Below are 136,618 nucleotides of genomic sequence, written 5' to 3'. Positions count from 1 at the left end.
GCAGGCTGCCCTTTAAGTTGTCTGCAAGCAGTCTCAAAGCAGTTCCATGACAGATGCACCACCGAACATGCCTCTCTCTCTAACAGGCTGTTGTATAAACCCCTCATCTTCAGGTGGTAATGAAAGCCTTTCCTTCATGTGAAATCAGGCGACTTGTCATATCACTCGCAGTCCTGGAATTTCATAGCAGAATAAACTTGGCAAGAGGAATGTAAAGGAATGGGCCTCCAACTCCCCATAATCCTCCTCCCCCGCCCCCCCCCCCCCCCCCCCCCTCCCCCAACCACCACCAGTACCACAACCCCCACCTCCCAAGAAGTGCATGCATCCATACCCTTCTGCTGACAGGACATCAAAGAATGGAATGACAAGAACATATGTGTCCATGCCAGCAGTGAAGTCAGATGGAGATGAATCTAATTGAAAATGTCTGCAGAGCTGGCTTGACATGTGTGCAAGACAACATTTGTGTTTGATGTGAAGTGAAAAAGGCCTGTCAAGATCCTGAATTTAATGCAGTCTCTGAAAAAAAAGTACTGCTCATAAACAGGCACACAATGTATACTCTAACCCACAGGGTAGAAGCAGGGAACAGGCATTCATCCATTGTGTGGAAATAGATGTGTACATGCAGTACACACATAACATAAATGTGATTCATTTCAGTGTTCCCTCTGTCAGAAATGATCGTCTACTTCAGTGAAGACACATGTCTTGCAGAATTGCTCTTCTAAAAGAATGTGATGCTTGTCAGTCTGCAGGCTTTTTGTTGCTGCTTTGAATTGTTATATGGGTAATAATCATTCAGCTGAGGATTTCTATAAATGATACATGAACTACTTAATAACAAAAAATCCATAGCAAGTATTAAAATCACCCCCCAACAGCAAATGGAAAAATAGTCATCCTACCTGATTTTATGCTTGGGTGATTCACCTCCACTGTACCTCGACTTACCTGGTAGGACACACCCTGAAATCATCCTGCACAGCTAGTCTAAGAGTTTTGAAACATAATTACTGTATTTGCTCTTACTCTTTCTCTCATTGTTTGATATTTTTTGATATTTATGATTATTATTTCTATGGGTCTACATCGTCTGTATTGATGCAAATGTGATGAGCAAGAAGAAAAAGAAGAAGAAAAACAGGAAGAGGAAGAAGAGGAAGAAGAGAAGAAGACACAAGACACATTTCCATGATTTCATGATTGTTACCGGTGATAGGCAACAGTATTTTGTAATATCAAGATTCCTTCCCACATCCCATCCATAACAGCCTAACATGTCAATAACAGTTGGGCAGCAACTGTAACATCTTTGTGTCAGTACCATTGAAGCTGTCTCTCTAGATTCCCATGTGGTTTTGTCACCCTTCAAGCTGACAGAACATCTTGAAAGCAAAACAGGGATTTTTTCATCCATTTTTCATTGACATCAGCCTTTAAATGCAAACCCTGTCTGTGAGATAATTAAGATGTCTATTAATCTGCTCATATTCAGTTATATGCTCATTCAAGGTATGGAGATGAGTATTTAATCAAATGCATTTTATGTACTGTATTTTGAATTTCATAAATAATGTAGAAGCTAAACATGTGCCAAAGCCCATTCATTATTCTGTACCATGCAACATCTCAGCATCAACTGAACCTGCATGATCAAATATCCACAATTTCCATTTCAAAGATTGCCGCTGTCATTCAAGTCCAGCAGACATTGTATTTTCAGTTCTTATCCTTCTTCTTTAGTTGAAATTGCAGTGTCCAGTGTTATTTTCCTAATCTAATGCAGGGTAGCCTGTGGCTTCCATTATGAAGTTATACATGTAATTCAAATTTAATAACTGTATTTCAAAGTAGGAATCTCAGCTCTCAAGTTGAAAGGGGAAAAGGCAAATCCCATGATGTGAAAAGCATAACAACAGCAACTCAAACATGTCCACAGGGTATTTGTACCATTGTAGATTGTTTTCAATTTTCCACACAGTGAATCAACAAAGACAACATATTTTATTTAATGCCCCAATAGCAGTCAGTTGTACAATATTAATGTCCAAATGTGGGTATGTGATGCATATTGGTATTCCGCTGCATAGACTGGCTGTATCATTGGTCACAGCACAGCTAATACAGTTCCTCTGGTGGCATAGTTCAAATAATTTTTTACCTACCATTTATATAAAGGATAATGGTAGAAGCTTTGACTCACCTCCCTATAAAGCCAATGTAGTGATTCATTCTCAATGGCATTTTGCCCGACTGGAAAATGATGAAAAATACCAATTTTCATTTTTTAGTTTTATAACAGGAAAACGTTACAGGCAACCACGGGTTATTTTTTTCCCCTCATCATAAACCTAAAATAACATAAACAGCAGTTTAAAAATAACTCCTCTAATGTCCTGTCTAAAATGTTGGAAAAAATATGAAGATTATAATGTTAAATGATGTGACAAGCATCCTCTGTCATTTTTCAGATGTCCAATACCAAGGACTACTAGTAAAGCCCCCCATTTCATTTTTGAAATTTGTTTCCCCCAGTCATAATTATTTGTTTCAGATTATTGACAAATTTGCAATAATTGGGCAACTGTGCAAAGTGTAAGCTGATATTCATGGTGGGGTTACCATTTCGAAACCACTTGTAACCTGAGTCAATGTGCAACAACACATAAGCTAGTGTATTGAGCAGAAAACCTAGAGTTCCGAGCAGTGGAGGAAAGTAGTATAGTCTGATGAGTCGCCTTTTATTTTTTTCTACATCTGGACGGTTTTATGTGTGGAAAAAGCCAAGGGAAGCCTTCAACCCACATTGCCTGTTCCCAACTGTTAAACATGGTGGTAGATCTGTTATGGTTTGGGCAGCCATCTCCTGGGAGTCATTGGGTCCAATTATTACACTGCATGGTAGAATTACTGCCTAAGAATACAAAGCCATTTTGACCACCAGGTTCACCCTATGGTGCAAAACAATGTTACCTCAAGATGTTCCCATATTCCAAGGCAGTAACACCCTGTACACACAACTGAATGGATTGGCTGTGATTTCATGAGAATGAAGTCAAACATCCTCCATGGCCTCTGCCATCAGCAGATCTAGACATCATTGATACTTTATGGGATGTTCTGGAATTTATAGTGTGGAGCAGATTTCCAAATAACTGGAAGAATTATTCTTGAAGAATAGCCCGTTACCCCATCAGAAACAATTCATAGCTTGAAAACTGTAACAGCATTTCAATGAGGACTGAAGATGTTCCAAAGACAAAGGGTGGCCCAACTCCATATTAATTTTAGTCAAGAAATACTCAAACACTGTATATATACATATATGTACACACACACACACACACACGGCGAATACATGTGAAAACACTTATTTTTCAGGATTTTCAGACCATTTGCTTGTAAAGTTGTAAAAAAAGACCTTTTGATGCATTTTTGTAGCTGCTCTACAATGGTAATCACTGCAGAAGAGAAAATCTGCGATAAAATAATTTTGGTGCTGTAAATTTCTTGTCAAATTACATTCCAGACACACCAGCAAGTCCTCAGATCATTTATTAAACTACTAAATAAAAGACGTGTGATAAAAGGCCCATCTCAATGGAGGTGGCCTAATTTAATGATTAAAAATAGCTTTTTTATTCCTGTAAGTCATTCTGTCAGAACTGAGACCACTTGGGTCTAGAGACTATACATGTTAGAAGGCCTCATTACTGTGGCCCTCCTGTTCCTTTATTCCTACCCCACAGTAAGTATAATTAAACCTGCTCCACACTTTCTGTTTTTGGTGAAAAGGATTTTAATTAATTGCCCATCAAAGCTATACATTTATTGTCTATTTTCCCTTTATCTCTAAGAGAGTCTGCACCCCGGCCATGGAGACAATCTTATGTAGCTGTTTAATATCCGTAATATCATTTGATGATTTTACAAGTGGTAAAGCAGAGAAGTGAAGTACTCTACATGTACTGCAATATGACAGGGATATTCTCATCACATTTTAACTCTGAGATGTAGAATGGTCAGCTAGTGTGCCATCAGCCAAACCAACAATAGCAAATTTTGACATGTCAAACGATTTCAAAGTTTTTGACCAGAAGCGGTGTGCACCAAGAGGTAAAGCAAAAATAAAAATGAAAAGGCTGCCTAAATGATGCGGAAAATAAGCCATTGCAAATGCTCAGTTGAATTTGTTGCTCTGAAATCCTTTTAAACTTGAAAAGACATGTTACATAATGGTAACATATCACATTAGGATATCTCCTTCTTAACCAATGCAGTCTGTATCTCCCTTTCTACAAATATTTTTACCCCACATGACTTGCTGTGTTTACCATGGCATCACTGCTCTTTGTTTGTTCCTGTGCAATTCCCTCTCCATCTCATCTGATGTATCTGTTACAATTGTGTTTTGCTTTTCTGGGATGCACTTTGTGAAAATGCTTTGTTTTCATACCATGTGTAACTGTCATATTATATGTCAAATTTTATCGATTGTCTAACTCTTAATTTGATTTTTCCTTTGTTGACAGAGTGCTTATCCTAAGAGTGCACAGTAATCAAGGCTTAAGGCAAACAGAAGAAGTAAGGACCGGCCACTTCTGGTTCCATCTAAATTCTTATTATTAAAAGTCCTCTTTCCCAAATGTAGTGAACTTTGTGTCTAATTAACCTCCTCTTCACTAACGAGTAATGCTATTACAGTGTCTTTAATAAAAGCCCACCTTGTGTCTTTGACGGTAGAGGCCACACAAAGAGAAGTGCTTTAACTGTCAGTACTACTGCTATGGTGGAGCGCATTCTTTTAAATGGAACTGAAAATGCCTTTAATTCATGACTGAAGCTAACAACCTCTGTGAATCTAATTAATGAATTATCAGATCATCGCAGTCACAAGGCCTGAAAATTGATCCAGCCCACACAGCACAGATGGCAACGTAGAAATGGCGATAAGCCCCTGAAAACCATGGAGCTTGTTCAAAAAACATTCAGATTCAGATTTGAACAAAATAATGAACTGAATTTTAAAAATCAAATCAAATCAAATCAAAATATATAATCCTGTAACAGTGAAATGCAATGTGAAATGTGAATGCATTTATATTTCTCTGCCCTGTTTGATCTGCTTCCATGTCTGTGACAGGATGGCACATTGATTGCTATGATCTGGATAATTTCAATGACGTCAAGAGAACCTAATTGGTCAAGTCATGATGTTTGTCGGGCTACTCGAACAAGGCAGCAGTTCAGCAATTTATCACCCAGGATTTATCAGCCTTGATGGACTGAGAGTTTTTCCAGATCAAGGATTAGAAACTCCTTCCCTTAACTGGGCATGCTAAGCACATGCCAAATAAATGACACCTCTGACATGATACTCAGTCCAGCAGGTGTCACTCCGATCCAGTGTACTGATGTGCGATCATGGCCCACAAGACTAGTGCATTCATTGGAGGCCTTCCCAATCCTCTAAGCACACATGCTATCAATCTTCTCCCCAGCGCTCTGAAAGATTTACTTGTATTTACTTCAAGGTTACTCCTCTCGTAACTTACTGGCACTCTGTAGAGGGAACAATCACTATCGCTTTGTGTTTGAAAAGCCTTGTCATCTCTTGTCTACTTGTTCCCATTCCTCCTCTTCTTTAATCCACCTGTCACTGAAAGCCAGCGCTCCCAGCACACACACACACACACACACACACACACAGATCTCTCTCACACGCACACACACACACACACGCGCGCGCATGCACATGCACACACAAACAAATGCACACACACATACACATACACAAACACACATACGTACACACACACGCACACATGCTTGTGAACACAGCCTCAGGATTGTTTTTTAAATATCATTCAGATATTCTAAACATTTTATAATATGTACTGCTTTGCAATGGATGTCATTGTATTTTCTAATGCCAGAAGATATCTCTGTATGTGTTAAGATATAGAAACCCTATCCCCCTTTAATACAAAGCGTAGCTTCTGTTTATTAAATGCTCTGACATAAAATATGCCTGTGCTTGTAATTACCATGGAACACTTTGCAAAGAAATACCAGTCCTTTGATCGGCATGTGACTGCTGCACACAAAACTAGAGATGTCTAAATTAACCAGGCAAGCTCAGCATTTGGAGAGAAAATATGGAAGAGAAAAAGAGAAGAAAAAAAACAGAAAATTCTCAAATGGAAAACCAGGGCAACTTTCACAGAGCCGAGCATGACAAGAATCAGTAAGCAGGGCACATTGCATATTCTCCAAAAGGATCAGGAACCGAAAAGTACACACATAGGTTGGGGAGCTGAATGTTGGCAGATCATGTTTGGCCACCTCTGCATTGTTCAAGGACAATGAGGGTACCAGTGAAAACCCAGACCTGATCCTGGGAGCAGTGGATCAACGATTGCTTCTGCAAAAAATGACATTTTCCCAGTTTCCCAGAATAAATATACAATTAAAAATGTAATGATAAAACAAACACTTCGACAACAGCAGCCAAGCATACATGAATTCTGAAACACTTAGCATTCATGTTGTCCACCATTAAGTAATACTGCCCTAGTGGCTGCATCTGTCTACAACAGAGAATCATTCTTTTCATTTGAGAACATTTGAGTCTAAACTGATCTCTTAACAACAACAATGACCAATCATCATTCGCCATCATAGGTTCCTCAAATGGAAAATTATATTCTTTCCAATCAAAGGAACTGGAAACATCCTCTTGCAATTCAAAGTCCTCCCCCCCCTCCCACCTCCCCATTTTCCTTAAGTAAAGAAGATTTACTGGAGCTGACAAGCAATTAAAAGGCAGGACTCGTCTGTCCCCTGCCATGAATTGGAACGAGGACTTAAATTATCACTCAATTAAATTACAAAATGGACTCCCTTTTATTACTGAAATGCATTTGCCACCTTCAACATCCCACTTATTTTAGTGATGCAGGCAACTGGGTTTGCATTAAAACTGTACTGGTGTTGAAGACAAAAGGACAGTGATGAAGAATTCCGCTTGATTATGCACTTAACAAAATGACACACTAAATAAGGGTGCACATTACTAGTGGCTGCAGCTTAACCTTCACTCGTTGTGAATTATTAAGAAATACATTTTTATTTGCCCATCAATTATAGCTTTTGCCAATTACATTTACAGGATGAAAGGACTGATTCAGTGCTCTCTCAGGGACATTGCTATTTTAGGTAACCTGCTCTTGGTATTGGTGCATGTATTATTTTCCTGTATTACCATAAGTATGTACTACTTATTATCAGTCACATAAATATGCATTATAGCTATCATGAGACAATAGCTATCATGCAATTAGCACACGACACACAACCAAAGAGTATCAGTAAGGAGAATAAAACCAATTTAGTTAAGGAAGATGCTGTATGAATACATTTTAAATTGTCTCAGGAAAATGATTAACAAACAGACTTGTGTTAGGCAATGCAAAGCAGACAGAACAGTAAAGCTATTATTCTCAGTGGAATTTAGCAAAAACAATTGGAAAAAAATTCATGATGAAGGTTGCCTGAGACTCTCTAATGGACATTGTTTGATTCTTTGTAACTTGTTAACTGTTATCAGCGTTAAAACTACTCTTGTAGGCAGAAACTGGGTTGATCAAGAGAAACTCAAGAATGCATCTTGATATAAGATTTCTGAAGGCTGTCACTACCTAATACATATATTCACTTGACTGAGACCACATCAACCTTAAGAAACATTAAGAAAGTAAGGATACTGCAATATTGTCATTAAGAATCAAGAGTTAGATTTAGACTCGATGGTTTAAATATTAAAAGTTGCTTTCTGAAATATTAATCTGTAGTGTGCTCTGCATGACCATGGTGCTATTGCAGGGATATTCAGATATACATTCCAGTTACATTGCTGTAGTAAATCTAATTTTATAGCATTGCTCAAAAGCCCCCAATAAGTCAATTTCAGCATGCCAAGAAAACAAAACCCAAACCAGGGCTGCAGTAGTGAGGACCGCAACAGCTTAATGGACACATGGAAACACAAGTCTGTGCAGCCAGTTACACTGCAAAAGCACAGGCGGTTATGTTGTATAAGTGCTCCGGCAGGAGACAAAACATGTGCTCATGTGTTGGATGGCATGACAGACCGCCGTAGACTTCCGCACCAACCCGTAGGATAATTCTGGGATAAGGAAAACAGTCTCCCAGGCCTGTGAAGCTTTCCCGTCCTTTAGAGATTGACGGGCGGATAAGCGGGCGAGCAGCTCTATGGGATGGTGAATAGTTAGCTCATGGAGTGACGGCTGAATACAATGACAGATGGAGGGTTTAACAGATATGCCACCATTATCCTTTTTCCTTTCAAGCTTAAATCCGGCATCAGTCCTAAGCAAAGCCCACCTCCATTTCATTATTATCCTCGCCTGTCTAGCTTTGAGGTACCGCACAGGGTCATTTCGCTGCATGAAGGACACTTCATGTGACTAACATCACTGTGGCTGCGTGAGCTTATTGTCTGAACATTGAATTCTTGGTTGGATCTGCTTAAATCTTATAATGTTTTTCAAACTAATCAATCAAGCAATGTGCCATATGATTAATATATTCACATTTTTTGTTTGTCTCAAAGACTGATGCCAGAGTGGAATGACGGAGACGAACCCAAATGGAAACGTAAAGATGGAATTTATTGGCATGTATGGATGCACTGAGATACTGATAGTGATAGAGAGAAACGAATTCCCAGCCACTCGCGAGGCAGCATAACTGATTAGTATTGACTTTACGTTGAGGCGCGTCATCCCAATTATTGAGGGACAGTCACTTGCGTTGCCCTTTTGAGCTCAGTTTATCTGTTCAGTGATGATAGCTCCAGGAATTCCTATTACAAGTCAATTGATTTTCTACGGCGGATTCACCTTTGGTGCAGCTCCCTTTTTCAAACTGTGGGACAACATAGCATAGCAAAGAGAAGTTTTCTGACCCGTTCAGGGCTGGATTCATTGAGTGTTCATCGCATAAAAGTATTTGCCCAAAGCCAATGCATTAGAGTCTATGTCCTACATGGCCCACTTCCCCTGAAAGTCATTCCTTTAGCTATCTAGCTACGTAAATAAGCTTAAAGGCTTGTTAGTCTCCTAATGTGGAAAATGCCTTTATAAAAACATAAGAAAAAAATAGCTCATGCATGTTTTACAAGAGATGAGCTATTGGGTGGAGATAGCATATTCAAAAATCAATGTATTTATTATTTTTCAAGCATAAATGTTGCATTGTGCTGATGCACTGCACCGAAATATTGATTTCAACAGCAAGGCTGGCCATATTGCACATAATAAGCTATTGACACATCCATCAAAAGCATGGTTAAAGAGATTGAATAAGCTAATGTTCAATACAAAAATAATACACTGCAAACCTAAAGTCTAGGGACCAGCACACAGGGCCATGTTTTCCACCTCTTTTCCTCACTCTCACCTGCAGGGGTACAGCCCTCATGCTGTTCATTCTGTATTCTGTCAGATACCTACACACACCTGGAAACTTGAAAAGACTGTGTGTGTATTGCTGGAGCTACTGCATTTGTGTCAGATGTCACAGTTAAATCAAACGGTAACCACAATTGAGAACTAAACCTCTGATGGCATCACATTAAAAGAATTGGCTTGGTGCGCTGCGTGTGAGCTGCTACAGCGGTAAACCCATACAGATGGAATCTGCTTCAGGATTTCTAGAGCAACTAACATGGTGTAGAGCAATCAGCTGTGGTGCTGCTGGGCGATTGTGTCACAAACGGATAATGTACACACACATGTTCTGCAAGACGTTCCGGCACTCAAATAGGCTGCAGAGTGAGCAGGCTTGCGTATGCTCGCATCATAAAAATAATTTACGCCTTAATTATAATGAAGTCATGACATCCCTGTGAGATGCCTGTCATGAAATTCACAAGCGTGAATTGTTCCCGCTGGTCTGTTGGACGTTTTGCCTCCATTTCTGACACTCTGCTCTGCAACACCGAGCTGTGGTTTCAGACCTCCCCTCATCTCTCCGTTTGGTGATTTATGCCTTAACTTCCTTTTCCCCAGAAAACAAGGGTTGTGTGGTGTCCGATGAATAAAAAAAGGTCAACCATGGCGTGTCAGAAACCATGTACTCCCCCATGACAGAGCAGAATAGCTTGTGCAGAATATGATTATTCAACTTCTCAAAAAACACCTCGTCAAAGAAGATGAAAAGGATGCAATCTAAGCCAAGGGCGAAATCCCCAAGCCTGTAAATGACCAATATAATATGGATATAAAATCACAATTAGATGCTACGTTCAACGTATGCATGTAAGCATTCTCGGTCCTGGGGCAGCATCAGTGTTACAAGCTTTTCTGTTCACTCTGTAACCCTAACACAGTAATGCAAACATTGCAGGCCTTAACATTCCTGGAACAAAGAAATATATACACTGTAGGGGGTGGGGGTTCACATAAATCAAACATCTATAACTCTGCTACAGCTGTCATAAGGGAAAAGCCAGGGTGAGACAACAAGGTCTTATGAAAGACTACGGATCCTGATAAGTAAGTCACAGTCTTTATTGTACATATAAAATGTCCATTAAAAAAAAAACTTTCGGTTTGTTCATATTGAAAGTATTCATACAGTGTCAATATTCATTCATGATGTTTGGCGGGTGGAGAATGCTGATACCTGCTCATACCATTTATCTTAATTCTTCCCCCCAGATTTTTGCATTTTCATCAAGACAGCTGCGGCGACGATCTTGGCAATAAAAAGGCAACATGGTTTTATTGAACATATTTGTCATGCAGAATGAGATGTAAAAGTGCTTGTTGCTCGGTCCGCAGGGTTTGGACAATAACTCTTGGAGGTGATATATCAGTGGGGAGACAATAATTGCCATCCTCTGTGGCAGCTGTGTTCCTATTATCATGACTGTGTTTTTTTTTTTATTACCATGCATTCAGGATCGCTCGCTTCCACGGGGCATTAAATCAAACCCTGATTGATGGTCTGAAAGAGTTAAAAGATGCCAGCGTCTGAATATCTTTTCACAAATGCGCTGATTTATTCCTAACTGCCCGGGCAGGTAATGACCGTCCGAAATATTACATCTCATTGGCTGTTATTGCCGCAGGAGCGGAGGGGTGATGGATACGGTTCTTTTCTTAATGTATTCTTTATGACAGGCGCCGTAAATGCCTCGGATTAGCCTGCATAATCAGGTGTTCTAATTGACTGCGTTAGCTTGGCCCCTGTGGCACGCCTGCCACGGGCGAACCCCGTGCGCGCTGTCAGGATGCGGGCTGCGCTGTGATCACCGCCTCAGGAGCTCGATGACAGCGGCACTGTGTAGCTAAGTTTGGATAAAGGTTTCGTGTTCAAAGTCATCTCCTGATAACTTGGGTGAATATGAATTTTGGTGATGCACTGCAATGCGATGCAATGCGTTGTACACGTGCTGTCAGCCCTGTTACAATGGAGCGGTTTGATCATTTCTGAAGCGAAAAGACATCAAGAAATCCAGTATTTTTTGCAAGGTATTATATTGAGGATAATAGAGACATGCAGAGTATTTGATATGTGATCTCGATGAGCTACTAAGGGAATGATATAGACATTCTCTGCAAGTATGATCCAATAGACCCAGTTTCCATCTATAGAAAAAAAATATCTAGCCTGGAGGAACTACAAGACTAAAACCCAAAGTGCAGGAAATTGCACAAGTGGGTGTGTCTAAGACTACATTATTGCCTCTGAACCTTACTGTTTTAGCCAGAAAGGTAATCAAAGTTTATAGCTGCCTCTGACAATAATGGAATCCATAGATGCTGAAACATAAACATTGGTCATTCATTTGACTTTGCTGATACTCAGATTTAAATCCAAGCATTAAAAAAAAAAAAAAAACACAAAACACAAATGCAAAAAAGGAACATAAAAATGTAGTGGATCACAATAAGAAGATCATTGTTTGATTCTGAATAATACAATGTCCCAATATGAGTTTCTGTATGGTTGCATCTTCACTCTGTTTAAATACTTCCACCCATTTCAACAGAGTAAGACCACAAACAAACACAATGATCGTGAGCCCTGAAAGCGTCTGGAAACGCTCAACAATGGCTGTGCACGCAGTAAAATCTCCCTGGAGAGCGCTGAAAATAAGGTAAGCCACACGCTCATTTTGCTTTCCATGTCTGCAGTGATAAAGTCGAGGAGAGTGGAGAGATTTAATATAGAGCACTTCTATACATCAAGTAGGACAGGATCATCTGTCAGCCTGTGTCTCACGTCTATCTTTTAGATAATCATTTTCTTCAAGTGAAGGCAGGCCATCTGTCAGAAGGATCACTATTTATGCCTCTGAGGATTATATTAGCAGCTGCACAATATATCTGGATGAAAAAAAGGACACTTATTGACAGTAAGAAGCCCTTTGGAAAGCACCATGCAAAATGCCATGCTGCCCCACTAGAAGCGCCTCACATCAGACAGATTGGACAAGATGGGTAAAGCCTCTATTCAAGTGGACTGTAAGGCTTTGATGTTGCAATAAATTTTACATTGTGATGCAGAGGGGTCACCTGCTGTCAGCTAAGCCAAGCAAATGGCACAACATGGCCAGTAAATAACATATATAGAATGCTAATCAACTGGACTGCACAAAAACATGTAAATGCATTTGCTAGCTAGGTATTATGAAGGGTCGCGAAGGCACTTATGAGGGTAGCTTTTCAGTTTTGTCTGTATAGGGAGCTCACCACTGCTGGTTAGTCAGTTTGCAAGGCAGACCCACTATATCCTAAAGTGACCCTATTATGTCACATTTGTCCAAAATACACTGGCTTCTGCGATCAGTTATTTTTTCATAATTGATCCAGATGTAACTTTCAGAAAGCTTTATTTCTAAGCATTTCTAATATGGGAAACAGTTTAAGGACAGTATTTTAAGATAATAGGTTACTTCGATTTGGGGTTTCACTGGACATCAAATCAGGCTTTTGAAATAGAGGACTAAGAACACACTGCAGTAACATTGAACAGAGGCCTAAATAAATAAGCAACACCCGGCATGTCGATCAGGAGTAGCCCCCGGATTTGAAAGAAAAAAAAAAAGTCATAATAATAGCAAGGGACAGAACCTTTCCTCCATCCCAGTCTGCCCATTAGCTGTTGGTGCGTGGCCCAGGGCGGCCGCACCGGGGCCACCGCGGCTCTCGACTTTTGTTTACTCTGGACCTCGCGGCGAGTCAATTAAAGGAGAGGGAACGCTCCGCCTGGTCAAGCAGGAGCCGGGGAAAACGTTATCACCCTGGCGCTCTGGTGAGAGTTCACAGTAAACAGCTTATTAAGATTCACAGATCGGCTGCGGCGTGTGTGACAGGCAGCGAGGGGTCAGGATTCACTTCCATCCGATTTAATTACACAAATCAATGCAGTTCCACCCGGCCCCGCTTGCACTGGAGGAAAAATGACCTACTTTTGCCAGTTGGAAATGGGTGGAGGGGAAAAAGATATTCACGCATGCACTGCCTCTTTTTTCTTGCCTTTTGGTGTCTGTAGCTGTTTTTTTCTTTCCTGGATAAAACTGCTATAAAATTGGATGATATTTATTTATTTATATATTTTTCTTGGACTGATTAATGATGGATATCATGCAAAGGCGCCAACTTGAATCATAACAATTCCAAGAGGGAATTTTTTGTGTCTGCTACCATTAAACATTCCGAAAATGTGAATAAACACCCCCTGATTTTCTCTTAGAATTGCAGACAGTACAAACATTATGCATGTTTTAAATCAATTCGTATTTCTGGTTCTTCCAAACAATGCCTTCTGAGTAAACTTGTTGAATATTACAATCCTGGAGAAGTAGTTAGCTTCTGGCCTGCTCGACGTAATTTGCAACACACATAATTCCATATGTGGAACTAGTCATAACTATTACACAACTAAATACTGTGGATGAATTTGTGCCATATAGTGATACATTTTACAATCCATCCCAATGTTCAATAAACTTTCAAAATGTTCCTGCATTATTCATAGACACAAATTATATAGTTTTGACTGAATTGACAGAATAATAAATGCAATCAAATGCTATCAAACCACCAATTTTACAGTGCTTTATTTTGCAATGTGTATGTTGCATCGCCACCAAAAAATAGACCCCTTAGCAAGCTAGCAGTTGCATATGCTACATTATTGGAAATGTGCCAATTCTGTGTTGTCCCTTGCTATCTATGAAAAGTGTACACATACCTACTTCAAGTGGTATAAACTTGTTATAGCCAGTTAAGTAAATGATGATAGTTAAGAAAATATTTTAGGGTGTTTTTATAATAGAGGCCTCAACTCAGCAAGCCAGCAGTGCACGTTATAGCTCGGCCATTTACTCTGCATTTTCTTTTTCTTTATTAACTGTTTACTTCTATAATTTAAACAAACATAAGTTTTTTAAAACATTTTAACACTTCACTGCACACATAGAATATTGATCATGTAATATTTTGTATTATATATAGGAATATTTTTCCAATGTCCAGAAAACTGCACCATTATGCAACGTCACACGCATTTTGATTGTTGAGTCACGAAACCGACGTCCTCATAACGATTGCTTCTGCAGTAAACAACGTCTAACAATAGAAGATGGATAAGGGAGAGAACATGTTGCTCCAGAAAGACTGAAAACAGATCAATTTTCCATGACAGTGAGTGGTGGAAGCAGTTCGCCCTCCCATGTAAACAAACAGCTCATTGTGAATCAGCACGCCGCTGCGACGTCTGACAGAATGCTCCCAGACAGCCTGTCTCTTTCTGTTTCTTGCTAGAAAGCATTTGGGAGGTTTAACAAAAGAATTACACTCAGATATTCCATCTCGCTGTACCCCTACCCTCCTCCTCTTTGAACTGATAATTCACTTCAGGTATCGTAATTGACCGGAATTGAAAAGCAATCCCATCTCATAAGAAAAGGGTCAGAATGGGACTTTAAAATGAGGGGTAATGGCTTCTGTTTGCCTGAGCTGTTGAAGAGCTGGAGGAATTTGATGGTAACAACAGCTTGCAGAGATCATTAGCAATGGTGTGTGTGTGTGTGTGTGTGTGTGTGTGTGTGTGTGTGAGCACACTATATGCCATAATATATTGTTATGGTAATAGTTAAATGCTGGTCAGCTTTGCCAGTTTGACCCTTTGATAGCTTCTGATCATCTAAAGGGTGCATTAGATGTGTATGTATACAGCTAAGTAAGCTGGTAAGAGCAGCAATAAATACATATAACTTAAAGGCCTCATTAGTGTGTGGGCATTAAAAGGGCTTTTAAGATGGAGACAGAATAGCTCATGGTCTGCGGTATTGTACAAAACAGAGTATTCATACTGAGAGATAAGGCCGGATACGACATCTGGCAAGTAAATGTGTCCCTGAACACAAAAACAACCATTTCACTTTATTCTGCTAATTATCTTCAGTTGTATGCAAGCCCAGTTACATTGTCAACATTCCCATGTAGACCTGTAGTGAATTTTTTGTTGACTGATAGTGCTCTGTTTTGTGATCTAACAATTTTTTGCAAATCATTTTAGCATCAGTGTAATGTCACACCACATAATTCGACAACCTCCCCCACAATTAGTCTAAGAGAATTTGCTGTGTGTTGCATGATAAATTGTTGCCATAACATCACTCAATGTGCTTATAGTATTTCTTGTGAAGTCTTAGAAACATGAATTCAGAAGCACTGTGATAGCTCAACATTTTACATGTCAAGCATGCTAAATTATACACGAACAAGCTAAAATCTCTGTGACAGTCAGTCTCTGTGAATCTGAGGTATCCAGCCTCCACAGCCATCCCCTTAGGATGTTACTTCTATGTATAAATAAGAAGGACAACACAGAGAATAAATGTGAATACCCACATGTGCATATCTGAGGTTTGCATTTGACTAGCTGTTTTACAAAACCATCACTTTTCATAAGCAAAATAAAAAGAAAAAAAAATCTCTTGGCTTTCGTCTGCTGATATTTGTTTTTTTTTTCTGGTCTGATGTAGGAAAGATATATTTATTTTTAATGGCATGGTAGCTTGTCTCTAGAATGTTGTCAAAACACTTCCAGGCGCGGCTCTCTGCGGGTATTAGCGGAAATTACCGTCACAGATCATAGTGACAGATCTCAATGAAGCGTCGGATGCAGTTGTGGTCGTGAGCACGGTGCGTGATGCAATTGGGCGCTGATGCAGTGCTCATTAAGATGACTTGTGTTTCCAGGAGAACCTGAACAAGGTGGTGTCACTCAGCAGCAGACTGAGTTCCATATGCTGAGTTTTCTTGGTGTGTGTATGTGTGTCTGTGTGTATTGCGTTAGGGGGGTGGACTTTGGCTGCTAATTCCCATGAAGAAATGCACTTTACCAGTAACTCTAGCTAACTGCTCTCTGAGCGTTTCATCTGAAGTTAGCTTGGGTACACTGTCACACTTCACACTCCTGATGATCAAAAAAGCAACTAGCTCGCTCTGACACACACAGAACCTTTGTGATTTGTTTGCATAGCCTCATTCATACCAGAGAGATCTAAAGGGTCTTCGCATTGCAATGCCTTAAAAAGTACCGTTTCAAAAGAACCTGCTACACAGATCTGCTACACCATTGCTACACAGCTACAGACACCCGCACACATGCAGTCAGACACACACATGCACACACACACACACACACACACTCCTGGTTGATCCAGTATGTGCTGCTCAGGACACTGGAGTAACAAGTCCAGACTGGTCTCTCCACCCTCAGCTCTTCAGCTGAACTTGGCTGACACCTTGTCCCCAGAGCCAGCTGTGAGAAGCCAAAGACTGAAGCATGAGCAACCGTCACTTCATGCTCCTGGTGGTGACCTGTTCACAGGATCAAAACACCCTTCAGAGCCAACAGATGTGTGAACATACATTACCGCACAGCCGGCTGTGTGCAGCAATGCTCACTTCACATTCACAGCGGCAATCGCAACTGTCGACTTGTCAAAGTTGCAAACAATTCAGTACAATTAGCTGAGAGAACAGGGGAAAAAAGATACAGTAACAAAGCTGAATATAATGGATGTTTGTGTGCGGTAAATCTCTAATATATAATTTGAAGAAAATCAACGGGGCGTTCTCATTTTTAGGATGGGGCCATAGACTGCATACATTTATCAAAAAGGTATAAAGGAATAACCTTGCAGAGTGAAAATCACTGATCTTTTTTGTGGCTCTGAGTAACTGTACACAATTGTATTTAATCGTAATTAATTTTCAAGCAACTATGCCACTTTAAAAAAATGCATCTGTAATGCACTTACACATAGGTACATGCAGTTAAGATTATCGTTAATAAAAGTGAATGGAATCTATGAGGTATTAATAACATAGTATTGTCACAAGACTGGTTTGACCCAACCCTCTCATTTACAGTCACAAGAAGAGCAATTTAGTGGGAAGTTAAAGCAAAGCATTTTCAGTCTCACTTACTTTCTCATTTCAATTGAACTTAAAGACACAACCTGTGGTCCCTGTTGGATTCCCCCACTCAGGTGCAACTGGGACTTGCCTCTGTCTTGGGTTTCCCTCTCTTTTGTGAAACAGCGATAGTAGATGCACCTGCATTTTGATATCTAGCTACATCTGATTTGTGGCTACATTGCACTTTTTTGTAAGTTGCTCTAAATAAGAGCGCTTGCCAAGTGAATAAATGCAAGTGTAAATATACATCCAGAGCTGTTTCTAATCAATGGTCAAACTGAACTGAGCGTTTGGTGGGCCTGCCTCCGGGTTTTGCAGCAAAGGTGCACAATAGCTCATCTCATTAAAATGTGCAGCATTTTGGAATGCTACTCTCACCTCAACTCTGCGGCGTTCGCTGGGTGCTATGTTCCCCGCCGAGTGTTGATTTAACACGGTGACACGCTGGTGGCAGCAGTGTGACTAAAACACCGGCGCCTGTCAGCTGAGATGTTTCCGCCATTTCTCTACCCCGTCTAATTGTGTTAATGACTGCTGTTATCAGGGCCTATAAAGTGCAACAAACGCTAAGTAAACAGTGTCTTGCCATCACTTGCCATTTGCAGAAGCTTTGAAACAGTTGCTCACGTGCTGTCTGCAGCCGATATGCAGAATGAAGACTGTATTTGAATGGCGGTCTTAAATCATTGTACAGACGGACTATTGATCTGCATCTCTAAGCACCAGACTAAGTCTAATCACGATGCACTTTGACCTTAGCTCTAAGTAGAAAATGAAGCAAGTGTAACATTTTTTCATTCTTACGCAACATTTTTTTGCTCATTTCCGTGACCCTGGAACAACTCCAACACCTGCTGTTGATTCAGAGCTTCTTGGCTTCCTTTTTTGTCTCACAGCTATCTTTGATTTGATGTAATGTGGTACTGTAATAATTGCCATTTTGAAACAATAAAAATAAACTGTTTTGATGCTTATTACTTTCCTTTGTGTGCAACTCCCAGTATCCCAGTACCCAGTATCACTTTATTACATAAATACATAATTTCAGAAAGATGTATTTCACCTTTGAACAAACCAAGGTGTTTAACCCCAAAAAGGTTGTTTTAATATGATCTCTTAAAAAAAAAAAAAAAAGTTGTAAGTTTGCATTAATATGCACAAAAACTATGTAAAAAAACAGTTCTTTGAAATTCTTTGCACTGAAGAGTTCAGTTTATAATATTTAAAGTTGGATAAAATAGCTTAATGAATGGCAAATGAATTGGTATAAGTCATTATGTAACATTTTATTTTGGAATCTAGACTGGTGCTCTGAATCCTTATGAAGGAATCTCACGTAACTCAGCACTGGATTTTTCATATTTTTCCTCACACACTTTAAATTTTCCTGCAGCATCACCTGACCTGTTTCATTTTTTTCTACTTTCGACACGGTGTGTGGTTTGTTAGAAATTCTCACAATTCATCAAAGATCCCTCGCTCGAAATGAAATCCTTTTTCAATATGCTTCCACTACAGAGAGCATATGAAAGCCTTCTAGCACTTTTCCCCCCACTCCTCTTTGAACTAGCATATTGAGAATTTTAACAAAACAGGCCTCAGAGCCCTGACAAGACAGGTTATGCCAGAGAGCATCTCGCAGATTCTTAAGTATGAGAAGTCACATATGTTTTTGATTTTACGGAGGTTTGAGGCACGTACAGTATACCCAGAGTGAGATTAAGAGCGTTTTTACTGGATTTACAGCTCTGGCATACCGAAAAATCTCCAAGTAGATGGCAGTCAACCAGGAAATACAGCTGTTATTTGAATTTACTGAGACCGTTCCTTGGATATCCCAGCCATGGAGAGTCATGGTTAAAACCATAATGGCAATGCAAAAAAGGGCAAAACTAGGACAATTTGAAACGGATGCAAGTAATTCACAGTAGACCCTTTTTAATGCAGGCTTCCAATATTCAGGCACTTTACTGATGACACTCTGCACAAATGCTTATGTACCATTTCTCAGAAGGCACATCGTGTGAGAAATAGTATATAAAAGGCAGTGTGGACCGCATGGCATGATCTGGCTCTACCGCTTTTCTTCTTTGAATTAAAAGCTGGCCTTGAAAAGTGCCCTCCGGTTTGAATTCGTCTATTGGATAAGAAGTTGAACTGAGGTCCTGACTCACTGTGATCTCATGGTTCTCACATACTGCAAAGAGCAGGGGTTTACTCAGTGTCTTGGATGAATTTCAAATCACACAATTTGGCCATCGAACAGCCTCCATTTTAATTGCCTACATAAATTCCTCCTTCTCTCTGTGTATACAATCCTACGTGTTAGTACAGCATCTTTGCTATTGCCACTACATACTTATTGTATCCATGAAGCATCTGTTCACCCTATTATGTACTATAATGTTCTGTACCTATGATCTTGTTGCTCCTATAGTATTGTACAATGAATTCCCTCTAGTTAAGAAAAGACTCCCTAGTCAGCATAGATCTTACTGTACAGTCTGCAATTAAAATATTATTAAAGTAACTAAAGTGTCCAATTGACCGGCCTGAACATTTTATTTAAAATACAATGCAGGGTCTCTTAACCTTGGACATGGCGGAACTACAGTATATCAGTGTGTATCATTTAACTGACCAGACTTAACTAAAGACAATACTGATCTTCATCTAACACAATCATCAGAGGGCCTTTGTGAAAGTTGGAAGTGTAAAATATGAAGTAAGACGCTCCTCTTGAGTGTAGGCTGAGCCCTGTAGCCCGGGTTCAAAACAGACCATGACATCTGCTGACTATGACTGGGAGCCCACAGTGGTGGAACAAACTGGCTTTTTTCCACTGGGGATGAGCACGGGTAGGTCAGCCAGGGTTACCTCATCACACTCCTCTCTTGGCACCCTGTGATTCGTTGGGTGCCTGCAAGTTGCTTGGACGACGTCAGTGGAGAAGGACCTATCCTGCAATGAGTGTATACTTCACTGTGGTGTGCCATAATGTGAAAAATTGCTGCATTAGTGTGTGGATATATCACCTTACTCTGCATTCCCACACAAGTGCAAAGGTTGTCTTGCAAAGGGAAGAAAAGCCTAATGTACGGTTTGTGATTCCAAAAACAGGGTTACATAAAGGAAAAAAAGAAGCATTATATGTCAGTGATGGTGCTTTGTGAAATTATTTACTGATATAATTCTGAATAGTGTTCATATTAACAGATTAAAGGGTAAAGTTTGACAAAATGAAAACCAGCATACACAGTGGGTCTCCAGCACCAGGGCAGAGAAACATTGTGGTAATGGCTCATCATTTAACACTGTTCTGACACTGACACAGCTCACAGTGTTGCCACTCAGCAGTGATTCTGGAAAGAACATTTAATTGAGACCAGCACAATTGATAACAATGCTGGGAGACCCATCAAAAAAGAATAGACTGTTCCATCTCATCTGGTTTTTCAACCCTCACAAAAAGAACTACCCCACCCCCACATCACCCCACCCCCCCACCACCACCACCCCACCCCTCCCTCCACCCATTTCTGATTGCTAAATCTTTCAGACATAAGCAATTCATGCCAAAACGGCATTTTTCCAGGAGCAATTTTTGTTTTGATGGCCTCCCGGTGAGTCTGGGGCATTCAGCGCCTCAGACAGAATGCAACCTGACAGCTTGCATAACCTTACTCTCAAATTTCATCTACTTGGTTCCATTTAAGGTGCCTTCCATCAGGGCACAAGGCAGGATTAGCATCACCTCTGATCCATTTGGAATCATAAGCGGGAAAATGAATTCAGCTCTTTGTCCCATAAGTCCCCCCTCGTCCTCTCCACCATGATCATATTAGTTCTCCTAAAAGATGCACAGATGTAGGCCTGCAGATGGGAATTTGAAATGAATTCAAGTATCCAGTGTGGTAATTTTCAATTCTTTTTTTTATACCGGGTTGCACTGCGCACCAGCCACTGTATATGCCAACCAGTTATTTTTCTGACTGTTATTGATGGGATGACAAAATGGAGAATGTTTGTAGGTTTGACTGAGTCAGCTGCAGGTATCTGCATTCATTTTTGGATCAACAATGTATATTTTTTGTTGTTTTTAGGTTGCACAAGTCACTGCACATTCTGTATAACTGTTACTCCATGCCTAATGTAATTTGCACAAAAGGGAAACCTGGTAAGGTAACAGAAATAAACGTCTCATTCCAAAGGTTGATGCCAGTGAAATCTGAGATGATAGGATGACTCTTGCACTGTGTAAACATGAAGATATTTCAGTAAGGTTCAGAAACAGCAATAGGAAAAAAATGTGCCATTTGTTCCAAGGATCAGCTGTTCATGCATTATTATTTGTGTGTGTGTGTTTTTTCTTTTTTTTTTTTTGCTTTTGAATACTCTGACCTCAAATGACCCTTTGCTAACTTCCTGTTTTCGTACCAAGACGAGAATGTTTTGAAGGAGGTGCAGCTTTTCTTAGGTGTGGACTCCAGTGAGTTATAACAGAACCTCATAAATCAACTTCAAGAGACAGAGAAGGATAAACAGAGGAGAAAGTTTCAGCGTACACTTCAGGGGCTTCCTTTTTAACCCCTTACAGAGAGCGGATGAGTTATGGACGGCAGCTCAGTGCGAGCGGAAGTCGTACAGAGTGCGGCTCATTACTCACTTAGTGTAAACGGTAAAAGTGGGCGTCTGAGGGACCCTCAGGGAGACCGTTTGTCACCGTGTCCGGTCGCAAATGGCGGGGGAGGGGGGGGTTAGGGGTGGGGGGGTTGGTGAGTCTCACGTGAAGTGTGTTCTCTTCTGATCCAACTCTTCAATTCACTCACCAAAGCCATCCCCACTGTTTTGTTCACACTACAGGTGGGGCAGCTGCAGCTTTCGGTCACGAGATGCCTTGTAACATTGTTCTTTGATTTAGTACTGAATGACCAAGAAAAAAAAAAAATTAAAAAATCAAAGTAAAATGAAACTAAATAAATGACTAGTAAGCTGTCTGTGGTGGTCAGCAGTGGGTGACACAGCATTCATCAGGGGTCTATCTGATGTGGTTCTTAGTGTTAGGAGGCTACTGGCCAAGCTGAGACCGCAAAACGGAGATAGGCTGCGCCATGCATGCTGTGTGTGGAGTGGCAAAACAAACTACGTACAGATATGGCACAAACTTAGCCATCGCTATGCGATAAGTGCACTGGAGCAGCTTGAGGGAGCTTGAGGGAGCTGACTTTAGCAACATACTACAGTGAGAGGGCCAATGTATTGTAAGGCATGATGGGAAGAGGCCAATGTGTGTATTAATGAGATGGGGGGACTCCTCCTGAAATGAATCACGCTGTCTGAGTCATCACCCGAAAGATGACTTTGATCATGTTATGAAAGGGTAAAATGCATCCAATATCTGAAGTTATTGTGTACAGCCATATTCCTCAATGGCATTTTGAATTCAGAGATTATAAGCTTAAGTTCCTTCCTTTATGTTACCTCACACATGGCGCCTAAAGATGCATGAGGTGAAACGTTACTTATAAGTTGTTAAAAAAATGATGACTTGCCTAGCATGCGAACCCTATAAGCTGCACATTTGAGGCTTTCAGTCCATGGTATCCCATTAAAAAATACTCATTGCAGCACAGTTCAGTTTGTGTTGCTGGGGGAAAAGCAGTTGAAACACTAATTGAATTGTAAGTTTTGCACCAGGCCTTGGTCTGAAAAACGGGTAGAAACGAGAGACACGGAGCATGAATTGATGGCTTGTATGTTCGCTGCTATCCCCACGTTTTACTGAGCAGGAGGACTCTCAGACCACATTTCCTTTTTGATACCTTTTCTCATTCTCTTGTTTACTGTACACTGTGTCACACTGTGAAATGTTTCCCTCTTCAACAGGAAGTGGTTGGCTAAAGTTCTTTTCTTATAAGAACACCCACTTCCTGTGATTTTGATGAATGCTCTTGTGGCTTTGCTTGCTAACCCCTCAGATAAACCTTCCTAACTGCTGCCACGCTTGAAGTGAGCTTTTAAAGTGCGAAACGTGTTACTGGACAAAGCATAGGAAGTGACCTTGACATAAAGAAGCATTCGTCTCGGTGAAGTAACGCAGCAGCTGTATCATTAACTCGAGCGTAACGGGCATGAGATGCAGCAGATGTAATCTTTGTTGCATTATGACATGTCTAGAGCAGAGGCTGCAGTTCAGATTTGACTCACAGCGTGTTTAACTCTCACGGTGAAGCCTCATTCTGTCGTCTCTGCAGCACTTGCAGCTGAGTCACTGGGGGCAGATTAGAAACTGACCTAGAATGCAGATTGTTGCCATTGCTTCATTTAACATAATATCCTGATTGTTTTTTTATGGAGGGATTCATTTGTAGGCTGTTTTTGTCGTTGCTGGATTACCGACATCATCTGCAATGATTATTTGAATACCTGCTTTATGCTAAAATAGAGGTCGGTCATAGACACAGCAGTCTGAGCTGAACAGCGCAGCATTGCTTTGGTTCTCTGTGCATACTCTATGTTTACTCAACACATTTTCTTTTTTGAGAGTATTTTAAAAGTTAGCCCATTTTACCTTTATTTACAATATATTAAACAAAGGCATAGATACAACACTGGAGGGAACATAAGTAATTAAAGTTTTTTAATTTCTGAAAAGAAAGAATTAGCAATTTTTGCTTAGAATTGGCAAAAAAGTTCATGCCAGTCCTCAGGGGACCTTCGATAGCAATTTTTTTTCTACACTAAAATAGCATGCGATTATAATAACAACCCCTACTGTAGCAACACACTTATTTTTGGATATGTCCTCCAAGTCATTCAGGTTATTATCATTTAATGGAGGAGGTGAATAGGTGGCCTTTAAAAAAACACTTGCAGAGGAGGCCCCAGTAAGGGTTAAACCTCAGTCACCATTGAACGAATGGCGTAATAGAAAGTTAAACCTCTGCCTACTCTGACTTCAGATATTACTGACTGAGAGTACGTGGGCCATAGTGGTTAAGGAACCAGGCTTAGCGTAAGATGGTTGTTGTTTTGTATTCCAGGCAAGGCACTGCTGTTGCGCAAGTTGTCTCACCCAAAATTGTTTCACTAAGTATCAGAGTTTATAAATGGATAATGGACAACAGCACCCACTAAACAATTAAATGATGATTTAAGAAATACAATACAATCAAACCAAAGATGATGAGCCTCACTTAGAGAACAGAGCTAGTCAAAAACTGAGTATCAACAGTGAGGTACAACCACTTATCGGGGCATTCAATTCATTTCAGAGGTTCGATAGAAATGGTTGTGGTCATGTGTTACACAACTTTATCGATCTTGCTTTGAAACCTGTGTCTTCTTTCTTCTCAGCAAGCCTCACCAGCATCCGTTGGAAAAAAATGATTTTCTGACCATTCCCTTGGTCACACTGTTCTCTAACCTTCCAAACTCTCATCTCTCATCTCATTCTTGCATAATAATAACAGTAATAGCAATGAATTATCTGTGTACAATGCCTTTCATCTCTTTCAAGGATCTCAAAACATGTAACCGTGAAGAGTTGGTGTGCCCCCTCACCTCCCCACAACTCACCTGGCTGATGTGCAGCAACCATTTTGTACAACAGAGTTCAGACTCAGTTCATCCAGAGGATAGGCAGATGGGGAGGGACTGGGAGAGCCAGGGCTCTGCTCTTTGTTATAAGTGGATTTTGTGTTTTCTACCTCTGTCCCACCCCAATGCTTTGGCATGGATATGCCCCTGATTGTTCTCTTCGCTGTATCTAACCCAGTGGAATGAGTCACTTATGGCCATCACCCTCTAGAAATCCGCCATCTTGGCCCACATCTTCAGCTTGTACCAGGGTGCTCCCTGCTCTGGCCTGACTTGGAACTACACGTTGCTATACGCTACAACTGTACTCACTATATTGGCAGATTTAATTGATATAAGTTTCCTAACATCTCCAAGAGTGATGTCAGAGTTGAATCCTTCATTACTTGGATACCGCACTACTGTTTGTTTTTCTATGCTTTATGTCTAATAATTTCGTGCACTTTGTAATCTCTGCCTTTATCATCACTTTGAAGAGTGTTCAGATATGTAGGACAAATGGACACGTAATGCCAAATGGACAAGTAGTGCACCGCATAGTTGGTTCAGTGACATAATAAATGCAGAATTCAGTCTTTATGGGTTTTGTCCCATACACCATCTTTCTTTTGCGTCTGTATTCTAACAGAGCACACTTGCTCAGTCTTTCAAAGTGGTTAAAGGAAAGCCTGACACAGCTGCAAAGTGAGCTGTGTATTCTGCATCTGCCTTTGCATATCTGTCTCAGGCAGGAAGCCCAAAGCTGCAGAGAAGCAATTAAGAAAGCGTGTTGAGGCAGGTGGCTGTGGTTGCTCATTCTATCGGTCATCTTCACTGCACCACAACCTCACAGCATCACGTCTATCACAACAGACGGGTTCCCTGTGTAAAGGTCCAGCTCTGTTTCATCGGGATATTGTCGAGAGGGAAAGAGAGAAATAAACATGAACGTGCACCTGCACGGGACGTCTCAAATGCATCAAAACAAAGCCGGGGCGAAAAATCAGGGCAAACCGGTGGTGGACCTACAGTAGGTTATTCGGCTGTTTGAGGAGTAGAGGATGCTCACTACACTTATAAATAGCATCAAAGATTTACTCTCCCACAAGTGTGCATGTGCTTCTTTGTTTATGAAAAGAAGAGTGATTATCTTTAGAACAATTTGGTTATTGTTCAATTCAGAGCAGTTGTTAAAAAAAAAAGTATTGAAACATTTTGGAGGTGGTGGTGGTGGTGGTGGCAACTGTGTCGCACTTACTCCCCAAAGGTGCAGAACAACAGAACAATGTTGATTAGCGCATGTAACAATTATATTTCCATGGTATCACCAACCCCCCTGGTTTACCTGGGAATGAATCAAAGGCCCTTTATTTCAAAAGATTAATTGCATAAAATCGCTAAAAATGTATAATAACTGAATTTGTTCTTTTTTGTTACTTCAATAGATTACTGGGCCCCTTCATCCAATACCTAAAATGACTATCTGTTACCTCCTGTTGAGATAATAAATCAAAGGGCCTCCAATTACATGCTTCCATGCTGGTCAAGCTTAAAAGGAGCAGATAATGAAACGCTTTTGCTGAATTGCCATTGGATCAGACCGACCGCTATCCTCTGGTTGCCTTTGACACCACCTTACTGGTGGTGATTGGCCTTTTTGATTTCAAATGCATTCGTTTCAAGTCGCATGTCTCTGTGTGGCACTAAATATTAGAGTGCTCACCCAATTATACTGAAAGGCTATTGAATGCTATGGAGATGCAGAAACAATTCTTTGTACTCCAGAACAAAGGTGGCAAACCAAAGGGGGTATCGACGAGAGAGCAGCCACACAGAGATCACTTGACTCCTTTACAAAGGGAAATAAATGAATTCATCGTATCCGCCCTGCCAGTTATTCGGAGAAGCCTAATCACCAAGCAGATGCACACTGTACATGCACTCTGCATACGTGTTGGTTTTTGAAACGGACTTCAGCAAAAACGCGTCAGAGCTGCTAAGCTCTGTTTCGCTGTGACGGGGCTGATGAATCCAAGATGATCACAGAACAATCTGTGCACAAACACTGGCAAACCATTACAGCACTACAAGCCTCCAGAATAATCTTTCTTCAGAGGCAATGAATGCGTCTTCCTTGTATTTTCTAGGCAGCTTGTAAAAAGAGCAGGCAGCTCATGTAAACAAGCCTTGCACACAGGTGGACTGTACTGTTCCATCCATGAGGCAGCAGTGTGGTATATGGGGTGGCAGTGTGGCGTTGTGGTGAGGAACAGGGTTTATAACCGGAAGGTTGCAGGTTTGATTCCCTGGTGGTGAACTGCTGTTGCGCACTTGGGGCAAGGTACTTAACCAAAATCGCCTCTGTAAATATCCATCTATAATGGATAACATAAAAATGGTATACTGTGTAAAATGCTCTGGGTAAGAGTGTCTGTAATATAATGTTAATCCATGTTCAAAGCTGAATCTTACTTTAGATTGCTGTCAGTGCTAAATCTCATAGTTTCAAAATGTGCAACTGTTCAGAGGTGTTGCATGTTTTGGTCAAAAAGAGATTGCAGAATTATTGCAATCCAATAAGAATTTAATTCTAAATTGAGCTAATCCTATTGTAAATGGACACGCTTTATCAAACTTTTTATGTTGAACATGCTAATTTTCACATTTCACAATTGTGACTCTTGTTCCCCACTGCACTTTCATCTTCCATGCCCATCCAGCTGGCCAACTCAAATGTCCAATCCATTTTTCACTCAGTTTTTACCAATGGCGCTGTTGCCTCCGGTTGCATCAGTTCACTTTGTACAGTAGTCATTTGAGATAACTGGCATTACCCCATTAATTGAAAACAGTCAGCCAGATATCAGCATTAGCAGGACATTTCTCTGGAGTGTACAAATAACATTTTAATGGAGTCAGTTCTGCTGCATCTCAAGGGCCTACTCATGTTGCTGTACTCAGGCTACAATAGAAGTCTTTGATGGATGGGAAGAGTGCAGCGACTTTGTGCCTCTTGAAAAGAAAAGTTTCCTTTATATCCTGTACTGGCCTAGTGGTTTACTCATTTAGCTGGTCCGAGGTGCATTGCATGATTCATCCACTCTTGGCAATGAGTAAGTCTAAAATAAACACCTAGAACATTTAGTTCTAAGTGTGTTTCTGATGAATTTGCAAGTCAGTCATGCAATAGGTTATTTTACAGAGACTGACATCAGGATTATCATCACTTTATTCACTTATTGAAACATTTTGTATTAAATGCACCAAAACCTCATATAAAGAGGGTATAAGGGATGTGAAATGATAGGATATTATAACCAAATTGAAGTTTAATCATACTCAAACTGCAACTGTTTCTAGTAACTGAAATGATCAATCGGAACTAATTTGACAACCTACAGATAACTACATCAAGATCTAAACACGTCTTCACATACAGTCATACTGACCTTTTGTGTGGAGATGGTATCTGTTAACAGGGGCACATCATTATTAGTAATTTTCTGGAAAACGCAAGTCATGTACTGTAATGCAGTGTCTTTTACTGCACAGTAGTAGAGAGTTAAGATTTCTGTATCTTATACCCATAAGCTAGGAGGGACAGTGTTAATATATGACAATAGACAAAGGCACAGATGTGAATGTACATTGCCCCATTCTTAGTGGCAGCAAACCCTCACACTGCTCTTCTAGTGATGGCCAAACTTAGGCCTTGCCGCATCTCTGAATCTAGTGTGACTCCCCAGGTGGTGGGGATAACTCCCACACTGTTGAAATATCCAACCCCCCCTTAGGGGAGGTACTGTACCATTGGTGCATGATGACACCACTGTTCATAGCATCAGAGCATCCACCTGAAAACCACTTGAAAGAGTAAGTTACACTGTGCAGCATGAAGACCCACATGGAACACTCTTTGGAAAGGTACATTTGATGTCTACAGAAGAAAGAAAAGGCAAATCTGGAGCAAACTTTCAACTTTACTTCTTTCCTACGAATTGAGCAAATATACAAAAAAAATGGCATTAATCTATATTTAAAGATAAGGGAACGTAACCCTCCTAACCCTCTTGTTTGACTATTTGGCTGTGAGTGAGTGTGGGATCAGGTCAGACTGAAAAGACTGGAAGGATCTTGTGCTTCACCCCCCAGCCACCCGCTGCTGAAGATTCCACTTGCGGTTGACCGACAGGAAACAGTGGTTACTGTGCTGCCATAGAGGATGAGTATGCAAGCCAAATTGACTCGCTGCTCAGTGTGTCAGCATCTGCATTGCTGGGAATCAGTCAAGTGCGTCACAGGTTGGTTTGTTCTCAGGGCAGTCAATGCAAGCCCCCACAATTATAACAGCCAGTGTCCCTGCCAACATTTCGTGATCGCATGCTATTCTTCGGAGATAGCGTCATGTCCTGTGTTTAATAGCACAGAATATTTAAAATTCATCCTTATGAAAATCATCTTTCATTCCAGCAATCACTTAAAGCTGTGGCTAATGGTCTGCGGAAAGTCGCAACCTAGGTATGGAAGAAATACAAATGGCAAAGTGGATTAAAAAATAAAGCAGTGCTGCCAGCATGGACCCTTAGGGAAGATTCAGATCTGTCCATAGACTATGACCCTGTACTGATTTGCATCTTTTCAACAGGTCAATAAGGCAGAGAGGCCATTCAGACTCTATAGGGACACTATTTAAAAAGCTATCAATAGCAAATCAGATGATCTTTACCAGTTGCACTGCCTCTGGAATGCACTTGTCAAAGTTGATTTATGGTCTATTGTTCCATGAGCATTAAATAAAAGCTATTGATTCTTTCTTCTCATATTCACCCCAGAGCATGAGAACTTCAGAGATATCCATTAGATATTTAGTTCAATTTTATACTTCATAGTAGAAATAAGATTAAAGCTTTTTTTTGTGAACTTCCAAGAGCTTTCACAGTTGCTCCCATTTCATTCAGCTGAAGCAGTGAAGGTTTTCTGTTTGATTTCTGAAGGGTTTTCAACAATTTATCCTGTAGCTCTATCCTCTATGCTTTCAGAAAAGAGGACAATTAGTGTAGTTACTCATTTTATCTCTGCAAATAAAATTCTTGCTGTGAACTAATTATCTTTCTTTTCCTTCGAAAATGAAATGCATGGATCAATGTTTTGTTTTTAGAGTAGTTTTGTCTAGCCAATATGTGGAGCAACTGTCTGTGGATCAGCCATACAACATGTAACATCCTCATCCACAACAGCTAGCCTTCAGCATAAGTGCTTTACAAGATATGAATCCATTTTTTATAAACTGCTGCATTTCCACTCCCCTTCCATTCAGGGATGGTTTATATGTTTTATTTGCTCCTATTTCTTTTTTTGAGATATTTAACAAATGGGACAAAATGGAGTGGATGATTGCTAAGGCCTCATTTAAAAGAGGAAGCGGAAGAACTGCATTGCAATAAATGGACCAAAGAAATCACTTGAAGGGTAGCAGAAAATGAAGGGTAGCAGAAAATAGTTGCATTTTGCGGATAAGACGGTTGGTCAAGGTGATATATCGAGGAAGACACTGTACATACCCTGTACAATTAATATATACAGGACATTAATTACAAGATGATATCCATCAGATAAAATCTGTCTTCTATATTTGTGCTGAGTTTGTTGATCAACCATAGGATATGTGAAAATTTCAGATATTCCTCTCCCACTGTAATATTTATGTCCTGCTGATGCCATAGATTCAGACCAAACTGTTTTATGAGGACCCAGGCCCTTACTAAGGCCTATCCTGTGCTCCATTTCTAATTCATTTCCACCAGTTCAGGTGGTACATGGTGACAAGAAACCTAGGTGTTGCCCAGGGTGTAACTCAAACATATGCCCTGAAACTGGCTAATGAAAGTGATGTCATATTTCAGTCAGAAATGACAATACCATGCGTCCCCTTAGTTAAGTGCCTTGGTCTTTAGTGAACTCATTGTGTCTGGTTTTGTGTTGTACAAGGCCTGCAGTTTTAATCCCACAGCAGTCCCACCCCCATTGAACCTACAGCCACCTCTTGGTCAGATACAAACCTGATACAAACTTTCCCCCCCTTTTTCAGAGCTCCAAGTCAATTCTCATCTTCCAGTTCCTTCTATTTGTTTTTTCCACTTCCTGTTGGACCAGTCTTTAAAGTGTGTGGTTTCTTGTAATAAATAGTGCTCTAGATTTTTTTAAGATGCTTGGTGGTAGGATTTGATGACAGATTTGAGTTCCCACAACTTTGCCTTTGTTATTTCTCCAAGTAGTCTGGCCTCCTCTCCTCAGCAAGTGATGGAAGCTGTCTTGTTTTTGTCAATAGGGCAGCTTGGTCTTTCTATAAACCCTCCAGCACTTCATATTATGATGTTATATAAATGTTTTTATAGATAGACATTGATTTAACATTAGCTGATGTGGTTGGCAATTACTAGCATTTCTTATAACTGATCTGCTAAACATGCACTATTTTTATTGACATGGATTACTCTGAAACTAAAATTACTATTTAACAATATGTCACAAAGTGTATTAATAAAAAATCTTGGAAAGTATATTAGAAAGCTTTATATAGAAATTCTAATTCAGAGCAAAACTGAGTCGTGTTCTATTATCAGTCACACTATGCAGTGCAGAGTGGTTGTAAAGCTTCATGTTATCAGTATGTTGCCTGCAATGAATGTCTGCATGCTGCTTCAGTAACAATTTAGCATAATGTTATTACATTTAGCAGTGACTGTAATATAATACATTATATCTGCAATTATCCAGTGTTATTACAGTTAAATTTCATAAATGATATTTCCAATAATTTATGTTAGACATACCACAGTATGGTGATTGTATAGTGTCCCTCCCCGAGAAGAACATGCAGAATAACCTCATAATTGTTTAGACAAATTAACCATCCTGATCAAACATATTATATAATAATTGAGTAAGTACCCATGCATAAGTACAGTCTTGTTGCCAGGGATGTTTTGAGTCTTTTTCTTGTTCACTGGAGAGTGACAGACTGCGTAATTCATGATATATGGCATGTGTGAAATCATGTAAGTTATCCCACCCCATGAACTGGATCATCAAGGAATTCCTTGCAAGTGGGTTTCTAATCACTACAGATTTATTTCCGTTTGTGACATCAATGTTTGCCCTTCTATGTTTGTATTCACACATGGATTCATGTCATTTGCTTCTCACCCTATAATAGCCTGTCAGCTGAATTACACAGTAATGATGATATTAATAATATCATTAGGTGTCATGGTGCATATGTCATTATTGTTATTAACTGTATTTAAGTAAAATGTGAATTTTACAGTTTTTTTTCAGTGCTAAAATGACATTATCTCTGCAATTCCCTAGCCAAGAAAATCTTCTGTTATCTTATTTCTTTCAATAATCATAGTTTTTGACCATTTTAAAGGCAATTTAACTGTATAAAACTGCATATCCTGACAACTTCACAGGTAGACAGTTAGTCAAGTCCTCTGGCGGCAACTTCTCTACTCTGATAGAAGAAGAGCTTACTGAAGAGCTGACAAAAAGAAGAGCTTACAGCCCAGGAAAAAAGAACTGGAACCATGTTGCTTTTTGACTGCTTTCACCAGCTTTTCACCCCATGGCTCCTCTGTGGATGTGCTCCAGGATTGGACAGGATAGTCTGTCTCAGTTTTCAAAGCAATCTCATTTTGGACCCATTTCAAAACAGTTCAGCCATGCTTTGTATCGTATGTATGATCTTGTTTCCAGATGTTTCAGTCGAGTTTAATTATTTTCTCTCTGTCTTATTCTTTCAAGTCTTCCATGTAAAGGGGGCATGGAATCCAAACCTTAGCTCTGGCTTCTACTCTGAGATTTTTATTTATATTATGAATTATATAAATGCAGTTAAATCCAGCTGACATTACAGCCTGAACTGTTCTTACAATGGTGCTAAGAAGACATAGTGGCAAGCACCATCCTTTTAGCCATATTGGGTGACACTATACTTGGCCCATGTATTATCTAGATTCACTAAATGCTTATTTAATTCTTGTTCTTTTTGTATGTCATACTTAGTTGAAGAGTAGTAATGTATTCATGTATTAAATGTTTCTTGTGATGAACCTTATGATTATCCTAATAATAAACTGTTATCTGTACCATGCTTATACCTGTATCATTATACTTCATAAACATTACCCACTATTTTCAAATATAAGGAATCAGTTGTGTATAATGGGTATATAGATATCATACTTGCTGTACATAGGCCTAAATTATGTATTTTTAAATCTGCATTAATGCTTGATCTTTGTTAATGTGAGTTTTCCATAATGATTCCTCTGAATTTTTGGGTAAGAGTGACCAAAATGTATATCATATACATGCATCTGTGCATGTGTCTTATATATCACCAGATTTTATGCCACAAGAACTGTTGGTAGTCTTGTTTTCCCTCCCCTGAAAAAAAAAATCCAATATTTAGAGCTTAATCCAGGAAGCTGCTGTCCTTTTACTGCCTGCATAGGGTATCCATGGAAACATATCCAAAAGAAAATCACTCGACTTTTCAGAGGCACGCAATTGGCAGCGTCAATGATTTCTGAGGTTGCCTCTGCTTTCAATCCTCAAAGACTGTTTACTAATACATAACCCATTGATTGGCTATCAGGGGACTTGCAACTGACCTCTGTTTCTCAAAGGTCTCGCTGTATCATTGAAAAACACACACAATCAATACCCGGCTCAGACGTAAACATTTCTATGAGTTCTGGAGGTGAGCACAGTGAAAGGCAACAAGGCATAGAAAAGCACACAAACAAATCGAATTCCATTTATATTCAATGCCCCTGTCCTAGATTATAAATAAATCTTAGTACAATTGTCATGTTTAAATATTGTCTACTATTTTAATCACTGTAATAGCTTATGATGGATACATTTTCTCATTTCAGTTACACATTGTTTTTATTCCATTGGAAGGCAGACTGATTGTGTATTTGTTGTTTGTTGAATGATGAAGTGACTGGTTGAGAGACACCATTTGATGTAACATATCTGTACACACTGTTCAAGTTATCAGGAAAGTTCACATTTTTCAGAAAAAAATTTACATTAATGGATGTGAAGGATTAATATCTTGCCCATCAGTTACTGTTTCTTACTGAAACTTGAAATTGACATTCAGTGTTCTTTTGTATTTATGTTTAGTCTAGAGATGATCTGATATTGAATTATTTCCAGCATTTTTATATTTTTGAAATGCACCACTGTGATTGGAAAATAGTTTCCAGAGACTGTCAGACTAGATAATAATTAATTTGGTTTTTCATTTTAATGTTGAGTCAAATGTTAGTTGCTCAAGTTTTGCTGCATTTGACTTCCAGAGTCCAGAGGTTTGAATCATTTGAAGGCCAGGGCCATTTCCTTGCTCAAAACTAGTAAAAATATAAATATACAGCATTGCTAGTTTTGCCTTTTGTAAGACTTTGTTCATGACAGAAACCAAAAACTGATCGGCAAACCTATGCCATGAAATACTTTCTTCACTTCTCCCCCACGTCTGCAGGTGCACATTACACATAGATAACATTCTATTCACATGAATAAGCAATCATTTTATGCTGGATTTCATAAGGATTTAGAATAAACAAAAATAAAATGGATTTCCCTGCTTTTTCCTAGGATGATTTGCATGAACCTGGCCCCCCAAGCGATTGGAGTTGATAAACATTTTTGAACACCTGCAATTGATACGACACTCCATGCGGTACACTTCCCGAATGGAAAGGCGACCTGTTTATGTGGGTATTACACAATTCACTGTCTCTCGGGGACCCCACCAATGCTGTGGCATGGCACCACTCCAACCGCATAAGTAATGAGCAGTAGTAAAAAGTTATGCTCTCACGTTGTTATGAAAATACTGTAGCAGAGGTGTTGTAAAGAAACCATGTGACTGCAGAATCGTTCTCTCTGTTTACATAGCATTCACACAGTCATACACTCTATATGCTGTATGGAATATACAGTATATGAATATGGTCCAAGTTAATTGCCATCATGTTGTGCAGCACAGCATCCTGGAAATGGAGCTCACCGACTATACTGTATTACCATGTTGCTGCCTTTAATCGATTGAAGACTTTTGAGTAACAGAGGAAATATGGCTTCTCTTCCCCTTTTTTTCAAAACAAGTGCTTAGGAATTCAATATATTCAGTATACTCTATATATTACACAGAAATAATATATATCAGCATTTCAGCATGTCATTGTGTATGCAAAACTGGTGGCAATGTGGCTTAGTGGTGTGAACTTGACTTGTATGGTTGTACAGTGAGTTGGGGAATTTGACTTGTAACCTGAAAGGTTGTAAGTTGGAATCCTCGGTGGGATACTGCTGTTGTAAAACTGAATGTGGTACTTAAACTTAATTGCTTTTGGAAACATCCAGACATGAGTAATATGTAAAATTTCAGCTATTTAAGTTACCTTGAAAGGGCACCAAGGCAACTAGCAAATAGATGATGCTGCAAAGAACAGAAAAGACTGCTTTGAAAAGTCTAAGTGGATTTGTTTCTGTTGTAGGTTTAGATTATTATTGCCTTAAAATGCATACTTCTGATGTCATGCACACTACTGATGCCATGAGTCAATTATGGGGCTTCCCAGAATATTTTGTAAGGCCATTCTGACCTTTATCAGTATTTATAAACGTGTAGGAAACATGACATGTTTCATCTGAAATCAGATAAGCTGGTAGGAAGCTCTTTTGCATTTAGCAAAGGTTAGGTTCCTTATAGACATAGATGTTTCCTCTTGACCAGTCAAATAACCAGATGACCTTATGAATGAATGACATAAGTGTTCGCACTTCCCATTTTTTAACGTAAATCAAAATTGTGAAGGCCTTTAGGAACAATTTTTTTTTCACATCTCTGTTGAGTCAAGTGGAAATACCTAAATACATGGATATTGCACACACACTATGTACGAAAGCATGAGGAGGTGGGATACAACAGCAGACATGATGTGCAGTATGATAAAATACAAAGCTTGCACTTTTCCATAACCTCTGATCTGTTTTACAAACGGAAACAAATCCCTGCTCTGAAAAACTCATCTAAAGTTTGCAAGGAATTTTCCCACACCGGTCACGTACTGCATGCGTCTCACGGCTGCACTTCGCATGCACTTGGAACGCAGCGCTAGGCTGCTCTCCCGCGCGCCCACCTTTGCTCTTTTATCCTCTGTGCTCCTGTCAGAGGCGCTAATTGGAAGCGCAAGATAAGCTAAGAGCGCAGAAGATCCCGGCGATTGAAAGAACCTTTCAGTCCGGGCACGGACAGGCGAGAATTGTTTTACGAAGGAAATGAAAAGGAGCGGGCTAGACAGATGGTATGATGTTCACATCATAACTGTATCCGCACTGCTTTAGTGAAAAAAGAGATATTTCCTGCTGGTGGAAGACCCTTGCAGCACCAACAATGCAGAGTAGCTGAACTCCACCTCGACTCTAGACCTCTACACCAGTTCAACAGTCTGGGATGTCTTGTGGCAAGGAGCAGCTGAGGTGTCCTAGACAGTGTTTGCTACAAGAACCCAAAAGCAATTTATAGTTTGACAAAGATCTATAACAATGTTTTTATCTGATGTGTGAAGCATAAGACCCCATGGTTATTATTTTACAATCTCTGCTCGAAAAGATCTTTTCTAGTTTCTCTGTAACTGCATAGCCATTCTTGCCCCACTCACTTTTTGTAAGTACAGTATATTAAAACCTGAGGTCTGACAAGTTAAATGTCATATGATAGAAGTCCACAGTGGCACTACAGCTCATAGCCTATAACATTTGTTTGTAAAAGTCCCCTCTTCTCTCCCCCCTCTCAAAACTGCTGAGAGAATTGAATTTGCAACTTAGTATAATTGCATTTACATGACTCCTCATGAGTGCTTTCACATATGTCATGGCACTGCCTGTGCCACTCCACAGCTCTACAGTAAGGGAGGTAAATATTCCAAGAGTGCCAGTCTGTCTCGTACATCTGTGTTCAAGAAACGTGCATGTGCTCTCCTTACAACTGTGCTGAAGAGGGCTCTTGCTTGTATACACATACTGAAAGATCTGATTGAACTTCATTTCGGGTAATCTGATATTTTCTCCTTTGCTTCAGTGTGTCTAGCCTTCAGTTTCAATTTCAGTTTTATTGGCCATTCATACTGGGAACAGAAATTCTGTTTCTTTAGCCCCAAAGCTTCTCCCCTGATTGAGGCTCATTTACACTTTAATATAGATATACAGACCACTAGAAACCAAACACTTTTTTACTTGCTGTTCTTGCTGTCCTTATTATGATGACAATACAGGGCCTATAGAAAACTTGGTGGGAGATCCTTCCAGAAAGGACTGACTTCACATTGTTATAGATGTGCAATCCACAGCTTTGACCATGTCCAAGCATGAGCAGTGTAGTGACCTGACAAGCTGCACTGAGCTCTGGAGCACTCCAGAGGGGCATTTTGAAAGCTCCCATCCATGACCCCACAGCAAGGACCCACGGATACTAATTTCCTATAAGATAGAGCAGCACTCTCTACCCTCATTTGGCCGGATAAGGCTGTCTCATTGAAGCTGCCGCAAAACACTTGAATCAGTACTGAAGCTTATTGTTTATAATGTGATTCACAGACTGAACCAGTATTTTTTAAAATGACCTGCAGTTGGCTTGGGTTGTACTGGTGCGGATTTAAGTATTAGCTTTCAGTTATTATAGGTATTAGTTAAATTGGTTTAGTAATTAAGGTACAGTAATTGTAATTTATAACACTATTTGCTATGCTTGCACTTTTACATTTTTTTTACCCATGTTATTTTGTACTGTGCTCAGCGCTTTTATCCCCTAATGCTCAGTAAGTCGGCCCAGATAAGGGCAGCTGCCAAAAACATGAATAAATTAATAATAATATCAGTATTGTTCTCCTGGAAATGCTAACCTACTTTCTGTCCCTGAGCTTTTATTGTTATATGGGTTTATTTTTAATCCACTTGAATGTGTGCTATCCTCTTAAACATCAAAAGCTCTCTTATACAAGAAAATGTTTATGCATGACAATATGAATAGGATTTTTTTTTAATCACGCCTCTGAATTTGAATGTGAATAAAATTCCTTGGATTCTCGAGAAATCAAAATACAATTGGCTTACATTAACGCTCCATGTCAACGTCTTCATTGTTTATTTATTCATTTGTATGTGCTCGGCTGTTTCCTGATCTGTCAGCTGCACAACTGTGTTTCCCAAATCTCAATATTCAGAGCGTGTCCATCACGGTGAATCTTAACATATTCAAAATCCTTATGAAAATGTTTTTGACAGTCAGATACTCAAACGCAGCCTCATCTACACACACAACGAAACAGTAGTACACACATCAAGAAGCCTGACAGCTACATTATACTGACTGCATACACATTTTGGTTTGCAGGCAGGCCATATTATCTGATGTTGCATGGGCAACCTCTTGTGAATATGAGATGTTTTCATTACAGAAAAATACTTGTACTGTTGCATTTCAGTTAAAAATCCATGAACAAATGTCTAGTTTACTGTTTAAGGAGACAGAAAAGTGTATAAGCATTGTGTTTTATTTAACTGTTGTTATATAACTGTTGTTATCTCTGAGAGACAGTAAATAAAGTGGACTCAAGCACAACAAACAATTTGCAAAACATTAGACAAGATAACAAGCTACCACCATCACGTCTCTTTTTTAATGCATTCTTGGGTGGAATTTCACCACTGCTTTATCCCTCTGCTTCTCAGAAATGACTGACTGCTGACTGTATCACCACATATTGATTGTGATAGTTGTTCCACTTGTCAGTAAGCTGACCTTTCTACAGGGCATGTGAACCACTGTTTGCTTAGGGTTTGTCATCCCTGATTGGCTGGTTGTGCAGTTCTGATTGCAGTTTGGAAAATTAGTTTGAGAGGCTTGCACAATTTATTCAGGGAAACAAATGATGACAAACATCAGAGACAATGATACAACAAGTTAGAGCAGGATTATGCAATTGTCCCACGCAGAAGGTCTCTGAAGATTTTGAAAGAGGTACATTTTCATAAATAATGCTTGTCAATATGGTGGGATTTTCAGTATAGTGAGGAAACAAAGTTGATGTTGACAGAAAACACATCAGAGTTGAGTGGTCAAGGTGTTATCTCCATGCCTCTGTGAAATATCCAACTTAATTACTGTTCCTACTATTTGCAATACATTCAAGAGTATTGTGATTTTTTCCCTTAAAATATGAGGTAATTAAATGAAATAGCACGTTAAACTTACTCGATAGTCAGTCTGGTATTCAACAAGACTCTGTCCACTCTCACATTCTACCAAGGCTTACTGAACAGATCAATTGAGTGTATGCAGTGTTTAGACATAATACTGTGCTCATCCTGGCAGTCCATTTACCAGTGTGTACCTGGCACTTGTGGAGAAGAGAGGAGTGATATCTGTCAGTCACTCAGTTGGAGAGTCAGCAACTAATGAAGCTGCTAGCATGCATAATAGTGGCACAACATGTCAGAGGTAATCCAACATGGCCGACGAGTTAAAATCTAAGCTTCAAGATGCTTTAGTAGCAGACTGCCATTTTGGTAACAATGCACCTACTGAGCCAGTCGTAATGTTTATCTGCCTCACTGCGAGGCTTGCTGCCCCATCATAGGCGGCTTAGAAAGACTGGAACTGATTGTCAAACAAGGAGGTGAGAGGAGGCATAGAAATGGGTGTGAGGGAGAGGGCAGGCCCGGCAGCAGATTTCTTGATTCACATCGTGCAGACATTGAGGCCAGCTGAAGTGGTGTTATCGTAGTCCAAATGGCAGAGTACAACAGCTGAAAACAGTGGCTGAATAGAGAAGGTGTTGTACAAAGGGCAGATTCTTCAGATGTTGGACAGGACATGTGCAGGATGCAGGACATCATACGATGTCCTTGGAAAAGGTCAGACTATTTCATGGGTTACTCCAAGCTTTTTGGTCTTCTGGGAAGGAGTCAATGACCTGACTTCCTAGGGAAAGGAAGGATGTTGTGCTGGCAATAGTAAGTGTAGTTGATATGCCTTCCAAACACAGTGCATTGCATTATCTGTGGCATCATGACCCTGCTAAATTATGATTAAGCTCTGCCTTTATCCCCATTGCAATTCATATAGATATATAGGCGTAAAAAGATATATAGGTATATAGGTATAAAAAGACACAGACGTAAGATGATAAAATGTGAGTGTGCAATTGCTCAAAAAAGATGGTGCAGGACTCCTCCAGCAGAGGGTGCTGTGAGCTTCAGCCCCACGTGTGGTTTGATAACTTTGGTCATAATAAGGAACTGGGTGTTGCATCGATTATAGATTTAAAAAAAAAAGCACTTGTTAACAAGGGACCGCATTGACAACTGATTATAATGAAACTATTCAGCTTAAATATTTCTGTCTTCATTTGTCCGAATTTGCTGTAATGGCTCGAACACGTCTTGATTTGGGGGATATCAGGAGAAAGCGTGAAGCAGAGTTGCTGTGTATTAAGACTCCTGAAGTACAAAACAAATAAATAATCCCCGAACGAGTCTAATGAACACAGTCTGAGTATCTTGCATGACAAGCATCTACACTGGAGTTGTTAATTGGTTTAGCCTTAGGGACAGACCTAAATGGTCATAAACGGACATGCATCGTTTTCACTCTCCCTGTGGCTATATTTATCCGGATTTGCCAATGATATGCTGATAGATTGATACATATGATTGCGCTCAGTTGCTGGTAACGTTGAAAACGGGATACTGCAAACCGTAGTGAGGTGACGTGTTCTGCTCCTCGGTTGGCAGGTAGAGGCGACAGTGAGCAGCAAGAGCCGCTGGAGCTCGTAACACTGTTCCGTGCATGTGTCTGTGAGATCATTATCAGAAACTGCTGCAGGACTAGTCAGAGAACGAGCGAGAAGCTAGTACTCTCAACTCAGATTGAGCAGAGCTAAAGGGAAAATAGCAGAATAAAAACACCTTCTCCTGATCATCCTAAAACACATTTCAAATGCATGGTAGCGGTTGCGTAGTTTAGTTGGGATTCCGGATTTAGTAAGGATAGCGACACGTTTTTTTTTCGTTTCGTTGTTTTTCACTGCAGTAAGGAAAAAAACAGCTTGGTCGCTCCCCCCTCTCCAAGTCTAGAATTTGAGAGGGAAGCTATGCAATGCAGGTCTCCGATTGACCAGAAACACGGCAAGAGGGATATTTTTTGCATCCAAGCTGGATAGCTCGCCGAGAGCTTGCTAAACGTATTTTATCTTTGTTTTATGTAGAGGAGCTGGGGAACAACTGACGGCAGCTCTGGGATTTAGCGAACGCATTGATTTAACAATCAACTGTTTTATTATTATTTTGTACGTTTTCTAATAACTCTGTTTTCAGTAACGTTAGACGCCATTTTCGTGTTTTTTTTCTTTTTTAAACCTCGTTCTGTTTGACAGATCGCCGGAGGATGTCATTTCAGCTGGTTATCGTGTAAGTGTATCTAACTGGATTTTAAATCATAAAGACGAAATCGTGACGAACAGAAGACTTGAGTGAACAACACAGCATTGGACATGGGTAAGTCGCTAACCATTTTCCTTGTTTTGGGATTCCGCAAAACAGTATTACAGTTGTCGAAACCTACATTAGCTACAACGAAATGAGTGCTCATTTACAGGTAGCCTAGCTAATGCCCTTCAAATGCAAACGAAAATCGTATTGTACAAACTTTTCGGAATGCAGTGCATTCCAAGCAAAATTGGTTAGCTACATTACAAACCCTTTGCAGTTGAAACAAGGGACCATAACAGCGAGGTTACAGCGTTTCAACTTTAAATTGAAAACAGTTCGTTCCGTCAAGACTCAAGAGGAGTGGCGGGGCAAGGTTTTCACCACCACCATTCTAGTTCTGGTGTAGAGAGGGATTTTCTGTAGTTCGTGTTTGGAAAAAAAAAGATGTTAAAGCGACGTGTATTTCATCGTTACGCACTACTGTGGAACAAGTTGGGGGCGTTTAAAATGTAGCCATTTCATTTAACGCATGCCGAAATGAAATCGGAGAAAGCAGCAGGGAATCTTAACATGCATGCTCCTCACGAACGCCTGACAAAAATATTAGACCAAATGGATACATCTCCATGACTCCATACATAGACTTGAGTTGAACAGAACGGTGTTATTTTCCAAATGTTGTTCTGTCTTATCGACCTGGCACAACGTCCGATCTTCTAATTTGAGGTATTTAATTATATTAAAGTTTTGTCATAAAGTCACAGTAGCAATACAGAGAAACAAAGAAACAGAAATGAAAACTGCCCGGCTTCAGCCGATTGCAAAATAGTTGTACAACCTGGAAGAAGAACTAAGGTATTTCCTTATGTCAGTACTGTGCTTACAACGTAAACGTATCACAGTTTTTATATTTGTCTTAGTTTGGTTACACACATGTATCAGTAATTGTGTCCCATTTATTGTACACAAACACGTACACGTACACATACGGTAACACGCACACCACAGTATGAATTGTTACTTCTTAGGTCGTTTATTATTTAGACTGTTTTGACCGGTGTGTAGTTCAGCTGTTTGTTTCCGGCAGAGAACAGGTTGGTAAACATTTTCTCTTAACATGATTAAGATGACTCAGATCCCGTGGATAGGGAATCCCCTTTGATTGCTTTTGTGTGCTGCAATAATGGTCACTGCAGTCTTGCGTTGTGTGGGGGTGGTAGAAAGGTCGTTTGGCAATTGATCTTCATGAAGGTTTCCACTAGGTTTTTTTATAACCTATGGCTTCAGGGTTTCAATCATTCCTGAGTCATGTAGAATAATTCAGTGGAATGTTGCCCTCCTTGTCATAAATTTTATTTTGAGTGTTTTCCTTAACTGACACAGGTTGACTGCCAAGTACAAACGATAGGCCACTGTAAACAATAGTAAAACATGGGCAAACACCAGCAGTTGCGGTTTCAGTCCGTCGGTTACTGTACGTGGTTTTGTATTTCATGCATATTTAATTGTTTTTCACAAGAGGTATAGTCCTGAATAATGCAAATTTAAATTGATACCTGTTTAAGCAGAGCTGTGATGTCAACATGCATGGTAATATAGTCATGCATAATGTGGGCTGTGTTGTGCTGCATGTTTATTCCTTACGTAAATTTTTTGCTTTTCAGCAAAGATCAGGCAATACAACTACATGGGGCTCACTAGGAAAACCATTAAAATACCTCTGTAAGGATTTCTAACCTTGATTACTTATGAGTGTTGTGGATTCACTGTGGGGAGTTTTTTTGCTGCATGTTGGCTTAGCCACAAAGATTTCGATCGATGAAGGTTTTTTTTTTGCCATAGTAACATGCCACTGTAAACCATTTTAATCACTTTAGAATAGCAGTTTAGAGTCTGAATTGAAATAACAAACGGCATCTGACTGACCTGTGGAATATCCACTTGCAGGTGAACTCCGGTATGATAGACTATTGGACTATTCTGGAATATCCTTTTGAGAAACTGCTAGTGTAATGCAGAGAATATATAGCTGTCTGCTGTCTTCATAGTGCTCAACTGTAGCAGTTTTCTTTTGTGTGAGATTGACACACATCCCATAGTAAGAAATATTTGTGTTTTTGATCATGCTTTGGATATAATCAAAACCATTTTGATTGTGCTTCTGTATCCATTGCATTTGACTGTCCTGTGAGAGATTGCACCCTTATATCAATCTCAGACTAGTACTGTTTTACAAACATGTTACTGGGAACAGGCATGAATGATCGATGATCTTTTTGTTGGAGTATTTGTGCCTATGAAGACATTCAGATACACTTTGTCTTCTGATATATGGGCTTGTATAACACAGGTACGATGCCTGTACTAAGTCATGCACTGCAGCACTGTTAGACCAATGTGTTTCATTGGTTTATGCCTTGCTGTGACAAACAGACAAATGATGACACATGAAATGTTTGTTTGATATGAGTATCTCACATGGAGTCTTCTAAAGAAAAGCTGAAGCTGAAGGGATGAAAAAGGATATGAAGTATTGGTAATAACAATTACATTATGCACCGTCCTTTACTATGTCAGCAAGATGGAAACAACTAATGAGAACAGAGAAATTACCACTAAGTCCTCAAGTCTCTCACGTTTGGTACTAAATTAGCTGGAAACCTTATTGTAGGTGCAGGCAGCAAGAGGAACACAGCATGTACAATGTAAAGGGAAGTGGCTAGCTAAACAGTTTTAGGCAGTGCAGCCATTGGCTGGTCAGATATGATCAAGATTTATCAATGTACTTGACTGTGACTTGTAATGTGCCATGGGATCCATTACGAAATTAACTGACTGATGGCAGCAAAGACATTGGTATCCATAACTGCAGCTGTCTTGCTGAATACAAGGACTTTTTCAAAGAAACCCTATAGCTTACTTAGCATAGGTTGCCACTAAATGTGGCAGTTAGAAAACAGGAGATAGCTGTAGTTACCCACTAAACACAAATTGATAGCCATAATTTCATTACATGATTTCACATCAGAGGGTGACCCCCCTACTTTAGTGTTCACTGCTGGCAGCTGTGTGTCAACCATATTTGATTACTGTTTGTCCTTCTATCTCTCATTCTTTCCTTTGGCTTAATCTCAAATCAAGGAATGTTTGTACTCAATGTAGTAGCATGGCAAAACTCATCAAGCTACATCATGCTTAGACTGTACAAAGGAGCATCATTTTGTATAGTGGATGTGGAGGGTATAGCAGCAGTTTGAAGAGTTTGAAGAATGGTCCCCTTACAATGCTGTGTCACTTATTAGCCCATAGAAAGGAATCCTTATTGTTTGTACAAAAAGGTTCATGTTCTTTTAAAAGCCTAGTTTGGGTGCACTGACCTATAGCATTCTTTATAACATTCTTCTCCCTTGAAAATAGAAGACAAAAACACTGAGTTAATATACCTGCAAGAAATTGTATCTTGTGATGATGTACATTCACTGTAAATTACCAAAACTACAAATTCTGAGTGTCTTAAAATGCGATTAGATTTCCTTCTGTTCTTGGCCATAGCTGGAATCCATTGGAAGTCAGCCAAATCCTGACAGGAGGTAAGGGAAAGAGGAGAGATGTCCAAGGACAGACCTAATTGTTGGCAGCTTTTCAAAACTGAATCTCAGAGCAAGTATACCTTTTGGCAGTAGGCAGGAGGTGGAATGTAATCTTTGTTATTGACAGCCATTTTGTGTTCCTAGCTGCAGTTTTAAGAGGCATGCCACATTTATCTGCTGATCAAAAATCAAGTCTCTATTACACACTTGCTTCCATGTGCTGAAGCCACACTCCATACAGCCTAAAACCATGTTTCACCAGAGGCTGTGAATATTTAAATACATACAGTCATGCCTATGATTGACACATTTCTTAGTTGATCCATTACAGTGTAAGTTTTTGAAATTTTGAAGCCATTGATGCCCATTGTGACAAGAACTTGTCAGTACGGTCTTGTCAAAGGTCCCAATATATTTATCCCTGCTAACAAACATGGAGTCATTATTACCTGAGTGCAGAGGAATATGCTTTGAGACAAAGTGACAGGTTGGCTTAATGCTGCATCTGTGCCTTCATGGCAAATGAACATGGAGATGCTAATCCTATCATCTCAGTGCTGTTCCCCCTATGAGTACAGACTTCATTTGGGACATCAGATCCAGTTTTACACTAATCTACAGGCAAGGTATTTACTGATTAACTCAGGACTTAGTGATGGGGGAGATTATTTGTGCCTGGTGTTTACCTGAAGGTGTCCTGTACTGACATTGTGGGTGACATTTTCTGACTGGAAGAACTTCCAGCGCGGGCGGCTGAGGGACAGCATGACGTTAAAGGTGCTTCCATCGAAGCCCTACTGCGTGCTGCACAGGCTGTTTTGCGTAGACACCTCAGTGAGATGTCGTGCTTCTGAATCACCCGGTGAAAGGAATCCATTGTTCTCCTTGGAGTTCAGACCACAAGTGTGCTCCACTTGTTGTGCTGTGAGATTCTGTTTTTGTTGCAGTATCAGGAAGTAATTAAGGGTGAACTCTGACAGTGCAGTGTTGCTCTCCTGTGCTCTGTCCCTTTTCTTGTGGCCTTTGAAAGAAAAAAAAAAGAACCTCTCTCTTGTACTCACTTGCTTTTTTTCTGTCAAGTTACTGTACGCAGCCAAGATTTTGTTTTTCAAAAGCCAAAGCAAGCTCGCTAGACAAATGAATCAGAAATATGAGGAAGCAGTCAAATTGCCTTGTTTTTTAATGTAGCATTGTTGGTGTGGAATACAGTGTAGGCAAACGGACCAGATAAAACACAACATCTTACCTACTTTATTAACTAAAATATGTAAGTAAAATCATTCTCTTCCCAATATGAAGCAGCTTATGCAAAAGCAAGAAGCTGGCTCTGGATAAATACATGGTGCATTTTCAGCATTTAATGGTAATTGGATTCCCCAGTGCCTCTGTTGTATTTAGAGGAACTGATTAAAACACAAGGTCAGTTTATCTGAATGTAGCTTTAGTTAAGCTTCAGGAACATGATTATATATTAGATGTAGGCCATTAAAAGGTGTTGATGTAAGTTTCCTCTTGCATGCATGAATCTGTTGTTTTGACCTGCGCATTGACATTTTACCAAATACAGCAAGATGACATCTTTGTCCACTCCATTTACTGGTGTAACATCTCATTCAAGCCCTATGCAGCCTCTTGTGCGAAAACACTGATGTGAAAGCAACTGAAGTGATGCCCTAGAAAGTGCAATGAGGAATGATTAAAACCCTCCTGGACTCGCTGAGGATCCTCGGTGATGACTGAGGCTGAATTGAGCACTGTTCCCCTTTCGCGGAACCTGACCCTGGCTGGGAGTGAGCAGCCCCAGTCATTCGCTTGTGCCTTGGTCATGTGTGGCCTGGGTGATGAGTGGGTCTTCTCAAGGTGGACTCCCAGGAATGTCTCCCAGTGCCACCTCCTCCAAAGACCTGTCAAACCCACCTCTCCAGAAGGCCAGTTTTGCCGGTGAGGGGAATTTAATCGCCTCTGTCAACCCGGGGGGTGATGTGACTCCATGAGGCTCATTATGCAGGGCCCAGTCCAGATACGCTAGGTTTTCATTTCAGTGACTGCAAATGCTCCGCTCACTCCGTAACTGACAAGCATTGCCATTCCATTACTGTGGCTAATGATGTATTGGATGTAACAAGACGGCACAGTGAGAATCCTAAACTGTGATGTGTGCGCCTGCTTTCTTGGAGAAAGTTTTCTCTCGTTTCTTTTCCAGGCCATTTTCTAACCGAAAGTCTTGTCACCGGCTCCCATAGTAGCTTAATTAATATAAAATGTGTAATATAACCTCTTACTAAGGTCTGGTTTAGAAATTCAGAGAAGAGGAAATTAATTGGTAAACCTAATGGCAGTCTCCTAGTCTTAGACAATGTCAAATCCTTGTGTGTGAAACCTCAGGTTCTTTGAAAATCTAAAGATAACCGCGAAAGTGACATTGTCGTGGGTGGTGGTACCGGCTTCCTGGTACACTTCTGTGAATCACTGCGATAGAAAGCAGGCTTTTCCCTGTAGAGTTTTGGGCTGGGTGTAGACTAATTTTCCTCCTAGCCTTTTGCTGACACTGGGAGTGTGACCGTTTGTCAGAGCTATTTGTGAGTCTCCCTCAGACCTCTCTGTTCATGGCCTTAAAAGGGGCTGTATTCGGCAGTCCCCTCTTTTCCGTCTGGCCCTGCACGGCAAGGAATCCTTTCACAGATTCAGCAGGGGTGCATGCGTGCTCAGGGAAAAGTGCTAATTCCTTAGCAAGACTGGTCTTTCAAGTTAATGCTCTATCTGCGTAAACTGGCCCAAGAGTACAATCTAATTCTGTTTAATACAGTCTTAACTTCCTTTGCAGTGAAATTGCAGTAGAGCGTTTCCAGTTCACAGAAGAGTGGTCATGAAATGATAACAAATGATAACTAAATAAAATTAAAATGAAGGAGATAAGTATGAAATGCCAGCAGTGACAAAATCTCAGCACCAAAATGGACAGTTAGCACAATAACAAAATGACTGTGAAATGGCCAAACAATGGCGAAGCAGTTATAATTAGATTTAAATGTAGATTCTTATCGTAACTGTGATCACAGCATGATGTTGAACTGATGGAGTCCAGTAGCTCTGTAGGTTTAAGTGACTCAGTCATGGCTATTTTGGGACTGGCTGGTGTGGACTGGCAGTCCACTAAGATTTAATAAACCAAGTTATATTGAATTTGAAGGAGTAGGTGCGTGTAGGTCAGTTAAGCCCTTTGAAGAAAATTTGAACGTTGCCCCCTTGAGTTAGCTGAGTACAATAACGATGAGACAAGTCTCCCCTTATATTTCATGAGGAAAAAGCCTAAAGATTTTCTCCTATATGTGGGAAAGTACAATAAACCTAATTATGCAGTGAACATGGGTCTTTCGCAATCAGCTTGCTGTTCAAACAGCCTACTTGACCAAACATGGTATACTATTACATAAACTGTTTACTTCACTTTAGCATAATATGGGCTGTGTTGGGCAAGAGCAGGTTATTTTCAGGATTTTAAAATGTACATGTAATTACTGAACACTGTATTGTAGACAGATGATCAGATGGCAGGACACTTTTTTCCCAAAGGGTGGATTCATGAATTGATTTTAAAAAACAACACTGTATTTTATATATATTTTTAATTTTTGTTTTGTTTTTTGCCATCACTTTTAGAAGGAATTCTAATGTGTAAATCTGCAGCTGTGACAGTTACATTCTGCACACATTTCTCCTTGATTAAAACTGGAACATCATTCTTAAATAGGAGATTAATGACTATATGTCAATCTCATCAAGCACATTTATTGTCAGGGCATTTCTGTTGGTATGATACCATGCTGGACTGAAGTGTTGAAAGCCATGGTTCTGGTATGTGTGTATAATGTATTATGCAGTCACTGGATAGTGTCTTTGAGAAACTTTGAGTCCTTTGAAGTGGAGTTCATGGTATTTTTTTCCTCTGTGGTTCAGCTGTCACTATTTTCCATTGAAGGTCACAGAACCTTTGGGCACATCTTGATGCTGTATTCCTTAAACACCAACATTTATAAACCCTCGCACCCCATACCCAAGGCCTCTCCATGTCGCTCAAGAAGAGTGACATCCAATTGCCTGGGGGAATAGGCTTCTTTCAGAGCTGCCTTTAAAAATAAACCACATTTCACAAACTGAATCCCCTCAATGTACTTACCACAGCTGGCTGTAGCTTGAGATTTTACAGTATAGTTAACATTTCACTTTAAGCAGAACTTAAACTGAACAAAACCCATTTCACCCAGGCTTTATATTGTAGATTTGGAGCATCAACACTGCCGTAAGTACTGTTTTGGTGTCTCAAAGTATTGTAGTATTCCCAGACTGGCGTCTTTCACATGTGTAGCCATTTTCTGGCTGGACAGGGGACTGATGTGAAGTTTGAAAGTCATGTTAGATGATATGTGAGGCAGCTAGTTGGCAACTCAAGTTTTTAGCTTGGAATTATGACTTGGAATGTCTTTTGAACCATGATCATGAGTACTATGAGTCAATGTGTTACTGTAGTGATTCTGGGAAAAAATACAAAGATATGTGTTCATTTACAGATTTTTTTGTGAGCATTCTGTAGCTATGGTTATCAGTGAATAACAAAGAAGGTGCAATGCCCTTTTTTGAAATTAAGGTGTTGCTAAATGGATACATGGAGTAGAGCATATACAAAGAATTATTGTAGCTGTGTGTCCTCTATTCTTTGTGTTTTGTGGTCTGACTTGTCTGCAAAATGATGCCTCGTCCTTCAGTGAGCTAATGCCTCAGTCAGAAATAATTTTAATAATTAGGTGATTCTGAGTGGAGTGTTTGCATATCGGGACCCTAGTCGAATATGGAGATTGGACCATACATTATTAGAGTGGAAAACAAGTAGTTTTCAACCAATGTGAAAACAAACTAATTTCTCACAGCTCATTTCACACCTAGGTGAGACATCAGAATGCGGAAGACTGGCAGCTGAATGCCAAATGTGCCCTGAACACATTGAGTCTAGCACAAATGGACTATAGCTACATCTTTCAGTTGAATCAACTTTTGCTTTAGTTTGCTTGAATAGCTGGCAAAGACACTTATCACAGGAACAAATATAGCAGTATTATGTAGTAGTATAATATTATAATTTCGTAAATATTAACTATATAATATATAATCAATAAAGTTACATCGAATTCCTGGAAGATATTGTGAATACAGCATACAAGGAGGGCTGTGTAACAGACCACAAAAGTGAGATTCCAATGCATATTAATATGCATGTTAATCTGTTATTTTTCATGTTTTTTTTCCAAATATTCCTTTTATCCTTCCTAACGTGACTCTATTTTCATGGTACTGCAGTTGGAGTCGCCAGGTTGTGACAGGGCGAAAAAACAAAAATTGAGCACCTACCGTAGAAATCAAAACAGAGTTATATGACAGTTTACCCCATGGGCCTGACTGACAAGGCATAACAGGAGGGAAAAGGCCTTGAGAGGGTTGGAGAGACATCATAACCTGTGTCCATTTGGGCTCTGTTACGTTCCTGTGGTAAACGGTCTCATCCCTGTAATGATATCTGTAACTCCCTCCAGGAAGCAGGCCTTGGGAGGGCTGCATCAGTCCTTATCTGCCATGTGATATTATCACCAGGATGATTCATCGACTGGTACCAGTCACTCATTCTCACACGGAGGAGACTTGGAACGGAAGTAATGGACTGGGAGTAGTCTGACCAGCGTGTTACATGGCACGGTTTCCCTGAAAAGGGGACAGGTTGTCATTGCTCAGCGGTGTCTCAGTGGTATTGCGGGGAGGGATGGCTAATGGATTGGCAGTGTACATAAGAGATTGGTGCAGCACTGTACTTTACAAAAAAGCAAGTTGTCAGACTTGGACCATTAAACATTGATTTATTCTTGTTCCTGACTACTGAATTACTGGATAGGAAAGCCAACAAATGTACAAGAAAAAGGGAGATTTGTATTCCTGATTGGTGTCCCTCTTGCTGTGTATGATGAACGGCTTTATGTTCTTGAAGTATAAGTCATATGTAGCACAGATATGCAGTTCTCAATACATTAAGGAAAGGTAGCTTTTTCAATGTGGAGTGACAAAAGTTGCTAGTACAAATCTAATGGTTTGCATTCATTAGGTCACTCAAATGGGATGGTCTTACACTGGCAGTTGTTACCAGTGGTCAAGTTCAAGTCTTTCAGCTGTCATCTGTCAGACATTCACAAGAGAAAATTGTATTAAATGCAGGCTGACTCCAGGCAAAGGGCCTTTGAGTTGTAAGAGCAATTGGGCAAAGTCTGTGAGTAGAGCACTGAACCTGGGTACGCCAAGTCAATACAAATCAATACCAGCATGACATGGAAGGCGGCGGAGATGCCGAAGTCGGCAAACCAAGCAGTTATCCTTTATAACCGCGTTTTCCATTTGATAAGGAACTTCAGTGCCCACAACTCCAGGGCAAATCTTTTCTTCAAAATCCTCAAAGCAACAGCTGAGTCTTATTTGATTTTCTATTGCTTGTCATGTTACAAAATTATAGCCAAGCAACCACCATGCCCCCAATATCTAGAAGCTTCCAAAATGTTTTGTCTATGAATTTAATTCGATTTGATATGCTTAGAGTGATCTCAGAAGAAAAGCCATTTGGCATGTGAATAACTAAAGACCAAAAAACTGTCATTCAAGAAAATTGTAGGTTGAGGTTTAAGTGCTCTCTTCTAATAAGAGTTCTATATTTTTGCATCAAGCTTCATAAAAATGTTGTGGTTAACATTCTCTAAGGATTGCTCAACTTTCTGCCTCAGTGAGTTCAGTGTGCTAAGGATCAAATGTCTGGGTTGTTGTGCAATGCAATTGTATGCTGTCATTGAAGGACAGATTTGGGAAATATGGTTTACTATATGCATTAACAGGAAAATATATGAATGACTCTGAATCTGGAAGCTGCCTCTTATCTCTGTCAGAAAGTGGCTAATGACATTTACATTGTCATCTCGGTACTGTTAGAGCAGTCATCAGTATCAGTTTTGCTGACTTGAGGACCTGGCAGGTAATCATTGAGCACTAGCTCTATCAGCGAAGAGTGAGGGCTGTCAGATACAGGGGCAGTCTTTGAACACTTTTGTGTATGCAGAGTGTGAAATATTGATCTGCCAGCTGACCTGGGGGTCACAAAGGCTTCATCCTTTTGCACTGCACATTAGTGCAGGAAGGCTGCCGCCCATCTATCAAAATGGTGCCTCCCTGCCCCTCGGACCCACGCGGGGAGCCCGTAAATGAAACGTGTCACATCTGCCCGGCCCGTCCCCCAGTGGCTTCATTTGACATCGTCCAGGGAAGGGCAGTGGCCTGTCAAAAGCAGGCCCAGAAGGGTCCCTGACCTCTAGGATTTACTGTGGGAAGGTCTGCTCCACACCTTGACAGCCGTTGGAGGGCTGGTTGCCCTAGAAACAGGGCGGCGCTGCCCAGAGGGGGGTTTGGGGATGACTGTGTTTTGGGGCATTTTCCTCTCTTCGTTGCAGCCTGAGCTTTGACCTCTTCTTTTGACTGGGCAGCAGTCCTCTGTCGCAGACAGAACCAGGGAGCATGCTTTGTCAGTAAGACCATTTAAGTTTCACCACACTGCAAGTATGTTCTATATGTAACACAAGGCAATTCTTATATTTTAAAAGGCCACTCTGGTGGGTCGTAGGATTGTCAATGAGATTTACTCTATGCCTTGCAGGTCATCACACACAGTGTGAGAACCAATTTATTGCCATATACTTGATAAAAATAACTGGTTAATCATTTTGCTAAGAAGCAAAATGCTACTTATGAGCTACTGTGCTACTGTTACTACTCTAACCTCCCTTTTGTATAGTACCTTTCATGTGCAAATATCTCAGTCCCTTCACAACAGTAGATGCTATTACAAAATGATTAATTAGCAATGTTTGCACATTAGGTTACAAATGAATGAGCGGTATACTAAGGCAAATTGCTTAAATATTACCAAGTATTACAGCAGAAAGGAGGAACACAAATCAGCAGACAGCAAATATGTAAAAATGTATGATCTGAAACTAACTCCAGCGGGTGCAGTCTTGCACTGGTTTATGCAAACTGTCCCCCAAATGTTACGGTTCCTACTTTTAAACTCCCACTTCCACCAGTGTCTCCACCGCTTCTATTCTGCGCTGTAATAAGCAAGGGATTTCTGCTGTGAAAATGGATAAGCCCACTGCAGGGATGGGGTCAGGTCGGGACTGGAATTGAAAATGTGCGGCCATTTCCAATTCAAATGCGATCACGTGCGGATTTGGGAACTGAAGCGGAATTTCAGGTTCTGAGGGCTCTGGAACCGGAACCGAATTCAATTTGACACTGTGAAGGAAGCAGAATTAAAGGGAAGCCTTTGCTGTTCCTGCCATACCTTAGGGGACACCTGCCAGGGTTGGCAACTTGAAATTGTTCTTTTCCAGGTCTACGAATGCAGAGACCTGTGTCGAGGCATGAGCATAGAGGAGCATGGATGTGGGCTGTTGCTGGCTCGTCTGCTCACACTCTTGACTCTTGAACTCAAATGTTTGGGTAGTACTAATAAGGACATTTTTTATGCTGTAACCAAGTGTGTGTACGTGTGTGTGATTTATAAACTGATGCAGAGAACAGGAAATTGTGTAAATGTAGATATCTTTTAAGTTCTTTTATTCACTTTTATATGCATAGAAGAGCAAGCTACCCGAAATGTGTGGTATTGCACAACAAGATATTCCTTTCAAGGACCATTGGCTCAAAGTACATTTTGGTTGTAAGGATGAGTATTTGGCTCTTGGGAGTTTATTTCAGGATAATCTGACATTCTTGTCTGACCACCATGAAAGGTTACATTTCCCAAGCCTGACTCGTGGCAAAGGTCGCTGGGAGGAATTGTGTTTTGTCTTTGAAGTTGAAATGTAACATTTGTTTTTTTAGACTTGTATGTGCACATATTCCCTACATAGACAAGTCTGAGAGGTCAGGGTTTCGGTTTCTATGTTTGTTCATCTCATGTGGTTTCATAAATAAACATGGTGAAGCAGAAAGGTTTGCAGATAAGGACTGTGCTGGCAAATAAAACAGTTATCATTGGATGAGATTATGGTACATTGTGGCTTTTGTATTTAACAGCTCAGCATTTATGTTTCTTTTAAAATGTATTTTACGAAATGCTAAATGGTAAATGCAGAGAATGAATATACTTGAACATGTAGCTTGTTGTAAAAGCAACATTTGGGCTCCAGTACTACTTTGGCAGTTTCATTTTAATGTAATTAAGAGGTCAGTCTATTAAACATTTATGCTCTCAGTGGCAGTAAAACTAATGAAATCAAAGAGTACCTGCTCCTATATGTCTGTACCTTATTGCAGAATTGATTTTCAAAAGCTGTTAAGTGTTCCTGCCATTTCATAATTTGTTTCTATGTGTCAGTAAGTGGTATGACATAATATTTAATAGTCAACATCAATAATTTTGTCTTACTCAATTTCTGTTTTTCTACCAAGTGCATAATCAGCAAGGCAGGATTTTTTTGTTCTTAAAGACAGGCATTCAAATGGAAAATTGCTCAACTTATTTGTGTCCTCATAGTTGAAGAGTGTAATATCAGTAGATTTGTAGTTTGTTTGTTACATAAACCTGCTTTGTGAAAGTAATATTCAGTTAACACAGACACTTAACCCTTCCCACATTGATGCTATTCCTTGCTTGTCAATGTGCCTTTCATCCTTCAGTTTTCAAGGTAGCTGAATCATTTCAATGTGACAACGAATGGCTGCGCCAGGTTTCCCCAAACACATTTTTATTTCTGCTACCTGTGCCCACACAAACATGAAGGAACACTACAGAGGGACACAGCTGCTGGGTGCCATGGCAGAAAACAACCTCGCAGTCCAGCCCGAATATTTCCAGACCTGAAAGCGTAGAAAGAGTGAGGTCCCACTGTGAATGACCCTCCCTCCCGCTGTGCTGAACCCATTCAGGCATCCTCAGTCAGTGCCACGTTGGCTAATGAAAAAATGGCCGTATTAAGAGGATGTCTTGTTAGCGTGCAGTTGGTGTTCAACTGTACAGAGCGAGATGTCCTTTCACCACAGGGTGACCCAGTTCTGAGAAAAACACACTGTTTCAAGCGACCTGTGGTTTAATGTGTCTGTGTCTGAACCGAGGCTCACTGCCACCTCCGCAAAGCAAATCTGTAGGCAGACGTGGTTATGAAATACTTGTCTTACACTGGCTGTGTAGAGTTATGGCGCAACTGTAATTGAGGGATTAAATCCTACTCGAAAAGGTGTAGGCATGTTTAAAAGGACTGCAAGATTAAAGGTCTGGCTTTATTCTCATTGATGGGAGCTGTGATACATGCCTTTAATTTCTGTAGCCAGCTTAAAGGGCAGTGGTTGTTGATCATAGACCTGCAGTTAAGAGCAGATTCTGACCTTAAAGTGTATCATTTATTCATGGTAGTACTGTTCTTGTTTATGAAAATTAATGTACAGTAGGCTTTTTTTTTTACTTCAGTTTTGATGATTTTATCTTCACTGTGTTGTACTCTGCATTGTGTTTATGTAGTGACTGTCCAGTGTCAGACTAACGAATAGGTTGGTTTGTGTAGGGGAAATATGTCACCTTTTTTTTGAGCAGTGGCCTTAGTGGTTAGTGGCCACTTTGACCTCGAACGGTTTTGGTTTTAGTCATCAGTTGAATCATACAGAAGACAAAAGAATGGAAATGATGCCAGCTGCCTCTCTGTTTGACACCCTGCATTAGGAGAAATGGTCGTGGGCAAAGGACCTGTGATTGACTGGTGTGCTGTCCGGGGGGTGTGCTTGTACCTCAGCTGCCTCTTGTCTCAGATGTCAGGATAAACTCTGACCCTGTGAGTCACTTTACTCGGACACGGCTGCTTACTACTGTTACTAGAATGAAGAGTAGTGCTTGGTGTGAGAAAAGGCCAAAATAATGATAGATCAGTCACTACATTATTCCCATATGCCTGTAACCAGTCTGACACTGAAAACAGACCATCCAGTCCCTGTCAGTGTTCACTTGTCAGTGGTTACATAATGAGTATCCAATGTAGAGACACTGTTAGTATAAGAGCAGCAAGTTTATGACTCAGTTTTGACCTGATGCATTTTGAGGAGGCGGTATTCTGGAAAGTGTAAGATTAGTTTCCGTAGTGTGTTTGGGCAGCCAAGCTTGCCACTGTTTTTTAGTGCTAAAAACCCCTCTTTTACTACATTGATCAACATTTTCTTTGAATGAACTCTTTGTTTTTATCTTTGTGATGAAAGTATGTGTTGAAATTGTGCTTTGAAGATTCTGCACATTGGGAAAAATGCACATTTCCCATTTTTTTTTTGGAACAGGTGCACCTCATGTGTCTATCATTAACTTATTTATGCACACTGTTTTGACACTAGCTTTAAATGAACTGCTGTTTGGAGAATGTGGGAGACTGAGATTTATGGTGATGCAGGAAACATGACAGGTGTGAACAATGGTGCACATTACATTAATGCATTAATGTTTGTTGAACACGCTGTGCATGCCCATGCACCTCCTACTATTACACATAAGGCTAGTATTTAGGTGCGTTTATTTAACTGTGTGAAGCTGATGTCACCTCAAGGCAGTTTTTTTCATGTTGCCAGCCTTATTTTATATGTATTTTCATGCATTCATTTATTTTGCAAATTGATTTATAGAAAACACATCATTTTACAGCTCGCCAGAAAAAAGTAATAGGCTCCTTCACAAAGACCTTTTCAGGCAAATTGAATCTTAAAAAAAGAAAACCTTAGAATAGTCTGCCAGTTATAGTAGAAACTACATACACAGGGGAACTCTGTACCTTTTAAAAGATCACATTTCTGTTCCTACTGGAGATACAGACTAGATACACCTGGGCGTCCATTTATTTTAAAGCTAGCTTTTCTCAAAGGGGTTTAGTATGTGGTTTTTCTGGCTGGTTTTTGGTAGAGTATACTTTCTCTGGCTTTTTATTACTTCTCTTGTATTGTCATGGTGCAGGCATTGTTCATTTCTCAGTTATAAAACTAACTCATAAAAAAATAAAAAATAATTAATGTACATTATCTAATAATTTAATAATCAGGTGAAGCGTGCTTTTGAACTTGTCTCCTTGAGAGTTTATGGTAGGCTGATACAGAAGTCTGTGTGCTTAATACTACTAATAGATGTGAGGTGGCAGGCTTCAAAATCTCTTGGATGAAATATTTTTTGATGCTTACATGTGTGAACGTGTGGGTATTTGGAGGTGTTAGATATTGATATTGCGTGGGAATTATGACACTTCTGTCTCGATGCTAAAAATACATTGGGGCAAGTGTTGCCTCATGGCCTTTCTGAGGCTTGTAACTGCACAGGTGACAGGTTTTTTTGGTCACAGAAGCATACTCATCACCTTTTTTAGAGGTTTTGATGTGGAATTCCTTGATTACCACTTATCTCAGAAGTAGTGCGATCAGTCAGCAGACCGCTGTAGCGGACAAATTAGGTAGCTGAATATGTAATTGCACTCCTTTTTAGTGACTGGCCTTGTGCTTCCCAGGAATTTGTGGAAAATTCCAGCCAAATGGCCCTGGTTGTACAAATAATGGATTCATGCTGAAACCTGGATCTGGTCCTGTAGTACCTGTGGTTTTGGTTAAAGGATATCAGCTTAAATATTCACGGCAGAAATATGCTACTGACCCCCAATGCAGTTCACAGACTGTTCTAGGCGTGCATTTTGGCACACAACCTACTATCATGGATGAGTAAGGGTATACATATTTACAAGTGTAAAAATGTCTCATTTTTACATTGTTTCTGGAAGCAGAAACCCTTCTTGTGATTTCTTGAATGATAAAAAATTCATTAGATGAATAATAAAAGCATTATTCCAAAGTTCAGGCTTTCTCAACTCAATGTTTGTCTCCCTCTCTCTTCTCTTCCCACAGTTTCACCTCAGAAAATTTGCCTTCTTATTGGATTTATAGGCTTTCAGGAGCAATAACAACGTCTGACACCTGAGCCCTCATTGACTGGGATAGCTGAGAGCGGTTGACTTGACAGGTTCACTCCTGGTATCTGGTTCGCTCCTGGTCTCTGTGTCCCGATTGAACATCGGGAGCATCGATGGAGCAGAGAGAACTCACTGGCTCGACCCGGCCAAAGGGGGGTGAGGCTGAATTCTACCCCCCTGGGTGTGCAGCAAGTCGGAGTGACCTCTCGGAGGGCGTGGGAAGCCACCTGCCCACCCCGGGGAAGGGGCTCCCTATGGCGGGGGAGCGGATGGACCCTGATGAAGAGGACGACTTGGGGCTGGGCAGGGACGTGGACGACAACTCGAACCCGGACAGCGAGAAGTGGTCGCAGGGCGACGGGCTGGAGGAGCAGGAGTTCTCCATCAAGGAGGCCAGCTTCTCAGAGGGCAGCCTTAAGCTGAAGATCCAGACCACCAAGAGGGCTAAGAAGCCCCCCAAGAGCCTGGAGAACTACATCTGCCCCCCGGAGATCCGCATCACCATCAAACAGCCTGGAGAGCAGAAAGTGGCCAAGCAGGGCAGGAGCAGCGGCAAGGGGGGCAAGGAGGAGGACAAAGGGCCTCCCAAAAAGAAGGTAAGCACCCCTGAAATGTAATGGAAGGAGGCTGTATTTGAGTTCGGATTGGTCATGGTGTCAGAGCTTAACCTGATTTCGGAGGCATGAGGCAGTTTGACTTACAAGTAAACCCCCTGGACAGGGTGCCAATCCATTGTTGGCCCATTACCCCAGTCCATCTCTTTAATGCCAAATGACAAGCATAAAGGTGATGGTTAACATGTCTTTGTTATGATGTGGTTGGGGAGTGACCCTGCTACATGGTGAACAGCTTGGCCAATTAAAAGGATACATACATCCAGTCCCATACACATTCAGCCTTTGTTGGCCCTTTTCGACAAGATCCGGTAATTTTAATATGAACCTTTTGCAATTATTTTATTATAAAAACTTTTGTACTTGCTGGAAGTGCAAGGTTTTTCTTCTGGTGTGTTGAGTAAGGATAGAATCATTACCCTATTTCAATATTAGGAGGATGTCTGGTGACAATATGTAATGTATGGGCAAAGTTCTACATGCAAAATAACATTTTTCAGCTGAAATCAGTCCAGATCAGCTCAGGTACTTTAGCTAAATGTCAAATGTCAATTTTTATTTGATACTGTTATACAGACACAGATATTGTTTTTTGCTGTCATTAATTTGCTAGCTGTGCTAGCTGTGTTTTAGTCTTTAGAATATTTAATATGATGTATCTGTTTCTATTACATATCACCCAGCTCATGTTACTTGATGACGCCAAATAATTGTAAATATTGTAATCCTTCAGGTATAAAAGATAAACTGCACGCCAGGCTAATGCTAGCCAGCATTCTACCATATGTGGGCATGAACTGAATTTTTAAAACTATAGACTCATTACAGAAGTACTATACATTAATCATGTTAGTCACGTTATCACATCTAATTTATCAGATGATTTCAGGTTACTCATTTCCTTGATACAAATGGTACACAGAGTAGCATGCTTAAGGTTAGCCCAGCAAGTTTAACATATTCTGCAGCCTATAGCGCTACTGACCATGAAATGCTCTGTGTGATTGGCCTTGGACTAAATGCTAGTGCAGTGAACTGCTTCCATCCTTTAGCCTTTGTGAGGAAGGCAGTCACTGTTTTGGATTTCTGATCTTCACCCAGGAGACTCTTAAAATTGGCTTCGATAAGAAGTATCCATTCAGCAAAAATGTTATTGATGTTCATTAAGTTTTACAATGATTTGGCTGTTAAAAATCTTCTTACAAAGGCAGTACAATTTAACCATACTCAGACACTCCAGAAAAAAGATAATAAATCTGTAATATGTGGGAATTAGATAATGGAGTTGGGTGCCTTTTGTCCCACAAAAAATCACAACCCTGTTAAGAGAGATGTATTTTAAATGCTAATTTTTGCTAATGTCTGCTCCTTACCTTCCCTCCTTTGATCCAGTGGGGTTGTTCTTCTGCAGCTCCATTGTTCGTCTGCTCATTTAAAAAACAATTTTGTTCCAGTTTTTTTGCAAAGATGGCACAATTTGGTTCTCTGCTTCACCGTCTGCTCCAGCTCATTCAGCTGGCCCTTCTTGATGTCGCTTGACGGGGGAGTGCGGCGTGCGTCACGAAGCAGTCTCTGTTGAAGCCATTAACCTTTACCGACATTTAACACAATGGATTCACGGGCTCCGAGCGAACTTTGCATCTAGCTGAATCTTCACTTTGGTCAAGAGTGCGCTCCTCTGGCTCAGGAAGCCATTTGCTATCCGAAGGCAGTGTAACTAAAAAGTTAATTGACTGGCGAGCGACAGTGCCGAACACACAAGGCTTGGCGTTCTGCATGCTCTGTTTGTGTGCAAACCCACTGCTGGATGTACATTTAGAGATTTTCAGGATGTGATCCTAGCATGATCTTCATCACTTGCGTCGTATATAATATCGGTAATTTCACATAGACCTACATGGTCATGAGTAATCAGTTTTTCCACCACTTTGCTAAAGGTCATAGCAGCCCACTAGCAATATCCTAACTGTTATTTATGTGTAGGAAACATTGGTCTGTAATGAAAAAAAACATGTTGGTTTTGGCTTATTTACGTACAGTGTAAGTGGGAGGTGAAAGGTCATACAACCACAATAACTAGCTCTTAGACTCTGTAGCTCAGGATAGCAGAACGAAAGGTACATGTATGTCAAGAGCTCAGAGTGTATAAGTGTGTTCGTATAGTATGTATGTAAAAAGGCCTAACATTAATCCAAGCCCTGTTATTGAGCTGGGCTGGAACACCCATTTAACTCACACATTGTCTGTCTACAGAGAGCAGCAGTAAGCACCTACAATTTCCCACAACAGATACGTTGTTGTTTTTTTTCTCCCTCTCTCTCTCTCTCGTGCTCTCTCTTTCTTTTGGTGAAAACGAAGGCAGGAAAGGGGAGAGTGGAGGCTTCTGGGAGAGAATGAAAGGAAAGGATTGTGATACCGCAGCTCGACCCTGTAATTTAATATAATTAGGGAGAAAATGCTTGCTTGCAGAAGCAAAGTGGAACTGCCAGCATCAGCAGCTTTCAGTAAGAGCACCGGAGCTCAAATTGATTCTTTTTTTTCCCCACAACATTGAGGAATTTGGTTGTTAACCTCTCAGTATAAGAGCGTCTGCAAGTGTCTTGTCGTTTGCACGAAGGGCACTGGTCATATTTCCAGCGCTCATAAATTAGCTCTGAGAGAGATGTGTTTTTGTTTGTATGTATATATATATATTTGGTATATTTTTGGTAGTGCCGTGTGACTAATCATTGATGGAATACTACAGCAAGACCTCTTATCAGCCTCAAATATGTAGGAAACCTAACCTTAATGTATGACATAAAGTTTCTAAATTAACACAGCACATTTATGTGCATAACAGTGCCTCCCATTTACTCTGTTTGAATACCTCGGACTGTAGAATGCAGTATGTGCAGCATATTGGTAAATGGAATGCGTAGATGGTAGTTGTGTTTGTATTTTGTTAGCCAGCCTGAGATCAAATCTGGGACAGTATCACACAATAGCCAGGGTCACATCTTTTAAAAGGCACCAGTTTCTCAGCAACATGGGATGATCAATCACCTGCCGACTCTGGCTGCACATTGATTGCAGCTTGAAACCAAAACACAATTCCACTCTTCGTTTGGAAGCTGCGTTTCCGAACCCAGTTACCGGCTTTGCCAGCAAATTGTTTGCTCGCGTTTTGAGCTGAGCAGGTGGCAACTCTTAACCGTGGCCGGTGCCTAATTAACGATCTGTTTCGGAAACGCAGCTGGCCCGGTAAGCCATAGGTTGCGGTGTCTGGCTGGGGGCTAAACTTCACGGGTGAACGGTTTTGAGAGGGGGAGAGGGGAGAGAGGCCGAGACAGAGATGGCCCGACAGCCTGACGTCCGGCTATCTCGTCCAGGCATCTCCACATCGACCGAGACAGAAGGTCAAAAGGGACCTGAAGGACAAAGGGGGTTAGCAGCACACCACAGCCAGAGGGAGGGCAGAACACCATGCATCAGGCCTGGCACTATTGACTGCTGTGGTGAGGGGAAGGGAAGGGGGTGTCGTTAACACTTTTGTGCGGAAATGCTTAGTGTATAAGGGGGTCTGGAGGTCTTAGTAGATGTTTAGGTTGTTGTAATTCATCATTATTATTACGTTTTTGCTATAGTGGAAGTACTTGGAGCTTAATAGTAGTAGTAGTAGTAATAATAATAATAAGTCAGCATTACATTTTCTGGCTGGCTGAATATGTTTTTATTTCTCACCGTCAGCAAAGCAAAGGGAAAACTGCATATTATTTTATTTCAGAGGATTCAGAGCCCAGTTATTAATACAGCCAAAAAGAGGGGGAAGAAATCCCTCAGACTGTAAATTTACCTGGAATTAGAAAAAAGGTGCTGCTTCTGTCCCGGGGAAAAAAAAGAAAGCTCTCCACTTCAGAGTTGGGTCTCCGTGAGGTCGAAATGGAAGCAGCTCTCACAATGGTCTCATCGTCAGGGACAGAGGACAAAATGTGAGAGTCAACACTATCTTCCCCTCAGATCTCCCCGGTTACAAGCCGTCTGAGGTCAGGGGTCAGGGTGTAATTGAAACTGGTCAGGGCTTGCTGAGAATAGGGCTTACATCAACCGCTGGGACTGTGACAGCTGCTCTCTCCGCACACTCCATTTGCGGCAGCAGCCCATTTCATATCTGCACTGAAATCACAACACCGGAGCCAGGACACTCTGACAAGGCGCTCCCGACGCTTCGGATCGATATTTTTACATTTACAACATAACAGCATTTCTGTTTGTACACTTTAATGTGGAATAGTCTTTTTTGGGGGGGAGGGGTGGCAGTGGGGAGGGGGATGGTGGTCCTTCGGGGAATAGGGGGATATGAGTGTGGCAGCGTTGAAGTGTTTTCGACCCACATGACAGCGCAGCAAAACGCTTGACTTGCGATATGCTGAGCCGGGTTGCCTGCCATCTTTGTCATTAAGTGTGAAAGCAAAGACCCAGTCCATGTAATTAGGTGGCCTGACTGCGCTGCGAAATGGTGTGCTGGCTACATTATGCCGGGTGCCAATTCACATTAGTATTCAGGGGCATTGCAAATGGTATTTATTGCCTTTTTTCCATTCAGAGGTAGCAGATCAAATCATTTTCCGGAGATGTCTGGCTTTGCCCCTCTGATTCACTCATTTCAAATCATTGCAAGGCGGGATAAAATGGGGTTTGATTGAACGAGCCGGTGATGGTGAGTTTTGACATTATCTGCCTCGGTCGATGCGACTTGAATCCTGTCATTTGAAAACTCATAAATAAACATAAGTGCAGGGAGATGATTTAGCTAAATGAATCATTTAAATGACTCCGCAACGCATCTGTGGACTACCTGAAATTAAATTAGTGCCTGTAAGGTTTCTTTTTTTTTCTTTTCAGTCCACGCCTGTTATGTGACAAGGCCAGATATTCGAAATGGTTGTCCCTCAGCCAGGTTAATACCTATAACTGTGCTTTGGCCATTTAAGTCTGTAGTCATTGCCCTGGAATTGGTTGGACTGTAACACTGTGGCTAGCGATAGCATCGGGAAGGCGGATTTTTCTTTACTGAAGAGGGAAAATTTGACGGGAAGGATAGCGGACTGGTGTCCATCTCTGCCCTGTCCTCTCCTAACAGGCCTGTCAGATCACGCTCCGGCCCGAGTTGATGGAGAGGAACAGGTTAAATAAATGAGGGATTGTGTTTGGGTTAAATGCTGCCTTTGTGCCGTAATGATTGGGGAGTCTGGCACGGAACAGATGGGCTACCTCCATGTCTCATTGTGTCTGGGTCCCTTTTTTTTCATTTTGGCTGAACTAATAGGCCAGATGGTGGCAAAGAGGAAAGGCCAACAAGTGAGGCTCGGCATATGGGGAGCCTGTTTAAAACGGGACCCCGCTGGGGTGGGGGTTGGGGATAGGGTGTGTGATACAATAGAAGGTAATTAAGGACAGGACTTTACATTACCGAAAAAAGGTGCAGGCCTTTGTCGAATGCTAAATATTTCCTCGAAAATAGCCCCCGAATCAAACGTCTCAATGTCATGCGGTAAAAGGCGGTGATGGATCCTCCGAATGTGGTTTTGGTTTTTTAAAGGTACAGTGCGCACGCATATGTGCTTGTAGCCTGGTAGGGGAAGTGCTGTCATGTTAAGTTATTGTCACCGAGCGTAGTGAGGGCAAACATCTCGCTGAATGGAGATCTATAACCCGCACAACAGCAGTGACTCATGGATAATCCGCGGGTATTATTACACGGAGTACATAAGCTTTGAGGAATTTGAAACTAGACAGACAGCTGTGATAGGGTATTTACTATTTTAATGGAATGCACATGGAATCACATTCTCAGTCTTGAGGGAGAGACAGTGGCTGTGATGGGTCATACGAGGGAGTGCAGGATTTGCTCTAAACTCGATGGGGATACGGTAGATAATATAGTGGCAGTTTTGGGCATAGCTGCAAGCCACCTACCAGGTTACAACTGGGAACCAACTGTCACAGTATGCCTTGGGGTGCGGTCTCGGCGGGGGATGGGGGGGGGGGGGCGGCTCTGGAAGACGAATGTGTGTGTTTTGGCATATTGAACCCAGGGGTTAAACCCCCATCCGCAATGCTTGCTCTCACGCTGTCCCTGATGTGTCTCCTCCAACGGTTCAGCGTTGCGAATCTCGCACCTTTGCCTCCTGGGGTTACAACCTTTTCTCTGTCTACCCCTGTCTACACACTCTCTCTGTCTTTCACCGGCCAAAATCCTGACCTCGGTTCCAAACATACCGTACTTCCATGATCTATTACTGCGTATTGGTTGTAGTGACACATGTAACCATATTTTGTTTTGGTCAGGGTGAGGACACCACAGTGAGAGGTTATTTATATAGCGGCAATTTTTCCCGCTCTGACGTCAAGTAATGTGGAATGCCTTTATTTTTGCTTAGAGGTCAGCTTTGATTTCAGCCAGTCAGACTTTTTCTTTTCAGGATTATCTCTTTCGTGCCTAGCCGGTGCCAGACCCATGGTTAAAATCCTTTTTAATGTCTGTGGAGAATGATAAGGTAGGCCCCCTTAAGTGTGTCCAGTCCAATTGCACAGTCAGGTGGGACTTTTGTGTCCTAATGGCATTGGGTGCACGGTTATCTCCCCGTCACACAACTCCCTTTGCTGGGGCTTCATTACCAGGATCCTGTAAGCCATTTTCAACGCTGTGGTGTTATCATTAGGTGCTGGTCTAGTTTATTTACCGGAAAATTAATTCCGTAATGGTTGCCAGACAGATAGGTGACTTCCACAGCATCTCAATGCAAAATGTTTATCGCAGGCCATTTGTTATGCTGGGCCAGTGGCTGGTGACCCATGTCAAAATTATGAACAGTTATGGGTCCAATAAAATGTTGAATGACCCCGGCTGCATGTAAACCTGGAATATGAAGCCAACGGTTTCTCTTTTGTTGTAGGTGTCATTTTTTTCCTCTCAGTTATATTTTTAATGGTTTACAGAAAGCGAGAGAGGACCATATAGTTCTGTAAAATTGACCCCTTTGGGAGGATGAAGGGATTTGGGATTATATAAAATGAGATTAGAAAAAAATTGGCCTTTGAATTTAGCAGTTTAGGCGGATGTCTGTCAGTGATGAAAAGGAGAGCCGGCATAGTCAGGTTATGCATCGGGTTACGAAATATGACAAGCACTGTGAATATTACTGTGAATATTACTGTGAATGTTCTGCAAGTGACAGACTCAACTGAGCAATCAAATTTGCTCTCCATTATCAAATTAAGTAATTTATTTTTAAACTATTCGTGAAGTGCTTTTTGTTATATTTGCACTCTTTGACAGGAAAATAAAATAAGATGAAATGAAAAGGCAGAAAAATCAGGAAGTTTATGCATGAATGGCTAATATTGAATGGGGGGGATGATGGTGCTGATATTGGAATACATTTTTCAGAAAAATAAAGAGCTACCACTGATTTCATTGTGAGCTTCATAATTATGTTTTTTCCCCTATTTCCTACACTGTTTACCACAGAATTGGTGGCAGTGGGCTGTACGTTATTTCTCCCTGTGCTCACTGGGTCCCAAATGAAGCCATCTCCTGTTTTTTTTGTCTCTTGCTCACTGGCTGGCTGCAAGCTGTGGCTGCCTTTGTTGTGTGAGTCGCTGAGCTGGAAGGGGTGTTTTCTTGTGGGAGGATTGGGGGGGTGGGAGGCAGTAGGCTGGTGCAGGGGATTTTAGCGGGGGGATGTTCAGAGGGTTGTTTCTGTATGATTTACCACTACCGAAACACCAGCTGTCCCCCTGCGTCTGTCCCTCTGATGCCACCCCCCCAACACCACCCCCCACTCCCAGCAGCCTGGTCAGGAGAAGGCTGCAGGATGTCTCATTCTCAGACAACTGTCACTAAAAAGTAACAAGGAAAATTTTATGCCACCTTCCTTGTTGCATGTAAGGTGTTACTGTTTTAGAGCCATTATTTTCTTTTCTTATTCCGAATCACCAAAGCACAATTTCTCTTGACAAAAAAGGAAGTAAGTTCCCCAGTTTTGCTCACAAGACAGGCCGTTTTCACTTACATTATATTGGGCTTTGTCCATACACTTATGTGCTTCAGCCAAAAGTCCTTTCTTTTATTTTTGATGTTTCAATTTTCATCTCAGCGCCCCAGTCCAGAGCCCCCCTAGAGTCATTTTGCATGTATGCATTTAATGGGAGAACGCTGGGCGATTCCATCCCGAGACAGACTCACCTTTGCTTGAAGCCAGGATGTCAGTTTTGACCCAGGGTGAACTGTTGGGCCCGAGGTGAGAATTGCACCTTGGGGATTGCTGTGCGAGCCAATTGTGAGTGCGTGTGATGAGGTCGGGGTTGAGACAACTGGAATCTGCCCCGTCTTGACTCCCCCTCAGGGTCCGCTGGTGTTGTCTGGGAACAGCCTCTGTGGCCAGCTGTGTTAAGCTGTTCTTTACTTATGCTTTGTGAAATGGGGTCTGAGCTCCACATGTTGATAAATCGTGTCAGAACATCATTGCCAAACAGTGCTTAAAACCCACACATGGGTTTGTTTAGGTATTTGCAATGACACATAGTCTGAAGAAAGCTTACGTTGAGGAGTATGTAATATGCGTTACAACATGGCTTTAAAGTTTGTTTGCATTCAGAAATGTCTACATCATATTTCACTTTAGCCGTTCGCTACTTTTGCCTCTTTTTCTTGTCTAAAATGACAGCCACGTTTCCTGCTTATATTAATGTAGTCAATTATTTCCAATGATAGAGTACAAGGATTTTAACCTTTGTCTCATCCAATGACTTGTATTCCTTTGTAGAAATGCGTTTAGACAAGCAGTTGACACTGTTCTTAAGTTTTGTTTCCTTATTTCTTCTCCTATGATTAATGTACACTCAGTGAAATTATTGCTGAAAGTGCTGATGAAGAGCAAGAGTAATTTCCATTCTTTTGAAATCAATATAAAAACTATTATGAGGGCAACAAATTGGGCCTTGTTTTGCTTGCATAACGTACCTCTCTAAGCAGCCTTCTTCAGAACAGCTTTAATAGCATTAATACGTTATTATATCAAGTCTGCTTCATACAGAAAATGTGAAAGTGTTGAAAATCCACTGGGACACTTCTTTAGGTCACAATGTAAAATGAACACAATTACAGCTGTGTGTTGGTTGAGAAATTAAGTCCTCAGAGAGCCAGTGTTGGGTGTATTAGTAGGATGCACATTGCTGAGTTGCAGGAAGTTTCGGTTTTCAACTCTGCAGTGACTCCACACTTGGTCTTTTGCCTCTGCTCTTTCCAAGAATGGTGAGTAATGCTAGATATGATCAAAATAATGCCATTATATTCAGTTATTGTAATTATTGTCACTCCAGGAAAGGAGAAAAAACATGAACAAATGTCATGTTCCACTTTTAGCAACACTGTTTGCAGTGTGGGCGGTAGCTAAACTTACCAGAAGCTGGTAAGCAACATTGATTTCCAGTGCCTTATCAATATATGTTGAGCATCGAAAAAAGCTTCTGGGGGCATTGGGTTCATTATGATGTCATATTTGGTTATTGCATAGTATGTTTTATTCTGATATGGATATGTATGTATAGCATGTAATATGAATGTGTTGCTAGCTTCTCAAAATCCCTGAACCTTTACAGTTGACCAGCATTTCAAGGTACAGTTTCAATTAGTGTAGAATAACGCTGTCTGTTTCATCTGTGTATTTCGGTTTGTGCCAGTGTAAAACTGAAGAGGTTAACTGAAATAATGACATTATCTAAATTTGCTATCAGTGTTTTTAAAACATTGGTAGAAGTTATGCAGCTGAGCAAAAGTGCCAATCAAACCTCTGATTTACACAATGTGTCCTTTGATCCCCTGGCCGCACAAATGCAAAGGTCACAGAAGTGTCTGAGATTTCACTTCACTTCATTGAAAAGCTTTAAACTGTGTGGATCAGGTGAGTGCACTGTGTGCACAGGATAAGCAAAAGCTAAATAAAGATCTTAGTACGTGCAGGGAAAATGCAAGCTCAGGGCATTACGTGGTAGCGTACTCCTACACACACCAACATGTTCCTGAGTAAATTTAAGTGAAACATGAAAGTGCTCTGGTCCACTTCTCCTTGCTTGCATTTTAAAGCCCTCAAAGGCTACACCATTATTCAGTTTCCATGTAATAGGGCTTTGAGTTAAACATAACCTCTGATTAACAGTCATTAACTTGCCACTGTGAAGAAAGTTGTATATAAAACCCTGAGAGCAGTTGTAGAGCTTAGGCTACACAGCAGTGAACCGATGGCAAGCTATGTTATACCATCACCTGTGCTACCAGAAGCAGCCAGCACTGTTTGCTCAGAGTTCCAGTTAACACTGCCCAGATGTCAAATTACTGTTTTGGTACCAGAGAAATGCTTGAAGAATGTGGGTGGGGGCAGTGTTTGGAATGTCTTGCTATGGGTGTTTCCAGAAGGCGGGGGGATGGGGAGAGGTTAATTTAATCTTGAACGCCACCCCAGTAGTTCTTTGCCCTGGAAAAATCCAAGTAACAGTTGTTAAAACTATTGTAGGTTGGAGATTTTAAAATGATAACTGCAACTGTAGGTTGCAGTAACTGCTAAATGGTTCTGTTGCTTTTGATTTCCTTTATTTGTAAATGAATCCAGAGGTTGTTAATATGAGATTGTGCTCGAGGAGGTAAAACATGACCACCTACGGTGTGCATATTAGAAGCAGGATGCTAGAACACAGCTTCAACACATCCAGTAGCAGAGTTGAGGACACTGAGTTAAGTGATTTCAGTATACTGGGGTTTAATGGCATGACATACCATTCCCAAATCTCTGATAGTAACTGTTAGTTTTTTCATATTCTTGTCACCACTCAGAAGAGCAAATAAAAACCATATTTACATAGCCCAAGGAAAGCTGCGAAATATTTGTATCTGAAGAAACCTTTCTTTTTCATCACATTGGAAAACCTTGCTCAGAGTCTGAAACATGTCTCCTCTCTTGGTATGGTATAAGGAGTATGTTATGAAAACCTGTTTTGGGCGGCCACTTCCACAACAGCGTTGGGAAACAAAAAAGAAAGCACAAGCTGAGTGTATGTGTGTGTAACTGCTCTACTCTGAAGATAAGATGATAACAGTGTTAAGCCTTTCATTGTGGACTATCAAAAGAAGGCAGATGAACCAAAGCAGAGTGCAAGGGGAACAAACCCATGACTGACGCTTCAAAACGTGGGGACAGGATCTAATTCATCACATCCGCCCCGTCCTTCTCGGTGTGCCCCCAAGTGAGCCAAAGACTAACATTAATCAGGGCCAGTGGCAAAGATCAGACTTCCTGCATTAGTCACATGGCCGTGTCACTGTGTCACACTCGGGCTGGACTCGCTGTGAACCGCACTATTGTGCCTATAATCTAAATCCTGTGACTAGCGCAGCAACACCTTCTGCTTCACCCTGCTTTTGAACCCTACTTGTAGGACCACTGTGTGAAAGAGCTTGAGTAATTGACTTCAAACTTCTAAAGCCACCATACATAGTGCTCTGCCCACACTTTTGTATCACAGGGGACTTAAGTCCCTCCTCATCTTTCCTGATCCTTTCTTGAACCCTGTAATCTTTTAATGTCGGCTAGCTTATCGGCCTTGGCGAATTGGACTCTGCACTGAAGACCTTTGCCTGAGCGGCGCGTGGCAGTGCTATTTGGAGGAGGGGGGCAGGCAAAAGGCGTGAGAGGAATCACCCCCCAAATCGATACTTTCCCTTGCACCCAATTGGAGTGTAAACGTTACCGCTGTTGGCGCTGTGGGGATCACATGATATCGCCACTCCCACCAAAGGCAGACCTCTGTACCTCCTTGTTAGGTGAGCTGGCAAAGCTGTAGGAACAGGAATGTTTCTCAGATGCTCTGAATAGCATCGTCTTTGTCATTTGAACAGTAACAACCACCGCCCCCTCCAAAATAAAAACCTAAACCAAATAAATAGATAAGCATGCAAACATATCTCAGCACGTTCTAACCTAAGGCAAAATATGAGGGGAAAAAAACAAAACTGTGCTTGTGTCTCGGGTTTCATGGGAAGTCTGATGTTCTGTACAGTACGGCTAGATGTTGTACTTGTGAGACCCCCTTGACATGGGGCACTTTTCACAGGCCTCATATTGCATAGTACTGTACCAGCACTCATTGTAGTGGAGCATTCGTCAGAAGCTTGCTCATCTTCAGGAGCCATTTTCCCTCACTGCCTATTATCAACGTTATGGATTTACTGGATTCTAATAAATTCTGATGGTTCTTTCTGGGCACTGCTACTAACTCTTGATTGATTACAGTATTACCAAAAACAAAAGCCTGCTACTAAACGTTACCAAAGCAAAAGCCTATGTGTGTTTTCGTTGTGTTTCATATTATTCCAGTTGCACTTTATTAACACAAGCAATAACACAGTGAGCACCCACAATTCACAAAGAGGGAACTGTTCGGAGCATGTTGGGTTGAGCTGAATTTCATTTTGACCTGACAGCAGTTCTTTTAATTGTTCCCTTGTTAAGCTGCTAATCTCTGCAGGTTGTGCAACTGTATTCCCAGCCCGTGGTAAGTTGCCTGGGGCCCACTGCTATTAGAAACCACATGCTCGCCTGCGGTAGGTTTTCAGCTGGTCAGTGCAGGGCCGTGAGCGACTAGGGAGGCCTCCAGCGTGTTCTGCGGTTGGATTTATGTGCGTCTGAGAAAACCTCGCTCATAAGCACAGAGGTCAAAAACAAGAAAGTGTATTCAAGTGGAGGAGAGCAGTTTTTTTTTTTTCCTTTGCCAGATGTGATGAGAACACAGGGCCATTAATTATGTAGCTAAGAATAATCAGGATAATTACGGCCATGTACACAACATCATTATTTAACCTTTTTTTGTTATTTAATCATAACACTTCTCAGACATTTTAATATTTTAATGACTGAATTTGAATTGCGTTTGATCCTGTTGTTAAGGACGCTCAGGATAAATTAGGGACACTGCGGGGGGGGGGGGGGGGGTGGGGGAAAATGCATCCGTGACAACCCGCACAGGAGGATCAATGTCGGGCCGTTTACCTTGAGCCGAATTGCGACTGGCATTCCAAAACGGCGGAAGATGTTTTGGAAAAATAATAAATAAATGAGCGGCTAACATGAGGCCAGGGTATCTTGTCCCGTCAGGTCGGTGGTGTGTGGGGAGGGGGGGTGGGGAGCAGAAGGGGGGCCTGTGGCATATTGACTTTCACTAGGTCTCACTTCAAGCGCAATTGAGTTTGTCAGTGAAATGCGATCGGGTCCATCAGCTGTCACCCGGAGATGCTCCTGTCACGGCTGCCGCGATGTCAGCGGCCCCAGATCCCTTTTCAGTTAAGCTTTTTCCTCTGAACACCCATTGAAAAGCCAGTAATTAATAGCGCTAGACACAAAGGCCTCTCTGCTTACAACTTGATTAAAGGAAGGGGGGGAAAAATGGCTTCAGGTGGGTTCTCTTACCAGAATGAAAGGTACGGGTCAAACAAGGTAGCTAGTTCTCTGGATGTTTTGGATGTTTTGGGAAGGGTTCTGTCAGAGGATAGCTCTGAAGGCAACATTCACTGCTGTGGGTCTTCTGAAAGGGAGACATTCTCTTGCTTTTTTAATTGAGGTTTTATGCGCGTTGTAATTGACGGAATTTGTGTGCTCAGGTGTTTAGCTTTAATGGTCGATCCATAGACTCGTCAACATTCAGCACGGAGCACTGAGCAGCACACCAATGATAAACTGATGCGCCTAAACATTCTCATGTGGTGGAACGACCTGTACTGACGTGACAAGATAGGGAAGGCAGCTACTGTATTACAGACTGCCGCTGCTCCAAAACCAGCCTGTGTGCCATGAAAGGGCCCTTTCATTCCATTAGCAGCAATCTGTGCAGGCAGTGCCCGCAAACTCACCCATTGTACAGCACTATCAAACTGAAATCTTGTCTTGCCATTTCAATAAAAGCCGGTTTTGCATGGGTACGGTAAACTGGATTGGATGGTCTTGAAAGCTTCTTGAAAAATGGCCAGTGGTTTTGCATGAGCAGTAAAGTGACATGCTATCTGCCCACACATCTATGGATATTAAATCTGGCAAACCGGTTAAAGTGGTTTGGTAAACCAGATAATGGCTCTAGCTCCTGAGATTTACACGCTTTATATGCTTCTCAAAATACAGATGAGCCTAATTCTGTTCTGTATTCTAGGTCCGATTATATTTTCGATCCGTGCAAGTTTTACGGGATACAAAGGAAGGAAGAACGTGTCATGTCATTTCAAGATTATTCCTTTTTGAAGCCAAAGTTAGCAAAAACACAGCTGTGTGTGAAATACATTCTTTATTGGGGGAGTGAGCCCTGTAAGTTGTAAGGCTTCAGTAACCTGGAATCCTGCATTACGCTACAGCAAACGGCGGGTAGCAGAACGGTCACACAAGTTCCAGCCACGGGAAGGCAAACAGTCGTATCTGCGTGACTAGTAGTGAGGGGATGCGGGCGTAACGGAGATGAGCAGCCGAGACGGGCTCTTGTCTCGCTCTTGTCATGCACACTCGCTCCTCCACGGGCCTTCCGTCCAGCCGTGTTTCGCATGAAGGGGAAACCGCTCAGTCCGCCTTCGCAAATCTGCGAATCGCCAGCCGGATCAGAGGGAGTGAAACCTTATTTTTTTCCCTCCTCCTCCTCCTCCTCCTCCTCCTCTTTTCACCACCGCAACTGTGTGGAATGCTACTTTGCTGTGACCTTTCACCCACACTGTGGTGAATGCGGACTGGCCTATTCCATTGGGGGGGGGGGGGGGGTTGGCGGAGGTGGAGGGGGGGTGTGGGGTGTTATTGCAGTCATGTGCCCAGGTGAAAACAAACGCTGGCAGTTAAGCTTAAAACCAGAAAGGGAGAGCGAGGCCCAGAACTGTGTCGCTCTTTTTATTTATTTATTTTTTTTTACTCATGCCTCTGCCAGAACGGGTTTTGGAAAAAGGAATGCTGTTGTTTAAAAATCAGCACTGATTTGACTTAGAAAGCTGCAGAGAGGGCTATCATTGACATTACTGTACATTAGAGAATAACTGTGGTGAAAGTTCTGGAAACACATTTGCTGTTTATTTGCTTGCTGTATTTATGCTGTGTGTGCCTAACCAGTTGTTTTGCTGTCAGTAGGAGTCATATATTAACGGAATTCCATAGAAACTGGATTCAATGTCTTAATTGTAAAGATACTTCTCATTTTTTCTTTGGCAGAGATCCTTCAGTACTTCTGGTTTACTAGTGAAAACATGATGCCTTGCCTTTATGATTCAAAGCAATTGATTAAGCAGGCAAAAGTGCAGATCTGTGACCCCTTACCTACAGCACAAGCTTTCTGTGAATTTTTTTTAAATACTGGAGAAAAAATGGAAAAATTTAGAGAAGTTTACTTGCAACTTACTTGTAACTTGAAATTAAATAATAGAACAATACATGTGTTGTTTTTTGAAAGAACTCATCGTTTTCAGATTTGTGAAATAGGTTGTATTTGGGGACTGACGAATATGGGTGATACGGCACGGATGTTCTTTCATATTGCATAATGTTTTCATAAGGGTTGTAAACCCGCTGAATCTAATCGTAGTCACTGTTTTTTTTTCCCTTCCCCCAGTAGATGAGTTTCAGTGGGAAATGAGTAAGTCATGTAGTTGAATAAGCCCAAGGCTTGGATGTGCGTTGATAAAACGCTGAGAGAGAACAGAGAGAGACGCAGAGGGAAGCGAACAGAGGGATTTACGCGGCGGAGCTGCTCTCCTGCCGCTGTGACCTTTGGGGCAGCTGCGCGCGTCAGCTGACGCACGGGGCGTGCCGGGACACACATGGAAACGGCCGTAGACGACGAGGGCCTCTGAGTCACTGACCTCCCTCAGCCACTTTCAGCGCCATGCAAAAAAAAAAAGGTCATCACAGAGCAAGGCCACAAATGCCAGCCCATACTCTGTACCAGCCTCAATACAAAGAACCACACCTGTCTCTCTGTCGTGTGTGTATTTATACCCCTGACTAAATGATGCATATGCATACATGTTTTCCTGTTTTGTCATGGGGTATGAAAATATAGATAATTTTCTTTTTTTTGGTGTAGTCAACACAGCCAAAGCAAGTACCCAGTGTTGGCCTATAAATTCAGCCGCTTGTTCTCCTGGGTTGTTAACGGCGGTGCAACTCATGGAGTAATTTGTTTTGTATTGAGCCAACATCCCCAGGAAGGCCGCTGTCCTGTGCTCCTGCACTCAGGTGCTCCGCACTTCTCCGTCCTCCTGGGTTCCTCCCCGTGCAACGGCGAGATCGATATGGAGGAAGGCCAGCTGCCAGGGAGCCGAGCACTCCCCCGCACAAAGGCGCCATTATTCAGGCGGGCGAGGATGGTAGCCAAGCAATCCTTTTTATTAGCTTAAGCCATTATGCCCCGATTCCCCACATTCTTCCTGTTTTGGTTGGAGGAGCCAGCCATTAGAATGAGCTCTCTCTGTGTGTCATTTAGGATGTGGTTGTAGGCTTGTGCGTTTCTGTGTTTTTTTTTTTTTTTTTGCCCCGAGCTCTGATATGATGTCATCTTTGTTAGCATCAACTGTGAAGGCCCACTAAGGAGGTCGATAACATGATTGTCATGATGTCAAAATCTCTCTAAAAGGAAGTCTTTCCATTTTGGGGTTGTGCATTATTAGCCAATATTCATGAGATGGTCAGATTCAAGAGTTCCTGTCCTCAGTTCTGTCTCCTGTTGTGTACACTCATGGTTGTGAAATGAATAATAATTACTGAGTAAATTATATAGTGCAATGAGCAGCAGGTAAATTTCTGCAACAGCAATTTCTGTAATTAAGATACAAAGAAGAGTTCTTGGTTTGATGTTGCAAAGGAAAAGGAGTAAGAAACTGAATCAATTCAGAACATTGAAACAGATTTTGGTAGAGGAGTAGATAGGTCAACATTCAATATTAACTCCTAAGTCTGCTGTACTGAGTCTAATTTCCTGCCATGTTCTTTAAAAGAAAGCCGTGTTACAAGCTTTTAAGGCATTTGTGTGTTGCACACCTTTTATTTTTTACACATTTTTACAATCCTCCTCCCCCTTCTTTGGGTTCATTATTTTTCCTCTATAAAACACAACCCTGTCTCCCACGCCAAGGCGATTCAGTGGCCCACAGCTCTCTTAGTGACTGACTAATATTGACTCTGGTTGCGTCATGAGCTAAATATAAACGCTACGGTAACGAGCACAAGATACAATTTATACCAGGGACAAGATGTTCAGACAAAATGCTCTGTCCTACGGTGCCAGTCCGTGGGGGTTTTAGAGACCGAACATTAGAAGCCCATGGGTACATTCGCCTGGGCTTAAATATTTAATAACACCCTCTCACACATACTCCCCCCCCTCACCCCCATTGTGTAACAAGGACGATGTGCCATTCACAAACTGTGCAGTAAACGAGGACTCTGCGTGTTTCTCCCAGACACCAGAGTAGCTTTTATGTTGGTGGAACCACTGGCAAAATAAAAGCATCAATAAACACTACCCGCTCTCAGCCCAGCAGTGTTGATGCAGGAGCATGCTTTGTGTCCTTTAAAGGAATGGTGGTTCCAGCACGGTTTTAGCAGGAAGAAACACGGTTGTCGTGTTACATAATGATGTCTAACAGGGCTTCTCCCAGCTGGCTCCTGTACAATCACCATGCTATCTTTAGGGGGTGAAAGGTTTTGTTTGTGATTGGGATATGGTCATGACTTGGTCCTGTGTGATTTCAAGGCTGACCAGTGGTGGTGGCTGGAAGCAAATGCATGTTAAAAAAAAACAAATTTTAAATAGAAGAGTGTTTTTTACTTTGAGGACTTGTTGCATTGAAAGGTTGTGATGATGATGATGATTGTTCCTGCTGTTAATTTATTTATGTATTTTTTTTAGGATTTAACATAATTGTCTGATACCATAAAACTCTCATCCAACTTCTACCTTGTACTTTTAGCATGCATCTGTTTAAAATAAGTATCCCATATTAGCCCCACTGTTCTACAGGCTAAAATTCTTTTCTGCATACCTCATGGTTTGTTTATGCAACATCAGCGATTGATAGCACAGTTTAGATCTAAGTTACTTAGCAGTGGTAAACTACATCTTTAGAAGGCACTGTGCCCAGCTTGTCGAATATGACCCACAGCACCAGGTGTAGGGCCTTCATAGCTTCACCATAACAGTGCTTGCCTATAACTTAAGAGCAGTTCTGAGACTCTAGGAAATGACAATGGAAGGACCCACAGCTGCCCTCAGCCTGCTGGATGTAAACCCTTCATAAAAATTTGTAATATTTCAAAGTTTGGTGTAATCACAATTATGGAGTGATATGGCAGTTTAGGAAACACTCTGCTCAGGACATTCTGAAATATAACAACAATAATCCCTCAGCAGTTATTCTCACAAGTTTATTGGCGGTAAATTGCTTCCTGCATTACCCCAGCAATCAGATTGTGTTAATTGTGCCGAAGCTCTGGCTTGTGGGGATGAGTACATTCTTTCACTACTTTGTTGTGTTTCTTTTCCTGCCCAAAATTACAGGGCCTGAGGCATTTCCACAACCAGAAATAACCCTGAATCTTTCAAAACCTGGAATCATTTCCTTCCCCAAAATGTCTGACCAGCCTGCCCTGCATTTTGCCGGGAAGACTCTGTTGCCAGTAGGCCAAATATAAACGTTTCTTTTTTCTTTTCTCAAAACTTGAAAACTGAAAGATGCCTCTAACTATTTTCCAGCAATGACCAAATAATGTAACATACTGTAATGTTCGTTGCAATGGTTGAAATTATTTCACAGGATTCAACCAAAATATCAGAAAAATCATTGTGCAGGGATGCAACGACTTATTCTGATGATATCTTCTCGGTGGAGCACGCTCAAAAATTTGCTTATAGGACAAACTTAGCGTATTGGCAGTCTACTGTTGCTCTAGTTTTATTACATTTTGCCCAAATACAGTGTCTAGTTTTGCCATGAAACCCAGGCAAAATTCAGCATTCATTATGTACAATATTTAAGCCCATTTACCCTTACCTTTCTCACATGTAGATGACCGAAATATTTGTATTTATCAAGTTTCATAGTTGGACTGTTTGTACATTCTTTGGCAACACAACTGTCCTGCCTCATATCTCTTTGAGGCAATTTGCAGTAGAAATACAGGAAGCAAAAGACAAAATCACTGGACACAACCAAACGGTATCATTGCAAGCAAATTAAAGCAATTTTAGGGGCCAACATGTAAATTTGTAGGACACACAATGCGAACATTGAGTTCTCAAGTGCTGAAGCAATGGAGGGCGCTTTGTCCTGTCATTGGCCCTGAATGGCTGGTGAGCGTTCCTTTTGAAATGCCATTGTTGTGATCACATGCAATCTCCCATGCAATGCTTATTCATAACACCAATGTCATGGTCTTCGCAGGCTGTCCTGTCCCATGAAGCATTAGTGTTATGTAATTGAGATGTCTTTTAGCACATGTTGAAGTGGTCTCATTGTGGCACCAATTTCTTTTCTCCAGGAATGGGGGGAGGTGAAAACATCACATCCACAAGGAAATGTGGGTCATTGCTTTCCATCAACGCAAACTCCAGTTTAGAACTGGAAAAGGTGCAGCTCACAGTTCTTTTTTTGTCTGTTGTTGGCCCAGTTATCCTGGCTTTTGCCATATTCCCTCTAGAAAAGTGGCTTAATCTCTTCTATCCAGGCTGGGGCCTTTTTTCAGACTGAATGGAGATACAATTATTGGCATCTCTGTTGAATTCAATCCAATTGAATTAGAAAAGCTCACATCCATTATTTTACCTGTTCAAGGGAACAAGAAATGGCTGAAGTGCAGAAATGAGACTGAGCGAGAAAGAAAACACTGCAAATTTAACGCCAAATTCAGCCCAATGACCTTTTTCAGTAATATTTTAGAAATCATTTTGATGAGCCCACAGGTTTTTACCACAGGTGCTAAAAATCTCAGGGACAAAATATTAGTTTGATTGTTTTATACACTGATTTAATTACATGCTTTAAAACATATTTTCAAACCTCTCTTTGCACTGCATTGCTAAAAGTCCATTATTTTACAGCTAAGGGAAGCAAAGTGGCGTTGTGGGAGGTTGCCTTGATTTATATGGAAGATGACTTGATGTTTAAAATGCAAGTCACTCAGAATTAGGATGTCTGCAAAGCATAGAAATAAATACACATCATTAGTCTGTGTAGTATTTGGTGTCATTGAAAAATCATTGAAGTCATTGAAGAGAGGGCATAGATGGAAGGGTTATGCAGAAAAGGGCTTCTTAGGGGTTTGTTCACCATCACTAACCACAAGGAGCCACACTGAGTTTTTGGGACGGTCTCAGCAGTGAGATAGATTGTGTTGTTTGGCTGTTTAATTTGAAGTAGATGCCATAAGGGAAAAGGTAGATCAGTTAAAATGTTTTTTTTTTCTCTCAATGCAATAAAAATGAGCTTATTTGATGGTACAGTGGTATGTGGGCGCAGTTTTCTGTATCCCTGTAGAATTTCTCTATTCTTTGATGTTTACTCACCAGTGGTTGTACTTGAAGGGGTTTGCTTCCATGCAACAAGTTCCTAGCTTGATTTAAAAAAAAAAAACAAAAAAAAAAACAGTGTGCTGTTTCATATTCAGTGAGGATTGATAGTGAAATCCTTCCATATCAGGGTGTGAAAATTTTTCCACCAAAATCATCCTTTTCTCCCCTAATTGTTCTGTTGCATTGTTTATTTGTTTATTAAATCTACGCTGTTCTCCATACTGTTTTTGCTCAACGTGCTACAACACACCACTGACAGAATATCTTATTTTAGGGTGTGTGTGAAGCCCCGGTGGATAGATTGAGTTCTGAAGTGCGGCATTGTCATTTGAAGGAGACAGACTGTGCAACTGTGACTTGTCCCTCTTGTAAAAAAAAAAAAAAAAAAAAAAAAAAAAGGGTGGGGGTGGGTGGGTGGGCGCTAATCTGAGATCCCTCTAAACACACTCCGCCCAGACAGACAGCATACTTTTAACAGGGAGCAACATCAGTCCAGCCACACCTTGAGAAGACGACCCCCCTCCTCCCTCACTCCAGCGGGCCTTGTGTTTTCTTCCACGGGCATGAATGGGGGTCTTTATTCCTCGGAGAGCTGGTGGGAAGAGGGGGAGTGTGCGTGAGCGGCTTGGGGATCAGTCCCAGAGTACCCATTTTCCCTTTCCCTTTTTTTTTCCCCCCTTCTCTTTCTCTTATTTTAGCTCCCCCCCATCACCACCACCACTACTGACCCCCCTCTTTTAAGTGCTCCTCGTCGGGGAGCGGACACAAAGGCGTGTTAGTATTCATTTTGTTTGTTTGCTCTGGACCTGTCAGCCAGACGCACAAAGCCGGGGGGAGATCAGAGAAGAGCCAGGCTCTCAATGGAGCCGGAGGGGGTCCCGGGGGGTTTCTTTCACAGAGCGTGGTTCCCACAGGGGAGGGTGGTCCTCTGCAGAAAAAGGGAGAGGGGAGAAAGAAAGGGGGCAGGGGGTAGGGGGCTGGTGGTGCGCGAGGGCGGGCCCGGGGGCTGCCGACAGAGAAAGAGGGAGGGGGCAGCATCGTCTCAAAGCCAAGGGAACTGTGTGAGGATCATATCAATCACTTGGTTTTGGAGGGAACTGTTGTTAAAGAAGCTTTTGGGGGGGGGTGGGGGTGGGGGTGGGGGGGGGTTGGGACCCTCTCTCTCTGTTTTTGTGCAGAGGCCCCTCTGGACATCTGCCCAGTCCTATATGTGGGGGGGTTGGGGGGGAAGAACACTCAAGCCACTGGGCACTGTGCCCAAAGGGTTGCAAAAAAGAAAAACAATTTGAAGGGCACCATGTGTATACGTGTGCATATGTGGGAGGAGGTGTTGGGGGTGGGGGCAGTTGCTCTTATAGATTTAAGGTTTTGGTTTCACGTTGAACAGTTCTGATTTAATAATCTTGGGCAGGCATTTATTCAAAACTTGGCTGTTGAAACATACACTGTGAGTGCAGGAAAGTGCATCACTCAATAGTGGGCTTGCCAGTAAAGCAGAGCTGAACATTAGCAGGGCAGAAAACGGCTTTTAATTTCAATAAGCCGAGTCCATTTTGTGGTTGATTTTGAATTTGGGACGGTTTGCAGGGGCATTATTTCTCAGGGGTGGGGGTTAGGGAGTTGGGGGTGGGGGTGGGGGTGGGGGAGAGTGGTGCATGTGGCACGTTGGTCTTTTGTGCTTTTAGTATTTAGAGGGTGTCATTTACCCCTCCTCCTAAAAGACGCAGCCTCCTCCAGCACTGCCTCCTGTCAGCAGACAGGCTTTCAGTCCTATTTAAAGGGGAGAAAGGCAGCCTGCTGCCATGTTATTACCTTAATGTATTTAGTACCAATTAACTGTCTTTTTCATGTTAGTTATCTTCATTTCACAAAACAAAGCTGAAACATTTGACAGTCATTTTTTCAAACTACAATGTTAAATCCTGTCATAAATTTTGATGTTTCCAGAGCACTAACTGCATGCTTTCTGGAGAAACCATCACATTGAAATATTGTCTGTATATGTCCCAGATGTGGTGTATGACCCCGTGTATCACAAGATAGATGCCCATCTCCAGTGCTTTCTAGCTCCAGCTGCGTCCTTGGCGGCGATGTTGCAAAGCTTTCTGGGACGGTGGATCTCACCAGCTAGTGCTTGAATATGATGGAGAGTGAAAATAAAGAGTTCAGCTTAACTCTCTTCCTCTCTCTCCCTTTCTTGTCTGCCTCCTGTTCTCCTCTCTGGGGCCACTGTGTCTTTTGTGGGTGACCGTATCCAATCTGCCCCTTGCCTTACCTCTGAAAGGACAACTGCACAGGCAGCTACATCACATGTGAGGCTCCTGTTGTAGAGGCTAGACCACTGCCTCTCCTGTCTTTAAAACTATGGTTCTATCTGCACAGAGATGGCAGGAATCCACAGAGCGGTTTTTTAGTCCTGCACAATTTCAGTTAGAAGTCTCTACATGTGTCCTCAGATGTCTACATCTGTACCATTAAATCTGTCAGTGCCAGTGTTAAGCAAATACAATTACAAGAAACGTGTTAACAAGGCAAGACTAATTCAGTACTTGAATGTGGGAATAACTTGATGTATTGGTCAGCAGTTGCCATTTTTGCTGATTTTATTACTTACTCCTACTTACCGATACTTTCCAGACTTAAATATTGGTGAAGACATTTGATGAATGCAGTCAGTCAAGGACATCCTCATCTGTGTTAAAGAGGAACAGTTGTTTCCTCTCGAAAGGCTTAATAGAATAGCCTATTGACTCAGGTGGTAAATGTAGAGCTAAGCTCTCACTTCCTCTTCCGGGTCAAAGGTCTCTCATCCTGCTGGCTTGTGAAACTGTGCTGTCTGTTACCCGGTCAGTCATTGCACAAGGCAAAAGGATACAAAGGCACTGACATGGGTTGTGTAAAACAAAAGGTCAGACTGTGTTGGCTCAGAAGGTCAGTGGGGAAAGTGTGGCTGATTGGTAACCTATGCGAGCTCAAAATATCAAGCGTGCTGCTAAAAAGGTCACCTCCAACTTCCCTTTGTGAGGCCTCGGAAATTGAGCTGTCTCCGCAGTAATGGAGCTCTAGGGGAAAAAAGATCCATCTTGCATCTCCTGTACCTCAAGAATAACAGGGCTTTTACATGACCACTTCATTAAATGATTGCCTATTTCATTTAAATAGATTTTTTTTTGTTGCAGGATAAATGATTAATCATGTTAAGTGAATTTGTCAGATTTGTGAATCATGTTAATGTCTGTGTATGACTTGGGAAAATAGTGAAACTGCATTAAAAAATTCTTGAACCTTGAACAGCTTATTTTAGAATTTTAGTTTTTCAAAGAGCTTGATGCTAATTTTCAGTAGCGCACCTTCAAAAGGAATGAGACTTCCATGGATAGACTTTTTTTCTTTCTTGGATATGATTGCCCATATTTTTTTAGGTCAATAGTACTAATTCAGGGTAATGACAGTCAGTTGCTTGGCCCTGGATGTACTTAGGGCCTCTAGAGTGGCATCTACAAAGAGCGACACAGTGCGTTTGGAATGTGGGGAAGTGTGGATTTATGCCTTCCTCCAACAATTGCCTTACAGTGCCCTCCATGATGACACACAGCCTTCCTGTGTGCCGTAGACAATACGTAAAGCCTGTGTTGTTTCATGCAATTGTCCAACATTCAAAAATGCCAGACTTTTGATGACAAGCTAATTAAATGCAGACGATTAGAATAACAGGTCATTTAACAAGCGCACGAGACAAATTTGTTACTCTACTACTGTAGCCAATGCCCCTGTGTGACTGATATGATTAAGGTAGAGAAATTAGAGGTAATGTTGTCAGTGTCAGAATAAGCCCAGGCCTGACTGTTCTTGGTGTTCGCAATCCATGGAGACAGTAACTGGACACGATGAATAAGAGGGTTTTTCAGTTATCATTGAGCTGAAAGTAAAACTCCTTGCTTTCACAGTGCTTTAAATCCAGGGTTATTTGGTGTTTAGGGCTGAACATGTTGTCATATCTTCAGGAACTTGAGTCAATTGCTGGTCTTAGAGTCAAGGTGTCTGAGAACATCACAGTTTGCGCTGCTGTAGTATTTGTTTTTTTACAAAATGCTTTTTGTAAATGCTTGTATTCTGTAGCCAATTTGAATTTACACAGGCTCTGGCTATTAGTGCTAATTATTAGTGCTAACTCAGGTGCAGCTGCATTGTTATTGAGTGATCTGACATTCCTACATTTATGAATTGGACATTTGTTCTTGTTGAGAGCACTTGATGATTTGGATGGCCTGTGCCTATACTTCAGTTTAGTACATAGTAGAAAGTCATTGTCCTTATCCATAAGCTCTGTCCTCTAACGAGACAACTGTTCACTGACAAATGTGTGTGAGTCAATTACGTCTCAAAACCTGAAATCATGTTTGTCTGACTGTATAATCATTTAATATTACACTGTGTCTGAGAGACCCATAACTGCCACTTCAGTGCCCCATTATCGGACAGAAGAAACGCCTGTCAATCAAGCTCTGTATTGTTAATTGAGAGAGAGACAGCAGAGGATAAAGTGAAGAGAAGGGAATGAGAGAAATCAAGGGACCACGATCTATGGCAATTGCTGCCTAAGTAAGTTTGCGAGGCAACACCACACAGGTGGCCAGAAAGGAGGCTTTTTATGGTTAGGCTAAGTGTATGTGCTGAGCTTCCGGCTGAGGTTAAGTTTAGATGCTTGAATAACCGGGGTTTGGTCTGTAACACTTTCTTGCAGTATCAGAATCTTACCATTACAGACACAGTTTCTTTCCTCTAACATCAGGAATCTGTTGTTTAGCCTCTGCTTTTGTGCCAGTCAAGTCAAGTAGAAGTGCAGTAGAATTGCCAGTATTTTATTCTCAAGTAAGAACAAGCACCTGGATCAGTCATTTAAGACTAAGGTGTTAGTCATTTTCTGTTTGTTTATATACTGGGACATTTCCAACCCTCAGGTACCAATCTCCCTGTGTGACTAAGCCTCTGATTATTTTATTACGGATGAATCTGGCAGACTCCATGAAACCAGGGTTCCCTTGGCCAGCCTGCCAAAGTTCATGGGTCGTTTCCCCTTGGTTTGACAGCAGAAGTTCAAAGTGTCTGCTTTTCTATTGACAGGGGACTTGTAGAATGCCAGAAAAACTGCGGAATACCAGTTTGGGATTAACAGTTGCCGCCTGTGCGATTCACAGACAGAAAATTGACTGTCGAGCCCCAGCCTTGCAAGTGAGGCTTTTCTCTGAATGTAATTTATTTGCGTTATTTTCATCCCGTTGTCAGCCTCACCAAGTGTTTCCCTTGCCAACTTTGTGCTCCTTTCATTAGTAGGGCTGAGCATGAGTGTCCCTCTTGCTGAACCGATATCTGACAGGAACGATGCTGCAACACAGCAATTGGAGTGATCATGGCAAATTATTTGCCCATCGATTCATTCATTTTTACGAAACCCACATCAAGGGGACATGATTCACCACCACAGATTCTCTTGTCAACCTCAGAAGCAGCAACATTGGCATGTACATATGGATTTATATTTGCATCGATTCATATCTATTAAGGTCAGAACAGTGCGATTTCGATTTTTACTGTGGTCGAGCCATGTCAATAAATAAAATGATGTTTTTTCAGAGTGCGGAGGGAATTGCTCTGACTCTGTTGTGCGTTTATGTAAATGACTAACAAAGATGGGCGTCCTCTCCACCCTCTTGTTTTTCAGTGGCTGCATTATTTTCCCCTCCCTGTCTTTTTTCGTAAATTTAAGTTTGGCTGGGAAAGAGAGAGAGAGAGACAGCTTTGAGAAGGAGGGTGGCAGGGGGGGAGCGGGCAGGCAGACAAAAAGCTGAACCTGTGCCAAAAAAACAACCGCTGCAGCAAGACCGGAGACTGCAGTCAGATTAATATTTGCAATGTGAAATGTTGTTTTTTTTTTTTTTTTCTTCTTCTTCTTCCTTCTACAGCGCCAGGGCTCTTGCGTAGAGAGGGGACGTGACAGGCATGAGCAAACTCAGTTCCTTCCAAAACTGATACGAAACACGTCCCCGAGTTCCAGAACCACCGAAAAAAATTAACGCTTTCGCACCGCTCCCCCACCGCTTGGCTGCTGTCGGTGCGTTTCCATGTAGCCGTCGCTGTCCGTCACTGGAATTAGCGCACCGTGGGTTTTCCGCTTTGCTTGTCAAGCGTCGTTATACAAATATGGCCGCCCTGCCCTTGTGCTGGTCGAGCAATCAAGTGCAGTAGTAAGATGATGAAGTGGCTGGAAACGCGGCCGCTCTGCCAAAGCCGTCATTTTTTCCCCCGCGTGGCGGCGAGACAACATGGCCTTTGACGGGAGTGTTTCCATTTCCCATTATACCTAATTCAAGGGGTGAGCCGACACAGATGTTTTACTGTCCGGGCACGTACCCCTGCAGCCTCCCCCCCCCACCCCCTTTTTTTTCCCAAATTGAGACGCTCCATTTTGTTTGTGGCAGGTTTTATTGCGGAGGTGAGACATAACGTTTCCTCGGCTCCTGGCCTGAACCACAGCTATTTTTTTTTCTTTTTCCTCTTGAATGCAGATTCAGGAAGGCTTGGCCCGCCACCTTGCGTCGCCAGTTCGAACAGTGTTGATCGATTAGGATACAGGTATTCCACACATGTGTGTGATGCACCAGGACATGGCCATCGCTAAGCAAACTATTCTCCTGAACTGTGTTACTTCAGTGGGCTGAATAAATAAAGGTGTTGTGCTCGAAGGGGCCTGGGTGGGGGGGGGGGGCATTGTGTCTTTATTATCTCGGCTTCAAAGCCCATCAATAACTGCATGGTTTGCAGCCAGCACATGCTAATGATGGCTTTCAAACCCTTAACAGCATACAGTCTGTTGATCAGCCAGTTCAAAAGGATGGATGAGTTAAGGGAGTTTAGTGGGATTACTCATAATTAATTAGTCAAAACAGCAACAAATACACAGCATGAATGACACTTTAAGCAAATTGCTCTAATCATTCGAGGCTAATAGTAATAAGGCCAGATTGAACTGTTTAGGCGGGGGATCAGGACAGTGATAAATCGTGTAGGTTTATTTTGCTTTGACATTATTCTCTGCTAATCAGTCAACAGGAGGATTTTAAACATCATGGCAAAGGTTTTAAAAAAAAGAAAACATTTTGATTCAACACATTGATCTAAGAATTCTATTATGGACTCACTGAACTGATTTCGTTTGTGCATGACTATGCAAATATTAGCACTGCACCCCTTAATACCAAAGATAATCATTTGCTCCTGCTGACTAGAATGCACATCACTACAGTGGCAGCTACAGTGATATGATCTGGATGCATTAGGTGTCTGTTGAGAGCTATGGCAGCATTAGTAAGTGAGTGAATTGGCTTGTTTATGTAAAATAGTGTAGTTTTGTCCTCTTGCTGAGGTTAGTACTAAGAACATCTTCTGATGCTGTTGTAATGGAAATGAAAGCCTTTACAAACATTCAAAGTAACACACAAATAGACCACATGTGTTGCCTTGTAGACCTGCAGCTCTTCGACATACAGTCAGAGTCCATGCATTGTTTCCCTTTTATATCCATGCAGAATTACATCTGGCACGCCTCACTGTTCCTAGTCAGATATTTAATAGCATGTGGCATATTGTGTGCATAACATGGGAAGTTTGGAAAAAGCAACTTTCTTCTCAAGCTGTGCTTGAGCAGTAGTACCCGTCGTGGTCTTATGCAACGTACAGTTCCCCTGCGGATCGCGAACCGGGAGGACATGTCAGCTCGAATTTCTACTGGCAGCTAATAGTCTCAGGTGTCATAAGTCTGCAGAAGCCTGGCTGGTCACTGCAGAGACACCATTACTGTGGATCATGTGACAGTTGTCCCTGGCTGTCACCTGCAGGCTGTTTCATGCCCAATCCTCCCCCAAACCCCCTTCACACCAGGACCAGTCAGCCGTTATTTTGACCAAAGCTGGCCAAAACTACCCATGTAGTTTGTAATCACTTACTGAAGCCAGAGAGCTCCTATCTCTTGTTAGGATTGTCATGGATTGTTCCAGTAAATGGCTGCTTTTTTTTTCCCCAAATCAGGCCATCTGTTTTGTTACTTTCCTTGTGCTCTACATGCAAGGCAGTAATACTGCTTATACAAATGAACTCCATAAGGACTTGAGTAGAATGAGTAGGTACACTAGGTAGACTGCTCACGGGAACACTTTGAGTTTGTGTCGTAATCTCTTACACGTTAGTGAACCGAATGGAATGACCCAGTTCAGGCTGTAACTCTGTTGGTCCCTGAGTAGTTGTACAGTAAGGGGATGGCAGAGACTTGTAGCTCTTGATTTTATCTCATGATTACTCATCCTGAACAAATCAAAGCAAGAGAGAGCATGCAGGACTCTGGAGTTCAGTCTTCAGCAGGCTGAAAAGGGGGCAGAACTGTATGGTCTACAGTGCATCTTTAAGGGCTGCCCAAAAATCTCTTCAGGTGTTTCGAACCAATCAATTACAGTTTACTGTTATTATTTTTCAACCAAATGGGAGTAGAAAACTGGTGGTCCTGAAGTTGCTTGAACTTTATTATATAGAAATGTGCTGTGTAAAGGGCTCCAATCTGATGTTGATTCCACCAAGATCAGAAATATGTCTTGAGGGCACTGGAGAATAGTCCTTGGATTTGGTCCCATTCTCCACAGATACACAGTTAAATCCTGTAATACTTAAGGGTTTGAACACAGGGGGAAACTGGACTTAATATTGCTTTACAAAGCCATAGGAATGTGGAAACAATGACTTGACTGCCTCATGTAGATAACTAGAAAAAGGTTATAAGTCCGTGTAAACTTGTAGTACAAACCCTCAAGCCCATTGGGAGACATCAATTATTCTTCTCCAGGAATATCCTGTTGAAGAGAGCAGTCGGATCAAATCATATTAGGGTTAATTAAAGATGTGGGTATTACAATCAAGGCAGCTGTGAGAATGAACTCATATTCTCCATTAGTTCGTCTGAACAACAATTACTTTATCCATCTGCTGGTTAAAGTCTAATATATTTAACCTCATTATTGCCTCTTCTCCAGTGGGAGCTCAAGCACTGAAGTCTTGTTCTGTGTGTGTGTGTGTGTGTGTGTGTGTGTGTGTGTGTGTGTGTGTTTGTGTAAAGTTTTCCATTCTGTCTCATTTTCTGTTGCATCTTTTCTTAATTGTTCCTCCTTTGCCTTCAGCCATATCCAATGGTTCTCATTTAGTTTTGTCTGTTTTATCTTGCACAGGATATTTTTGTTTACTCCACACTCCCTCTTTTTTTGTGCACCCTGACACTGATCAAAAGGTGTCCCATGTAATCGGAGAAAGCCTTTCCATATCAGGTGAAAGACACCCAATCCGGCCGTGTGTTGTCTTTGTCCGAGTGTCGCATGACTCCAGGCCACTGCGAAACAGCAGTTGTCAGATGATCCAGCAGTCCCATTCACCCACAGGATCTCTTAAACTGTCACCAGAGACTGACTTACAAACACTGTAATTTGACCAATTAGTACAGTGGTTATAGGGAACACAACCAGTGGTCAGGATGCAAGCTGACCCAGATATGTCCTACCATGTGGAAAATAACAACCTTATGGGCCTTTAAAGTATGCATTGGCTCTACAGTAAGATGATGTGACCTTTTGATGTATAAAATAACACATTTTATTTTGGACATGGAATTGGAAACAACCAATTCTGTTTCACTTAATGTTTTTGAATTATTTTCTTCCAGAGGGATGAGCATAAACAATGGATATTGGTTCAGACAGTTTGTTTTATTTCAGTTCTTTCCTGGTGTTCAGGCTGCATGTGGTACATTATCATGTTTTGGTGCAGATCTGTTCCAGTACTTTGGAAAGATTACGTGCGCGGTCCCTTTGAAGTTTTTCACTTCCCTTCTTGTCTCTGATGCCCTCTGAGTCATATTCCACCGGAGACGTAAATCACTGGCAGAGATTTTTTTTTTTCCCCAACACACTGACAGATCATCATCGTAAAAGCAGTGTATTCAGGGAAAAATGAGGAAACATAAAATGAGCCTTTCCTGACCTGCAGTTTGTGCTCCCTCAACTTCCCTCAGTCCCTAATGTCTAACTCCTCCTGTACCCTGTCCTTGGTGTTCTCCCAGCACTTGGTTTGCTTGCCTGTTGTGATTTACAACTTTATGAGTGGTAATGCTCATCAAATCAGATTTCATTCAGAGGAGATGCCCTGAAGAGCAAGGGAGAAAAAAAACATTACGATGAGAAAAAAAAATTACATGAAATGATAGCTGGTGATAGCAATTACATAATGATAAGAAAATAAAGCCGATAATTGTAGTAGTACAATCGTATCTGATGTCTGAAATCTGAAATTACATATTACATGGTTGTTTTTGAAGATTCAGATGGCTCAGTCAGATTTGTCAGTCCCACCAGGTCTTACAGCCAGGACCTCCACACCCACCCACCACCAGTTATAGCAGAAAGCCTTAAAACCTGTTTTTAATATTTATGAACATATTGAGATAATGAATCATTCAGATTGAAATTGAGACACATCATTCCACAGGCCTGGGGCTCTGGAGATAAAGGCCCTACCACCTTCAGCATACATGGGACTCAAAAGAGCCTATAAGGTGCTTATAAGGTGGCTATAAGAACTTGCTTTGGTGCCTGTTCTGTTCTTACCAATTATGAGTAGTGTTTTGAAATAAGACTGCGATTTTACATGTAGCCAGTGCAGTTCAGCATGTACAGAAGTAGGGCACAGTAATAATGCAGTTTCAATTTAGAAAAAAAAAATGCATCACGTTTTCATGTTTTCTGTGTCTTGCATAAACTTGATGCTTTTACATCTATCTGTGTTTAACAGTCAAGGAATGCTATTATGTAAATTAATTTTGATATATGCAGTTCAAAAGAAAGTGGTTGCAGGGGTCAGCAGCTACGAAAAAGATCTACTAAAACATCTAAATTGTGATCTAAGCTGTCATCCAAGAGTATTGTTTTAGGATTATACCCTCCTGTTTCTGGTGTTCATACTTTTCTTTGTCACATGCTGTTCTCTTGGAGACTACAAGCAGTGGGTTTCATCAACACTGCCAGCCAATGAAAATGTTCTCCAAGTACATGGATAATCTTCAGACATAAGCACACATAGTGCGAAAATCACTGGTCCAACAACAGTCCCTTGTTGGACACCACATTTGACAATAAATGAGTCAGCTAACTGCTTTGATATAAATTGAAATAAGTATTTCATTCTCAGCGCAGCTATTTTGGGGTAGTTTAATAGATTTGATTTTCTCTTGTGCTGGGTACAGCACACAATTAAAAGACACTGCTCTGGACCTGAGTCAGAAGAGAGACATATCTCATTTACAACTTTGACAGGATCTGTCTCGTTGTACAGCATACTCCTGTGCGCGACTTCAAGAGATGTTTGACCTTAAGAGGTGTTAGACTGCATCTGAACCCTGAAACGCCAATTAATTGCAGGAGCGGTGCTGTGCTGTTCTCTCCCTCTGGGACGAGGATAGCCATGCAAGGAGGTGCGCCTCTGACTGGATATCAGACACAGTTCAGGGGCAGGCAGGGGGAAGATTGGCAGAGTATACCGCCAGCTATTTTTGGTGACTGTGACTCATGGTAACCCTTGGTTACCGAGCACACACGTGGCTGACTAGCATGCCATGAGCTGCCACTCATTATATTGGGGGGGAAAGGGAGGAGAGAGAACGGAGGAAGGTACAGTATACTCCCTGCGACTGCATGCTAAACCCCATCTTATTATCGTCGGAGTGCTTCTTTAATCCCCACTGCCTTTTTTTCTGTATTGTTCTTCACTTGTGAAGGAGATTCTGTTTGCCGAATCCAGGCTGAGCAGATTGTAAACCGCCTGGATTTTGGGCCCTGTGAGCCAGCTGCTCAATGGCTCTGCTGAAGCCAAAGTTGTGTTTTTGGAAGATAGCAGGGCTGCATTATGAGGGACATCAGTAATTAATCAATATTTAGATTTTTTGTGTTATAATACTTTTTATGACTGTTAGCCTGGATGTGTGTGCCCATAATAACAACACTGGCTTTAAATTGAGTGGCACAGCAACATATGAAGGCACTATTTTATATTATTTTTTTAAACTTTAAAATCTGCTTGTGCCGTCAAACTCCACTTAGAAGTTACTGTCCTTCAGCTGCAACTTCACCGATTTGGCCATTCCTTTAAGATTAAGCACACTGTATGTTATGGTGCAGTTAGTACAATTCATACTGAAGCTCTGTAGGTGCTTATTACAGTAACAGCATCAGATTGATAGAGCCTTTTGGGACCTCAGTAGTCGCAGTAGGAAATGGAAATCATGAGTGATGAGAAGGCAGTAGCTCTGCTATCTGCCTCACATATCAGTATGATTTAACAAATTTTTAAGTTATGGAATTGACACGCGAAGGTTATGCAGTAGCTCTGATATTGTTTTCCGAGACAGGGGAAATATATAATGCCATTTGGCTAAATTAAAGAGCTGCTCGAAGGCTGTGCACACACTAGTCCCGAGACTGTATCCTCTAGGCCGGGGGAGACCACAAATTCCTCAAAGGATTACAGGATTAAGAATCTGAAAGGTGATGCAGTTTCTCACAGATGGGAAAATAAAAAGAGCAACCCCTGCAGAGCGAGATCTTCCGTTAATGCATCTCTCAACGGTGCTCCTTTTTAATTAAAAGCCACTGATTGAAAGATATTGGAGATGATTAGGCACTAGAAGGACTGCTGAACAGCTCTGCTGCAGGGACACACACACACATACACACACGCACACACACACACGCACACAAACCACACACATACACCTCCCGCCCTCCCTCCCTCCCTCCTTCTAGCACGCTTCCCTTGGCCTTCCCCGGACTCCTCCTAGAGCATGCTGGGAATTTTTACAGCCAAGCGTGACTGCATAGACTGTGCACTGCAGATAAAATGTCCTGCTGCTGCCTGCTCAGAGGGGGAAGCTTAATGAGTTGTCACTTGCTGATTATGGCTGGGGAGGTGGGTAGAGAAAGAGAGATGGTGAGAGAGCAGTGCCCTAGCCATTGCAGAGATACATGAGATGAGAAGCATTAGGGTAGGAGGTAAACACACAATATATGTGTTCTGTTTTACCAAAAAAATCGCTGGATAACCTGAAAAGAGGCCATGATTTAGAAATACAGTGCTGACAGCAATTTAAATTTTTCCCCCTTGGTTGGGAATTTTTTTTGAGTGATTCTGTTGCACTGAAGTCAAGGGCATAGATGTGTTTGAAATGTGTGCACATCTTGAATTGGTTGGCATATTGTTTCAAATATTAGGCTTGTGCTTGTTTGTATCACAAGCTATTAGAACAGGACAGTAACTGGCCTGGTGCCATACCTCGACAGGGTTTGCAGTCCTTCATCACGATTCAAAAGATTAACCTGGAGCAAAAGCAGTTTGTTTTTCATGTTTTTTTGGGTAATGTGGACTTTTAACAGATTTGTGTCATTTATTTCACACATGCTTTCTTGTAAACATACAAGGGGGAAATAGAAGTCCTCATCAATTTCCTGTTGACGTATTAATACTTCTGCCTTTGATAAAGTTATTGGTTTTGATTTATGCTTTGACATAAAACTCAACACAAAGCTCAACTAGAAACCCCAATCCCATAGTAAACCACTTTTTTCAGTGGTTTGACTGAGAAGTTTTTTCAAGGATTTTCTGTAAAGCTCTATGTCTTTACAGATTGGTGACTGCTTATCAAAAAGATCAATGTTGAATTTTTTCCTGTGCTTAACAGATAAACCTGGTGTGCAAACCTAAATGGTGTGCAAAGGGAGGAAAGTGCAAGTCAGTCTAGAGCTTCAAACTTAGTGTTTCATCAGCATTCTTGTTGCTGGTTTGAACTTCAATGCGAGGGTATGGTTGCAGAAAAAAGGTTTGTGTAATTTCTTTTATATGCATTTAATATCTGAAGCCTGTGGGAACCCAGCAACATGATAAAAAGCCCTCTGCAAAGCTTAACTGTAACCACAGAGGCGAAATGAAAACTTCAAAACTACTTTCATGCTTAAGTCTCAGCTGCAAAGCTGCAAAATGGAAGTTGACCTGTGTTGAAAAACAAAATTGTGGTTAGACTTGGGACCGCCTGTAGCTGTTGGCTTTGAAAACAGGATGGCCTTAGAGAACATGCTCTCGTATCAAGTGCTAATCTCGTTACTCATGGTTAATAACAGAAAAACCACACGATCACTTTGTACCTGTTGTCTCATGTGTACACAACTGTCGTCTTATCATTTACACTGAATGGCTGCATTGTGAGCTGATGCAAATCAATCCATGCGTCAAGCAATGCTAACCTAATTGATGCAGAAAGGGATGCATTTGATGCATTGGAAAAGAGATGCCATCTATTCACTGACAGTTTTATTTTTCAGGGTAAGCGGTTTTATTGCTTGAGAAACCTGACCCAAGTAAACTGATTTATTGCTGTGGATTTGGAAGGGTTAGCTACAAGGATTAAACTAGTACACAAGTGCTCCATTAGTTTTATCAGTGTGATGGAGACTGCAGCTTGCAGGTTCTAGCATGAGAATTCATATGGTATGAGGGAGAGGTAGCTGTTAAAAACTTAATGGTAAATTGTTGTAGTGAAAGTGTTGTCACAACTGACACCCATTGTGATTTGAGTTTTACCATTTGCTAAATGGGCATGATCACACATTTAAGGCAGTGTTATTTAGTACAAAATTTTGAAAATGAAAAGTTCTTTTCTTACTGCACTTTTCTTGTGCAGTACAAAGTGATTGTTGCAGCTCTGGTAATATTGCTGTAAGATTGGCCCTGTTTTTGACATATGGGAAACTCATGATAGAAACAACATAGTCTATCTGTGTATTAGCATACTCCATTAGCACAAAATTGTCCATCCAAATTCAAGTACAGAGGTTTCTTTGTTTTGTTTCAGTTAATGAAATTATTCAAATATTTAATTTGTTGAAGCTCATAAATTTATTGTTGGATCTCTTTCCAGATTGCAAAATTGTAGATACATGGCGTTATGTTGCATGTTTCTAAATTTTTGTTTTTTGTTTTTTTTTTTTTCTTTTTGCTTTAGACCTATGAGAAACCCTTCAAGTCTGCTGAACAAGATGAAAGTGATCCGGTGAACTTCCTGGGAGAATCCATGAAACCAAAGCACCAACCTAAAAGCACTCTCAAGCACCAACTGGATTGGACAAAGCCAACAGTTGGGGGGTCCTCATCCCAAGGAATTCTGACGGATTCTGAATCTAAAAGAGATCCAACAGGCATCAGTAAGAGTTCTCTGCCAGATTCAACGAGCGCCATTACCAAAACGCAACTGAAAAAGGTCCCAGAGAGCACATCTCTATGTCATTTTGCCTCTGGTATGTCCAGCCAAATGACTGGCTCCCTAATACAATCATCTTCTGCAGCTAATGTACCACTGACTACACAACCAGATAGTTGCCAGATGATGCTTACGACTTTGAGCAAAGAGAGATGTTTACAGGAAGTTGCTGAGCAAGTATTTGGGAACATCAAGAGGAAGTATGGCCGAAAAGACTCAATGAGGAATCTGATATCCCACAGCTCAGATCACCAGTGGGGCAAAAAGGCAGAAAAGGACTTTGAATCTAAAATGCAAGACAGTGCTAAAGAGAATCAAACACATGAACCTGAGACTATGGTAGAACCAACTGATGGAGACACTGAGAGTGCTGGGAAGGACGCCATGGAGGAGAGCGAGATTCCAGCAGTATCTGTTCCTCTGCAGATAGATGAGTCCAAAGGGTATCCTGGGAGGAAGCGGCGTTATCGACGATCACTGAAAGACCAAATCCCTTCGGAGGATTTAACAGAGGAGAGTCAGGCCTCTGAAATCACCAAAAAGATTGACAGAGGTTTTACAGAGCCCAAAGCCCCCAGCAAACTGGAGTCGAGGACTGCAAAACTAGTGGTGGAGAGAGAGCAAGAGGCAGAGGAAGAGACTACAGTGACTGCACCTGACCTTGCTGAGATATGTCAGAGCAGACTGAGAAAGAACCCAGTGGGGAGGCCCAGAATCGATCCAAACAAGCAAAACGATGTAAAACAGCAGAAGATTAAAGAGAGGTGGTCATATCTGAAGACGAAGAACTCTGGTCACCAAAAAGACAGCAGTGGTCTAACATCAACTGTGACAGAGCCTCCCTCAGCTTACCCCATCACTCCCTCTAGCCCGCTCTACACAAACACCGACAGCTTGACAGTCATCACCCCTGTTAAAAAGAAACGTGGACGACCGAAAAAACAGCCTTTGCTTACAGTTGAAACCATTCATGAGGGAACATCTACCAGTCCTGTAAGCCCAATAGCCAGAGATTCACCTGGCACTGTGAAGAAACGGAGGAAGAGGCGTAATTTAGCAAAACTGGTGCAAATGACTACAGTCAATGCAACCCCAACTAAACAATTGAAACTCAATAAAAAGGCTGGATACATTGGTGTCCTTGACAAGAAGACCATTCAGACAGTTAACAAAATGAAATTGGTTAAGATGCAGAACATCTTGAATGAAATTTTGTCATGTTCTAACAAAAGCAATCTAGCTCTGAAGTCCATGGCACCTGTGTCAAATGCAGTGTCGACGATGGCATCAACAATTGAGGCTCGCCTAGGCAAGCAGATTAATGTAAGTAAGCGTGGTACTATATACATCGGCAAGAAGAGGGGTAGGAAGCCAAGGGCTGATACGAAGGTCCAACAAGATGAGCACAAAGCCAGTGATAAGCACCCTGTGCCTGTTTCTAGCCAGTATGAGAACCTAGTAGTGCCTTCTAATCCACCACCCACAGCCGGGATGCCTTCTCCCAGGGCTATGCAGCCACTCTCTGCCCAAGCTGCTGGGGCTGGTGGGATACTATGCCCTGCCACCACGGATACCAGCCTGCAGGACCTGAAGACCATGCCAAATCTGCAACCAATCAGTGCATTGCCCACAAAAGCACCCAAGGGCTTGCATGGCAGCAGCTGGAAGCTCTCCCCCCCTCGACTAATGGCTAACTCACCTTCTCATCTCTCCGAGGTGGCTTCTCTGAAAGAGGTCACCTTGTCTCCTGTCAGTGAGTCCCACAGCGAGGAGACCATCCCAAGCGATAGCGGAATCGGCACTGACAACAACAGCACATCTGACCAGGCTGAAAAAGGCCCAGCATCCCGCAGGAGGTATTCCTTTGACTTCTGCAGCCTTGATGCTTCTGAAGTCGCTGCGTTAGAGGCTTCCAGCAAAGCCACGAGAGGGCACTGTCCGAAGCATGTCACTGCAGTGGCTGTAGAAAATTTCCTTGCCCAGGAGAGCTTGAAGAAGCAGAAGCATCGCCGAAAGCGCAAGGGTCTTCAGAGCCGAGATGACATTCAATTTCTTGCTGACCTTGATGAGCTTATTGGCAAGTTCCAGGTCTTCCGAGTCTCCCATCGCAGCTACAACTTCTACCACGAGAATTCATATCCAAGCATCTTCCGAATCAACTTTGACCACTACTATCCAATGCCGTACTTCCCTTATGACCCTCTGCACTATCTGCGCAGGAATTCGGAAATCAAGTCAAAGAGGAGGCGTGGTAGGCCGGCTAAAGCCAATGAGCCAATGACGAAGATGCCTTTCATCCAAGGGTTCGGCTACCCGATTCCCAGCGGCAATTACTATGCACCATACGCAATGCCTTATACATCGATGCCTATTGCCACCAGTATGATGAACTTGGGCTATTATGGTCAGTATCCAGCTCCTTTGTACTTATCCCACACCCTCGGGTCAACAAGTTCACCCTTCATGAGGCCAGCAGTCCCACCACCCCAGTTCCATTCAGGTGCACACGTCAAGTTGACTGCTGCCGCCAAACACAAAACCAAACACGGTTCCCACCAGATAGCCTCTGCTGGAATTGATAATGCCCAGCCTACGTTAGTTGCCCTCAAAGGTGGCAGCAGCAGCTTACCAAGTGTTCGGCTTCACAAACGCAAACACAAGCACAAGCACAAACACAAGGAGGATCAGCTGTCTGGCTCCCAGAGGGAAGACTTGGGAGGGCTTTTCAGTGGCGCAAAGAAACCTGGTTTCCTAAGCCTCCTAAGTGAGAGGCAGGAGATGGCAGACAAAGAAACCTCCTTGACTAAGCTGAAAGATAAGCAGCGGAACCAGCAAAGCACAGACACTCTGTCAAGAAGCTCAAGGAACATCTTTGAAGTGGACACCCTTTCCACTTTGTCCCTGTCTGACTCTCAGCAGTGCAAGCGCTCTCGTGAGCTAGGAGAAACCATGGGTGACCTCCACACCGCCTGCACCCGCCGGCACTCAGAAAGCTTGCGGTCCAGGCATGAGCTGTCCTCGGACCTGTTCGGAGGGGTACAGCCTTCTCGGGAGGAGGAACCTGGCATCCGTGGCAGAAGGCGGAGCTTGGAGAGCTTTGGGATGTACAGGGAACAAAACGTTGTGCCATTCAAAAATGTCAGGAGGGAGAAGGCGCAGCAGATGTTCCATTGCCCAAGTCCTTCATTAGCAGGTAGGAGTTTTAAAGCTTGATGAAGTCCTAAATTAATTGAAAATTCATTTATTAAAAGGCAGCCCTATGGTTTAGAAGTACATCTGTGTAGAAAATAAAGGTGGCTGTACAGAATAACACATTTTGTATTTTTCCAGACATTACAAGTACAAAGTTGGAGTGAATGTGTGCACATGTAATGCATTCAGCATTTTGTATTCAGTACATCTGGCAAAGAAAATGTAATGCATGGATGAAGACAACTATAATTCACGTATTTTCTCTCTCCTCCCATTTTCCCCTTGCCTGCCAATGGTCTTCTTGGAGATATATTATTCACACATTTTGATTTATTTTCTACAGACATGCAATAAAAAAACCTCTCCTTGTGTTAAAAGAGCTGGATAGCAGCCAGGAGTTTAATGAATCCAGCCTACTCCACTGAAGGGGAATTGGAAGCCCTGGGCTTAGATAGATTACATTCCCACTCCCTAGGGGAAGGGGGGGTGACTCATATTCTGCCTAACCCCCCCTCCCAACCACCTCTATGACTTACTGACATGCTTGACAGATCATGCTTGTCACAATTAAAATGCACACTAACACTTAAAATACAGATTTTATATTCTGTTTAACTGTTTACACATGGATGTAAGTTTGTTTGAGTTATTTTGCAAGACAGTTTGCATGGAAAAGGCTTTCTTTTTTCCACAGTATCATGTGTTTATCATGTCCATAAAAAGCATGTAATTCCCAATGCAGCTGGATAGCAATTTTTTATGTGTTCATTTACATAAATCAAGGTCATATAGTTTCAGCAGAATTAAAATTTAAAACCATAGGTCCACAATACTCACGTCACAAGGAACTACTGTATTTCAAGTGTATTAAAAATGCAACAGTATTTTAGAAAATAAAAGAATTTTCAAAGAACAGCCTAAAAATTAATTAATTTCAGTATTTAATTTATCCTTAGCAAATGTTTAGAGTGGGCTGCAGTATAAGTACTGGTATACTATTGTATACCTACTATAAAGAGGTTGTTTGTTTTTAATGGAATGCATGTTAGTTGTCAGGAATGTTAAATAAGCTACAAGAGGATTTCCTCATGAGGGCCTGTTTGTGTTTGGAGATTCTAGCTGATATGTGTTGTGAAACTTAAACAGTTATGCAAAACAGTGGCAGTAGATGGTGTGAAGCATAAGGTATCAGACTTTTTCTAGTCTATTTATTTATAGGGACTATATATGGACTTATTTGTGTATGGGGAGAAAGAATGTTATTGAATATTCACATATTCAATATTTTTTAAATATGCGTTTGTGTCTATACATGTCCCTCTCTGTATGCTAATAGTCCTTACTTATTAGTAAAAAAAAATACTGCCTGCCACAGTGCTGAGGATACTTGAGGATGGTATTTGGATCTACAGTTCCATTTCTTTTCTGCAAATAAGAATGTATATATGCAATGTCATGAGAATATTTACTAGGACTGTGGAAGATCCAAGAGTGTTTGCAGATAAATAGTCATGAAGAACTATTTATAGCATCAATGCTGGTGTTGATAGATATGAAGATCAGATGAAGATCAGTTAAAGAGGTGCAAGCTTAATAATGCTCTTATGCTGTGGGGTATATCTTCTTGATTTAATTTTATTTTGAATTTTTTTTTAGATCAATAATCACATTTTATGGTGTCCCCTAGTGGCAATTTCAGGATGATTTATCACATGTAATAATACTACATTTACATTTCATGTTAAGTCAAATTTTTAAGAAATTTCAATTTGCATGGTGTTTCTCATATATCACCCTATTCTACCTGTTTTAAAAAAAACATGAAAGAAGGATGGCATATCATGTTGAAACTGGCAATGCAGTTGGCCCTGATCTATCATCCTGACATAGAGAAATAGGTATGAATTATGGCAAAACAAACTATTGCATCAGTATTACATTAATTGCATGAACAGGCATAATCAAATTCTTTTTTTTTAGGTTGAGTGAAACATTTGTTTTAACTCAGAACATAGATTACATCCCAAACTAAAACAGCATACATATGTAGACAATTGTGCTTGTTTCAGGGTGAAGACCATATATTTGAGCTGTTATTCAAGTGTGCAAAGCTAGCCTACACCATCACAATTCAGAACAGCCCCAGTCTCAGTGATAGAATCCAGACAAACTCCCAGAACACAAGAGCAATCGATTAGCTTGTCAGCCAGAGAAAGTTAAGTTGATACCTGCACCAGAGTTTTGTGGTTGAGTGGGAGGTTAAATGTTTTCATGAGGTCAGTTGTATCACTCTTTGATGGGATCCAAACTTGAATCCTGCCCTGTACATCGTATATAATGGACATGTGGTATTGATTGAAATGCTGGTGGTATACCCAGTGTGAGGTTCATGCACTAGCGCAGAAAATTGTCTGAGAATCATTATCTGTTTTGGTTCCCTGGAATGCTGTTGCCCCATATTATCTTGTTTTGTTCCTGACACTAAAGATAAGAAAGTTGCATGATTCAATCTATTTTTGTTTGTCTTGAGATTATAAAGTAAAGACATTCATAGTATATATATGTATGCATGGTTACATGGGGGCATTGAGGCTGTATTCTGGACAAGGATCCATTTGAATCTCAGGCTCTCTCGCTCTTCTCTGAAATTTTGAGATGGATTGTAAATCCCTTTAGTGAATCCAAAGCCCTCACAATTCTTAAAGATGGTGTTCCTTAAACCGAACGTATTTCTGGGTCTTAGTTGCCATACTCAAGTAGATCTATTTAAGTGTGCTGAAAGATCTGTCTTTTACCACAAGCTCAATACAGCCATTTCTCAGGGCTGCTTGGTGTACACAAAATGTGAGCAAGCTAGTGTTACCTCTTTATCCTGATGTGGCTGTTCATTCAGTGCACATGCACTAGCCATGCAGTAGCCTTTATTCTTGTTTTTCCACTTGTCTCAGCCAGTAGGCCTGGGAAAAGACCAGCGTATTAACATCACCAAAAATGAAAACAAGTTGCCTAGATGTATAATAAGATCCCTCTCTTTTCCTGATAATTTATTAGACCTTTGGTATCTGACTGTTTGGTAGATCAGCCTTTTGTATCAGACCTCAGTAATGCTACTTAGTTTAAGGTCTGTCCTAATGTACAGAACTATAAGCCCAATCACAGGCATTGGAGCCACATCTGAGCCCCAGCTCATCTGTCTCCCGCTTGACAGGATTCAACAAAAAATCTGGTAGTCTATGACCTAGTGTCCTCCCTGTAACTTCCCTCAGGTCCCCTTCATGACTCTTGGAATCTCTTTTGCGCATAACCCCTTATTCTTTCTCTTAAGCATTAAAAGGTTTGACAGGCTCTCAGTGTCACAGCGATGTCTCTGTTCATGAGGTTAACACCGTGAGATGTTCCTCTACTTTCTCCCCAGTATTGGATTCACTTTTCCTACCTTGCAGTTTTTTTCTTGTGGCATATTTCTCTGTACTGTACAGCATTTTCTCTTGCAAGTGAAATGTCAAAAATTTCCGCCTTCCAGTACATCCCTCCAACCTGACTGGCATCACCTTGATGGGCAAACTTTCATGGGAATACATACTTAACTCAAAATCTCATAACTTCATTTATAATTTCATCATTTTGAACAAAAACGTATAATTTAATTCATCCTCTATAGCTACAACATTCATAGACAGACTCTATATTAGACACTATATTAGGCTCAAAATACTCAGTACTCAGTAGAAATACTCTGTGTTCTACTGTATTTAAAATAGGGCTGCAACTAACAATTATTTTGATAGATGTATAATCTATCAATTATTGAATCGAATAATCGACTATTCGGATTATGAATTGCACAATTACTCTGGCTTATTTATCAGCTTTTAAATTTAGCTTGAGGTTTTAGGTGTATGCTAACTAACAATAAAGACAATAAAGATGAGAACTTCATTCAAAAATACATCTTTTAATGAATGGTTACTAACCATTAACATTGGCTATGCTAGCTAGCTAACTAACTTAACGAGACGAGTCTTCATCATCCAGAGAGCCAACATGCCACCTCTTCAGATGCTCGAGCATAACTGATGTGCTCCCATGCCAGGCAAGTTCAGGTTTGCAAATGTTGCAGTTCACAACCTTCTTGACAGAGTTAACCTTTTTGCATGTACGGTCACACCGGTATGATTAGCCGTTTAGCGTGTATGCTAAAACTGGTGCGATTAGAAAACTAGATTGGAAAAATTCTAGCTAATTTTAGTTTTGAGGAAACGGCAATTTAACATTAAAAAATATAGCAAATGCTAAATGAAAACTATGAGAAGCTTAATAACGCTAATGAAAACTTAACAAACCATGTAACATAACACACACGCTACATAGCATAAAAAATAAGTTACGTGCGAAAGGGTTAAGAGTGAAATGCTGCCACAATTTTGAGGTCTTTGGTTATGAAGGTTTTGCCATCTCTATTGTTCTCTATTGTACGTTGTAAAGCAACGTAGCCTAGGCTACATGTCTGAGCATTCCGAGTCAGCATGAAAAACACATGATGACGTCACCAACTAATCAACAATTAAATTTGTTGGCAACTAATTTGGTCATTGATTTTAGTCGACTATGTCAATTCGTTGCATCCCTAATTTAAAATGCTTCATTTTCAAAAAAATTTCTAACATTTGGTGTTGTTTGTGAAAAACACATTGCATGTATTTCTTGAAAGAAGTTTTATTCAGGCAGGAACTCCCTCTTTATCAGATTTAATTTAGTGAGGGATGAGGAGGTTGCATTATCCTTGGCTTTCACTGTAGTGTTATATGTAACATGCTTGCTACATGAAATTATGATGCAAATTATTCATTGTGATGGATGTTTTCTTATTTTGATGTTTGTTCATAAAATTATGTGCTGTCTTAATGGAACCGTGGTCTCATTGCATGAATTACATTACGCCCATGGATGTTCTTGAAATAAAACTATTTTTAAGGTGTTTTTTTTTTCTAAAATTTTTTAAGAAGCCCATTTCTGTATCCATTTCTACATCTCTTCTATTCTAGGCACTTATGTGAAAGAGCCTGTGTATTTACTGATAGACATTTGACCCTGGAAACAAGATAACCAATTATCTTATGAAATCTTCTGTTCTGTCCCTCATATTATGAGGAGACTGCCTTGTTCTCTGTCCCAAGGGGGGTGAACGCTGTTGAGCCTTGGCACCAACTTTGTTTATCCTTGCTGCTCTCCAAAGGTCGGTAATTGACCAGCAGTGTCTCCAAACATCTGATAAAAACCGCTGTGAAACAGAAATCAGTGTCTGGATCTGAAATCGCCGTGCCGTTAAATGCTTGCCTCTGACCTTTCGCGGATCCTTCACAAGTCAATAAAAACCCACAGCTGAAATCTGTGATCTGACGCTGGATTTGCTTGGGGAATATTTTAACCTTGAACTCTTTGGCTTTGGTTTCTATGACAACGGGAAGTAGGTCTCCGCATGTGGGGGGGGGACTGGAGGGACAGTGCTGCGGCGAGTCCATAAATCGGTGTCCCTAATGAAAACACGGTGTGCAGGATGCAGGTAGAGATTTCAGGGGATAAATGGCTTGTGACGGTCCCTTTGAAAAGGCTTGTCTCTTTCAGATGATTTGTGGGCACCAGTGTAGCCTGCCTGAGGATCAGAGAAAAGGTTTTTTTTTCCCTCCTAGATTACTCAATTAAATCCAAATGAGGAATTCAGTCACATGCGTTTTTCTGATTTAGTTATAGATGCCCTATGCTCTTGCTCGTAGCTCAATTCTGCATGAATTGTGTTGGAGTATGGGTGACTGTAAACAGAGTGGTTTGAGAGGAGTAAGAGGATGTGTGAGGGTTAGTTCCAGCTGGGAACGTAACGTTCAAATCTCTAAACTGTCAATATAGGTGACCATTATGTGTGTGGGGAAATGTAGAAGCCTGGATGTGGTTCTTTTTTTTCAGTTTTTGACTTAAAATTTGCTTTGGTAATTCATTGACCAGTACAACTGGCATAAATGTGTCTTTTTTCTCTCAGTTTACTTAAAAAAATATATGAGTTGTGCACTCTGGAGCAGGATTAGTGAACATTACAAAGACGTATTTCACAAATCATTAAACAACTCTATCTGCATGGATAACTGTTCTTGTGACATTTTGAAGTGTTGTCATTTTTATCTCCTCATGCACCTTTGGTGAATGATATGAGTGACTCAGTCTTCTGTGGATGCTCTGCACATATTGGATTCTGTAGACACGGTCATCTCTAACTCCTAGCAAGTGCCAGAGCATGGTTTTTGACAGCCATGTCATTTTTCTTGTCATTTTTTTTTTCATTTTCTTGTAGATTAAAAAAGGATAGAGCGTATAATTTTCCTTGAGGGTATTGGCAGTCTGAAATGAGATGTATAGAAAGAATTATTTATGTGATTTAGTGTGAAATCAATCAATATATGTCCTCGAAGGAATAGCGCTGAGAATGTAGAGGAAGGTTTTACTGATACAAGTTTTTTTTTTCCTAATCTGAGCAGAAAATGGAGGAGGATGTTATTGTTCTATAATTACATTGCATTATTTTATGGTTTGAAGAAGTACTGGGTCAGGAGCTTTATGTGACACACACTTAGTAAAGATTAGAATTAACTTCATGCTCTGTAGCTATGTTACTATCAAAATAAGCACACATTTAACCTGTCAGAAACACTTCTTAGCAGTAGCTGTGTGTATTTATGATCATTTTAAGAGTGTCTGGCATGGATTTGCTATGGCCCGGGAGCAATTTCCCATGACTTGCACAAGGCATAGAGTCAGGAAACAGATACTGCTGTCTTCTCTGTGCAAGTTTACGTTACATTTTAAATACAGTTCTTGTCACTGCTCTGTGGTGGATTCCCATTCCACACTCTGAACGTAATGTCTTACTGATCACCTCACTGACAGGGAATCATTGATCTTAACAGCTCTTATTTGTGTGTATTTTTTTCTTTACTTTGCTCACCATGTAAGTTTACAATGTAACTGTCTTTTATGAACACCTTGAAATCTGTTGCAAGTTTAGGGGGAGAACCTTTCCTTTTACCCTCCTCACAAGCCAGGGAGTGAAACTTTTGGAAAGTGGAGCCTCCTGAAGCATCCATTCCTATTACAACGCCTTTTCAATGCGCAACATCTTAAAGCCTGTAATCTGTGGCTTGCTTTGTCTGTTGCCTGTTTTTTCAGTCAAATGTTTGCCCATTAAATCCTCTATAATAATAGTTTTGTTTGTTTTCTGGGAACATTGCCCAGATGGTGTGCCATGCGGTGAGTAGGGAGAGTCTCCAAGGATAGGTGAGGCCCAGAGGAGATCTTAAAGGTGGGATACACATTTGGGGAGCTTTAGGCTGTCTGACCTTATTTGACATAAGGCCAGCAGAAGTCTGACTTCTCCTCTGGTCTGGGCTGTCTTCCAGGGCTCAGAAGTGAGGTGGAGAGGCAGTAAATTAATCACCTGTATATTCAGCCCCATAGTTCATGGCTTGAATTTGCTGGCACTCATACGCAAGAGTTGGACACGGAGGCTAATCAGATGGGATGTTTCTTTGTTCCCTAATTACGTGTATAGATGTGCCTATCCAGACATGAAGTGTGAAACATACTGTTCTATAGCTGTGCCATTCTCTTGTGGAGCTTATTTAATAACCTTCTGCAAAGTTGTTTTTAAAGCAAAGGTCAATTTATACAATACATAAAGAAAAGCAATTATAAGTACAAGTAAAGAAATAGAGGTGCAGTTCAGTTCCAAAATGAATATGGCTTACTGCAAGGTAAGGAAAATAACCTTAGTTATCTAGTCCCCACATGAAAATTTGTTGGTATTAGCCCAGGCCACTGTGTTAGTTAGGGGAGCGCATATCTATTCCTCTCAAGATGCTTTCCCTTTTTGACATTTCAATGTTGCAGTGGAGGTCTGTCTCAAAAATAGATCTGGTTTAATCTACTTGGATAAAATCGAGTCCCCAGTGGAGGGAATTGTCACTCATCCTTAAACCTTTGGCATTCAGGAGACTTCCGTCCGCTGGCAGGCCTTGCCAGTTCTGTGAAAACAGGGGCACGGGAGATTAGCTCTATGCCCAAGGCACACTCCAAATTCACAGGCATGAAGGGAACAATATGGCTGCACTTGCCTCTGCTCAGCCAGTTTATAATTCTAAATCAGTCTGTGCATGTGCTGGGCCTTCTAGCCTGGGAGAGGAATACTGGCTGCCTGTGGCCCAGATGCAGGGAGATAAGTTGCTGTAACAACACATTTAGTGGCTGAAGGAGACATTTCTGTGGATTTCCTGTCATTACAAAATAGTTCTTAGTGTTTCCATGTGCAAAATGAGATCTACGAGCTTGTCTCAGCTGCGTTTTCAAAAGAGAAGCCTGTATTGGACGGAACTGAGAGGGGAAGTAAATATAATGAAAATTTGTTTTTCAATTAATGATATTTGCATTTTTTTCCTTCAGATTGTTTATTTGGGAAGATGTTTTCTAATTGCATTTTTTTTCACTTTATTTTCTTTCATATGCAATGATGTGACAAATATGGGTGAATTTTAATTTATTTCACAATCACAGCAATTAGACAGTAGTTAAAATTACAAATGCATTTGTCTCATCTTGCCTTAATTAACTCAGTTTCAAAAGCATAAATTTCGCTTAATTACACTGAAGAGAAACCTAACCAGCTACATGGTAACACACTCTCTTTGGTATAAACAGTCACACACTTTATGTACCAGAGAAGAGTGTTACATAGGTGAACGTGCTTCAATAGCACATTTAACATTTTTTCTCTCTCCTTCCCCTACAGAACATAATCCGCTCAAAAAGAGGTTCAAGCGGAAGGAGATCGAGGAGATTCAGTGCGAAGTGCGCAAGATCCTCTCCACCAAGAAGAACCTGGATCACGTCAACAAGATCCTGAAAGTCAAGAGGCTCCAGAGGCAGGCCAAAACCGGCAACAACATCGTGAAGAGGAGGCGGGGGAGGCCCAGGAAGCAGCCGCTGCCCCCGGACGAGGAGGAGCCCGCCAGCCAGATGCCCGTGCTGGAGAGGTGCGTTGACCTCCCTGGGAAGAGGAGCCTCCGCGCCGGCCTGGCGCCCGAGCCCCTGGAGTTCTCCAACCACGACTCCATCATGGACACCATCGAGTCGGTGGTCCACATGGCCCGGTTGCAGCCCAAGCAGCCGCCCGCACATGCCGGCAAGCGCTGGCACAAGTCGCCGGAGGAGGTGCGGGCCAAGCGGCCGCGGAGGTGTCGGGGGAGCAAGAAAGAGGAGGCTGGCGCGACGGGGAGAAAGCCTGGCAGCTCTGGCCTTTCACTGGCCGATTACTGAACGGTGTGCTCGGCGACCGCGAATCCTCCTTGCACTTTGGCCTTCGTTGTTGTTTTTTGTTTTGTTTTGTTTTGTTTGTTGTTTTTTTTTTGTCATACAGCTATTATGGGCATTCTTGGAGGATTCAGACGAAGAATGTTTGTCATATTTGCAGAGCTGGCGTTTTGTGTCGAACACACGTACCGGACCACGCACTTCAGAAGCAGCTCTTTTCTGTCTGGAACTGGTGTCCCTCAAAGGTTTGCTTTACATCAGCCGTTTCCCTTTGTTCACAATATCTTGTAACTGTGGCTCTGCCATACCTTTACCAGCAAGTATTGAAAGGATTCATTTGCTCATACTGTGGTTACTTTTGCCTTGGATTTCTAACCCTGTCAAAGCACAGTGTATTCAGTGCATTGACCGTTATTATTTTACACCAGTAAACCTGCCCACTTGCTCAAGATTGCTGTGAGCATGGGCAGGCGGCAATACCTTGGAATAAAGACCTTTTTGGAGGATGTTTCCAAAAGGCCTGACTGTATATAGGAACATATTCTTCATACAATACATGCCTTTTCTCTGTACAACATGTTTCAGAAAGTATTTTTGACTTACTGACTTATGAGAAATAGTGAAGTGTTGTACCCTGGAAAATGAAAGTTGGGTATTATTTTAACCAAAAATTGAAATGGGTGTGACTCGAGACAAGTTTGTTTTCAGATGAAAGAATCCACTTTCATTCATCCATTCATTCATTCATTCATTCATCCATTCATTCACACTGTATATGAAGTGGGTACGCCACATATATGGAAGTATCAGGCTTGTTGATTGCAGTAAGTATCCAGTTCTCTTAATTTAGTTTTACTTTATTACTGGGAAAAGAATATTGCCTACATGGAAAATAGTAATTAATCAATTACAGCACTTATATAGTTAATTAAGCCGTACTTCTTTTGGCAAGCAATTTCATAGTTTCTAATACCAATTTGCAGATTCCCTGTTCACTAACATCCATTCCCAACGTGTTCATTACTTCGAATAATTGGATTGACAAAATGCACAGTTCAGGCGTTAGGGGTTAAGAATGCATTTTATAGGTCTTAAATCTTCCCTGCAACCTGTAATTTTTGTGTTTGCAGTAAGTGCGAAAGTAAGGATAATTGGATTGCTTTTCAAGCACACTAAACGGAACCCAAACTGAAAAGAATGAAAAGCACAGTGTTACTTATGCTAAATAACCTAATATCAAAATATAAAATATGCCAGAGCTCTTAGGGAAGACTGGCCTATTACGTTCTATACCAGATTCCCTGTGATGACCGGTCACTCTTATGTAGTACAATGTCGTGATACACGAACAAACACCCTTTAAAATCAAGTATTAATATCTAGAAACCAAAGTTTCAAACATAGGTGTGTCTCTGAGGGTTTTGGATCTTCAGTCTCGGGTTAGTATTGTCTTACATGTGGCACTATGAGCTTGTGATGTAGCTCACCAGGGCAAAATGGCAATAGTCAAAATCTTAAAGAACCAGGAAATCAAGCACTATGTTGTATTCACATGATATTCCTTTTAGCCTATAAATAGCATTGAAAAAACATTGGCTTGTACTACATCCTTGATACTTCCTTCACCCCTTGTGTCAGTTTAAGAAAATGTGGCATTCCATGTCAGTTTTTGTTTTAGTTGTTGGTTTTGATGGGAGTCGAGCATGGAAAGAAACAATCAATTAGCATTTTTCTTCATTTTGAAAATCCTTTCAGTACATTTCCTAGTAGCTCTTCATTGATGAGACTATTGAATTTGAGTCTCATAGCCGTTATGCACGTGCCTTATGTTTGTTTCCCAATGCATAACATTTGATTTGGAAGCATTTAAAAACACCCCGTAAGCTGTCCCATGTGATCATAAACCACAAAAACATGAATGTACATTCAGGTTCCTGTTACCATCAGAACATCGGTACCAACCCCTGTCCCATGAGGCCTCGGCTTGCATTGGATTCTGCGGATCTCTGAATCCTGGGAAAAGAATTTACGTGGACTGGTTAAGCAAATTATTGAAATCAGTAATAGGATCAATCAACGTGGTGCAAAGCAGCAGTGCGCTGTGGTGCTCTGGGACAGGAAGCATACACCCTTGCCCCATACGAATAAAGCACTCCCTTTGCTCTCCCCTCGTGCTTGTTGTTGAACATATGTTGTTTGTTTGGTGGCGTTCCCACTTCCTCGTTTGCTATGCATCAGGTTATACCAGCAAACACGATGGGCGGACAGAGACTTCCCAAAACCTGTTGGGTCAATCCGTGATTTTAGCTTTCCGTTTTGGGTCCACCCTTTGACAAAGATGATTAAGTGGTCTTATTTAACTTAAAGAAATGTAATAAGATGAATTATAATTTGAATTGCTAATATTAATAACAATTTGTAAATTGTGCAAAAGGTGACTATCATTGCAGCTATTGTTACTGCAAAGAACCGGAATGTTCTGTCTATCTGCAGTGGAGCCTTAATCTGAAGTTCAATTCAACTAAAAGTCATTTGTAAATAGTGTAAAAAGTACACTGATCTCACTGCATGGATGCAAGCTGTGCTCAACATAAATGTGGGACTGTTCAGCCGTCAAGGTGTCCGAGTGAGGCCCAAGCAGGGCTTTCACGCCTGAAATATTGTTCAAAGCTGAGTACTGTCGAGACTGAAGTCGAGTTGTGCCGTTTCTCAGCCAAGAAAAATAAGTTGCATTGGCTCGCGGCTATTCCCTTCAGTCTGTGGTACAGAAACAGAGCATGCAGGTCTACTTGGTTTGGGAGTGGTTCTGAATACCCTTGGAAAACATTGCCAAAAATAAAGAATTATGTCCATTAAACAGTATTTAATCCTGAGCCATTCAAAATACGGTTTAAAAGTTGAATCCGAATGTCTTTTGTTTTTAACCAAAATAGACAAATTATAAAATGATTACCATTGATGTTTATTGCTCTTCAGGACCTTAAAGTAGGAACAGATAGAGTATGGTAAATGGACTAGCCAGATCACAAGAAGCATTGCTCTTAGCCAGCTAGTGGTTGTTGAAGTCTAAAACACCAGATCATTCTTTACTCTACCAGCCGATGTACCGGTGCCTTCTAAAGCTGAATTGTATTCTCTTCATCTGGTTTTTAAACTTAAACATGGTAAAGTAAGGTCAATTTGATGTTAAGGACTCTGCTTTTACATATTTGAAATGTGAACTGATCTGTCCGTGTATCGTGGAATGAATTGGCACTACACAAAACCAAGGTCTAACCAGACTGTGAAACACTAAAGGCTGGAAGCTGATTAAAATCTTTCTGCTCACATGAACACAGGCTGCATAAATCATAAAGGTTTTTTTAAACTATATTGTTGTTTAAAAATAAAGTGCAAATGAAGTATTGAGAAAATAAATAAATGGAATTATGTACTTTGCAAGAGCACAAAATGAGCTCTAAACTGTGTTGGCATATTTTAGTTTGTATACATAGTGTTTTTAACTGCTTTTTAATAGAGTGGATTTTTTTTCCTTTATTTGCATGTTCAACTTGATTGTATGCATACATATTTTAGACAAACGGAAAGTTATTTCAATTTTAATTAAATTGGGAGGAAAACTTGTACATTGTTTGATATGTTTTGTAATGGATTTTTAATTCATGAAGCATTTTTGTACATTGTATGAATATTAAACAGCAAATATTTGGCATATATACACATATGTGTGTACATATGCATATATACACACAAATATATCTAAAATGTATGTTTGCACACATACATTATGTATATGTGTGCATGTATGTATATGCTCGCATGCTTTTGGTCATGTTTGCTCATGATCTAGGTGTTTTTTTTTTTTTGTTCATTTCCCTTTTTTCTTAAAGAAAAGCTCGTCTTTTTGCTGCCATTTCCTGGTTAGCAGTATAGAGCACTTAAAAATAAAATAAAGTTGATCTTGTTCATGTTATTCATTGTGTGAAAATAAATGAGTTTATTGAAAGATAAAAGACTTGTTTTTTCATTCATTAATGTAATGTATGTTGCATAAAAACTATATATACATACATATATTTACACGTTATTCCTAAAAAATTGTGAGAAAAAAAGATTTCTTATTTTAAGTTATCAGATGACAAAATTCTAATTCATTAAAATGGGCCCATTAAAATTCACGTAAAAACATACAGTATACCATTTTCTCTCATAATGTTTTGAATTCTATTGGACAATTCTGTTGGATTCTTTATGATTTTAGCAAGCCTGATTTGAGTGTTAGACTAGAAACAGACCAATGAAGGTGTTGTGGACATAGACCTGGAAATGTGCACAAAGCTCAGATGAGACCTGGAAATTAAAAAAAAAAAAAATGCCAGGAAAAATCTGAAACATAGTTAACACAGACTCGCGCTGTTGGTGCTTGTGCCAAGGGTCTCACTTCTGGAGTTGTGTTGTGCATAGCAATGGATTGGAATGAAGCAAAGGGAATCCTTTTTCATCAGCTCCACAGACTCACATATTCTCAGTCACTGTATTAGCCTAATACTGTGGAGCTGTGATAAATGGATTGGACTGCATCCCTGGCATTGGTTGGTCGAAGGAATTTGGAAAGCGGTTCACTATAGGCTGATGCCCCTCTGTAAAATCCTGTTGCCATGGCTGCTGAGGGAACTGCCCACATGGTCTTGAGCAGTGGCTCTGCAGATGCAATTTCCCCACACGAAATCTGTTGCCTGCTTTCCATCAAGCAGCAGAGATGCGTTCTCCTGGAGATGTATTTCTCTGTATTTTCCTGTCATGGTTGTATGTGTTGCTTTGATAGAAGCCATTGTTTTCCATTTAGAGAAATCCGTTATTTTCCTGCAGTGCTGTACAGGTGGGGCAAGAAAAGAACCTGCAATAAGGACATTTTTTGTAGCAACTGTCAATCACAAAAGGCTCACTCTACAATAGCGTTTCAAATCAGGAGGGATCATATGAAACCATCTTGAAATATTTATATATGTTGCACATCACTTTTTATTTGCATGATACAAATTTTCAGTAGCTTAGGAAGAGTGCACCTCCTCAGTAATTGGATGTGAGACCTGAAAAGGAAAACAATTTGCTGGAAGACAAAGTGTCCATGGGCCAGTAGGACAGCAGGGGGCACATAGTCCTCTGCACCTAATGCTAAAATTCAAACTCCCATGTAGTAATGACTCTAATCTGGCTTTCTCTGATCATCCCCATTGTTCACTGGTGTTCATAGCATCAAACTCTGTGTATTAGTGTGCGGTGAGAAGCCCATCAAGAAGCCATGGACTTCTCGGTATGACGGGCTAAACACCCTGTCCATGAGGTGGGAAACAGCAAATACACAGGCATCAGCGTCAGGTAATGCTAGTGAGTACATTGCACATTATAAAGTGTGGTCATGTACTGTAGAATGAAATCAAACAATGTAAACGGTGTTACTGGAATGTGAATGTTCTATCATAGAAGAGTAACCACTGTTTTCCACAGGGAGGAGGCAGAGGTTTAGAGTGGTTGGCCAGAAATCCATCCATTAATTATAGTGCTCAAATGAGGTCTTGTAGAAGATGCAAACCCTTGCACTGTTTAGAGCTACCTCAAACTTCCTCAAAGTTTCCTTGTAAAAGCTAAACAAAACCAAACATTCATTGCCAAGGTGCCCTTGAACACTTTTTGTGTTACACAATATCATTGCAGTTGAACTTAGAAGCCATCTGTGGTTTATACCTTATAAATAACTCCCTTATGATAATGTCTCATGATAGGAAACCTCACACGCTTCTCTCAGCTCCAAGCTCAAGTGGCCCCTCTTGAACGAATGGAAATTGTTCCTGACATACATTAGCAGTATATACACAGCTTCTCAACTCTCCTGATACCTGTTTGTTTCCCTCAACAAGATATACTGCAGACTATGCTTACTAAAAGAGAGCAGTAAGGGAGCTGTGAAAGTCAGTAGGGGCTGAATATTTGCTCCTGGCTTCCACAGTTTGATTACTTTTGGGAATACCCATATATCAAAGTGGTCTTAATTCCTACATGTACAGAACTGAATTTATGAATATAAGGAAACCAGACAAGAATACTAAACAATAACTAACATGTGATGCTCCCTTTTTTTAACTTGCAATCATTTATATTCTTAATAATTATAATTGTAATTTTCTTAATAATGCATAATTTCTGTCCAACTATACATGTAAAATGGTAGGAATATGGGTAGGCTGGCAAGTACCTTTGCTCAATTAAAAGACTGTTTTAGTTTGAATTAAAACATACACAGATGAGCCAAAACATTATGACCACCTGCCTAATATGCTGTTGGTCCTCTGTGTGCCACCAAAACAGCACTGACCCGCCGAGGCATGGACTCCCTGAAGGTTTCCTGTGGTATCTGGCATCAAAACAGCAACAGATCCTTCAAGTCCTGTAAGTTGCGAGGTGGAGCTGCCGTGGATCAGGCTTGTTGGTCCAGCACATCCCACAGATGCTCAATCGGATTGAGATCTGGAGAATTTGGAGGTCAGGGCAACACCTTGAACACTTCATCATGTTCCTCAGACCATTCCCGAACAATGTGTGCAGTGTGGCAGGGTGCATTATCCTGCTGAAAGAGGCCACTGCCATCAGAGAATGCCATTGCCATGAAGGGGTGTACCTGGTCTGCAACGATATTTAGGTAGGTGGTATGTGTCAAACTGACGTCTACATGAATGGTCGGACCCAGGGTCACACTCCCTGCATCGGCTTGTTGTCTTCCCACAGTTCATCCTGGTGCCATCAGTTACCCAGGTAAATGGCACACACGTGCACAGCCATCCACGTGATCTAAAAGGAAAACGGGACTTATCGGACCAGGCGACCTTCTTCCACTGCTCCAAGGTCCAGTTCCGACACTCGCGTGCCCATTGTAGGTGCTTTCGACGGTGGACAGGGGTCATCATGGGCATTCTGACCGGTCTGTGGCTACGCAGCCCCATACGCAGCAGAATGCGATGTACTGTGTGTTGTGACACATTCATCCCGTAACCTTCATTAAAATTTTCTGACTTATGCCACAGTAGACCTTCTGTCGATTCGGACCAGATGGGATAGCCTTCGTTGCCCTCGAGTATCAACACCCTGTCACCAGTTTGTGGTTTGTCCGTCCTCGGACCACTGTTGGTAGGTATTCACCAATGTTGACCAGGAGCACCCCACAAGCCTTGCAATTTCAGAGATATTCTGACCCAGTCGTCTGGCCATAACAATTTGGCCCTTGCCAAAGTCACTCAGGTCTTTACTCCTGCATCCAACATGTTGACTACAAGGACTGATTGTTCGCTTACTATCTAATCTACCCAGACCTTGACATGTGCCCTTGTTTGGAGATGATCAATGTTATTCGGTTCACCTGTGAGTGAGTGGTCATAATGTTTTAGCTCATTGGTGTACATCTTGCCTCAATCCTATACTACTGTGCTGTTAGTATAATGTCACATATAAATAGTTTGTTGCTGTAAGTAATTGCTGGGAATGTTGCCAATCCATTGGTTGATAAGCATGAAAAACCACAGAAATTCAGATGTTGAGTTGATCACTTGACAAATCTAAACTAACCTTAATAAACCTAAATAAATATTGGGTTATTAAAAAACAACAAATAGCGCTCGACAGCTTATATTGGTTGTTTTGGTTTTACTTTAGGTTGGATAAAATTCCAGACCAAATGTGTAAAAATTGTATACATAATTTATGAAACGCAACCCCAAAATGAGTAGAAAGTCTATAATCATTCTGAGAGCATCTGGTTTACTTTGCTTGTGCATGCATGAATACATATTGTCCTGTTTGTGCAACCTACACTGTGTGGGGAAAAAAACCCTCTCCACTACCTTATTTTGACACAGCTCATTGGAGGTTAAAGTTCAGAGCTGGATAATGACTGACATGCCTTCTTTTTGGGTGACGCCTCCCACATTGGCTGGAGCCCAGATGCACCCAGGTCGTGCTCTGTAAGACTGTGGTGTATGTTGGCATTCAGCTGGAGATACCATGTCACATCACGCAGGGGTCCTTATTTGTGTCTATTCAAATGTCTGTCTCAGTTGATTTTCCATTTGCCTTTTTTATGACCATGCATAAACATGACCACTGTGATCTTATTTTGTCAATCGTGATCCCGCTTGTTAAAGTTATTGCATGTTTGGCTACACAATCTGCTATTTTTCACTGATTGTGTTTGTTATCTGGGTATCATTAAGGCGCAATGCGTGTTAAACCACAAATTGTTCACCTGGGCAATTTAGCTCATAAGGTCACAAACTTCATCCAGAACTTCCCACTCGATTAATTCAAATAACTTCATGCCAGATTTGAAATTAAGAGTTGATATATACAAATACACTCGTAAGCATTTCTGTTTTTAAAACAGACCAAAAAAATGACCAATTTTCATGATAAGCAAAGATTACAAAAAACACAGAGACACAAATAAAAAAATATAAGCAATAGGAACTACATGAACTTAGCTCATAAGCACTAGCGCTATGAAGAGTTGCCTATTAATATGTATACATACTTTGAAAACCTATAAAACCTATTTTGGGCCCTCCAGTGGCTAGGCTCTCTTCCTGAGTGCAGGTTGAGCTTTGCAGCCCAGTTAAAAGCTTGTGATGTTGTCTACCAACAATCACCAGAACCCCACTGCAACGGAACAAGCTGCCCTTTTTCCATTACTGATAGGGTTGGGTAGGCTGGCCAGGGTTTCCTCATCTCACCGCCTTTGTGCCTGCACGTTGATCGGATGGCGGCAGCAGAGTAGCATCTATCCTCCAGTTGGTCCCCACTTCATGGTAGTGCATTGTGTAACTTGTAGTGATGGGAGAATTGCTTCAGTGCTCCTGCATAAGTTTTGTCACCATGAAATAAGAAACATTTACAGCTGGCAATTTCAAACAGCACGAAGGGGGGAAAACATAAAAACATACATGTTTATATTGTAAAAAGTAAAGCTTTGTGAACATATTGAAAAAGTGTAAACACTTGATCATGTAAACCCTTCAGATGAACTCCCTTTAACAACATAGAGGAAATAGATTGTAGAATCTGGCACACAAGGGCCTTGCACAACTGGAAAATCAGAACTGTTTTATCACTGTAATACAACATGTAAATGATAAGGAAGTGCAACTGTCATTAGATAAAGCATACATTTTGGCGCCTGGTCCTGTACCATATCTGAGCACTGCAAGATTACTTTGCTGTACTTTATCATAAATCGATGAAGTTCATTTTTTGCATTATTGCTTTAGAGATAAAAATTGTAATCTTGTCAAGAGTATATGAAAACTCATAACCCACCTTTTTTTTTGCTGAAGCCACAACTTACTGCATTGAGTGTACAACATTCCATTTATAAATGATATTTATTCAACATGAATTTCAAACACCTTTAAAACAGCATTTAATTATCTTTTTTTTTCAGAAAACCGTATGTAGGATGTGCTGTGTTTACACAAACTTGCTGTGCTTAAAACTTGCTGTGCATATACCAACACTGAGACAAAAGAGACTCACCATATTGTCACAAACAATGGATTTCTTTATACTCCTGTTTATCTCTCCACTAATCTCCCGCTTATCTCTCCACTGCCACATCCTAGGCTCCCAATATAAAGTACCTGGCTGCCAGAAATTCCTGGCAAATCCCCTGTATCCAGTCAACCTGTCAGTGTGCTGTATCTTAGCAGATGCAGCCAAGATAAACTGCTCACATCTAAGAAATATTCGTTTGGTACCAGGCCCAAGGCATCACCGTGCATTGCTGAAGTGACTGTAAGTACAAATAAGTGCAGCTGCAGACTGGAGCCTCCCTCCCCAAAGAGAGCATACTAATACTGAGTTAGAAACCATTGATAACATCTGAACCTCTTGCTGGTATTGATCGCAACTGGAGGTGACCCATGTCCATCATACACGTTTCCCCAGTAATTGCCGTTTTTGCTTAGCACGGTGTCACTGGGACTCAGACAGCTGCTGTCAGTTCTGTCAGTTTTGTGTCAGAGGAGGTGTTTATAATGTACTTCTGTCAGGCCCTCTTTTCTCATTACTTGGGTTTGGTGAGTGTGAGATAATTGCATTTATATGAGGTTAAATTTAACTTGGGATTTTGGTTCATGTGTCAATTTTCCACCCAGTCTTCCAAGTAGCTTGTCTCAGTGAAAGCCCTCCATTTGTCTGCAGCTCTCACCTGGTAACCCATCTCTCCTGCTCCAAAACCACAGAGAAAGGTGTTTATAAATAACTCCTGTTTCCTCTTACAGAACAGTCTCCCTTAACCCATAACTCTGGCCTCTGCGGGTCTCTACAGTCATAGCCCTCCTTTCAGTGGCTGATCCTCTCCAATTGTTACAATCATCCTCATTCTTTTCCAGCTTATCCTCTGTCTCTCAGTGCCTCCTGACATGCTGGATCATCAGATCATCAGACAGGTGGATCTCCGGCCTACCCAAGCTGAGCTGGGAATCTCAGGCAATGCTTTGAGATATTCCCTCCCCCATACTGTGGACTGTACTACCAGGAATGAATTGTTCTCTTCACCTCAGCCCCTCTTTATAGGTATACCACATAGTTCACCCCTTGGAACCTTGCTTTTCTCTCTGTTCCAGATGCCTTAAGCCCATTATATTGTTTCATTTATAGTCACCATACTACTATGCACATGAAATGGAACGTTTTCTTTCTGCTTCATTCCCCTTGACATTTCATATATCCTGCAGTTTACATCAGTTTATTTATTGATATGTTCTCTTGGATGACTGCCCACCTACTCAAGCATGATCTCCAGGTTAGACATGCTGGATGATCAAGTCCTTGCCTGTCCAGAACATCTCCACCTTGAAACCCACCCACTGAAATTTGTCTGAGAATTTTGAAATCCACAGATGAAACAAGCTTATATTTTTAAACCATGGCTTTTTGGATCTTAATTTGTACTGAACCACATACCTACAAATCCTCTTTCCTACCTGTACTCCTGTCTGTTTCATATTGAATAAAGTTTGGCTAAACAGAGAGACCAATCAAAAATGTCATTGGACTGTTAATTAAGTGGGTGGAACCCCAATATTTTAGAGTACTGATTTCTTCCCATGTTTTTCTGGAGTAGACTAAATATTGCTTATTTTAAGTAGTTCCTTTTCACATTTTGGCTGCTGCTAAGCCGCTTGCACCTCAGTTCTATTTTAAACGGGGTCATTTTATCAAAAGGCCCATTCTATTTATTTTTATTTCTCCTCCCCTCTCAATGGGGTAGTTAGCCTTTCCTTAATCATCGGACACATTTCATGCTTGGTAAATGCTTTGGTATCTTTTCAGTTTCAGTTTGTTCATGGTCATTTTATTTCAGCTTTCTCATAATATAAAAGACTGTGTAAATCTTTCTCAAGGTATGGCCATTATTACTGAAGACAGATTCAAGAGGTCATATTCATTTCTCATCCTGCATTAAAATTACTTTTTAAAAGTTACTGTCCCAAGATTAGTGGATGAGACATTGTATACATAGCACTTATCATTATGGAACATCAAACATTCTTTTGGTTTGCAATGTTCATCATTTTAACATTCTGTATCCCCTTAAGAATCTGTTGTCATGTGATATGCATGAATCTCAGTGCAAACTCATTTAGTAATTGGATCATAACTCTGATATTATCTTTAAAGGAGTGTGATGTTTATTCATAACAATTACCTTACATAAACCATTACCTTTATCCACCCAGACTGTTTACAACATTCCAAAATCCTACAGCTGTAAGAGCACAAAACCTGACTGAGCAATTTATCTATACCAAAATCACAGTCAAAGTGAAAAATTTTGCAGCTCATCTTAAATGGAAAAATATGATGTTTTTTTTTTTTTTTTTTTTTTAAGTGTTGTATGAGAGGTATAAAAATATAGATGCCATCTGGTGGCATCTGCAGGAACTACATCTCCAACCTTGACTTTAATTTTTTAATTACTTAGCTCTGACCTCCCAAAATTTCTTTGACACAGGCAGAGCTCGTAACTCTGCAATGACAGTACTGTAACTGGATATGTAGTCACCAATCACTGCCACTTACTGGAGAGACAATTGGTCCCTAGGCAGTCATATTTGGAATAGCTGTATTTTGCTTTGTAAAACATTCTCTTTGTTTCTTATCTTACGGAGCAGAAAAATGTCCCTCCTGATGCAACCCTGTACAAACCTTTTCAAAACTACCTTCAGAAATAACTGGTCTCTTAAACTTTTAAATGTCTACCCTGATTATGTTTGAAGGCCAGTGCCTTATGTAAAATATTCTTTTTACATAAATTGATCATGTGGAACTTCTAGAGAGAATTATGGAACCATGAATTATTTCAGGGAAATCATCAAATATTCTTATTTGACTGCTAAATTACACTGCTTTTCAAGGCTATCCATATGTATCAAAGAGAATTCCATTTCATGGATTTCAACAATTATTATAATCACCTGACTCTTTCGGCCATCCATACACATCCATCTGTTATCAGCAAAAACTGTTCCTAGTGTTTAAAGGCATTAGATATAGGGGAATTGTTCAGTTAGTACATTAAGGCACCAATTAGTTACTCAATCACATTCGAGTAGATGAGTGAACTTAAGCCATAGTAAAGCAATTGAACATGACACACAGCTTTGTTGATTTCTAGGAAATTATACCAAATAGACTGACTAATAAACTCAATGGAAAAGAAGCAAAATAAAGGAAACGCTTACAAGACAAATGCATGAGATAAAATCTTTACAAATAAATGGCTTGGGATTTGAAGAAAAATACCACCCTTAAAAAGAAAGCATTGCAAAATGTAAGGATTAATTGAATTGATTAGTATATCAAGGAACAACTAGATATGATCAAATAATCAACTTTACTCATGGCCTAGCATTACAAGCTTTTTTAAGGAAGGCAGTTTCCTTTTTCTCAAGTCATAAATCAAAGAATAAAGGAATGGCATTAAATTAAAGAACACCATTGAGGTCTGGTTCCTCATTTATCAGGACACAGATTTTAGTGGGTAAATCCAATATAATTCTCTTTGAAGTAAATATTTGTTTGAGTCATGGCTGCAGTGGCATGGCTGTAAACATTCGAACACTAACTGCATGCACCTTTAATTTCATTCAGGAATGTTCTGCCACAGGGGAATTTTCAGCCTTATCACGTCTCTATTTCTTATTCCCTATTCAGACCTTTATTCCACTTTCCTGTTCCCCGAGGCGTAACGTCAGTTGTCTAGCTGTCTTATCTGCAAGCGTTTTTCTCCATGGACATAACATCAACTAAACTGTATTTGTAATGGCACACATGATCTGTGAACAGGGATGAATAGGCACCTCAGTTTATCAGGGATAAAATGAAAGAAACATAAAGAGAATTTTGATCATATGCATAGATAATTAATATTTGCTTAGTCCATTGTTTTTACTGATGTTGTTCTGACTGAAATTACTGTTTATAAACACTGAAAGGCTGTAATTGCATCCTCCCAGAGGAAAGACTTTTATGATAACTGTTCAAGAAACCACAAGAGCATCCAAACTGAATACTTTTGTTTTATGGGTGGTGTAGATGTGCTGTGATTAATGACAGCATTTAATGCCAATAACAAATGCACAACTGACCAGAACAAACAAAGGCAGGATCCAGAGTCATCCCAGAGCTGAAAACCACCATTGGAGATTCTTGACATAATCCCAGGTCTGAAATATAACCTCCAGAGCTGACGGGATGAAACTCAATCTATTTATTTGTTTTAAATAACTAATTGCATCTCCACGGTGTGTTCGTTGGTTTGGCCTCGTCGGAGTGCAGTTGGTAAACAACCGAAAGCGAGTGTGAGTCACTGGCCTTCTACGCTGCTGAGGAGGCAGACCGCACAGTGACACAGGCTCGTCATGGCTGAACTACGAGTCAGACATTGCTTCCAAAGAAAATAAAGTCGCTTCTGAACAGGCCTGGAAGAAAACCTCAGGGTTCAACCCAGCACATTAATTTAATTAAATTTTATTACACAGTATGTCGATGATCATGACCAAAAGCTAGCTATCTGATACTTGTCTCTCAGTGTCTAGTTTACCCTCAGACATGCCTATGAGTGGCTGAGTCAGGGAACAAACTACCAGTTTTCACATCTCAGTGTGTTTGTGCACCTTTGTTTAGGCATAAAGCTTCTGGATTCTTATTGCAATGCAATTTGTAGAGTGTTATTATGATCTACGCTGTCATGAATGACTTGGGTGTACCCATCAGGGCAGCAACGAAATGTGGCTGTTAAATGAGAATAGGCTTTACTGTGTCGAACTGTGCAGGAAAACCACATTTTCACCTTTGCAGGTCTCCACCTGACCATGACTTACGCGATGGAAAATGTTGTTTGTTTGCTGTTCTGCGCAATTAAGCCTGTTGTCATTTGGGAATGACATTGGTGTGCTGGCATCACCATTTTTTCCCCCCCTTTGCATTTCATTCATGCTCCTGTGCATATTGTGGAGTAGTACCTATACCTTCCTTTGGGTTTAACTCATCCTGCTGTGAAAGCTCATTCAAGAGCAGGCAACAGCATTAATTAGTTAATGAATTAATAATGATAATCATAATAATAATAATAATCATGCATTGACTGCAATATATGCAGATTGCATTTATATAGTGCCTCTGATGCATCTGTAAGCTTTAGTAAAGGGGGTGGGGTGGGGGGCTAACCTCAACCGTGAGAAATGTATAACACCTACCTGGATAATGCACAGCTGCCATTTTGCACCAGAAATCTCTCTGAACATCAACTGAGGTGGGCAAGAAAATGGTACATCCCACTTTCAGGGAATGCTTAGGACCCTACTATGATTTCTAAGGTCAACAATTGCTTCCTGGTCTAGGCCATACTGAATCCCATGATGTTCACTGGGAAGATATTATCCTAGAGAGACACCTCTAGATGCCAGTTAAGGAATCAGAATTCTTATAGACGCTCAATAAATGCTAGAGATTTTGTTATTGTAGGAAATTAAGTAATACAAAGTAGCAGAAACAAGGAATCATGAGAGTACACAACCATAAATATGGCAGTGCTAATGACTTCAATGCGCTTAAAACTCTAAAGGAAAGGAAACTATTGACAAACTATGTACATTAACTTTTTTGACAGTAGCAACATGAAACTTTATTGCTGTTTCAACACCAGCATTATGTTTCTAACACTATTAATTGTGTGCCAGTACATAGAACGAAAATTGGCCTTATTTCAACACTTGTTTTTCCAAAGGACTGTTATTCTCATTCCTGCTTCACACAATCATGTTGAAATATTTTGTTTCAAGATATCAATATTAAAGGCATTTTGGGCCATGTGTATCACATATAATACCAATGCCTGGGTATAATCCTAGCCGCAGGTTACAAACAATACCCGAGGCATTATGGACAGAAACCTGAGTGATAATTACTCCCATAATGTTACTATTACTGGGGCCTGTATGCAGGGTCCACAAGAACAGTGCACACCGAATCTGGAATTAATCCAAGGCAATGTGTCACAGTCTGGAAGTGGGCCTTGGTGAAACAGGACTAAAGATTCACTACACCACTCTCAGGCCGTTTGCCCCTCAGGGCTGGAAACATGAAGCTCGGACTCCAGAATTGTTGACGTGTTGAGCAGAATCAATATTGGCAAGCTGGCAGAATAAAAAACCATGGAGATGTTTTCTGCTGGATGTTAGGGGATACTTACACTGGATTAAATTCATTTCGATTTATGGCCCTTAATGAGAAGACTCATCCATTCAATTCGCTGGGCTAAGTACATCGGTCGGTCAGAGATAGACACCCGGGTAATGAAGAGCATTCGTGAGCGGGCGATCTTGGAGTATTACTGGACAGCACCACAGGATAAGTCTCTAGGGGTATAAATCAACGTGGCTAAGCTAGTCACAGTGCTTGAAAAACCTGTCATACAGGCCACTCTGTGATCACTGAGTGGTGAAGAGCCAATGCTTTTGGCGGGAAAAAAAGGCTTCTCACAGTCACAACAGGAAAGAGTGATCTTAACTCACTCAATGCGCTCTTGTGGATTTTAAGAGTAATGGATGGTGGTGATGGAGGTAAACGTGCTCTCGCAAGTGTTGAATTCACTGAGAACGTTGTTTATGCACTGACACCAGGAGTCCTTGGACATTAAGTTGATTTATTCCAGGGCAGCGGGAGGGATCGATTGAGCTGTGACAAAGCCAGGTCTGGGCCATGGCATGCTATCTTGTGGCCTGCAATGTAGAGGTTCAGTTAGGGCATGATATCAATGTTACAGCATGGGAACAAAATAAGGAACATCTACAGGAACATGCAAGGAGAGAAGGCCTGTCTGAAGGCCAAAGGGGCACTGGAGAATTTACTTCCATTCAGCATGTGATAATCAGCACAATGTATCTGTGGATAACTCTCTCAGAGCTAATATGACAGGTTGACACCACAGATGTGACATGTGAGCACTTCAATGCAAACTGAGGGGGAAACAGCTTTATTTTCATCTCCTTGGATGCCAACACGGATTTCCTGCTGGAATTAAATCCAACCAAAAAGATTTAAACTTTAATCCAAATTGAGTTACTCAAAGCTCCATTTTCAAAAGTGTAGTTCTTTCTATATTCAAATAATTTATGAGTATTGAATGCTGCTGCTTAGACTTGCAAATATCTTAAGATTTTTATAGGGCTCAGAGCTGCACCTCCGTACACATTGCAGGAGAGGGAAGGGGGGTCTGTAGCTAAGTCGACCCCCTGCTGGGGTCTCAGTGTAACATGAATTCCAGCATGATTTGGAAAAAAAAAATTCTCTTCTGTACGAAGCAACCAATTACGCTAAAGCAGTGCCCGACCCGACAGTGGTGCAACTAATTATTCCATAACATAGTTAAGCCCCTTCTAATTGACTTCAAGTGCTTTGCTGGGGAAAAAAAAACGTCTTCTTCACAGTCACCTCCGTCAAAGTCACATTGATATGCAAATAGCAATCCACCTGACAGAAAATTGCTTAAGAAAGAGTGAAACTCTAAATTGAATTATCCCCCCACCACCACCACCACGACCACCATCCATTACCACCACTTCCCTTCCGCACACCCACCCCCTGAAAACCCTCAGACCTCAGAGCACCACTTACTATTTGTGCAAACCGTAGCCATCAATCTGCATATATATGTCTGAGGATGTGGAGGATTCTATTTTTTATGGAGATAAACGGGGGTAGCGGGAGCCGCGGTTGCCAGGGTGACGGCGTGACTCATGGCAATTTGGTGGGTGAATGAAGCCGTTAGCTGAGCAGGGCTGCGTGAGGCGGTTTTTAAAGCAGGCTTCCCGGGGAAGCTGTCAGCGGCCGCCCTTCCTCCAGCTTTTCATTAAAGGCAATCGCGGGTCTTCAATCCGCCGTCTCATTACTTTTTTATGTGCTTCTTGAGAAATATTGTGATGCTCTGCGGATGTGTTCCACGGCCTGGTTTATGGCTAGGGCCACCATTAGAATTTGAATCATACAGTAAAATAGACCTTGGGATTAGGGGCAGTGGGGAGAGATGGCGCGTGCGGATGAGAATATGAGAACGACTGAATGTTTTGAAATGCATTGCTTCACTCTGTGCTTCCTCAGTGTCTTCAGCACTGACTGCTAGTTACTGTGCATGCCATCTAATTGGATGAGATATCGGAAATAGACCGAGGTTGATATACAGTAATCCAGTTAGTTTTTCGCGGCTCAGCACTGAATTCAAAACTTAATCCTAAAGCCGGAAAGCTCTTTTCACTGTAACACATCATCACAACTCAATGTCACTCCCCTGCTGAGTCTTTTTTATTGTGTAGAGTCATGAGTTCCTAGTCTCTGCTATATTTAGTGTATCGTCTTCCAATGAATCAATTGCAGACTTAGCCTTATGAAGACGTTTGCATTACGAACTACTGTAACAACATAACCAAATGCCTTTAAAATGCAACAGCTAGGTATATTCTAAAGTAAGGGCTTATCTACTTACTGTACTATGCCATGCCAAGTAGGACATGCATACTGAATGTGCAAAAATATCTTTCTCATGAGAACTCTGTAATAATCTATCTCTGAGTACTATAGGCAAAAACAATTCCCCCCTGGCTACACTTAAATATTTCTCCCCTCATATGGGATCCACAGCACTACATTTAATTTTTATTCTGTATGTAACAAGACTTTTGTTTGAAATGCATGAGGCGTGCACTACCCTTTGACCTTTGACTGTTAAATGTGCACGATGCATTTCTTGTTGTCTTTTCAGTATGGTTCATAGTTAGCGTATGTGTTGCCACATTAGCATGCAAATTAGTAAATCATTAATGAATTCCAACACCTGTAGGGGGGTAAATAGGTGGAGAGGCTCTTTTGGGAGTTTGACAGAGCGTGGATGTTGTCAGACAACAAAATTATTATTACTTCAAGTCACAGAGTACTTCCACAAAAGGATATGTCTGGATGTGAATTAATCAAAAAAGCTGTTAATTGATTTTGATTTTTTTGGTAGAGTGCTGAAATATCCTTTTCATGGACACCGTGTGAAAAATTTTGAAAATTACTGTTTTCATTTCAATTTGAAACTTACATGACATTACTGTCAAAACCGATATCAGGCATTAGATAGATAGATAGATAAATAGATAGATAGATAGATAGACACATCACCTTGGGGAAATTCAGGTGTCCAGTAGCTCACACGATGTAGATTCAATACAATACACAATAAAACAGGTAATAAATAGGTAATGCAAAATGAAAGTATGCACAGGGTTAAAGAACACAGTTGCTTAATAGCTAAGTAGTCCTTGACACATTTTTGCACAGAGTCCAGTGGTTCAGTTATTGCACAGAGTCCATTGGGTGGGGGTGGTGGGTATGGAGAGAGAGAGAGAGAGAGAGAGACATTGGCTATTGGCTCTCGGCTATTGCCCATTGGCTAAGGTGTTGTACAGCCTGATGGCAGTGGGGACAAAGGATCTCCTGAACCATTCAGTCCTGCAGTGCAGCGAGGTGAGCCGTCCTCTGCAGCTGCTTCTCTGGCCTGCCAGGGTGTTGTGGAGGGGATGATTGTTATTGTCCAGGATGGCCTGCACCTTAAGCAGGTGGAGAGGGAAGAACATCTGATTTTTCCCCACAATTAAGTATGACTCATTATTGATAGGAAATTATACCACTGATCATCTGAGGAAACACCTATATGACGTGTGAAAACAATTACCAATGAAATAAACAGAGATCATGTTGCTGTGCAAGGTAATAGCTAGCCTTAACACCACAGCTGAGGATGAAGTATGGACAAGCTTCTTCATAGAGCACCACGCATGAGCTTATTTATGGTTGATTCTTTTCGTTTATTGCATTCATTTTCACTAATAGCACTGAGTCCTCATCTTAAAATAGTATATTCCCATTACAAATTTGACTTAGACAGCTGTTCTATATCATTTTGTGAACTGCTGCTGTCTCTAGAAATGCCACTTTGACTCTTGTCATTGTACTTCACAAATGAATAACTTAATGGAATTTGGTCTTATCAAACAAATTAGATATACTGTATACTTGGTCTACATTACCCAAATGGGCAATTGGAATGTAGACAGCTTTACCTTCAGCTCTGCTGAAAAGAACAATCGAGGCATGACTGTGGAAAAAATGGTGGAACTACAGCATATCAAATCCCTGGATTAAGACAATGCCTATGGCATTAACATACATTTTAAGAAACACAGGAAAATACAGGTAAAACAAAGAGAAGGAAATGTCTATGCTCTGTAATTCCACAGAGATCAAATTATCCTCTTGCCCTTTGCTCTTTAATTGCTCTCTTTCCACCCTCAGGTTCGTTAGTCTTTTTAAGTATGCAAGAGATTCCATTACTGTACTAAGAGGAGAATCGACATGCTGTGTCAGGCAAACCCATCCATTAAATGTTAAATGTTTGAAATATTTAAGACTGGAAACTGCTTTAATTAGGCAGAAGATGAAAAGCTAAATTCCTTTTTTTCCACGTTTGTCAATCCTCCTATAGGTATCTTAGAAAGTGAGATGACACTTTCATAGATTAAACTTGTAATGCCAGAGGTGTAACAAATTACATAATTCAAATATGCATAACCACAGAAATAGAGCAAATTCTAACAGAATTATGAGATATAGAAGATTATGACTATTCTGAATGCCTGAAATGAGTCAGTCAGCTATAATAATTAAGACATATTATCCATAAATGTCCCTGTGAATGAATCCACATGATTCATTTAATGGTCTTCACCATGTCAGTGTTATTTCAATCAAATGGATTAGATTTATATCCACACATTGTATGTCTGGAACAGGCATCCATGGAATTTCAAGAATCCCATTCTAACCTTCAGCTTCATAGCTCTGTCAACTGTATTTACTGTATTCATTGCAAGTGACCATGTGCTTGTGTTACCCATTTTTTGTACTGTTCAAAGAGGTAATGAAATTCTTCAGGATTATGGTTATTGAGAAACAAGGGTTGCCCATACCTGCTCACTGTGAACCAACAGAAAACATCCACAGCGTGTGTAACACAAGTGCACTTACCCAACCTGATTGGGTGTGAAACCACTGGTAAATATCAATCCGGCTGATTTGTCTGTTCTTGTGAGTCCATGCACTTCAATTCTGGCATGCATCTAACACTTCAAAAGCAAACACAAATATGAGCAAATGTTATGAGACCTACATATATCAAAATTATCTTGCCAAAACCCTGTCCTTTTCAATCAAACGCAGTGCACTCAGTAACGGTTTGCACAAAGAAGTCACAGTGTTTAACATTCAGCAGCTCAGCAAATGAACACAACACGTCCTTGTTGGGAAATTGGTGCGCTATATGGTGAATAAAGTCTATACAAGTAAACACATAAAAATGGAAAATTCAGCACAATTCAACAAAATGAGCAATCCTCTCCAGGAGATTGGAGGCCTAAAATAAAAATAAATTACATTAAAATTAAATTCTCCCTGTCTAAATAAAGTAAATAAAATTAATAAATAAATCCTCCATTCAAGGTTGATATGTTCCTCAGCCTTAAAAATGTTGATTTCCTCTCTTTATGTGTCATTCATTCAAAATGAGAATTGAAATTTTAGATGGGTCTGGACTGAAAACCTGACATCCATAACTGTTGAGCTTGACCTGAACTAAACCTGTGTGCATTGACTGACCCAGACTGATCTGAACCTGCTGTTTCTTTGGGTCGGTGTAGCAAAGGGCGAAAGCAGTCACCCCACCCGGCCTCGAACCCAGGTCTACAGGGTACCAAACATGCAACTTTGACCGCGATGCTGAAGAGCCAGGCTCTCGCCCTTTGCTACAGTCGGGTTGTAGGGCATTAGTGTATACACACCTGGGGATACTCTTGTCTTTGCTGCTGTTCCTTGGGATGTTTTTGTGTTGGAGTGTTGTTTCATTAGTGCTACATTAGTGCTAACTGTCTGACCCATTAGAAACAAACATCACAACATCTTACTGATGGTCTATAAAGCCAAATGCATTTGACCCATGCAACTATATTCTCATCCTATACAACCACGTCACTGGTTACACATGGCAGGTGGTATCATATCATGAATTGTTACAAGACACTCTATCTTAGCCTGAGCTTTATCCTGTAACATACTGTAACTTAAATAACTTAACTTTTAACTGTCTTTGTGCTCTGATTTAGATGTATATGTGAAAATGTCTGTACAAGACAGCCCACATTTCCTATTTTGTGTCTAATTTGTACACCTTGTTCAGCTTGCTGGTTGTATCTGATAGAATCATTGGGCAGACAAACAAAAGTGTCATGTGCCTACATGATAATGTCTGCAACAGAAAATGCACAATTGATAATAACTGCGACAGCACATAACTCTCCAGGACATGTATGCATTCACTCAAAAAGATGTTTTGGATGTCTACAAGAGCAGAAGTGCTGTTATGAAAGCATGCAGATGAGAATGTGCTTTCAACTTTGCTTGAAATTAAATGCTAAATTCAACTGAGCAGCAATGGTGAGATTGCAGCTCACTTACACTGCAAACATCAGTCCTCCTTTTGTGGTTCTTTTCTGTGAGTGAGTGTGTGTGTGTGTGTGTGTGTGTGGGGGGGGGGGGGGGGGGGGGGGGGTTCTTAATTGCCTGAGTTCACTGTGAAAATCCAATAATTACTTTAATGGAGTACTTCAGCGTTCTTCTGAGAAATTCATGCAATGCTGGGTCTCAACAGCAATGTAGAAATAATTACATGGAACATTACCATATATAGTCCTAACTCCAGAAGGGAAACAAAAACACAGTGTATCATACAAGGCTCCACTGGAAATGGCCTTTCATCCTCCCAATATGACAGAATTCAAATTCAACAATTCTGAGAATTAAAACAAAAAATATCTTGCCATATGGTGTGTTGCTCAGAGAATGATTGTGTATGTTTACCATGAAAGCAAGAAAAAAATCTGAGGGGTATTTACAGTTGTTTTTGCACCAGATTAGATTCAATTACCATTATCCTCTTTATCTCCCTTTATAATCAGGTGGAAAGGGCTGTAATATGTCGGTCACAATGATGTCCTAAAAAGCAAAGGTTCTGTGAATTGAATGCATCATTTTACTCTTTGATTCTCAAGTCAGGTTCAGTTTCTTAATGTGTACATAAATCTAAGCAGGTTTCTGGGTAGGAAACACTGCCTTTATCTAAAAGCAAAATTAATCCACCATAAATGACTGCAGCCAAATTATCAATGCTTCAGTTGCAGAATAGCTAATGCTGACACAAACTTTCAAAAGTTATGCCCGTGTCCTCTTCTTTTAACATAGGCACATAGCAACCTATGCATCCTGTTACATTGTCAACTGGTGATCTGTTCGTATGCATAGTATAATGCCATATTGTTTGTGTCTAATTTTTCCTGGATGAGAAACAAATGGGCAAAGCTGTAGGGTAGCTGTATATTCAATTTGTTTTTTAAATGCTTCTTTTAGATCATCCTAGTCAGGCAATAGAAACAAAAACAGAATCTACTGATGATTTCTGAAAAATCTACTTTTGGATGGCCGAGATAACATAACAAATTAGTGGTAATTGTCAATAACGTTTTGTGATTGCTGACATAATTTTTATGTCAATATTTCTATCTTGTAACTTGAAAAAACATTCATACACTCATCACAGTGCACATGTCTGATTGCACCCTTATGGGTCTACAACCTTGACATTCTAATAAAAATGTGCTTAATGCCAGAACAGACCTAAGAATATACAAACACAGAAAGCTTAACAAGGCCACTCAGCCAACCCGGGTCATCATTTTTGCCTATAGTCTAGTGGATCTAGAGTCAAGCCTGATCTTGAACACCCCAGAAATACACTATATGGACAAAAGTATTCGGATGCCTGACCATTACATTGTAATGACATTGTATTCAAATACATATACTTTAATGAGGAGTTGGTTCCCCTTCTGCAGCTATAGCAGCTTCCACTCTTCTCGGAAGGCTTTCCACAAGATTTTGGAGCATTTCTGTGGAAATTTGTGCCCATTCATACTGTAGAGCATTTATGAGGTCACGCACTGATGTTGGACGAGAAGGCTTGGCTCGCAATCTCCGTTCCAGTTCATCCCAAAGGTGCTCAATGGGGTTGAGGTCAGGGCTCTGTGCAGGCCAGTCAAGTTCTTCCACACCGAACTCATCAAACCATGTCTTTATAGTCTTTGCTTTGTGCACTGGGGCAGAGTCATGTTGGAATAGAAAAGGGCCTTCCCCAAACTGTTTCCACAAAGTTGAAAGTATAGCATTGTCCAAAATGTCTTGGTATGCTGAAGCATTAAGATTGCCCTTCACTGGAGATAAGTGGCCTAGCCCAAACCCTGAAAAACAGGTGTGGCCAAATACTTTTGTCCATATAGTGTATCTGCTTACACTAAGGATCCTGGAAAGCTACTCTATACATTCATAACTCTGTGTGAAAGAGAAAAATTCCCAGTGTCACTGCGAGAGCATGTGGGCTTCCTGTGAAATGTAGCACTAATGGTTTCTGCTGAATTGGACACTAGGGCCATGTGGAAAAATACAAAAACAGAGGAGGCTTTTGAATTATCGTGTTGGTGGTGAAAACTGATTCTGGAGAAAGTGGTCAGCTCCTAGGCTGATGACATTGAAATGAAATCACAGTTTATGTACAGGAAGATCTGCTCAAGAGGTGGAATCCAAAAAAAGTCTTTACCTGCTGATGCAAAACAGGAAAATTGGAGAGAAAGGCAGATTGGAAGCATTGTATGACAGTGCATTCATTGCTGACCACCTGCCAGTGGACAGTCACATCTTACAATAATGAGAATTCCTTGAAAAATTAATTGTGTTAGCTGGTAAACAAAGTTCTTCATCGATATCTTTGTTCTGGAATGATGTTAGTTTATTATTCTTTTTCCAGTTTTTGTTTCTGTATCCTGAACCATGTCTATTCTCAGAGCCTATCAGAGTGTATATACACATCATGCGCATACAGGTATACTCTCCTTTATATTTGTTATTGATTTTGCATACAGGGGCGGAGCCGGTGGCTCATTGCAGAGGGGGCGAGGACCTGTAGTGGGCCCTTATACAGCCTATTATAGCCTATTATAGGCTGTATGGAGATGCCAGACAGATCCAAAGAGAAACTCATGGAGACGGAAGGGAGGAACGGAGAGAAATGTGGTTTACAATGAGGTGTGCTATTTCAGCACACCTCATTGCGTGAGACCGTTTTTAAATACCGCAGCTCCGTCAGCAGTGATGGCAATGGGAAATAAAACAAGACAGCCGGCGATTGCCTAGTTTCTACTTTGAGACTCGAACAGAGGGCGTAATTTTTCTGTTTGTACACTTACACAAGGATACTGGACAGCGAATAAAGTTTTCTGTAACTCTATTGTGTCTCTGCTCATTCAAAATAAATATCGTGGCGAGAAACTTAGCTAGGGGTTGGTTGAAACCATTACGCCCTCAGTCTGACTTTTTATTTTTTGCCACAATCAAGACACACAAACAAACTTTATTCAATACTATTATTAAACAATAAAAATGCATGTCCAGTCAGGCAGATTGGGCCCCTTTGTAACTGGAAGAACCGTGGGCCCAGTGCAGCCACACACTCTGCCCCCCCGCTCACTCCGCTACAGATTGCTAAAAATGTAGACACAGTGTGTCCTTGAACAAAAATCAGTTTGTATTTGTTAATATAGCTATAATGTGAGTCCTCTCCTTTCTCTGTATGACATAGCCATGATGATACAGAGTCCCTACACTCTCATCACCATGACTGTCATGAACATGTGACATAATGTATGAATCATGTAACGAATCATACTGTATATTTGTTACAGATCTTTTGTCTCACATATTTTCAAATCTGTAAATAATATATCTTTAATCTCACCAATTTCAAATAATGCCATAAGGAAAACCTACTACACGTCTCTGGCTTTCTTAAAATTCTCAGGTTTGTAATATATTTGATATTGTAACTCAAGTCTTGCTGCCAGATGTGCTGCTTTGGCTTGCTTTGATGTCTGTCACAATAAAGCAACCCTGCTGCACCAAATGCCTATATAGCAAGCCAAAAGAGGCTAGTTTGAGGCAAAGTGACTCATTTCTGCATAATAACATTTTCACCTTAATAAGCATAACGCTTGGCAGTTATATTTGGTTCAGAACCCCTAGGTTCAGGCAAAAAAAATCTATATAAGAACATGCACTCCTTACATATTGATGAACTTGTGACCTTTAAAATGCTAAACTAAAACATTGGACCATACACATGTATTTACAGAGGTAATGCCCTAAAGATGACTGAATGGTTGGTTTAAGTGGTTTATTCTGAAGCAAGCAGATATGCCACAGATGTCAATCATTATGTTCAGGCGATGCCAAGAAATGCTGCCTCCACAGCAACCTCAGGTCTGTGTTGCTTTAGATGTGGCAAACGTCATCATCTGATTGGACCATTCATCATTGCCATAAAAATCCCATCTGATGCAAAGGTGTGTCCAACATCAATAGTGGTTTTGCAGTCAGTCCCACTTCCATAGTCCCCAAGCATGCGTGTCCACAAAGGCAACTGACCATAGCATTCTACAGGGTTAATTGTCTGAACACTCAGACACATTCTTTTGTAAACAATGCAGGCAAAAGTTTAAGGCAAAACTCTGAGGCTCTTGGCACAAGCTCATCTCTCGCGCTTCATGCTTCATATTTTGTTCTCTGTGCCTCACAGTTCTTTCGTCCAATGCCAACAGTGGAGCTAATTTATTCCAAATGTGGCAGAAACTGGCAGGCTTTGAGATGCATTTTTCTCTGAGCAGAACAAGTCAGGAGATTTAATATGTGTAATGAGAATGGAAGGAACAAGAGAAGGGTGCTTTATTGTTAGGCGTATTTTTCAGTGTTTATCATTGGCCCCCCCCCCCCCCCCCTTTAGTTAAATGTTATAAGCACAACAAATGAAGTACAGATTGCTGTAATTTACCTGGCAATGACGCCCTGTCTGAACGCTGTCAGGGATAGAGAAATGGGGAGGACTATTCAAGAATGTGTATCTTTGGGCGATTTTCAGTCTGAAAATAGTTTAGGCTTAAAGGTTAAGGAAATAATATGGGTGCATTTGTAAACATTCAGGACGTCTGTGGGTACGCAAAACATATTTGTGTCTCGATCCACTGAGAGCAGACAGTTTGCAAGTTTGCCTGAGATTGTTAGGAATAGACAATGTTTAACCATGCACACAGCTTCAGTCTGAACTGGTGCATAATTCTGATTTGATATACTCTACAGCTTTGCCATCTAGTGCTCTGTCTCTTTAAACCACAGGAATTCACACCACACTGGCATTCTCACATGCCGCAATGTCAGGTCTAATTGAAGTGGGAAAAAAGTCCTCTCTGGAAAGAATTTTCACATGATTGCTCTTGGTATGCCAGTCTTGGGTAACCAAATTAGTTCTATAGTATTGAACTTCAGACAGTCTGAAAAAATGAAACAAAAACAAATCGCACAAGCTATAAATACAGTGAAAAAAATGAAAAATGAAAACATGGTGAACAAGTTAGAGTTTGAAATCTCCTTTAGAAAGTGTGGTTTAACATTACACCTTCCATTAAGTATCAAAACAACGATGTTAAGCATGACTGTCACAGATATTAAAGTTAGATTGATCGTTAAAACATTATACAGGCCCAATATCCCCTGGAGTGCTCCAATAAATATTGGTAAGATTTAAAATATTCTCATGGAAAAAATGAAAATATCAACCAAGTAATCAAGTAAACTTTTTATATTATATGTGCTGGATTTTGTGCAGACATATATTTCAAGTCCAAATTAATTTCCCAAAAATGACAGCACGCTTGAAACTTAATGGCATATTCATGGATACCTCACCGGGTCCATCAACACAGTCACACTCATTGTCCAGTGAGGACAGCTGCTGCTACCAGCTATAACAAGCCAGGGAGCCTGCAGGCCCAAAGGGCATAGTATCAATTAGATAGGCAGGAGGATTGATACATTCCCTTAGCTTGTGGATTGGTAGGGACAAGATCAGTGGAGGGGTAAAGTATGGGAAAAGAATGATGAAATGTGAATGTCTGAACAGTAAGCAGGTCTGAAAAGGTACCTGTCAGCTAGGCACACTTGTTTGAGCTGGCTAATCATATAAGAAGCATAAAATAAATCAAAGATAAAATCCTCTGTGCTCAAATCAATTTGGGAGCATATATGCCTCCACTGATCTCTTGCTATCTTCTGATTCGGTGCACCTGGTGTTGAGATGGTGTGAAAGGCAAAATATTTTACCCTCTATAGCCCCTCCCGTTTTGTCCTGTGCCAGTCTGCTTTGCTCTCTGCCTGGCTTTATAGACAATAGACAATAATGATGTGTGCTCAGCTAGCACATCCCTGTTTGGCTTCAGCCACTAGGCAAGGAAAGCTAGAGGATAACATCACTGTCCCTTTTGGAACAATCAAAATCAAGCCAAAAAAACAAAAATAATTAAATTACAAGATAGTGGCCTTTTGATTGTCTGACAAATATCTGGGAGGGGTGTATTTACATGTGGCAGGGAAGGAGGGGCTTTGGAATGGACGAGTTTGATGTTATATGTCAGATGTTTAGTGCAATTCTAAAGGATCAAAGGGTTGGAAAAGGAAGCATCATCTGTAGGAGTGCCCCAGATCTGTTGCTTGAATATATTATTATATTTAATTAAATGCTGATCCAGAACACAAACAATTTCTTTGACAAGAGGCTGAAATGTGTGGGCAATCAAATAAACCATACTCCTTATTGAACTGTGCAATGTATTGCAATCCCACTTTGTAATATCTGCATCTAATTTCTATTTTGAAGCCAATCATTTTGACCACAGATTCTGACCTCTAGGACATAGAATAGGAAGCCTGCTTTTAAGATTTTTAATCATTGTGACTGTACTCACTTTGAATCATTAAAATTCTAGTTTGAAAGTTTGTACTAGCATTGAGAGTTAGAACGGTCCATTACTCCTAGTGTGGTACAGCAAGGCGGCATTTGCTGCAGGAACAGGAATTCTCTGGGGAAAAAAAAAAGTTTTGCCAAAATCCCAATCTCACAGTGGGAGACTGGCTTTCAGATAAAGTTGTCTTTCCCACAAGTGTTTACTGTAACTTTCACAGCGTGTCACCCCTGTCGAAACACAGTCCACCTGGCCCCTCTGAATCTTCATTTTAATTGGCACTGAAAACTCACCCTACTTTCTGTCTCACTTTCAAATATGTTAGCGTGGCGCTTTCATTGGTCCGGTCTGATGTCCTCACTGTAATGGAATCCATTCAAAAACACACTTTCTCAAAACCCCTAAAGCGGGAAGGGAGCTCGGGCTTGGCACGCAGGCCTGATGTCGCCACACAATGGGGGCCGATGTGTGTGTGTGTGTGTGTGTGTGTGTGTGTGTGTGCGCCCATACGTGTGGGGGAT

The 136,618-nt window shown here is 41.0% G+C and overlaps 1 protein-coding gene across 1 annotated transcript; it reads left to right on the top strand.

Moving 5' to 3' along the window:
* The first annotated feature begins 41,086 nt into the window (after positions 1–41,086).
* On the top strand, positions 41,087–110,846 carry setbp1 (SET binding protein 1). The gene is made up of 4 exons (XM_036526405.1): positions 41,087–41,756; positions 58,277–58,937; positions 94,711–98,158; positions 106,988–110,846. The coding sequence occupies exons 2-4, from the start codon at positions 58,455–58,457 to the stop codon at positions 107,512–107,514; spliced, it is 4,458 nt and encodes a 1,485-aa protein (XP_036382298.1). The 5' UTR covers positions 41,087–41,756; positions 58,277–58,454; the 3' UTR covers positions 107,515–110,846.
* The last annotated feature ends 25,772 nt before the right edge of the window (positions 110,847–136,618 follow it).

Source organism: Megalops cyprinoides, chromosome 4 (assembly GCF_013368585.1).
Source record: "Megalops cyprinoides isolate fMegCyp1 chromosome 4, fMegCyp1.pri, whole genome shotgun sequence".
NCBI classification, from domain to species: domain Eukaryota; kingdom Metazoa; phylum Chordata; class Actinopteri; order Elopiformes; family Megalopidae; genus Megalops; species Megalops cyprinoides.
Note: the sequence above shows the minus strand (reverse complement) of the source record. Positions and strands in the feature narration are given on the sequence as shown.

Coding starts and splice junctions, on each gene's coding strand:
- setbp1 (XM_036526405.1), top strand. CDS start 58,455: ATGGAGCAGAGAGAACTCACTGGCTCGACCCGGCCAAAGGGGGGTGAG. Junction 58,938..94,710: donor AAGGGCCTCCCAAAAAGAAG/GTAAGCACCCCT, acceptor TTTTTGCTTTAG/ACCTATGAGAAACCCTTCAA. Junction 98,159..106,987: donor CCCAAGTCCTTCATTAGCAG/GTAGGAGTTTTA, acceptor CTTCCCCTACAG/AACATAATCCGCTCAAAAAG.